The sequence below is a fragment of the Eptesicus fuscus genome, chromosome 18, assembly GCF_027574615.1.
Source record: "Eptesicus fuscus isolate TK198812 chromosome 18, DD_ASM_mEF_20220401, whole genome shotgun sequence".
Lineage (NCBI taxonomy): Eukaryota > Metazoa > Chordata > Mammalia > Chiroptera > Vespertilionidae > Eptesicus > Eptesicus fuscus.
In genome coordinates, this window is record NC_072490.1 from 11,095,670 (window position 1) to 11,239,848 (window position 144,179).

The 144,179-nt window shown below is 41.8% G+C and overlaps 1 protein-coding gene and 1 non-coding gene across 2 annotated transcripts; both read right to left on the reverse strand.

The window, feature by feature from the left end:
* Positions 1 to 10,671: 10,671 nt before the first annotated feature.
* On the reverse strand, positions 10,672 to 112,494 carry ARPP21 (cAMP regulated phosphoprotein 21). Its single transcript, XM_054708005.1, has 20 exons — positions 112,483 to 112,494; positions 110,529 to 110,695; positions 109,334 to 109,375; positions 108,477 to 108,566; positions 104,156 to 104,300; positions 102,689 to 102,767; positions 101,951 to 102,010; positions 101,106 to 101,246; positions 90,889 to 90,997; positions 88,841 to 88,942; positions 82,696 to 82,733; positions 80,552 to 80,611; positions 76,076 to 76,305; positions 69,600 to 69,833; positions 61,890 to 62,071; positions 60,800 to 60,904; positions 59,555 to 59,815; positions 57,060 to 57,186; positions 12,145 to 12,290; positions 10,672 to 11,071 (listed from the first exon to the last, which is right to left on the reverse strand). Exons 2-20 carry the CDS (start codon positions 110,655 to 110,657, stop codon positions 10,814 to 10,816), a joined length of 2,538 nt encoding a protein of 845 aa, XP_054563980.1. The 5' UTR covers positions 110,658 to 110,695; positions 112,483 to 112,494; the 3' UTR covers positions 10,672 to 10,813.
* MIR128A (microRNA mir-128a) lies at positions 56,461 to 56,540 on the reverse strand. Its single transcript, NR_128994.2, has one exon. It is a non-coding gene; the product is annotated as a microRNA mir-128a (primary transcript).
* Positions 112,495 to 144,179: the final 31,685 nt, after the last annotated feature.

Below are 144,179 nucleotides of genomic sequence, written 5' to 3' on the forward strand. Positions count from 1 at the left end.
GCACTATCCTTCATGGGATCTGAACAGAAAGTGGACAGATAAATCTAAGGAGGCCTGAATAAAGCATGGGCCTTATTAATAAGAATATATCAGTACTACTTCATTCATCATTACCAATGGGCCATACTAATGTAATATATTAACAGTGGGGGAAACTAGGTGAGGTATGTACAAGAACTCTGTGTTTTTGGCAGTCATTTTATAAATCTAAAACTGTTCTAAAACACAGTTTTATTTTTAAAAAAGCAAACTCTGAGCTTGAATTTCTTGTCACCCAGGGGAGTGCAGGCCCTGAATGAAACTGAATTCGATTTAGATAAATAATGAGGCATTTTTTAAAACCTCAGATGGTGGAACAAGGAACATAACCACTGCACATGTTTAGAAAAACAGATCAATCTGATGAAGAATTTTACAGGCTGTCGAGAACGGTTATAAGTACATAAACACCTAGCCAAAAGGACATCGTGTCAGCTAAATTGATTGACTGTTAAATGGAGGGTAGCTTGTGATTACATCTGTTCGACAGACTCTGTTGTACCCACAGCATCAAAGCGGTGTTAGTGTGGGCCAGGAGCCAAGAAGGGGGAAGAGCCACGTTTCAGGGACTGGGTGCTCTGGTGGCGTTCATTAAAGTCGGAAGCTGTCAGGCATCGTGAGTGATGAACTGGAACAGGAAGCAATTGCCATTTGTTCAGATCATTCAAGGGGAAGCAAGATGTGCGAACAAGAAGAGTTTGAAAAAGATCTTCGTTAGTGATGAAGTGATGCATCAAAGCTTGCAGGGGAGGCTTTGATGCCCAGAGGCCCAAGAAAATAGATGTGTCAAAATCAGAAGTGAAGCCCAGGTTGCTTTTTTTTCTCCCCTCCTTGGGCATCAATCACCTCGCTCATGCAAAATTAATCTCACAGCATCCATCTATCCTGAATAGTTAGAAATTAAGACACCACTGAAAATGTCTGTGTAATCAAATGGAATTGAACTGTGCCCTTTTCCTTTAGAAATTGAACAGGTGATCTATCAGATACCCGCCATGTGAGCAACTCTTTGCTTTGAGCAGGGGCTGTAAAAGAATGCAGGGATAAATCAGCCTCGGGTCCTGTAATCAAGGTTCTACTTTTCAGAGACAAGACATGAACAAAAATGACGTACAAAGTCATGCCACGTGAAGGATACTGTGAAATATGCTAACATTTATTATGAGTCCAGGAGCTTTATTCTTCTTGAGAAGATTGGAGGGGACGATTAGGGACAAGTTGATGAAAGACGATGTAGCCTTCTTGTTGGGTCTTTAAGATATTGGTAGGATTTGACTTAATGGGGAAGGCCATTCTAGGTACAAGAAGAAACTTATACAAAGACATAGGGGCATTGAAGCATGGGCATATGTGAAAACCCTAACATACTAGAATGGGAGGCTCTGAAACACATATGCAGGCTGGGACTGCAATAGTGTAAGTCCTGATCTGAGTGATGCCAGTGCTGTCAGTTGCCTGCCTGTGTGTGTGTGTTTGTTTTTAGAAGACTTTATAAAACTCTTACTAATTTCTGGCATATTCTTATGTTCAGATGCAGTATCCTTTGGTTTTTCTCATTCATAACAACCCAAACTATGGCTGTGAATTAGAAGAAATGGTATATGTATGCAAAGAGCTCTGACTTTCCCAGATTAGCATCAGTAGAGTGTTACAAAATTGTCTATAATTCCTCCCTTTCTGAACATCCATGCTCCATACGATGTGACTTTGCAGCTCATGCCATCAAGAAGTGAAGACAGTTTTCTCCACCACCTGAATCTGGTTGGCTCTGTTTTTGCTTTGGCTACTAGGATGTGGCAGAAGTGACGTGTCACTTCTGAACCTTCTTTCTTGAAGTCCCTTGTTTCCATGGGGCAACAAGCAGGATAGCCTGCTAGAGGATGAGTGACCACATGGAGCAGATACAGTCCATCTTAGCTAAGGCCGTTCTGCAGCATCCAGCCTTCTGTCAACTTAGCAGCTGATCAATCAGACCCGTGAGCTCAGCCAAAATAACTCAAAAAAGGTGTGATTTTCTTTGTATTAATCTTGTTTGGATTTTGTTGAGCTTCTTAAATCTGTGGGCTGATCATTTTTAACATGTTAGGAAACATCTTGACCATTTACTCTTTATTGCATCTCTCTGTCCTCTTTGGGACTACAATTACATGTATGTTACACCATCTGTGTCCAACACATTTCCTATGCTTCTTTGTCTTTCACATTATTTTTGTGACTCTGTGCTTCAGTTTTGATATTTTATCTTGTCTGTCTTGAGTTCACTAATTATGTCCTCTGTTAAATGCCTCTTTTCACCCATTCAGTAGTTCTCAGTTATATATGCTATATTAGAGGCCCGGTACATGAATTTGTGCATGGGTGGGGTCCCTCGGGGTGATCTGCAGGGATCAGGCCCCAGCTCACACCCCCAGCCTCGCTGCCCTGCAACCCCACCTGGCACCCTACTGTGGCCTGCTGCCGCCTCCTCACCTGCTCCACCATCCCGCTTGCGGAATGATCAATTGGGGCCGGTCCCCCCCCCAGCCCCCTGCCGGGCTCCCTCAGCACCTGGGAGCCAGGCGGTGGCCCCGCCCCAAGCCGGCATCACTGGTCACCGTCTGTGGGGAAATCGGCAGGGCGATCATGACTCGGCTAGCACACACCTTGCCATGGCACCGCCCGCTCACCTGCTCCACCATCGCGCCGTGGTACCGCTCTCATCGGGGCCCATCGGTGCCGGCAGCGCCTCCACTGTTGCCTGCTGCCAGCACTGAGTCACTGATGCCCACCATGTTCCATGCTGCCCCCTGGTAGTCAGTGCACATCATAGCAAGCGGTCCAACTCCTGTTTGAACTCCCAGTCGAACAATTTGCATATTAGGCTTTTATTATATAGGATTTTTTCGATTCTAGAATGTCCTTTGGATTCCTTTTTGTAGATCCCAAATCTCGATTGAAATTCTTCATCTTTTTAGCTATTTAAAACACCTATTTTCTCTAACTTATTTGTGATGGCCGTTTAGAACTTCTCTAGTTATTCCTGTACCTTACTTACTCTGGGTTTGCTGCCATTATTTGAGTTTGTTTATATTCTCTTTGCATTTCTTATACTTTTTTTGAGTTGGACATTGTGCATAAAAATGTAGAGACTTATGAGGTTACTTTTTACTCACATAGAGAAAAATAATGAAGTAAATTCATTTTAAAATGAATAAATACTAAGTTGGACACCAGAACATCTGGACTGTACTCCTGACACTCACTGTGAGTTTTCAAAATCCACCCTACAGAGTTAGGGCCTCTGCTAACATTAAATGCTCTCAACAGTCTTGTTAGGTGAGAGTTTACAATTCACTGACTTCCTACTGCTACAGTGATGTACAAAGTCTTATGGGAATGAGAAGAATAAACAGTGGGTAAGCTTATAATACCTTTCTGATCTGAGGAAACTGGGGTCCACAGTATTTATTAACTTGCCTGGAATTGTAGAAATGACTTAGTGCTTTCAAGAAATCAGGACTCTGAAAAAGCATATTTATTTTAAGAAAAATTCTAAATGTGGTTAATGAAGTTGTTCAGTTAGTCTGTGCTGTTGGTATTCAATGAGTGTCTAGTAAATGTGATTTATAGCAACAGTGAAACTAGAGATGAAATGTTACTTGAATTCAACAGAACACAAAAGTACCAAAATACCCCAATTGTCCCAAAGTTCTGAGATATCCAATCTTATTTACTTTAACAACTAATCCACAGCACGAGACCTGAAGTACACACACACATTCTAACACCTGGTACTTCTTTTTTTCCACTAACATAGGTTCAGTTCTATTTTCTCTTCTAAGAGAGTTTTATACCAAAACTAGAGGCTCGGTGCATGAAATTCATGCAAGGGGGGGGGGGAAGAGGGGCGGCGGGAGGGGGATTCCCCTGAGCCCATCCTGCACCCTCTTCAATCCTGGACCCCTCAGGGGATGTCTGACTGCCGGTTTAGGCTTGATCATGGGATCGGGCCTAAACCAGCAGTCAGACATCCCTCTCACAATCCTGGACCACTGGCTCCTAACTGCTCACCTGCCTGCCTGCCTGATTGCCCCTAACTACCCACCTGCCATCCTGATCACCCCTAACAGCCTCTCCCTGCTGGCCTGATCACCACTCACTGCCTCTGCCTGCTGGCCTGATTGCCCCTAACTGCCCCCTCCACCCCGCCGGCCTGATCGCCCCTAACTGCTCCCCACTGCTGGCCTGATCACCCCCAACTGCTCTCCCCTCCTGAACCTGATCGCCCCTAACCACCTCTGCCTCAGCCCTGCCACCATGGCTGTGTCTAGAAGGACGTATGGAAGGTCTCCCAGTCTAATTAGCATATTACCCTTTTATTAGTATAGTTTCTTTACTTCAGCTTCATTGAGGTATAATTGAGGAAACTGTGAGATATGAAAGTGTACTCCATGATGATTTGATCTATGTATGCATTGTAAATGGATTTTCCTCATCATGTTAGCTAAAATATCACCTCACTTATTTAGGATTTTCATCTACTTTAATCTAGCAGAAATTGGAAACTAAGGCAGGATTTCAGGAGAAGGGAAAAACAACAGTGTAGGTTCTGAATGCCATGAGGCACTTCTGAGTCCTCTGCCTTCATGACTTGACCATCCATAGGTCACTGAGCCCACATTCAGGCAGCCACCATCACAGTGTGCGTCCACCCTGGTGTAGTGTGGTGCTTACACACTTATGTGTAAATAAGGCTGAATACACACATTGCATCTTCCAACTGTCCCAGGTAGACACACCTGATACATACAGGGGCTAGTGATAGTGTGGGTGTCTCGAATACTGATGGAGACTGAGTAAGGTGTGATATGCCCCTTTTCCAGAGTGAGTTAGGGAATAGCAGGACAGGAAAAGAGACTGCCATGATGGGTTAGATAGCACAAGAGAAGATATCAAACAGCCACTAAAATGCATAGGTTGCCAGTGTACCTTAATAGTGAGAGTTTCGGGGCATTTTGCAGGCCAATGTGGCAGCTTCTTTTTCATTCAGAATCACATACAAGGATGCACTAAAAAATTGACCGTCCTCGATTAGTGAACACTGTTCAGCTGATATGGCGTTCCACCTTTCCATGTACACATATGAGTGTGAAGCTGTGAGAGGTCCAAGGGCCTTGCACAACCCCAGTGCAAGACTTAAACTCGACTTCTGACTTCAGGCAAAGGACACTCTTTATATGCCACACTGCAGGTAGCGCAATATGTTGGTGTGAAGGAACCAGGCCTCGCCTCCTCTGCCAGTAATAGCAGCTGATTAAAGCCACCGATTGGAACAAATCAATTAGTTGTTTGAAGATATGCATAAGATTAGATAGATAGAAATAGATAATAGATATAGATACCTGTGTGTTTAAAGATATTGTAAGACACAGAGTAGATTTTGAAAAACTAGAGGCCCCCATGTTCTCCTTGCCTCTGTTACACATATTCCATTTGTAGCTTTACATTTCTGCACGAAGAGAAGTAGAATACAGACGTCGAGTCCTCTGGTACAGTAAGGATCCCTCCCTGCTGGAAAGTAAGCTCCCTGAGCCTGGTCACTCTCCAGTGAGGATGACATGCAGGCCTCGCTAAGCAATACATCATGAAAGGATCCTCCCGCAGGTTCAGCTGCAATTGTTTTCATCTCCTCTTTTTTAAACACGTCTTTTAATGGCATCTCCCTGCTTCTCCCTTAGGAAATTATTTCATGGCATAATTGCCCTTGCTTCGAGTGAAATTTGCTTAATGTCCAATTTAAATTGCTGCTTTTTCAGTTGCAGGCCATTGCTCTCTATTACACTGCTATTAGGCACCTTAAGTAACTCCTCTCTCTTTTGAAAAAGATGAAATTGGCTTGTGCATCTCATCGGAAAATGTGGCCTCATTCTTATAGACCAGTGGTCGGCAAATCGCGGCTCACAAGCCACATGTGGCTCTTTGGCCCCTTGAGTGTTCTACCGCCACTTCTTCAAAATAGACTCGCCCAGGCCGAAAACCGACTTCTGCGCATGGGCCACGAAGTTTCAATCGCACTGTACGTGCGCGCCCGCACGTGGTATTTTGTGGAAGAGCCACACTCAAGAGGCCAAAGAGCCGCATGTGGCTCGCGAGCCACGGTTTGCTGACCACTGTTATAGACTAAAAATTTAAAGCACTTGGAAAAGACAGGTAGATCATGCTATTTCTTCAGACTGGCGATTTTCCTGTGACTGTTTTTCATCAGCTTAGAAACAATTCATGGGACTGAGTTATTTGTGTCAAATAATCCAGACTGTGCTATGTACTTGGTGTGTCTTCCAATGTCCCTGTAATGGAAAGGGAAGCACACTCCTATTTCTTCAAGGAAATGTGAACCGGTGTGAGCTGTCTTTTACACAAAAGGGGAGAAGATATTTGCACAGACAGAGGTGTCTACTGACTTTCTTGCTTAAGAACCCAGGAGAGGCAGCTTGCAAACTCCACCTACAAAGAAATCAAACTGCAGGAAGCTGGGCAGTCTTATGATAGCATCACGGCAATGTGAGCATTGATGGTTTCCAAGATATTAACACACTAAAAACTTTGGGGAAACAGAGGAAGCAGTATGGCCCTAACTTGCCACCACCATTAGCCAGAAATATTTTCTAGGGCCATTCATATGGAATGCCACTGGATCTTTTAGCAAGAAAGTGATTTGAAACTTTCCAGTAAGCTGCTCTATTTTGAATACCAAGACCTCCATCTCTCTATGCCCTATTTTCTCCCTCCCCACCCCTGCAAAGCCTCCAGTCCCCTCTATGTGCCAGACACTGAAGGCGTGAAGCTGTGAGGACTCAGAACGACTCTCCTCCAACCAGCTGCTGCCGGTCTGGGCCTGTGCCTCACCATGAATCCCTGCTGGGTTTGTTCCTTGACTGTCTATCAAATCCAGTTTCAGTGTTCACCCCTGTTCAGATTCATGTCTTCTCCTGTTTGCTCAATTTCTGACCTCTCTCCTCTCCTTCTGTGCCAACATTGAGAGTAAAATGGAATAAAGCAGCAAAACAAAACAAATCATAACAAACACAAGCATCCCGGCGCTCCCTGAGCTTCTGCAGTCGGGGGGCTGGTGAATATCGCGGTAGAGAAATCAGCTTCATGCCCAATGGAAGAATCGGATCTGTGTGAGGACATCAATCAGGAAATGATTTTCCTCTACGGAAGGTTATCAGATGCCTCTCACCCCCGCTGTGCGCACACAATGCCGAGAGCCGGAGGAACTGCTCAAAGAGGGAACGCTCTCGCCACTGATATCACAAAATAGTGGCAAATCGTTTTGTAGAGAAGATGGGAGGTCACAACACCCCACAGAAAACACGTGATACAGATTTGAACTTGAGACAAACACTAAAGTTGAGAACTGGAGGAAAATAATCTCAAGCCCTGTCTTGGTAGAGAGGGCTTGGGGCAAAAATCACATGGGAAGAAGCAAGGATTTCTGGTCTTGCGTAGAAGTGGCATCCATAAGGGTACAGAAAAACATTTTATTTTTTTCTGAGCCATAATGAATAAGAGCTCTCACCTTTTTTTTTTTTTAAAGAAGAGGGAATAGGAATTCGATATCAGATTCCACTGCATGTTGTATATTGATACCAAATATACTGTGACGAAGACTTGGCAGCCTTCCCAGGCTGTCTCCAATTTCCACTCAGTCTTCGTTCTACCCTGACAGGTTATAGTAACTGTGCCTTGTAATGCAGCCTCGGATAGGGCACTTACATGCAGGCGTTTCTGTCCCAGAGGCAAAAACAAGATACACACCGCAAACGCTTGGCCATGCAATGCAGTGAATTGCTAAGAGTTAAGACTTAGAAGCTAGGACTGGCTCTGACTTACTCCAGCCGTGCTGTAGCTGCAGCTCAGTGCCAGACCTTAACTATCCTGTGTGCATCCCCAGTTGCTGAGGGAAGAGCCTTTTCAACTCGAATCCATCCTACTTCTTGAGGCCCATACTTCCTTATAAACCATGGCTGAGATATTACCTTTCATTCAAACATCTTCAGAAGCTTCTGTTCGCCTGTTCACTCTTTGGCTTGCAAGGTCATTATGAATTTCCAAATACTCATCCTGTCCCCTCCTATCTAGTCACCTCCTACTCCAATCAACCTGAATTATGCTCATGTTTCCTGTTTCTTTCCTTTTCTTTCAGGCATGTTTCTTGCCTGGGATTATAACTCTTCCACCATCATGTCTGCATGCCCAAATTTCATTGGTGAGGTAAAAAGCCTCATAAAACCACAGCCAAAAACCATCTGCTCCTTCTCTAAAAAAACCTCCCTTTAACATGTATTTTTCACATGAGACCTGTGACTAATTTCCTATATTTTTTTGTGATTTATAGACTGCTCTAGTTTATTCTGAAAACTCGTAAACTTCCTAAGAGCAGGGGCTTCACCAACTGTGGCTCAAGGTTTTGAAATTAGTAAGTGTGTAATAAATGAATGTGTAAGTCACTCATGCCTTTCATACTCACATAGAGTGTACAGGATCATTAGAGATTCCTATACTTATATATCTATAGAACTATTACTATAGTTTTAGATGTAAGTATAAATACCAACTTCTTCAATGTTAATAATTTTGAAAATAAGAGTCTAGAAATATTGGCATTATGGCATACCATCTAGGTTCACACATTCATGGAGAAAGTGTGCACTCAAGTCACCAAAAGCTATCGGAAGTAGGTTGTGATATTGCATTTTTATATATAACATGGTTTCTATAGAAATAAAGTAACTATTCTTGCACTCTACTTTGTTTTAGGACTCTACTATGATTTTTAAAAATGTTCTTCATGATATTAGTCTTTTGCTATAATATTAGTCTTTTGCTATAGACTGTGATAAATGGATATTGGGTTCAATTAAGTGTGAGGAACTGTACACGTTATGTCTCCCTCTTGGAAATGCATGATATAAACTGATAGATTAAAGGCTTGCATAAATCAGAAGGTTTTTTTAAAAGATCACTTAACCTTCATCAACCATGTCTCCCGATTATAATTGTCTATTGGTCTTTTTCATATAACAACTACAAGTATCCTAAGAAAGGAGTCTTCTATTGAAATAATTGAGAAACTGCTATTCTAAGATATTACTTATATATTACTTAGGAAGCCCAAACAATTTGTTTTAATTCAGCTGTAAATTACCAAATTGGCTGTGATGGTAAGTGGGGACTATCCAGATATACTTTGCACACCCTCTTATTGGTAGTAATAGTTTTTAGGCAGAGAGTATTAACAAAACTACTAGTCAGTGCTATGAAAGTAAAGCAAAAGCTCTGGGATTTTATTCCTATAAAACCTATCAGTGGGCCAAAGCTGACACTGAGTTCTGCTATTATTTGTCAAATCAATCTTAATTGCAGAATCTACAGGAGATTACATGTTTTGGAATTAGACAGAAAGAAGGCTCTTTTACTTTTTTTAAAACATTTTTATTGATTGATTTTTAGATAAAGGGAGAGAGAGAAAGAAACATCGAGTTGTTCACTTTTTCTGCATTCCTTGTTGATTCTTGTCTGCGCCCTTACCGGAGATCGAACCCACAACCTTGGTGTATTGGGGCAGGGCTCTAACCAATCAAGCTACCTGGCCAGTGCCTGGAACAAGGCTCTTTAAACAAGTTTTTGCCAATGTTCTGAATCTTTGTGACTAAATGATTGCTATATTTTACCTTATTTTCAGTTACTGGGACAAACATTAGCCTCTGAGTCAATACAAGTGGCACGTGACATCGTATGACCCAATATAATCAATGAATTAGATCATGCCCCTTCTAATTTCCCCGTAAGAGAAGAAATCTTGTTTTCCAGGTAGATGGAACTTGAATGAAGGTAAAACAGGGTTTGATATAGGACTGCTGTTACCAAGACACTCAGGTTTTCCTAACTGGGGAAGAATAGCTACATGTATCCAATAGGCCTAATACTAAAACCAAGGTATATATTTAAAAAATGTGAAGTCAACAAATGGATGAAATAGATGCCACCTAACTACTGGGACCCCTGTCGTATGAGGACAAGGGATTGCAGTTGGCTAAGGGTTTGCCTACTACATCTCCCAATGTGATTCCAGTTCACTTACAACCCCCTGGAACATCTTTTCCGTGCCTTATTCATGAAATAGAGCTCAAAGGGGAAACCAGTGACATATAAGCAAACACATATTGCAAGAGAGAGTAAACCAAACTGGTGGTAAAAACATGACCTTCCTCCATAAGGTCAAATAGTTTTATTTTTGATTAAACACTACAATACAGTATATATCCATTAAAAAAAGAAAACTCTATAGTGTATATAAATTATTCCTTCCAGTCATCAATTCTTTGCTTTTCCATTACAGCTTTGGTACAATATGAGTTCAGTATATAATTTTTAAATACTTTTAGCATCACAAACTCAACACAAAGTACAAAACTAATAATCCAAATTAGGGATATTATGGTCTACACAGTGGTATTCAGTGGTAGGAGAAAATCTTACCTTGATGAATTCATGTCACTAGCTAAGCTATAAAGGCATACCTAGCAGACATGACAGAAATATGCACCATTAACCAGCTAATGTGTGTATTAGTCTTTGTTTTTTTTTTGTTTGTTTTTTTACAGAATACCAGCAGCAATCATTTGAGTGTTGAGTGAATAGTTAAGTCCTCAGCCAGTTTTCCCACTTTGCTCCTCTTCCCTTAAAGGCCATGAGTAATATCTGAAGAAATGTACCACAGCCAGAGCGCTCAGAATTTGACCTGCCACCCGGCATTGCTCATACTCGCACAGTTTGTCCTGCAGCTAGCTGACATCACGGGGACAGTGCTGGAGGGGCAGTGTGGGCCAATCAGCCTAAGGTTGTTCTGAGGGGTCGGCGGTGTGACATTACAGTAAACAGGCATTCCAGTGGCTGGGAGTGACCCTTGACCTGTCTGGTTAGGTAGCATGATTGGCTGTTGGTATGACTGCTGGGGCAGTCCTTGAGAACCCTGGGTCATTGGCACCTGTAAAAAGACACAAGAGAGAACTGTTCATGAAGAGGTTATTTTGGGGTATGCTGTGAGATACTGTGATGTCATGAAAAATATTCAAGTTTTTGGGTTCCCGAATCTCAGCTCTACCTTTTATTCGCTGTTTCACATTGGACAAGTCACTTAATCTCTCTCATTTCCTAGACCATTTGCATAATGTCAGGTACTTCAAGTGCCACCTGGAGGATTGCAAGGATGATGTACACTGCTTGGTACCTGTCTGGCATGCAGTAAATGCGCAGAGGTGTTAGTTCTGAGCTTCTGTCCTCTCTCTTGTGACCGTCCTGGGACAGCACTCTGGACCTCCATTCTGGATTTCTCTGTTGGGAAAGCCATGCTCCTATTCTGGTTTTATGCAAACAAAGTGGCCTAGAGCCAACTGTAGCAAGAGGGGCTTTTGTCCCAGGCACCTAAGTCCCTCTCAGCTTTAGAAACCATCTAACATGGAGCTGGAGGTAGACATTGATACAGTGTGAGTAAGGACTGTCAGGGTAGGAGGGCTGAGGATAGATTCTTCAGGGCCAGAAGTACCTGGTTACTTGGTGCAGCTAAACACGATGATTAAAGCATTTTACTACCCTTCACTTCCTCTTCTAGAGTGCATAACACTATGGGAAATGCAGTTGTTAGGCTCCATAAATGTCCTTTGAATGAATCTGAGATGCCATTTTAAAATCTCATAACTTATAATTGTGGTAAAATGAAGTTTTTTTTGGGGGGGTATGTAAAACAATGAATGGTAAATTGAGGGCTTTCTCCCAATAAGCAACATTTCTATAGAACGCCCAAAGGTCTTCATCAATAGAAGTTTGGACTAAAGACTTTTCTTGCATGAATAAAAAGTTTATATGGAACCACACTTGGCAAGGAAGGTACATGCCACGGTAATTATAGAAGCAGGCATTTCCCATGTTCTATTCGTCTGTTATAACTTTGCCTCAAAGTCAACCATGAATAGTGGCTGTGCCTAGCACCCGCCCAGCATGGGGGTGTACCCACAGCCTGTTGTTTGGCCAGTGCTATTTTATAACCCTGCTGATGTGCACCTGATAAGAAGACATTGTTGGGTAGGAGACCATCACACTTTGCACCGGAGTTCCTGGTTGGTTGCTCATGACGCTCTGACTCTGAGCCTGCTGCACTCCCATCAGGCCTTGGAACCCCTGTTGACCAGACAAGACGGGCTGGTAACCTGCAAAGGAAAACCATCTTTTGAACTGGCTGTGCCAGGACAAACACAAGTGATAATTTGGTGGGGTGAGAGCATTTGTTTACAAGCCAACCTTCAGACATCTCAATCTCCACAATAGGAAAGTGTTATCCAAATGCTTGTTTTGTAAAAATGCTTTTTTGGGTAGGGGTTCTAAGAGGGACAAGAGTATAGCTCTCCAAAATTGACTGATATTTCCATCTTTATGCAGAATAATCAATCCAATGAGCATGTTGTGACAATGGTAAATTCATGACAAACACAGGCATCTCTATTGACATCAGTTGGCAGATTTAATTTATATCTTTCCTATATGTCTTTTGCTTTGGTTTTGATGACATTTGGAGAATTCACAGATTATCAAGCACTTTTCTAATTACATTGACACACTCTTACTTTTGCACCTTTCTGCATAACCTCATGTCACCCAGAGGACACAAACATGCATTCTACTTTGTGTCTCATGAACAAAACGATTCCCTCCCTGACTGATTTGATGTCCTTTTCCTTAGACAAAAGACCATAACAGCAAGTGAAAGGTATTTCATGTTTTTGTTCTGCGAGAACATTCTGGTAAAACACTCCAATAAGTGACCACATACATGTAACAGATGATCCAGAAGGCAACATGTAAAAACTTTATATGTTTGTGTCCTTCTGGGTGGGTAATTAGTTGAGTTTCTTTTCTTTTGGTGGGCCAGCATTTATTTGTTCTAATTATTTAATCACCACAACAAGTAGTTTAAGTATTCTTAAAGGAAGGCTATAAACTGTTGTACATGTTGTAGAAAAGTGATGATGTAGGTGAAATGTTATGATAGCAGAGAAACAAATTTGCTTCCTGCTGTCAACAAGGTCCTTCCAGACCCCAAGTTATTAAATGCACTGACTTCCCTAGGAATAAGTGCAGCTTCTCTCTCTCTCTTTTTAATGTTTATTGTTGAAAGTATTACAGTTGCCCCCCTATTTCCCCCCATTAACCCCCTCCACTCCCGTCTCCTCAACCCCCAGGCCTTCACCATACTATTGTCTGTGTCCATGGGTTATGCTTATATGTATACAGGTTCTTTGGTTAATCTCTATTCACCCACCCACGCACCCCTACCTTCCCTCTGAGATTCATCAGTCTGTTCTATGCTTCTATGTCTCTGGGTCTACTTTGCTCATCAGTTCATTTTGTTCATTAGATTCCACATATGAGTGAGATCATATGAAACTTCTTTCTCTGGTTGGCTTATTTTCTTAATAGTGTTATTAGCATAATTCTCTCCAGGTCCTTCCATGCTGTCTTAAAGGATAAGCGATCCTTCTTTTTTATAGCTGCATAGTATTCCATGGCACAAATGTACCACAGCTTTATCTACTCATCTACAGATGGGTACTTGGGCTGTTTCCAGATCTTAGCTATTGTAAATTGCACTGCTATGAACATATGGGTGCATATATTCTTTCAGCTTGGTATTTTGGATTTCTTAGGATATATTTCTAGCAGTGGGATCTCAGGGTCAAATAGCAGTTCCATATTTAACTTTTTGTGGAAAATCCATACTGTTTTTCCTAGCAGCTGCACCAATCTGCATTCCCACCGCAGCTGCTTTCTTAATACAATTCTCTGAGGGAGAATCTTTAAGATCTTAGATTTTTCTCAACATGAACATTAAAGTCTTACAACTAGATTTCAAAAACAAGACAAAAGGTAAAAAAAAACATCCTAATTGATATGCATTATTAATAAATAATCTATATTTTGAGTGCATGTGAGAGTTTTACCTGATATTGAGGAAGGTGAAGAAGGATAAAATTATAGTCTTTATGGAAGACCATATTTTACTTCCCTTGGCCATACAAAAAAGTGTATCTTCGTCCATTTTAGAAATATTGTGGCTACATGGCTGGCCAAGAACCACTGAGTTAGGAGGTCAGCTGTATTCACCAAAGAGATGGCACAAGGAGTGGTCCGTCTGGAATACCAGAGAGAGCAAGCCTGAGAGGCCTGCCTGTGCCCGCCATCAGTGGGTGGAGCAAGTATGGAATCTAGAGAGTCACCTTTTGGCTTTCTCTACATGTCCCATTGCTTTACGTTCATATTCCTCACCTTACTTCATTTTCAGAGTTTTAATGAGTGATTGTGAAGTTTTATAAAGTCACCACCCATTAAGAATATAATTAAGAGTGATGACCTCCCCAGCAGCCACACTGTGCCCACAGTACCCAGTTACGGCCTTCCTTTACTAGGCTCTGCGGGTTAGACTAGTGACATCAGCTAAAATCGTTTACCATTTATACAGCAGGGAAAAACCATCAGACTAGGAAACAAGAAAGGTGACTAAGGCCATGTCACAGTCCTCACTACCTCCCAGAATGCCTCATACACAGACACACTTGGGAGTAATTTCTTTTAATATTAATTGCCCATTAAAAATGTTTTATATTATTTCCCATTGTCTAGGTCTTCCACTCTAATTCATATATCTGTTGACCCTAAAAAAAGTCTGTTGCTGTTTTACCATTTTGTTTTCACATTTCTCCTAGCCACACACCATTTATTTTCTGGAGGTAAAAAGGGTAGCCACACCAAATTCATTGTAACAGTAATTGTGAATACAGAGAAAATAACAGTATGGTTGTAGAAAACTTAGGACCAACAGTCTTCCTGACCATTTAGTTCTATAGCAAAGGGCAGGCAGTGTGAACCCATCCATTCTGAAGTCCCCGGGATGGTAAATATAATAAAGCCTTATTTTCCAGTTGAAGAGTCAAAGTACAGGTTGAAAATTAGAGAAATGTCCTAAATTTTTGACTTGAATTTGGCCATATGGTGAAAGACCAGCTGGCCTCAGTGGACCTTTGGCAGAATACCCACAGCTATCATATAGACAAAAAGAGGGGAGGGCAGCAGGGGAGAGAGGAGGTCAGGAGAGGTGCGGGCGGGTGGGGGGCAGGGGGAAGAGAAGGGGCAGTTGCTTCTATTATTTATGTATTTGCTTAGTGACTCCTCCCATCCTTTCACGGAGTCTGTTCAAAACTGAATAGAGGTGGCCTAGGAGAGTCACTATTATACCAGCTTTAAGCCCAAATTGGGGTGAAGAGAAAATAAGTCTTATGATAATAGAGATGTGAAGACATTCAATAAACAGAATGTTTTTGGAAGGCACAGATGAGATAATATTCAAGGAGAGAAAAGAGCGAGGGGGTGGTGTGGCCGCTTCCCAATAAAGGGGCAGAGTCTGTGGGAGCGCGATCCATCTTTGCCGAGAGCCCAGACCAGGCGCAGAGGCTGCAGGCCTCCCTCCCAGCGCCCCCTCTGCCTGATGATTTGTGAACTTTAATATTCAGCTATGCATAGCAATGGGCTACCAGCTCTGTGCTGGGCTTCCCACAGTAAACACACTTAAGGCAAATAAAGATTTATGTGGGGAGCGCATGCAGCTCTACAATTTTGAAATGAAAACTTAAGTATAAAGAAAGCCCAATTTATATTCATGAATCCCATTCGTTACTCCATTTGCTCTCCGGGCAAGAGATTTACACCTGGAATGGTTTAATTGGAGGTACGCATTTCTGTAAATCATGTTACAGCGGGTAGGTTGCAGCGTGGTCCTTCAGACAGGAAGGAGGCCGTGCGGAATGTGAGTCTGAGCTCTGGTCCAGAAACAGACAAATAGACATGCAATAGCGGTGACCTAAGAATGAACTGACAGAGTCTGCCTGGGACACAGCACACCCGAAGGCAGAGATGGCAGCGTCGGTGGCAACCTGCTTATCTCGTCTATTCAAATGAGAAATATGTTCCGGTTTGTCAATTCTCTGCTGTGAGATGATCCGTTTTCCATATTTATTGAGGATTAGCAAGATATAGTACATCCTGGGAAACAGAAACAGCACCAGTATCTGCCCTGTAGGCGTGCTATGGAGATCATGAAGACATTAGTGATTTTTATTATTTCTTTCAGTCAAGGTTAATTCCATTTTCAAGTCACATGCCTCCTTTATTTTCTGGAGGTAAAAAGGTTAGGAGTGGACAAATGCCTCCTAGCAAGTAGAAGAATGCATCCCCCTAAGATTGAGGAGTTATAAAATTTCAAATGCCTGGGCCTTATAAATCTGAACATGTAATAGTGTTTCTACTGAAATACAACCGTCATTGAATATTATTTGTAGTTTGAGTATAACTCGTTAATATTCTGTCAAGGGATGCAAATTGATTGGGTATTATAAATTGGCATGATTGCCTGATGGACATTATTTAAGCTCGTACTTTACCTGTACTTTCAGGCTTTTGTTTCCCTGGCTATTGGTTTTGGAGGTTGAAGATGGGGAAGGGGTGTAGTTAAGAGGACAAATATCTCCAGAACAAATTAGCTGAGAAGCTAGGTAGTTCTCATCACCTCCCCAACCCACCCAAACAGTGTACTTTTCATGTTCTGTTTATTAAGTGAAGTATTCTTAATATGATAGAAGGTCTTTGCAAATGATTGAAATTAATAATCTGCTAATATAAAAATCACTGATCTTGGGAGAGTCAAAATACAAATATTTCTCCAGCTTTAAGGAATATTTCTCCAAGTTCCTAAGGAATGAGCTAGCTGTTTGATTGTGAATCCAATCTCTGCTGTTGGCACATAACTTTGCGATGGAGTTGCAGTAGCTCAGCCGTGGCCTAGCTGGGGAACAATATGAAGAAGAAAAACGCTTTCCTAGGCCTGCCTCTCCCTTTGCTGACTTTTTATAGTTCCCGCATTGCACCACTTTCCAATACCTGCCTGGTTTGTTCCTTGAATTCTATCAGTTCCTCTCCACTTTCATCTCCTTTGAAGCCCTTCCATTATAAACTAGCTAACCAGCTCTACTCCGTGATCACTTACTCTAATCCAAGCAGTGAATGAAGAGCTTTTCCCACATTGTCACAACAATCCTGAGAGGCGGTCACTGGTACTAACCTTTTATTAGAAAAAAAAAAAAAAGACAACTGTGATTTAGAGGGAGGTAGGAAATTGTCTGAGGCAGCGCAGCTAGTAGGAGAGAAAGCCAGAATATAAGTTGTAGTTTTCTGACTTTGGCACCCTTGCTTCTCCTCATTAGATGGTAGTACTATTTCTTATACATTCTCCCAACTTTCATACCTTAACATAACCCCTTTCACATGGCAGATACTCAATGGCCATTTTACTGTGTGAATTGTTTTCTCAGTAGTTAAAACAATTGAGCAAAGTGGACAAGAGTTACGATCTACATGTCGCTGAACTAGATCTTGCTAGTATCCAAGAAAGAAAGTCAAAGGCAGAGCATAATAGAAATCAACCCAAACCTCTCAATAACAGTGTTAAAGTTTGTCACTCAGATAATGGGGCACCAGACACACAATTGGGCTAGAGTGGGGTGGGGTTAGTCAAATGGACTCTAGTCCTCCCATTTACCTCATTAGTTTCTAATCAGCCGATTCTATAGTTTTCAATTTCTAGGACCTTTTCAATGAATGGCTCTCCTCATAGTCTTTGAATACTGTATATTTCCTCTGAATTGCTTTATCAACATGATATTAAAATATAAGGTAAAATAATTTATGTCTACATTAAATGTAAGATCAGTTTGGTCATTTGACTCTTCTAGGCAACTGGTTGTCCTGAGGACAGTCTCCTGACTTCTGAAAACAAAAATAGTATTCATATTTTGAATGATAAAGTAGGTAAGAGGAAAAAAGATAAACAGAGACTGCAGAGTAATCTAGTATGTCAGATGAAGGCCCGGAGAAATCAAGATCCCCCAGGCCACGTAAGAGATTATAGACTGCTGTCATTATGCTTGGTAATGCTGTGAACACCATGGATTTGTTCCCAAGGTTTACTTCCTTACGAGGGCGCTGTCTCTCAGAAAGGAAGTCCTTTCCAGCTTCACCTGCCTGTGGCACTCCGGCGCTCCACGTGGCTTGGGAGGGGAGAAGAGCTATGCAGCATGATAATCATGGTGTCCCTGTTGTTTCCTGAACCAGGGGTCCTCGGGCACTAAGGAAGGCACCCGATTTCATTGGTCTTGGCAGAGCTGTCCTATCTAATACAAGTCCAAGGTGAAAAAACCCAGGTGTGACAATGTAGGCCAAGGGGGGGCCAGCTTTGAGAAGCAAGGGATGAATCTTTTGAAGCATTCTCTATGCCGACCTCCCAGTGTATGGGACCACAAACTCTAATTAGGAGTTTTGAGATGAGAAACTAGTGTAGATTAACTGGAAGCCTTTGTTAATCTTCAAACTTGTCAAACAATTAAGATATTGGATAAAAATACCTAGCCTTAGGAATCATAATCAGATACTATTCTGTTCTTAGGTATGAAGTAAAATAGCATGCAACACTCCTAAGAATTCAAGAGGAGGAGGACAAGAATTTGCGCTGCCCCCTCCTTAAGGCCTATCATGACTTCTTTGGTCTTTGTGTCAATGCCGGCCTTCACCTTATTTATGGACACTCTCTGCATCTATCCTTTCTTTTGCTCACCGCTTATTATTCAGTGGTTTTGGTTTCTTAGGAATAGATGCAGAATGACCTGCAGGGAGGCTGCGTGGGGAACAGGGTAATGCAGCCCATGTCCCAGGGACGACCAGTCCATCCTAACGAGTTTGAGGAGAGCTGGGACAGGCCATAAGTGGAAGATGCGTCCTGAAGCAGTAGTGTTCTGCGTACGTGCTCTTTTGCTCATTAGCTTTCATACTGCATAGAGTGTACTTCTTAAAAGCCTCTTTACTGTCCCCTGAGAACATCCACGCATGCATGGGTCATTTTCTAATGGCAATACACATCAGATGAACCATCCTATTACTGCAAGCTCGGGGCCTCTTCACTGCAATTATACCGTCCTGATCCATGTTATCGCAACTACAAAGCTGGTTTTCTTTCTTTTTTTTTTAAATCGGGGCAAACATGAGAGACATTGTTAAATGACTAGAGGAATGGATCATGCACGGAATTTCAATGAATGCCTCTGAGGGAAGCCAGCATTGAATTCCATTTTAAATGGAAGAGGCTGTCATATTATTGAAGTAATTCTCTGAACTTTTCGGGCCCATAGTGCTGTGCTCACAGCCAGCGAGCTTCAACGACCCAGAGGGAGAAAAGCTGCACGAAGGCGCACAAATGTTTTCGGTTCTTAATGAGGCTGCGTGGCTTAGAAGAAAACGTGGCATTCTAGCATCGCATTCTTGCACCTTTACCAGGGTTCATTATGGACGTGCTTAAAGCCAGGCTGGGTGGCAGCAAACTGCTGCTGAAGCAACATAAGGCGTCAGGACAGAGTTGGCTCTAATAACTGTCCCCTCAATAACATCCCCCCTGGTGGCTATTTTCATTGATTGCTTTTGATCAGTCGGATAGAATGGGATAATCATGAGGTCAAAAGTCATGGGGTCAACGTCATTGTGATCAAATTACTGTCACTGTCAGATAGCTACAGGGTGTAACCTAGCCCTGGCCCACTATTGTTGAAAATAAGTGCTATGGGCACAGATTCAATCTGTAGAAATCTACTTATCACTACAACAGGCAAAATTACCTCATGGGCAAGCAATAGTGGGCTAAAAGTGCCAGTGTCCTCTTTATCGAAAAAATATTGTACATTATTTTTTTCCCAAGTAGTCAAAGATATCTAATTTTCTTTAATTTCAGACTGGCAGGGTTCTTACCCAAAGATCATTTTAGTGGTGGGTTTAAACAATAATACTGTCTCATGGTGGAATCTACTGGAAGGCCATAACCAGGGCAGAGACAGTGAAGACCTGAACTAAGGCAGTTGTGGTGGGAATGGAGAGAAGAGACACTTAGGATGTGAAGGATGTGAGCTGTCAGCAACTGGCATCTAGGAGTTTTAGTGGGGTCATATGTTTGATGGACAAGAGCTTGGATGAATTGACTGTACCATAATCATGGCTATCAGTCGTCTGCTATAAAACTGAACTTTCTGATCAACAAAAACCCTGATTTGTAGTTCTTGATAATTTTCTTGGTGTAAATATTTCCACCATGGTCAATTTCAAGCTTCATATGGCTAAATCAGCTGGCAAAATTCCTGACTGCGGCCCCCCCCCCCCCCCCCCCCCCCCCACTGCTCTAGTGAGCCTGAATGAGAGAGCTCTGGCACACCACTGACTAAATTCAGTGTCAAACAAACTTTCAGTTCACTTACATTTTGTTCCTTTCATCCTTTTGTTCTTCAAGTCTTGTTTACTGTTTGTTTTTTGACCGCTGGTATAAGAATGACTGTAAGCTACTCAGAGCTTATGCAGTCAGTGGAGACAGGCAGACATCTATAGTACACTGGATGTCTTTCGATAGGAGCACATCTCAGACGTATGGACCACTTCTGGTGTGAGTCAGAACCGGGATGCATGTGAGAGAAGGTTTCCAGAAGGTTGTTTGAAAGTAGTATTAGAAGGTGAGCAGGTGTTTGCTCATGGGGTGGGATGAAATGGGAATAATCAAAATAAAGCGGGTATAAACATAAGGACTAGCATGTGAGTAACCCAGAGATGTGAAAAATATGGTCAAGGTGTCTAAGTATTTAGAGGTGGCAGCAGGTTAGAAATGGGAAGAGGAATACAGAAAGAGAAAAAGGAAGCTGGGCTCAAATCCTAGGGCCTTGAAAACCATTTATAAAATTGGAATTGAATGTTGAAAGAGGAAGAGTGCCATGTGAGGTTTATAAGCAGCACAATAAAATAAGGAACAACCATTTCATCAAGTTTCTTCAGGAGTCACTTGGTGATTGCATATGTAGAGGTAGGGAATTGACTAAGAAGAGCATGGCAATAATCTAGGGTACAGTCAGTGAAGGCATGAACTAAAGTGGTAGAGGTGGAGAGAAGGACCACGTTAGAGAGATACTTAGCATGTGAGCTGTCTGAAACTGTCATCTGAGCTGCAGGGAGGGTATGAAAGAAAGGAAAAACCCAAGAACAAATCCCAAGGTTCTCATTTGGTGAGAGGTGATGGTAATGCTGGTGCCTTGGCCATACATACAAGAGGGACAGTAAATGGAGATGATCAATAAAAACATAAGCAAAAGAATTCTGGGGCTCACAGAATTAGGCAAACAGCTGGTCTCAGAGATACAGATGTGGAAACCATGAAGACATAGCTGCTCTTGGAGCCAATATATTTATGAGTGGGTACATATTGAGAAGATAATCAAAATGGAGCTCTAAGGTACAATATTACTCAAAGATTGATCTGAAAAAAAACAAAACAAACAACAACAACCTGAGCTTGGTATGAATTTATGTATGCCACCTATAACCAAAGTTTTCCAACGAGAATTTGTAAAGTTTCATTATGGAGTTTGGGGAACATGACTTCCAATTCCCTATTATTCTGTCTCTTCATCAATATTTCAACAAATGGCCTCAAAGTGAAGCCAATGATGTCACAACTCCAAACAGCAATGGAGAGATACTTCCTGTTTATTTAAATAATCAACTCCTGATTATTCTTAGTAATAGCAATAAGAAATATCTTGCATCTCACCATGTGGGAAATTGTTATTTAAATTCATGGTTTTTATCTGGATCGAGACAACAATCAGAAGTCTTCCAGCTTGTGCACACAGATACAAAAATGTGCTTATCTTTTCAGCTGGCTGGAATTGGAGGCTATGGTCAACACTTAAATCCGATTTCACAATAATTAAAGTGAAAATAAAATTGAAGGACAAATGGTCCGTCCTGAAGACTCTTTCAATCATCCCTCTAGGGCAGGCTGTCTCCATGGTGACAGAGCAGTTTTATATTCTTTTTAATGGCCTGCTCCAGGGTAGGAAGAGAAATGATCCAGATCATTCACTTGTTAACTTTTCCCTTCAACCCACGGCATTTAAGGGGACTACTCACACTTCATCATGGTTAAAGCTTTATAAGCACCCAAATGGAGTGTGAGCATCTTAAGAGAGTCTTAGCCTTTGTGCCTGAGGTTCCCTTCCAGGTCTCAGGGGGGCTCCCCTGCCTGGTACAGCCAGCTCTCTCAACCTTTAGGCAGAGGGAGCCCTCTGGGCCGGATACCCCACTGGTGTCTTCAGTGTAATGATGATGCAGATACACTCAATCCTGCCTCATCCTCTTGTCTCCACCTCTGATCACCTGCTTCCTGCTTACCCCTCCCCCTAGTCCCCCACAAAAGAGCTCTTATCCCTGGATCCGTGGTTCTCAGCACTGGCCTGTTTCTGAATCACTTGGAGGTCCAGTTAGAACACCAATTGCTAGGCTCCATCCCCCACAGGTTCTGATTCAGCAGGTTGGGGCCCAAGAATTTGCCTTTCTGACAAGTTCCCAGGTGATTCGGATACCACAGGTCTGGGGACCATACTTTGAGAATCACTGCTGGGCCTGCTGCTCAATCGATCTTTCTGCCTTGCATTCGTGTTGTTTAATCCACCCCTTTCCCCATCATAGAGTGGGTGGTGGGATCTGACAAGCACTCTGGGGGAGGCCACCTCCCTCTCTGACTTCATTTTCATTATCTGTAAAATGGGGATAATCCTTTCCTCAAGGAAAAGCTGACCAAGGTCAGCTGCTTCCTCTTACCCTCTTTGCCTTCTGGAAAAAAGTTCCTTCTAATAGCAAATCAAGAGGGCTCGGCACTCTTCCTAATCCCTCCTCTTGCTGTTGAGATGGGGCAGACATAGGTCCAGAAAAGAAAGGGAGGAAGAAATATGGGAAGAAGCTGAAAACGGAGTGGAGAGGGAAGAAAACATGAATCTAAAACATCATGTTTAGCATTCTCAGCTTTATGTTAGCATTGGGTGAGACATCTGGGAAAACCAGACTTTTGTAGCCTTGTGTTTTTCAGGACATAACTGTGACTTTGCTAACCAATGGTTATGCTCTCTTGCGATTGAGCCTCAACCTTCCTTTGGCCTAAATGAAAAGCAAGCACCAAGAGACCAGGACCTCCCCTACTTTCTGTGCTATAGCAGACATCTCGTATTCGCTGCTTTTCTGAATCTCTTCTTGGCCTCATCTAAGCTGCTGTCACTCAAATGGACTGTGTACAATGGTTCTAACACCTCCTGGTCCACGGAGCTCTGGTGATGATGCTGGGGTATAGAGGGCTAAGGAAGACTTGCACAGGATCACACACAGAATTTCTCATACATGGGGTCAAAATCCCACTTCCCTGTTAGTCACTTTGTCAGCATCCATACTATAGTGCTTCTCCAAATAGGACAGACTGGACAACTAGGAATTTTTGTTTCCTGGCCACACATCTGTCAGTTCTGCTGCTGTTGTTATATCATTAATGTAACCTTGGAGAATTCTATGTACCTGAACTAGAGCTCATCTAGCTGGCTATCAATAGACTCCTCTAAAATAACACACAGTAGGGCATTAGGGAGAAAGAAAATAAGGGTTCTGAAGATTCAAAGAAGTTATAATGAGTTGCAAAAAACAGAATCAAACCATCTCTTTTGAAACTATCAGCACAACTGTATCCCAATATTTGGATGTAGATATTAGCAGTTATATATACCAACAGGCAGCATTCTGTGGAGGTCATATAGTGGGTTAATAGAGACCACATTTGCACTCCATCCAGGAAAAGCAAGCATTCTCCATTCTTCATTATTGTGTGTGCCTGACTCTACTCACTGAGCTAAGCCCTTTCGATGTGGGAATCATTATTGTCCTCATTTTACAGAGGACCACAACGAAGCACGGGGAACTGAGTAGACTGTTTGGGGCCACCCAGCCCAGGAGCATCAGAATTAAGTCACTAGTGTTCTGCTGGTTTCTTTGCCACCACCTGGTCCTGGCAGGCGACAGAATCCCACTCGAAGGGTTCATGGGAGGAGATGTTACTATACAGAACATTGCCAGATGAGTAGGCAAGTTAAGGGGCCAACAGGAGAGAGAGGCATCAGAGCCTAACAACAGTGGGGAAAGGTTTTCTCCCAGCGGCCTGAGGGCCTCAGGGGAGGAGCCAGTGTACAGAGGCCTTCAGTAAGAGCTGAAGGGGCCATCTGGAGAACCGAGAGCACCCAAGGCCAGGGACAGCTGAAGGGACTCTGATCTCTCTCTCCTTCTGCCCTCTGATCTCTTGTCACTGATACCTTCCATTAGGAAAAACACCCTCCCATCCCCACCCCCCCTTCCCTATCCCCTCCTCCCCCCACCCCGGGAAGCACAGGGCAGAGGAACCTGCGAGAGCAGCGTGTGGTCAGGAGAGAAAGACAGAGAGTGGCTATGTGGTGGCAGGAGAGGCAAAGGGAGACTAACCAGCAAATCCCTTCCCTTCAGTGATTACAGGAATACACTCCTGCAAGCTACAGAGTCCAATGAAGATTTTAAAGAGAGTCAGATAATAATTTCAGCCAAGCACCGTCTCTTGGTTTTATAGATCTTTTTCCCCTTCAGAAATGATCCTTTTTAACACCTGATAATATGTCAGACTGTGCACTTAGCATGACTGCTTTTGGCAATTAAGTAAATGTTAACTCTCAGATTTTTATGTCACTAGATATTAGGGCAGAATATTTGACTCTTTGCCCTAATGCTTGCCTTTCCATTTAGAGGAAATGGCAACGTTTGTAGGGAATTGGTAATAATGTAGGAAGTACTATTAAGTAATGCTACTGTTTAAATATCCTGTAGGGCAAAGAATAAAAAGTTAAATTATGATTCAACTCGAGCAGTGCTACTCATTTGGTTGAACTTGACATTTTCCTGCGCTGGCTGCATCTCCAGAAGGCTGAGAGCAGATGGATAACAATAGGCAGAGACTATTTCAGGGGAAATGAAAGATAGAAGGGGGGCCTAGTTTATTTCTGCAGCGATACCTGCATTCCCCAAGCTTATTTGGTTTGGAAAATATAAATTAGTCTCAAGTTTAGTACAGTTAGCTATAACTTTTCAAACATTTAAAGCAACGATCCTAAGATGAAATAGTGTGAAGGGGTATTTAAATGAGACTTGAAATAAGCATTCTGGTGTTAAAGCTGAGTTTCTGCTTCTTAATGGAAAAAAAATCACAGGCTCTGTAATCAGACAGAAGGGACTGACTGCTCTCTCCCACCCACGGTTCTGAGACTGGGGGGAGTTATCTCAATTCTTTGAGCCTTGTTTTGCTTGCCTGTTAACTGGGGGCTAATAACTTCTAATTCCCAGGGCTTCTGTGAAGGTCAAGTAGATATCGGGTAATGTGACTCACACATTCTTCAGCACCTGGCATTTCCTACATGGCAGCTGGCATTTATTTCCATCAAATGGTGCTACATAAATGACAGTGTTTTCATTCCCTTCAGAATCGTTCCCGAAGTGAAAAACAATTGGGGATTGTAACAATACCTAGATGGACTCCACCTGCCTCTTCCTCCCCCCAAAAATCTTGGCACTGCTCCTTCTAGCTGACCATATTCCCGCTTCAGTACCCTCCAATGCCTGTGAGCCAAGGCCCGGTCAAGTGCAGTCCACCTGGATGCCACGATTGTGCTCTCCCGCCCCTGGGTTCTGTGGAAAGGGTAATCAGCGAAGCAGTTCTGTATGGGAGGGCAGGCAAAGCACCTGTTGAGCAGCGAGTGCGAAAGGCAAGCTGGTGTGCCTTGGGAGCAATTACTTGGAAGCAGGCAGGAATCATTAGGAAAGGCACGTGGGCCCGGACTCCAAGCACTGGTGGAACGCTGGTTTCTAGGCTGCTGCTTCAGGACAGCCAGGGCGCCGGATTCTTTAGTTAGAGGCTCTACTCCACGTTTCATCCCACAGACCGAGGCTGCCTTTTGTTCCCATGCAAGAAACAAACCCACTTCCCTCAGTCTCCTGTCTCCTGATTGAAGCTCTGCTGGCACCTCCCGCAGGCTACATTGGCTGCCCCTGGTCCGAGCTCTCAGGGAAAGGAGAGCTCCCTCTCCTCATCAGAAGCTGTCTGAGGGCAAAAGGGTGCCGAGTGCATCCTGGGCACCTTCCGGTCCTTTGTGGTGACTTATTAAATAGAGGCCCCTGTCACCACATCACAGAGAAGGTACAAAGCAGGGCCCCAGCCGCCTCTGCGTCCCAGCACCTAGACCCCGAGATCCTTGCAGAGCCACGGAGAACCTCCACTTCAGCAACATTGCTAATCTCTTTTGTACTAATTTTTGTGCTAGATGATAAAGCAAGTGATTTTTAAGAAAAAACATATTTTCAGTTGACATTGATTATATTATAGTATTCTTTCAAATTCAATATTTAATATTCATTATATATATGGACCAATTTTACTTTTTCCCATTTAACAAATGAAAAATGTTCACGTGCTTTTTATTTAACTATGTTAGTAAAAAAAAAAAATCATGATTTGTGAACAAATATATTTTGAAATGTTGGCCCAAATGAATAACAACATGGACATTTCAGTTAAAGACATGTTAAAGTATCATAATCGATTTTTAAAATTCTTTTAAACTTGATGTTATACTTTAAGCACTAAAAATTAACTGGCTGGTTTTGATGATTTTGTTTTGTTCCTAACTTATGAGATAAAGAAAAGGATTCAGGCTGCTCACTGCAAGCACTTATCCACAGAAAGACACACTGAAGATTAGAGATACCGAAGTCCTTCTAAACATACAAATGTCACCACTTTCCTCTTTTGAACTTTAGAATATCTTTGTTTACTTTTAGTCATTAGTTTTACTTAGTATACATTGCCCACAGCGGCACAACATAAAAATTAAAATCTACCTCCTTCAATTCTAATAGTTTGTTTTTTTAAATAACGGAGTCAAATAGACACATACAGTCACCCTATATATAACTGCACTGTTAATGCCTGTTTCTCTAGTGTAATTAATATCCTCCCTTTTCACTCTCAAATGTGTAGGAGTTCAGGTGATAATTGTACAATGACTATATATGTATACACTGAGTGGCCAGATTATTATGACCTCTGAACGCATAATAATCTGGCCACTCAGAGTGTGTGTGTGTGTGTGTGTGTGTGTGTGTGTGTGTGTGTATATATATATATATATATATTAGAGGCCCGGTGCATGAATTCGTGCATGGGTGGGGTCTGGCCAGACTAGCCAGGGGGAGGGGACATGGGTGGTTGGCTGGCCTGCCTGCTGGTTGAACTCCTGGTCGAGGGGACAATTTGCATATTAGCCTTTTATTATATGAATATACACTGAGTGGCCAGATTATTATGCGTTCAGAGATCATAATAATCTGGCCATTCAGTGTATGTATGTATACACACATACACAAACGTGTGTTTGCATGTGTATCAGATGTGTATATGTAAATATGCACATATACATATATACTAGAGGCCCGATGCACAAAATTCGTGCAAGAGTAGACCTTCCTTCCTCCAGCTGCTGGCTTCCCTCTGGCACCCGGGACCCGGGCTTCCCTTGAAGCCCCGGCTTTGTCTGGAAGGTCATTCGGTCTAATTAGCATATTATGCTTTTATTATTATAGATAGGTAAATATACTTTTTTTAGGAAACTAGTGGAGATTTTATTGAAATGAATTTAGAGGAAGTTTACTCTTTCTGTGTTCCTCATAAATTGCATCGCCACATTTGTTGTTCTCTGTCTCTGAAACTACCAACAGAAGTAAGATGTTCCTTTGAAACGTCTTTGTGAATTCAATATTGAAGGGAAGCCTGATAGGGGCATCCCAAAATACAAGGTGGGGCAAACGTAGGTTTACAGTTGTGAGTATGCAAAACAGAGTTTATTCTCCTATTGCTCCTTATTCATTATTGTGTTCTTTTCCATACGAACAACTGCAATGGTCCATTATGCATATGTGTTAAGCAATGTATGGCTTAGAATTGAAAGTATTTAAATGTTCGGCAGATAATTGGGTTCAAAAAAGTGCAAAAGAAATGAGTGACTGAGGCACTGTGTGCGCTCTCTTCTAATCCCTACTCACAGCCTCCCACTCAGTGTCTTCAGAATTCCTTTTGGGGGAGGGAAGAGGGATGGAGTAGTTATAATAATTTGAAGTATTAATCTTCTTTAAGTTGACAGTTTAATGTTTGCAACAGCAGGTACTTCCAGAAACCCTTAAATCTACTGTTTGGGAATTGCTTCTTAATTTCCTCACTAGCCTTTGAAAGGGGGGAGACCAGGGCAACGAAACCATAGGCACCAGTGGGAAATGTATTGATCAAGGACACTGACATTTAACAGAGAGCTCTATGGATCTCATTGAAAATATGATGCAAGTCTTGGACTCTTTTTCTAGTCAATTGTACCCTGACACATAAAAAACATTTTGCATAAAATTTTTCTGGTTTCAGGAACTCCAGAAATGTAGTCACAAAATACTGAATTGAAAAGTCCTCATCTAGCCAGAAAGATGAGTAATTCTCATTCTTTTTCATTCAGATGTATGAATGAAATTCTAATGGAGTTCACTTCTCGATACGCTCGCCAGTAAGAAGCTAAGCACTAAAAAGGAGTGGTGGTGATGGGGGGCGGGGCTTGAGGAACCCACAAGGAATACATTTGCCTTGAAGTCCAGTATTTTAATGTCACTTAGACAAGTTCAGGCATCTCTAATCCAAGGGAAACTACTAACAGAAGTAAGATGTTCCTTTGAAACGTCTTTGTGAATTGAATATTGAAGGGAAGCCTGATAGGGGCATCCCAAAATACAAGGCGGGGCAAGCCTGATAGGGGCATCCCAAAATACAAGGCGGGGCAAACGTAGGTTTACAGTTGTGAGTATGCAAAACAGAGTTTATTCTCCTATTGCTCCTTATTCATTATTGTGTTCTTTTCCATACGAACAACTGTAAACCTACATTTGCCCCACACTGTATAAAGTCTATCATTTAAAATGTTCCTCACTTAGTACTATTTTCAGCCATGTTTTTAAAAATTGTTTGTCATATGAGAAATCCTTTTTAATCTCTTATTAAATTGGTAAGCACATCTGTAGGGTGGGGTGTTTGACCTTGGCTACAAGCACAGCTGATACTGAGCTGCGAGGCTCTGTACCTAACAGCCAAGGCAGGACAGACACCCTCTTACCAAAGTGCTTGATGAAAATGGAGTCTGGGGAACCTCCCCAGGAACACATGGGCTTAGCTGACACCACACCTCTCATGCTGCCCGGGAACACACAGCCCCAGAAGCCCAGACTGAAATACATGTCGCCAAACGTGCAGCATAGCACCATGATTAGTTTCATTATGAACTTACTAAAAACACACAGAGCTGTTCCATTGGAGAATACAATTTTAATTAAGGAAAGTTAGTATTACAGCAGGTGAGGGCCCTGGGAAAGCTTCCGTGATGAGATTACATGACCAAGACTTCCTCAGCGGCCTGGCATTATTAACAAGATCTTGATGAAGGGTGTAGTTAGGTGAGTGGTTTAAAAATAGATGATTACAACTGCTTTACCTCGGCGTGAAAGAGCTGCTATTCGATATCTAACACCCAAGGCTATACATCTAATGATGCCTCCGTGGATGCAAATATCTCATCGGAAGACATTTCTTTGGGAGGAAGCAGAGATGATTATTGTTGTGTTTTGCAGGCACAGATTGTCAAGGCATGAGGGGCAGTGTAGTATTGCCAAGACCTGGCCTTGGGAGCTAGACTCTTTGTGGACCCTGAGGGAGTTTAGCCCTCACCCCCTCACCTTGTCAAACCTCTGTTCCCATCAACTGTAAAATGGGGAAGGTGATACAATTGTTGACCGCAGTCTCCTAGGATTGGGGAGGATTAAGTGGTAGAAAGCTGTAAGCATACTGCCTGGTGTATGGAAAGCACTCAGTTGCTTTTATTTAAAACTTAAAAAAAAAACAAAAAAAGATCTGAAGTTAGAACTTCACTTGCTTTTTAAAAGTACTTTCTTACCATGGTTTTCCCAAAAGGCTTCACGCTCTAATAATATTTTTTATCCCTGAGATGCTGTACTTTTTACTTAAAGACATCGTGTTGAGGCCTATGAATAACTAGAAACTCGGTGCTTACTTGGGCTGAGGATATGGCCAAGAAAGCCACTTTATAAAGTACAAAATCCTTTTTCATCTCACATCAATAAAAAGTAAAATAGCTACCAGGAACAGACCGCCGCAGGCAATAATAATTACAGCCTAATAATGCCAGGCTCCGTGACAGAAGTGAGATTCTGGAAGAGCAGCTGACCCGGCTCCGGCTCGCCCCCTGCACTGGGAGGCTGACATCCACACATCAGCCCAGGCAAAGCCTGTGCAGCTGTCCTCAGACATCCAACGCCTTTCCTTTTCCTGCAACTAAGGGATCTGTGATCACCACACAGATGATTGCCCCAAATAAAGGGGAATAAAAAGAGGGGAGGATTGTATCTTGTAGAGGTGAATTCACTGGACTGGAAAGAAAACAGGTTGGCTTTGAAAAAGGCATAATGGAGATGTGAATAGAGGACCACCCAGGGGGACACTGCCTCACCTCTGAATGCAGTAAACATACCCCATCTCTGACAAGGATTGACATGCCATGCCGATCACTGGGCAATTGCTTGGCACCCTGAAGGCCAGCTCATGACTTTTACGTCGTTGTGTCACCCTGAGCTAGTGACAACTACCCTGGGCCTGAGTTTCCTCACCACCATGTCCCTGTGTAGCTAAGGACTCGAGCTGAGCCGGACCCGTGTAAGACCTCCTCTGAGTCATTCCGAAGTTCAAACAGAATTGCTTTATTTGAGGATAATGAAGAAATTATGCCGACACACCCTTTTTAAGCTCTGGAAGATGCTTTCCATTGAAACATCTCTTCTTTTTATCTACCTCCCAAGAATAGCTGGTCCTGATACCAGATCCGTCAACAGATGCCCCCAAATGTTTCAAATACATTTGTCAAATTTATCACAGGTTCCTTTCTGACGGCATGCAACAACCAGATGCAACCAGAATGAGAACTTGAATGACTTAAGAGAACTTCTACACTTGCTACCTAAGAAGATAATATTGAAGCTGAACCAAATCCGTTATTAAGTAAAAAAAAAAAAAAAAAAAATTAGAACCCTGCCTGATGTGAATTGGATTTTTCCAAAATCTATAAAGATCAGTTTATGTCCTTTGGGAGGAAACAAACCAAAAAAGTCCTCCTGATCTGAACAGAGTATAAAGTCCCAAAAGCCTTTAAAAATATACTGTTAATGTATATGCAGTGATTTAAAAAGTCACCTTTCTTCTCCTTCCTGATGACAATCCCTTTAAGAGACTGCATCTGGGTTATGTATCTTTGTTTCACTGTTCTGACTCTGCTTACTCCATACCCTCCATGCAGTTACAATGCCTGCACACAGCAGATGCTCTGTAAATGCACTATTACTGAGTGCATGTTGATAGAAAAACGGCATTACATAGAATTTCACCTAGACATTTTGTTTCTAAATAGTGGAACCCAGGGGCCCAGAAGTAAAACAGGCAATGGGCAGCGAAGTGCAGAATGCCAGGGAAACTGATCGAAAGCTCGGCAAGGAAGAACTGTCATCCTCAACTCCTCTGATTTCCCTTCTGGCCACGGGTGACTCTGGCTCTGAGGGACAGACAATTTCCAACAGGAGTGAGAGAAAGGGAATTGTCTCAGATGGAGCCTCGGGTCACACACAGACGATGAATGCTATAGCTTTGGGCGCAGCATATAACTCACTAGACCTCAGTTGCTTAGATGACAAATGAGAGTACTGGGGGATTCCTTCAGCTCCAGCCACTCATGACCTTAATGTTTTGCCAATATTGACAGGCATTCTCCTGCTCTACTTGGAAAATCGTGCGTCTTTATTGATGATTCATCAATTCTGGCACACCAAACTGCCACCATGGACCAAAATGACATACAACAGCATATCCTCCTCATTGTCACAAAAGACACATAAATGACAGGCCGTCATGGAGAATTGTGGCACGAGAATACAGTCAGCAGACTCCTGTTTATGGCTTTAACATGGGATGTTTAAGTCTGCAGGCTTTCCACCAGGCTGGAAGGTTGCTCAGCAACTGTGGCAATGACCAATGTTGGCGCAGTCACTGCCACCAGTGAAAACTCTTAATCAAGTATGTTCTCACCTCTGAAGGTTGGGCGTCGTCCAGCCCATTCTTCTGAAAACATGGCAGCGGTTGTGTCACCACCAGTGGCCAGTGCTGTTTGTGGGGGAAAGAACCACATGCTATCAGAGTGCTTTGTCCTCCAGTCATGGCGATAAAAGGCCGCCATTCCAAGAACCATAGCAGCTTCAACTATAAAAGCATCGAAGAGTTTCTAAGACTAAGAAGGCTGAGCCATTTACTAATCTGACTAATATATACCCTAAAAGACTGCCATTGATAAAACCAAGCCAGTCTTTCCTAGGCCAAGGTGAAAAGAAATGAGTAAAAGGAGAACTTCTAGACATTTAAAAGACCAAAGATGTCCCTTCTTCAAGAGAGCTTAAAAGCCCAATAATGTTGCTCCTACTGGGAAGAAGTGCATCCTGTACAATAGGATTGGCTTTAATCCCAGAGATAACAAAGAAGAAGTGTGGTTCAGATGAGTGTTTTGCAGTCAATAGATGCTGTGAGTGAGAAGGCTTCTATTTGCCTGGATGCAGTGGGTTCTATTAACCATGACAACACAGCGGATTTAAGCAGTGAGCAACCTGGATTGTGAAACCTCCTCTGAGTGGGCTTCGTACCCCCACACTCCCACAGAGTTGTACACTTTTTATTTTTGTAGGTAGAGGTACACTCTTCAAGCCAAAACAGCATATGCTCTTCTAAGCAATGCCTCTACTCCCACACTGTTTTTATCTCAAATTGCCTTTTCTTGTTCTTGGGAGGTGGTGTGGCTTTAAGAATGTATACCTGTCTAGGCAGGTAGCAATGACAGTTTATCAAACTATCACCAAATGATCACCAAGGTGGCCTGGATGGACTACCAAGAATAACACTGTAATCTGACAAAGTATTACTCATTGCAGTAAGGGTAGCCATACAGCACTGGAAGTATGGGGTGTCTCACCGACAAAGGTTAGAAGACAATATAGGGAGTTTAGATGGCATTTAAAGGCAGCAGAGTTTCAATAGGCTTAAAGCAGAGCAGGGCTGTGTCTGGACTGCGTAGTGGACCCAGGGGCCTGTTTCTTTTGGGACTACACCTTTAAGACAGAGGTGGAATGTCTTGTTCAGAAACACCTATCTGAAACCTTGCATGTGAGATGTTAAGTTGAGGCTGCTCCTCTGTGTAGGTCTTCTAGGCAGGAGTGTGAAGTTTTATTCTTCACGGATATCAATTCAAACAGAAAGATGTGATATTTGTAAGTTTAGAGGACAAGGTTTATCTGGTGGCTGGGGCACTGTAGAGCTCCAACAGGATCTTGGGAGACATGATTCCCATTCACGTTGCTCCTGCTGTCCTCTGTGTCTGTTATTCCAGCCTGATGAATGGCTGGGCAGATTACTTGCTCAGTCCAAGCTAATTTTTACTGTCTCAAGTTATAGATATAGAATCATATAGAAGTAGAGAGAACTAGATGGGAGAAAAAGACAGGTGTGTGTAATGCCTCCAAGAATTATCGATAATCATTTCCTTTCACCTTTCATCTAGGCTTAACACAGGTTGACACCCCTACGGAGAAATCCCTTTATTCTAGCCCTTTCTCATTTCCGTAACATCCCTAATGCTTTAGTAAACTGTCTTTAAAAAGAACTCAGGATATTGATAAACGTCACCAATTATCGCCCGTGTTTGAAGAACAAAATTGCAAGCATTTAATGATAAAATAATTATAGTCCTAAAACTGTAATATTGTAATAATTTAGATCAGGATGCAGGTGGCCTCTCAGTGAAAAGACAATTAAATGAGAGTGAGTCATGCTCAATTAAGCACTTGGAAAAAAATGTAAAACTCAACATGCCAGAGTGGCATTTTTAGTAAAAAGCAAATTTGTGAATGGGATTCCATTCCAAGCAGGTATCCATGAAGGCATGCTATAATTTATTGTGCAGCTCCTTTCTTCAAAGATGTGCTGCTTTAAATGAATGATATTGCCATAAATCAAATATCAGTAATTTTTCTTTTCTAAATGGGTATTTATAAAACAGTGGTACTTCCATAAATGATTGTAATCACAAATGTCTGTCTTAGGCAATGTCCCATATTTTGGAAAAATGAGTAAATCTTCCAAAAATTATAGTTTGCCTTCCAGTTAAGCTGCTTGAAGCAGAATTTTCCCACTGAATCCATTCTAGGCAATGGGCTCCCTTCAATGGACTCAAAGAGGGAGGGGCATGGGGTGGAAAAAGAGGTAGTGGGAAGGAGAGAGGTAAATTGCACCTACTGACTAGTAAAACAGTCGAGACTCTGAGATCCATCTTCACCTGCATCCTCTTCATCCTTTTAACACACACACACACACACACACAGGAATGCATGGGCACTGAGGATATGAGCCTGGAGCTGGGGGGCGGTTTACTGGATTAGATATCAGAGAGGCAAGGTGGTGGCTCATGGAGCCAGAAACTGTATAGAAATGCGGGCAATGGCAAGATGAAAAGAATGGGGTGCATCTTGATTAAACTGGGGATGCTGATGGGAGAGTTGTGATGCTAACTTGGGTACTTATATTTAGGATTGTTTAAGGAGTAGAATGGGATCACTACCTAGAGGTTGGAAAGCACTGGTTTGGAGACACTGTAATTAGGCCTAAAGAAGGGGTTTATAGAGTTCTTATTAATAGCTAGTGGGTAGTTTGATATAAAAATGAACAGCACTGCAAACTTCCAGAGATGGGTGGAAAACTCTAAAATTCATACCAGTCCCTTATTGATAATAAAGACAGAAAGAATGAAAGCTAACTCAAATAGTACAATATGCATGGGAAAGCACTTGGCTTTGAAACAAATTTGTTTCTAATTATAAGACCTGGCTTCTTTATAGACACTGTTTTCTCTGCTTGGAGTGAACTATTGAGGCAATTACAAACAAAAGTAGTTTCTTATCATGTAAGAAGGGATGGCAAATTAGTTTATAAATATTTAGCAGTTTTTAAGGCAAGCCAATAAAAAAGAACACAGTTTATTGTCCATCATGCTGAATAGAGTCCTGAAATAGTATTAAAATTAGATTGTTTTTCTCATTGGGAACTCCAGACATAATATTGTTATATAATACTTTTTTTTTTCTCTCTCGGGAGTCTAAGGGTTCAAATCAGGTTTGAATTTGGGTTCCATCATTATGAAATAAAGAAGAAATTTGAAGTCAGTCCCAGAGATTGCTATGGGCCCAAATTTGATTCTGCAGCCTGATTTATTGGAATGGCTGTCTATAGAATTGTAGAGAGATGGGTATTTGTCAAATATCAGGTTTCTCCATCTTATACCTGGCAGACCCAACAGGACCCATTTGTGCTTAGTCCTATTTCTCTGTCAGCTGGTTTCACCCCACACTGGAGCAATGAAGAGATAAAATAAGTTTAACCCCAACTGCAAGTATTTAATGGCCACATCATTATAGTAATAAATAAGTAATAAATTGCTGCCATAAGATAAAAATTGCTCCCCCCCCCTTTTTTTTTTTTTTGGTGAGCTTACACGATTTCCTTGGAATACTTCTGTGCATCTTAAATATATGTATATAATGAGCTTCCTAATTTCATTTTAGGAAATGTGTTATGATGCATTACAGTTTACACAAATAAAAGTCTTGGAGAGCATTGCATCTATAAAGCATGAAGATAACTTATTGTTCTGGCAAATGATAAAACTGCTTACAGTGGCAGCTGTGATTTATGGAGGCAATTCAAACACACTTGGAAAGTATATTAGCTCTGCCTCTGCCCACAAAGGGCGCATTTGAGCAGGGTAGGACACTCCAATGATAAATTACAGACCAGATCCAAGTGAAGGCGATTGGCACATAAAATGCCTAAAGGCTCCAAATTACAGCAAGAATGTGTTTTCCACGATAATCCCTCACATGCAGTGGCATCTAGGGCAGGCAAAGAACCAAATTAGTGCCTGATTGTTTTATTTTGTGATAGTGCTTTTTAAAAAAAAAAGTAATGAAGCTTGTCTTGTTTTCATTAATAAAGGGATTGGCACCTCCATAGGCATTCAATATTACCTTAAGCAGGCGTGCCGTTAAAACTACAACTGCTGGAGATTTACCGATTGGCTGAAGAATGGAACTTGGCAGAACCACGGGCCTATGTTTTACCAAAGAATCCAAAATGCGCAATTTTCTCTTTAAAGAATTCAAACATGGCTCTAGCTGTGTGACACGCGTTAGAAACCCAGCAAGTTTCATGTTCAATGGAAGATCATTGAACAGAACATCTCACTTCCTTGGCTATTAGATACTCCCCATAAGTAGGAAAGGGAAGACAGAGGCTTCAGAATCACTGTCCATTTTTTCTGCAGGCTTCATGCGGCACTCGGAGCTACAATTACCCATCACTCTTGCATTTAATCATTGATGAGCTAGTCCTAGGATTACCTGCATTTTACAGATGAGAACACTAAGGCAGAGTGGCTAATTTCTTCCAGGTCACACAGCTGTAAAAGGCAGAGATGTGAAGCCTGGTAATCTAACTCCTTAGTTCTTATTCTTAACTATTCCATTATATAGGATGCATTATATGTAATAATTATTGAGGCAGATCTGTTTAAAAGAAAGAATTTTTATCTTTCTGTCTTTCTCATTTTGTATCTCAGTGGGAGGAAACTACTTACATTCAATTAATTTAATAAGTATTGAAAGCATTCTACTTGCATTTACATTTTCACGTCACCTCTTTGTTTCTTGGGGAGGCTGAGCTTTGTTCCATGGCAGGAAAGCATGCGAAATCATACCCCAGCTATGCCCCACTGACAAGAGGAACTGCTGATTGATGCTCAGCACGCTGATGCTTCTTCACTTATGTAGTAAACTGAAGGACCCAGGGCAAGAGAGAGGACCCGGTTAACTACACGCTACAGCATTTCTGTACCAGACCCCATGCTTTCTGTTCTTAGCTCAGCTGCTTAGCTATCACTCAGAATCAATGTCAGACATGTTTCTAACAAGCTATGTTATCACCCTTTCCATGCAAATCAGAGGCAAAAAAAAGGGCAGGCCAAGGCAATCCTGCTAAGAATGTGACATGTTGACAGACGTAAACCAAGAACTGAACTATAGTCTTGGGGGGATGTTTAGGGTAAGAGCAGAGAATGTTATGCTCAGTGGACATGCTCTGTTTGGTAAAGTGGGAAAGTGAAATAACTTCTGCAAAATTTCTATCCAGAATTTAAGTTCAGTTACTTAAAATGATAATTGTCTTTTTCTAAAGTCATTTAAGCAATTTTTAAAATTCTTCAGCGATTGCACATACATTAGACAGTAATGTATTTCTCATTATTTTAACTCTCTGTTGTGACTCTGTATTTCACCAAGAGAATATAGAAAATTACCTCAGATCCTGAGAAGTCAGGAGGTTCTGGAAACTCCTTGCCATATCTCAAGTATTTTAGAACCCTTTATAGACTCATCTATATATCTGTAACTATGGATTTCTATATTTTATATGCAAACCACAGAGCTGTAATTTTAAAGTGGTAGACTTGCATTTATCTCTCTACAACCATATAGAAAAACAAAAATGTATATATTTGCAAATAGAAAACTGCAACTATTTATTCCAGAAAAAATTATCCCAGGTAACCCTTTTTGCTCAGAAATCCTGTGTTCTTACTGACCTCTTCTGTGACCACACAAAACTATACTTGAGTGGGTAACCTGGAGTTAGGGATGTAGGTGTGCCACTTTCTGAGGTCACTGCCTGAGCTCACTCACTGTATCCTATGTGGTTTTTCTCCCCTCAGGGATGCATGGAGGAAAGCACATAAGAATCCAAATTTAACTTTGAAGGCCTGGGTTCTATATCAGCCTTAGAGAAAAAAAAAAAAGAAAGAAAGAATACATAAAAAGAAAACCTGTGCTAAAATCTGTTGCCATATCACTTTATGTCATTCACAACTGATATTTCTATCCTATATAATAAAAGGCTAATATGCAAATAGACCGAACAGTGGAACAACCGGTTGCTATGATGTGTGCTGACCACCAGGGGGCGTGTGCAGAACATAGCAGGCATCGGCTGCCATCGGGGCGGAGCCTCTGGTGGTTACTGAAAATTCTTTGCTCCCATGCACTGCAGTCCCGCCCGGCGCTTGCACCTGCTGCTGTCACCTGCCCTGATAGCTTGGTGCTGTCAGCGGGTGCAAGCGAGGGTTGCTGGCCCCAATCGCCCCTGCTCCTGAGGGGTGATCAGGGCAGCAGCTGCCACTCGCACCCACTGCTGGCACCAGCTCCGATCGCTCCGTGCTGTCAGCACGTGGGAGCAGTGGCGGCAGGAGCGGGGCTGCTGGCAGACGGGCATACGGTGGAAGGGGCCGCGTGGGGGCACGGAGGATGGGCTGAGACCCACCCCTGTGCCTACAGCAGCCTCGTGGCCCACAGTTCCTTTCAAGGTGCACGGATTTGTGCACTGGGCCCCTAGTATATAATACAAGCCATCAGCTTTTAAAAATCAAAGCCATAATATAAAAAGTAGACATTTCTAAAATACTATTATCATGCAGAAGTATGCACATTATACAGTTATCATTTCTCTTGACAAATATATGTCAAAAATTTCTCATGGGCTAATGCTGTTGTTTTTCATCTACCTTATATTTGTTTAACTTACCTACAAAAGTTAAACCTTTCACTCTATACTTTTCTATGGGACAAGGATGGACACTAACATTTAAGTTCCTAAAATAAGTTGACTTTTAAAAATGTATCTTTTTTACTTTAGTCATCCTTAGAAATTCAGCCTCCTTTGAAATCTTTGAGCTACAAAATAATTATTAGTAAAAATTTACTGTCAGTGCACAATTTCTGAATGTTTCCACAAATACTAAAAGGTGAAAACTTTGAAATGATACCACTTAACACAGGATTTCTATGCTGGTACTGTGGGATGGCCCTACCTAAGCCTCTAAATTGCCACTAAGTCAGTAGTGATTCCAAACCCAAGAAAAATGTACTATATTCACTTCTGTGACGTTTATCAGATTTTACGGTGACCCTATAGGGCTTGTGATCGCCAAAAACAGATCCACTGGATTAACCATTTTGGTGATCCACCTGGTCTCTTGGGATGAGGTAATGGCTCTTTTTCTTAATTGATGTAACTGCCCAGTGAAAAGCATGGTGGAGGAGGCAGCCATTTCCTGACTCCTGAGGCATCTCAATGAGAGACAGGTGGATGTTACACACGTACCAAGATGTTTACACAACTTGATCAGGTTCACAAACTCCACTTCTTGGAAGTCCTGGACAGGATTTGAAATCACAACATGGTGTGGACTCCCTTAGCAGTGTCCTAAGGCTATGAAAGAATCCACTTTCCACCAAGATCTCAGTGGGAATGGAATCATCTTGCCCAAGGCGGGCGAGATGATTCAAGGGGGAGAATTGTTGATCAGAATCACTGGGGTTTTAATGCACTCGAAGCATTATATTAGAGAAATTTTTTATGGGTTTCTTCAGTCCTAGCTGTGTAGTCATACAGAACCACTAATTACACACCCAGGTCCATAGGTTTTCCTCCATCATGTTGAACTATTTGATCCTATATTTGTAACCTTTAAGACTCGGAAAACCTGGTCTATCTGAACATTAGAATCAGTACATTTAGAAGAATTAAGTAATGTTGAGGAATGATGGTGCTCTATGGTTTACTTGGCTTTGTAGGCCAAATCTGGTTTTAAATTTTGGCTGTCAATACAATGCTAAATTAAGACTTAACAAAATGTCAACATATAAAAGTCTTCAAATTAAGGTTAAGTTATACACTTAGAATGATCCTCTCCAACATTTAGTCTTTTTTTTTTTTTTGAAACTACCATTTGTTCATTTAAGACATGTTGACTGTGTACCTGCTCGTGAGGTTATCAGTATCAGGGATATAAGTAGTCAGTGGTCAGGAGTATTTTCTTTCCCTAGCTTTTTTGCCTTCATGAACCTAACATTTACTAGAAATAAGGAGACATTAAAATAACAAAATATATGAGGACCGTAAAGTTCCAGATTGAGGTACAATATACTAGTAATCTGAATAGCGTCACTCCTGTGTACATGTGCAATGCCAGTTGCCAATGTTACTGACTTTATGTAGAAAAGCAATTAAGTAAAAATCTGAGAAATAGTATCAGCACCACAAATACGATGTTCAATGTATAGTCTATCTTGTTTACTAAAACAAACAAATAATATGTTCCATGTAGTTACAGAATATCTCTGTAATTTTAGCTGATAAATAAGTGAAGAAATGACAACTGACTTATGGAAAAAATATTAAAGTGTAAGGATAATATATAACCCACATGCACGTGAGTGTCTGTGTATGTATGTGTATATGTAGTTAACAAGTTTCCGACTTGGTGCTGAGTGCTCTGTGTTTTGAAAAAGCTTTTATTTAACTGTGTTATAGAATCACAATAGATTTGAAAGGATTCATAAATGGGTGGAACCAATGGCTTCAGTATGACACTCTGGGTCTGTGTCTCCAGATATTACGGGATTTCTGCCTGGGCTTATTTATTATTTAGTAGGGGCTCCATAAACACTTCCTTAATTAATCAATGTTTGGCTGCAAAATCACTGTTCTGCTTTCACTTGGGAATTAAACCTGTGTTGAAACAGAACTCATGATACATACCCTGAACAAACTTTTTTTTGGCTAATATTTCCAGCGTCCCACTCTCCACATAGTGCCCTTCCCTAAGAGCATCACCATAACAAGATATTGTGGATATCTCCACCGTACCTTAGCTTCCACTGTCTGTCATTTTGAGGAATAAAGAATCACACTGGTTCTTCATTGCACTCAGATCATGTTTCCCTCTGAGCATATTAAAACATGCTCTTTAGAAACAGAGTAGAACACCAGCTTTGCTGACAGCCTCAGTAAGACACCTTCATGGGCATCAAGGCACAGAGAGGAGAAGGAGGAGGTGCAGGAAGGCTATTCTCCAGTAGGAAGTCCCTGCCTTCGTGTGAGCGATATTAATGTATAAAGAAGAAAGACTGTAAGGGTGCAGAGGTCCTACAAGTAGCTTTGTCTTACAAATAGTCAAAAACGCTGGCCAGGTGTCACTTTTTTCATGTACCTTGCCTACACCTAATTCCTTAGCCACATCTCTGAACACATCCCTAACCACACAGAAAGCCAACATCTGCTGTATCAGATGGCATTCCTGACAACATAGATACCTTTAAAAATATGAAAGGAAATGTGCACCCAATTTGACCCTGATGGTATTCTGCCCCCCAGGGATTCTTTAGAACACAGGGAAGGAAACAAATCAAAAGAATTCTTAAAGTGGATTAGCTTTAGGCCAGCGTTCTTAAATACAAGTGGCATATTAATTGCTTGAGGATGCATTTTGGAAAAGCTGATCTGAGTATTACAATGAGTTATACTTAGTTTAAAACAAAACAAACCTCTTTGAAGATACTGGAGAAATGCATCTAATACACACTGCTTGGGGAGAGGTGGTGCCCAGCCCTCAGCAATTCAGGGAAATCTAGCTATCTGCGTTATTTATTTATTTAATACTCACCCGAGGACAGGCTTAGAGAGAGAGAGAGAGAGAAACATCGATCGGTTACCTTCTGTAAGCTCTCTGACCCGGGATGGAACACACAAACCAGGTATGAGCCCTGACGGGGAATGAACTGGCAACCTTTTGGTGCATGGGTTGACACTCTTACCAACTGAGCCACTCCGGCAGGCTATCTGCATTTCCTATAAGCTCCCCTCTCAGTGGTAACACAGGTGGAACATCTCTCTAGAAACAATAATTTAGGAGCCACGAGAGTGCATTTATGTTACATCACTACCTTTCCGAAGGAAGGGTCTAATCCCCATGGTTCTGTGGTGGGGTCTTTCACTTGAAAGTCTTTAAGAGTTTCTGTGGGCTTTCACGATGCCCCCACATTCGTCCAGGTATGGAATGTAAGTTCTGATGAAGTAAGGAGGTTCACCTGGAGTCTTAAGACATCAGGCTCCCAGATGGTTTCTTTTCCTACCTCCACACCTGTGAGCTCCCCAAATAAAGCCATCTGTGGAGATTGCACAGGGGTTCTGGCTTCCCTGGAGACTCTCCCAGCCTCCAAAACCAACCGAGGCTGCCGCTACAGATCTAGCAGAAAGTCAGGCGGCAGCTGTCGCCATAGAAGTGCTGGCTGTCATTACCAGGCGAATGTACAGAATTCATGTCGCCAGTCTCCAGGACAATACCAGAGACCCCGAGGCCACCAGAGGAGAGGCACAGGCAGAGAGCTCCCTGGTTGCTGAAAGCTGGCATCACCAGCCCACATAATTTATAGTCTGTTACTGTCACCACAGACCAACAACAAATGGGGGGAAAAGCAAAAGCTTTCCGTTGGCTGTTTCTCACAGACCCTTGAATAAATCTGCGCGTGTCCCTCTTAGGTTTTTCATCTCTGTTTATAAACACTCTCCCAGATACAATGTGATGCTTAATAGGGGCTGGGGCAAAAGTACGTTTACATGGAAAATATCTATTAATCATACATAATAATACAAGAATAAACTGTTTCACATACAACTGTACACCTACTTTCACCTCTGTCTAGTCCACCTCCTTGCTGAGTGCATGATGTAATTCCTGCAGCACTGAGTGGCTCAAAAATGGGAAGAAACAAAGTTGGGAGAACTTCTGTTTGTGTTCTGGTTGACTCCATTTTGCGGTAAACCAATCTCAAGGGCCAGGGTTGGCCAACAACATGATCAGAACGCGTTGGCAAAGCACACTGGCTTTCTGCACTTAGTATCTCTCTTCATTCCCTCAGTTTAAAAAGCATGGGCAGGCTCTTAAAGCCAAGGAGAGAGGACTCGGGAGAAACCGAACTTGCCCACAATTTGATCTCGGACTTCTAGCATCTTGAACTGCAAGGAAATGAATTTCGGTTGTTTACACCACAAGGGCAGAGACTCATTCTCTTACCTTTTCTACTTGTTACGAATAGAGGCTAATCTATGAGTGGATTCTTAAATTCCTGATGTTCCGAAGTGAACAGGAAAAAGAAGAGGTAGCTTCCATTCACTCAATATCCTTCAGGAACCAACAAGCTCAGCCACAGAATAACTTAGAAATCAACGACTGTATGCACATGTTCTCTATCATTGTTAGGAGGGAGAAAATGAGTTGCGAAGAGTTGAGCTTTGGATTCACTGCTACAGGTTTATTGATCTCCAGGGGCACAGGGAGAGCTTAGGACTTAAAATCGCATCAGTGAGTTTCGCATACTTGCTGAGTGAAGTCCCTGAAATTAGATTGCTTAGATTCACCTTCTATAAATGCACATGTCTATTTTTAAAGTGTTTGAGCTCATGGGGACTTACTTAGCAGCACACTAAATCATTGTGTCATATGTTCTGTCTGCCAAGTACTACATTAATTTTTATAGGAGTTATCCAACATTGACATTGTGTCCTGCCCGAGTTTAAAAAATACCTTTTATACACATTTCAGAGACCCAAAATACATGTAAAAAATAAGTGCTAGTAGTCATTTAAATTTAGTTCATCTGGACAATCACATTCACGCACACACGAACTTTTTTAAAGCCCCATTTCCCTTTCTATTTGAATGTTTAGAAAAGCTCAAGGCAACAGTGAGAACATGCCCATTTCAGAGCTGAACTGTTTCATTAACGGGAAATAGAGCAAGTGGTGGGCAGGGGGGTCTTACAGTCAATGGCTCACCCGATCAAGAGCACTGGCTCTCATCTCAAGTGTAGTTCCCATGCCTGGCAGCCAGCAGTGCAAGGGGCACTAGGGAAGGAGCCAGGGAGCAAATGCTTCCCTGGGATTTTTCCCCACATGCCTGTTGTCAGGGAAACCACCTCCTTTGTGTGGTCTATTCAGAGGCTCTGGAGGTAGAGCTTAACTCAGAGTGTGAGCTCCTTGCACTGTGTCATTTTTAACAATGGGAAATTAAAGAGACAAAAATGGTTGACAGGAGGAGGAAAACGTACCCTGAAGTTCTGTAGAGTTATCCCTGTGTTGGAAAAGCAGCAGCAAAGCCAATAAGAATAAGAAATACGCGTTGAGTATAGAAGTTAAAGGAGATAAATGAGAGATTTGAAAGCCCTAGTTCCCTCCCCCCCACCCCAATATTTGCTTTCTTCTTGGAGAGGAAACCAGGAGCACAAGGACTAAACTGGGAAACATTTCATGTTGTAATCGCTGTTTCTCTCTGAGGTACTGGTTGGGGGGTCCCACATGACCGAGGCAATGTGCTAGGCCTCCCTGGATGTACGAGGTTGGGAGTGGGGTGATTAATTATTGCTATTAAAATTGTGTCACATATGATTACAAATTGACATTTAACATTTTCCATTTATTTGCTGCCAGTCTATAAAAATACAATTATTTCCTGTATGTTACACTCGCAACACTGTTAAATAAATTCACTTATTAGTACTAGTACTTTTGTAGACTGTTTTGAAAATTTTAGGTAAGCATGCATGCCATCTGCAAATGCAGTTTTACTTCTCAAAAAATAGTGTCACACAAATGTTGGAAGAATCAGTTATAATGAGAATTTTTGAATAGATAAAAGTGCATTAATAAGAATGTGGCATGATCTATGATTTCAATCAGGTATGTGTCTGTAACATGCATAAACAAGCTCAAAGGCAGAAAAAAAAGAAGCAAAAATAGAATTCATTGTTGTGGTAGTGGGAGTTTTTGTGTTTTTTTAAAAAATTACTGTAATTACTGTTGAAAACAACAATTGTGTTTTCACAATTTATTAAAAGTTACATGCACACACACTATTAAAACAACAAAATTAACATTAGGACTGTCTTCTCTTTCTCCTAATTGATGCATAATTTTTAGCTATGGCGGGAGCTTTTCTCTGATTTAGTTTTTGTCCTGGGATTGTTCTCTCTGACTCACCTCCCCAGTAAAAGCGGAGCCTTTCCTACCAGATAGATCTAGTTGGTCCTAATTGGGGAAATCAAGGTCTCCATCAAGATTCACTCAAGAGCACTTGAACTTCTGTAATGGAATACCATCCACTCTGGTTAACACCATCCTTGCATAGAGGAGTGGTTAGAGTGATATTTGTTTATAAATTGTTTCCTTGAGAAAAAAAAAAAAAAAAGCATGCAAACCTACTTGGAGCTAAGCCTGAAAGATTCTACTGCCTAGTCTTACAATACCATGGTGTGTGTACTCCATTACAGCATCCTGCATTTCTGGCCTCTATTCTGGCCCCTCTTTCTGCCATTTATTTTTTTATTCTCGAAACAGTTATAACCCACAATAGCTCATAACAAGTGCAATGGTGCTGGACCTACTGCAAAAATAAAAAACCAAAACCAACAGAGTAAGAACATCTGAGAGGACCTTAAAGGTGCAGTTTTAATGAGTCTCTGGGAGCCTCCAAGGAAGTGGAGTGGGAATCAGGGACATGTTAGCAGGCAATTAGGGGTTGGTGGGAGGCCTTGAAGGGCAGCAAGATCTCTGCAGCCTGGGAGGCTCGGCTGACAACTGTGGAGAGCACCTGGATGAAATCAGAGGGGGGCTGGGCACAGCTTCAGGGATTTGGACAACAGTGTAAGTGCGACAGCTTGTGCACATTGCTAACATGTATTCACTGAGAGAGCATGTGCAGAAAAGCCTCTGCCATAACGCCTGGATCAATTAGTGACTCGACGTGCGAGCCCCAGCGGCTCTAAAGAGGGCCTGTGAGTCACTGTGGGTTAAAGGAATTATACTAACTCTACCGGGCACACAAAACCCTGTGGCCTTCCTGGGTTCTAGTCCTAGTTGCTTGGCTCCAGAACCATTACGTTGCTCTCATTTGGACAGAGGGCCCTTGACATTTTAGAGCTGGTGGGGCTGATTCAAATTTTGTTCTTCTGCTGATGATTTGGGGAAAGGGCAAGCTAGGGTGGAGGTTTGGCTGGGTTTAAATTGTGTCCCTGCAGAAAGTAGCTACGCGTGAAGACGAAATCGTTTTAAAGAGCAAGCTTTACAGGGCTACTCACTTCAGGGGTAGTATCCTTTCCAGTTGCTGATTTGCAAATTGCTTTCCATTCAAAATTGGAACACTGATGTTTTAAGCAATCATGAACCCCTTGGAAATGACTAATTTAAACACCAGCTGAATGCCTAACCGCTTTCCTGCGGATGCCACTGTATCTTTGAACTTGGAAAGCAGGATAAAAGTCACATCGTTCAACATGCTCTTCCCTCTTTTATCACTAAAGCTCTCTAAGTGAAATCCCAAATCCCGAGGGCTGACTGCATGCTGGCTCCCAGAACAGCAAGGTGAGAGAGAGAGAGAGATAGCCAGCACGCTCTGTGCGCTGTGTCTGATGGGGGGAGATTCTGCACGTTCTTTGCAAGCATCTGAGTGTTAGATTTTGAATGTCTCTGGAAGAATAAAGTGTCCTGCCTCATAATGCAGAGGGATGTGATGAGTGGAGTGGAAAGAAATGAGACTGATAAAGGGAAAATGCAGACAACTAAAACATGATGTGGAAAACACCCAGAGTTTGAAGTGAAAAGCCTGTTTAATATTAGAAGAAAGGAAAAGAAAAAAAAAGTTTAGAGAACTTGTGTAGAGTCAATAATTAAAGACAGAAAATAAACAGATTTGAGAAGGGGGTGGAAATGGAGACTATGAGGAATTACAAAAAAAGGGCGCTTCCTAAGAAAAATGGGGTCGCTCATAGATCCAGGTGACAACTGACAGCAGGAATTGTTGGAATCAAATGAACAAAAAATAAAAGGAAGACAGGGAAAAGGGGAGAAAACAAAATTCTTAAACGTTTCTTAATTTAATTCCCCTAAATCATTAGCTAAACCTGACACTTGGGACAAGGTGTTTAGTTTTTTTTTCTAACGTATTCAGATTCCTTCTTAGAAAAACAGGAAGGTTAGAGTTTTCAAAAACCAGAATTTTTATGCGGATCTTGTCACCTTTTCTTAGCATCTCTAATTTGTTTAAGCTACTGCTTTCCACTTTCTGTTGCATAATACAAAGAAAATAGGAAGTAAGGCAGATCATAGCATTATCTACCTTTACAGAAAAGTAGGAATCCTAACCATGCCGGTAGTGCTTAACTACATAACAAATGAAAAGGTAAACACCAGAAGTTACATCGAAAGCAGCTGCAGCTACTCCATACGTGTTAGATAAATCCCTTTTCTTATAACTTCCCAGGGGACAGGGGGAACCTTGCCGTCTCTATTGGCTTGGGAACTTGTTTGATTTCCGGGCTTAAAAATAGCATGATTCCTATTATTGCTCCTAATAATGTTCACTTTCCCATAATCGCAGTTTAATACTTTTCATTCCCATTTCCATAAATGGAAATAATTAGACCAATTAATGAAAGAAACATGAGCATTTCCATAGAAACCGCTTCTAGACTAATATTTTCAGAACAGCATGTTCCACACGGGCTTCTCCATGTGACTCCCACTGATGTTAACAGAAGTGAGACAATTAAATCCTCATGTAACTCTTAGCTAATTGACCCGCCGCTGTTAGTAACATCACAATGCCGACACCCAGAGTACAAACCGCTGCTTCAGGCCTTTCGAGTGGAACAATTTTGGGGTTGCTTCCCTGAGTGGTTATTGGTAACACATTTTTTCTCAAATTAAAAATATATATTAATGGGCCTTTGATTATTAAAATGTAGGAAAAGTATATGTGGAATGCTTACACAAATAAGTCTGCATTAAAATAATCACATTTGGGAATGACCATTTAAGATAAAAGGAGAAAAGCCCACTGTCTCTGTATTAATCTCTGATGGGTCACACTGGTATTCCAAATTCTTTCATTAGCTGTGGTACTACTTCTCCCCGTCTCCAGCCGACCCCAACAGTAGGAGAAAGTCAAGGTGAGGCATCAATATGGACAGAGAAAGAGAAAAGGTTTCTTAACATAAAACCTCTCTCAATCCCGTTGACACTGACGGCTTAATTCGTCAAGCTACAACTCCAGAATTCGCTGTCCACTTTGCACAACTGCTCTGCTTAAACGAATTTATAGACTCCATTTAGGTACGTTTTGCCCCATTCCAAATGTGTTTCAGAACACTAAAGAGGTAATAATCTCCCTTCTCACTAGGCGCTGCTAACAGAAACCACATGCTAATACCACAAGAATATTCCACCTCAAGGGAAAAACTAAAGCTAAACGTGTTCTTATTTATTGACCTTGTATGCAGACCTATCGGGAAAGGAACGGGGGCTTTGGCCTATTTCAGACATACACGTTTCATAGCTAATTACACCTTCCTGCCAGAGACTCCCCCGAGTCCATTCCTTTACTATGCATTTAGAACAGTGGTTCTCAACCTTTCTAATGCCGCGACCCTTTAATACAGCTCCTCATGTTGTGGTGACCCCCAACCATAAAATTATTTTCGTTGCTACTTCATAACTGTAAGTTCGCTCCTGTTATGAATTGTAATGTAAATATCTGTGTTTTCCGATGGTCTTAGGCGACCCTGCTAGCGGTTCTCAACCTGTGGGTCGCTGCTGTAGAGCCTAAGGCCATCGGAAAACACAGATATTTACATTATGATTCATTAACAGGAGCAAAATTACAGTTATGAAGTAGCAACGGAAATAATTTTATGGTTGGGGGTCACAACATGAGGAACTGTATTAAAGGGTCGCGGCGTTAGAAAGGTTGAGAACCACTGCTCTGGAAGGAAAGGAACATCAAGAAGGAAAGACCTGCTGTGAACCCGGGGGGGAGATAAGAAGGCGGCCAGGGCCTGGTTATTCACTGCCACCTGAACACTTTCAAAACTAGTCACCTAAAATGAGTTGTGACAGCAGCATTATTACATTACATTTACAGAAAGTCCCAGATTGCTAAGCCCATGATACCAAACCTGCTATACTCCTGAAAGTGGCCCAAAGGCTCTATGACATATTCGTTTGGGCGTTTGAACTTTGAAAAACGTGTTTATTCATTTATTAATGTGAATCGGTTTGTTCGGCCGTCTATCTGCTTGATTTCACAACATTTAACTACAGTTTTGCTCTAAAATTTATGTTTGAATTGAATGGCTGAGAGGTTTCCAATTAGCCTTTGAAATCTTTACATTCTTTCTCTCAGACATTCCCTGTGCATGCCAACATGAAAACAAGTACACATGTTATTCATTCTTTCAACACTTATGAGTATTTGTTATGTAGTAGAATCATGCTGTGTTTCTTTTCTAACTCATAATTTGGATTTGTAAACATTAACACATTAATCCTAAGTGTTTACTAGCTATAATTCATAAAATCATATATGATGTCTATGAAGTATTAGATTTGTGCCTAAACTACAAATAATGTCAAATAAAAGAGTACCTTTGGGTGGTGCTTTTCTTTTGCAATGCCTTATATATACAGGTCAGTCATGGCTAAAAACGTGATGTCACATTGTGCTTATGATGGCAGACCAGCAGCATGAGAATCACCAGTGAGTGTGCTAGAAATGCAGAATCTCAGAATGCACCCCAGAATTACTGCATCAAAATATGCATTGAACAAGATCCTGGCAGGCACATATACACATTAAATTTGAGGAGCACTGGCATCCGAAACCCTCCCTCGAAAACCACACAACCACATGAGAGTGTGGGCGTAGCATTTACAAGCTCAGTTAGGATTCTTTAGAGACCTAGAGTTGAATTGCTCTACCTAACAAGAAAAAAAGGCGCTTTGGACTTCTGTTCCAGAGAGGAACAGAAAAATCCAATGTCCTATTGCATAGTTTGTATTTTCGACAGGCAGACCTCCCCTCCCCCAAACTCTGTATTTCTTCCTTGAGGAACCCACAACTGGTTTTCAGGGTATTAGAATGAAGGTTTGAATCAATGCAATCTCTATCCTAATGGTCAGACTGTGTGTCAGAATGACTCTTGGATCCTGCTGTTATCCTATCAGTTAGCAAAGTAAAGCCACCAGGATCTACACTCCCTGACCTGGCTTCCTCTTCCCTCCCCATCCCTCTGTATGCCTTTCTTTCTTTTACGTAGATTTGTAATCTTTATCTCACCCATCATTCTTCTCTCTGACCAACTAGACAACAGAAAGCTTGGTGGAAGGCTTATTTCCATCTTCTCTGTCAGGGCAGGGGAAGATGATGGTGAAGCTCCAATTTCTCTCTAATGAAGGGCGGCGGTGGGGTTGGGGGGGTGATAACATACATCCAAGTTTCCTGGATAGTTTCATTTCTCTTTCTGTGCTCTCCTTACAACCCGCATGTTAGATGGTACTGAGTTCACAGTCAAGGGCCAAACCTCCCAGGTCAGACTCTGTCAGCTTGAGTGAGCCTGCTATTCCACATTGGGTGGGGGGGCTGGCCTTCAGTTTCCTCATTTCGTAAAACTGAGCGATTAAATTCCTTTTCTATTTCTACTATTCAGGTCTCATGATGGCCGTTGGACAGAGTGTAAGAGCAAGTCCAAGGGAGACTTCTGTTGAAGAGTGAGAAAAGAAGCTCAAAAACTTCTAAAGACCTCACCATTGTCTCCTGCAAGAGATTCAAGTCCACAGGCTTAAAGAAACATGGCAGGAGCCACGTAAGATTTTGCAATATGATGCATTTTTAAGATGACCTTTTCATAATTTCTTTCTGAACTATACTTTGAAAAGTAAAACATTTTCATGAAAAATGTTCAATACAACTGGCTTTTACCCTAAATGACTCATTCAGCAGATGGGTGGGAGAAGGGGGGATTTTAAAAAGCAGAGGTTAGAGGCATCTTTACAGTTTTCAGAATCCACACCAAATGATTTACTACAGACATAAGTTCATCTAATTGAAATTCACCCAAGTTCTGTGTTCTTTCGCCCTTCCTGCTCTGCAGCCATCTTCTCTTTTTATTCTATTTTCATGATACATAAGATGATGGTCTATTAGGAAAGCAGAGCTGTTGGATTGTCTGTTTAAACAGTTATTCACATTATTATTCTACCTAAACCTAAAGTAATATTACCTGACATTAAGCAGCAGTATTGAAAGCTTGGCAAGTAAGAGATATAGGCAGCAACTTATAGATCAGCTATATATGTTCAGAGGGCCTTTGCCTTATAGACTATTTCTATGGAATGTTTCTAAGTTATTTTAGGGAATGAAACAAAATAATAGCATGCTCTGAATAACTCCCATCCTGGGTCTTTGAGGATACTGGAGACAACCTTTGCCTTGGAATTCATTTTAGGATTTTTAGAAGTCTTATAGTTGGAGTCATGAACATGCACCTCTCAGCAACTGATAAAACTAAAACTAGTAAATAGAAAATAAGCAAAAGTATGTAAGTTCTGAACAACAAAATATGATCAGGATTTCATTTACATGTATAGAATGTTCCACACAACAATAGCAGAATACTCATGAAACATTCACCAAGATAAACCAACATCAACAATTTTATAAGAATTTAAACAATGTAGAATGTGTTCCCTGATATATAACGGAAAATCTCTAAACACACAATACATCTATCTCTACATAATCCATAGTTCCAAAAGGAAATCTCAAAAAATTAAAAATGCATAGCATATTTATATGTGTAGTATATTCATTTTGTGTGGACACAGCTAAAGCAGAGCTGAAAAGGAAACTCATAGCACTAAATGCTTACATTAGAAAACAGTTTTCAAATCAATAATCTAACAATGTCCAGAAACTACAAAAAGTAGGGCAAAACCTAAAGTGAACAAAAGAAAAGAATAAAGGTAAATGCAGAAGTCAACAAAATTGAAACCGTTAAACAATAGAAACAACCAATGAAACAAATAGCTAGTCCTTTGCAAATATCAATAAAATTGATAAAGCTAGCAAGACTGACAAAAATAAAATGAGAATTTAAAAGTCACCAGTATCAAGAATGAAACAGGGTATCACAACATATCCTGTAGCTATTAAAAGGATAATGCATCCTGCTAACAACTTAGATGAAATGGACACTTCTTCAATTACCACAAACTACCAAAAAGTCAGCAAAGATGAGATAGTCTGAGTAGTTCTATAACCATAATTAAAAAGCTCTGGAAATTATCTTCAAATATAAAGTAAACAATAATGTTTCTAAAAATCTCCAGGCCCAGATGGTTTAACTGGAATATTCTATCAAACATTTTATCACCAATTTTACACAATTTCTTTCAAAACATAGGAAACTGGTTAACCAAAGAATTTGCATACATATATGCATAACCCATACACACAGACAATAGTATGGTGAAGGCCTGGGGTGTAGGCTAGAAGGGGTAAATGTGGGAGGAAAGGGGACATCTGTAATACTTGAAGATAAATAAATTTTTAAAAATTAGAAGAGAAACACTTCCCAATTCATTTTATGATGCCAGTATTATGCTGATACCAAACCATGATTTATTCATTCCCAAAAGCCCATTTGTAAACGCATACAGGACCTTACAAGCACATTTTTGTTTCTTTTAGGATATGTCCAAGATTTTGGAGAGCCAAGAATGACGCTACATATATTTCCTTCTAAGTGGAGTTGGAGACACTATCTTATAGGAATTCCCCCTGCCCTTTCCAATGTGTGATTTATGCATAAATGTTTCAGCCACTCTCTGCCATCTGCTGTTGTCCAGCTCTGGGAAGTCATGTGGAAGCGCATGGTGCATTGGGAAGCAAAAGTCCAGGATCCTGATATGTTCTGTTCTTAAGCCAACCTGTGCATCTGAATAATTGTCATCTGCTTCTGTAACAGAGGCCTGGTTATTTAGTTCCAACATGCAAGTTTCTGTGTGATCATCCATGCCACCAATAAAGACAGAACCAGTACCTTAAGTTGTTACCATGAAGTGGTTAATGAACACCTGGCTGTTCCTTTCAACTCAACCTTGGGATCCGGAGTAACCTATTTCACCTCTCTGAGCAACAGTTTACCTGTCTGTAAAGCAGGCGTGCTAACAGCTGTATTTCCCTTATAATTTTGCGGTGGGGAGTAAACATTGCAATGTTGGTAAACATTAAGTACAGCAACTAGCCCATAAGAGATCCTGATCCCGTGTTGTATATAATTATTGCTAACATTTCTGTGGCCTTAAAGATGTTATCAATTAAGAGTAAAAACAATGGGTAGCAGCAGCTCATCCCGGGCTAACCCCCTGACTCTGTTCTCAAGGCCTCCTTTTCTCTGATTTCTTAGTGAGCCAAAGCAGTGCAACCTGGGCTCAGTTCCCCTCCTAGGCCCTTCCTTGTTTCACTGTCCCCCGCTTTAATAAACGTCCTATAAAAAAAAGAAAGTAAAACCATGGCGACATAGGTGTTAACTAAAAGCAGTATAATAATTGACTACTAAGATGGGCTGGAAGGTTTGTTCCTCAGCACTTCATTTCAGTATCTGGCCACTGAGCAAAATCTGCTCTCCAGTAAGACACTCTCACATCCAAATCTTTCAAAGCCAGAATGATTTGAAAACCATAGTTGTTTTTGTTGTGTGTGTGTGTTTTTTTTTTAGTTGTAACCTAACTGCCTTTCTATGGAGTCTTGGTTATCAACAATTGCCTCATAAAGAAAATTGCCACCTCCTCCACTGTTGTGGGTATCTGCTAATGCCAAATTGACAATAATCAATTTCTCCATTAGAGACATAAAGATTTTACTTTTCCCCACATAGGTAGCTACAAAGTTCAAATACCGTTTTGCAAGCCTGCTACTTAATTTCTCCAAAGTTTTTAACATTCATGGCCTTTATTTATAATCATCACCAACATAAGCTGCTCCTGCCACATGCTTAGCACCTTGATCACCCATTCCAGAGCAAAGCGTTCAAAATCACCCATAGAAGGCTCTTCTGACCCCTCTATGAGCCTCAGTGTCACTTAAGTGTCCTATTTATCAATTATGGAACATCCAATTCGCTTTCTAAAACCCCACTATGGATACTGTTCAGGCTTTAGAAAGATGTAGTAACTTACAGCAATTTCAGGGACACTTTTTCTATTGTAATTAAATAAAGATTAAGAACGATGCCAAGAAGCAAATTAGGATTAAAATCTCATTTGGTTTCAGCTGACATACCCTTGTCTCGTTCTAATGCTTAATCACACGATAGCTGGATTTGCTATGCTACAATCTGGTGTCAGTACCAGTAGAAGATGGAAGAGAGTCAGATCCAGGATGCAACACTGTAGGAGACAGGAGGAAGAGTGAGGCAGAGCACTGGGGTGTGCCATGCCAACACTAGTTCAAGGTCAACTTAAAGATAGAGAGGGCCTATCTTTGAGCTCCTTCAAGAAATAATGTTTTTATAGTTATCCAGAGAGGCTATGTCCTCTATGAGATAGCCCACTGACAAAGAATTGCTCCCCCAAACAACTCTGCCATGTCCCTTTTTGAAAGTCTCAGACATTGTCACTGAATCAGCAACAGGGCCGCCACCTGTAGGACCAGGAGCCTCCAGGAATGTCACAAGACATTGCACGAGTCCTGGATTTTATTAGCAGAGGTGATTCTGGGTGAGGTCAGGCGACATCGTCTGCCTTCCCAAACCTTCAGCAAATTCAACACGGCAGTGGGAACGGCATTGGATTTCAGGTCTGCTGTCACCTGTGATGACCACAAGAACTAGTGGCTCCAAGGTCTCAGTCCACGTGTGTAGACTGATGTTCCACTTCCGGAGAAAGCACTGTTCATGTATCATTTCTCTTTTCTCACCTCCCCAACCACCCACAAGACCACATGCGCTGCCACTCACTTCCTTCCTACCTAAAGCACTTGCTTCTATTTCGAGCACGATACCGCTCCCCAAGGCACTCTTCTAATGGCAGTGTCATTCTCTCGCCTTGGGGGTGGCATTTCCATGGTGAGGTGGGAGCACGGGACCAGTCAAAGCCATCAGGCTGCCACGGAACATGGTTGAGGCTAGTTAGTGCTCTCTGAGATGGGGAGGATGGCTTCTGCGTCCCTAAATTCTCTCTCTTGTAACGAGATCACATGTTCTTATGTGGACACTCGTGAGGAAACCTGAGGCTTGTTCTTAACCTGAGTCCGCTGCCCAGTTAACACCTCCATCCAACTTCCTCGGCCCCTCACATGGGCCCAGAGATTATAGGGTTCATGGGTTCCAGAACATTTATAACCGCATTCCTATACATCAACTACACTCTAACACAAGACCGAAATATCTGTTTCAGTCGCACAATGGCACGAAACGGAATTCAAAAGTATTTGTGTAATTAGCAATATGCACCTTTCTCCTCCTAAAGGCATCAGGAACCCAAAGCAAACCTTCACCATGGCCTTTGGACCAATAGCTTGAAAATTATGAATAAGATAATTCTTTGATACACATTCGCCAAAGAAAACAAGATAGTGCAGAATGCATACAACACATTACTGTAGTCTATATCGAAACGGATAACACAATTACTACCAGATGACAGAGATAATAACTTTTTCCAACACTCAGAGAAAATTGTACCAAATGCTCTTTTCAAAAATTTTTTGAAACCTTTCGTATTCTTATTACTGAAAAGGGGTAACGTCAATTCAGAGGTCAACAGCGAATGTTTCCCAAACTGACACAGTGTTGACACAAGACAGCATCTGCTTGGATGCTACATGTTTCTCTAGTTCCTCTCCCACAGCCTTTAAATGGCCACGAGGTGACCTGAAGACCATAAAGCTCTCCCAAACACAGAGGAACGTAATCACCGCTCCAATCTGACAAAATGCTGCCGGTGTCAGTATGAGTGTTGTTGGGGGGCGGGGGGGGGGCTGTTATTGGTATCAATCCTCAGCAAGAACTGTACGTTTTGTCATAGCTTATAACAGTGGTACATCTTCTGTTTCTCTCTCACACATACATCTGTAGCTATTATATTCACACACTGAGTGCAGAAATCTGGTGACAGACGACGGAGCAGGCATGGGTGAGCAGCCCTGGGGGGGGCACTGCTCTAACAGGACCTACTTACGGAAGGAAGGCAGGCTCCCCAGTCCGGCGGTCTGGTCTTCAGCATGACAGTGAGCCCTGCGGCGTGGTCAGCAGGAGGGACAGACCCCTCCCCCCAGCACACAGTCCCTCAGCCGTGCCAGGCGGCTGCTGCTGTCTGGGCGCCGGCATCCCGTTAGGAGTGTGACACAGTAGGGAAAGAGACCGGTTCACTGTGAGACCTGCTACTCACTCTCGTACAGTGCATCGGCCCCCCTTCCCACTGCACAGTGGCTGCCGGGCTCCGGCCGGAGGCGGGTGGCCCTCGGGACAGGGAGCCGTGGAGTCCGAGTTGCACCGGGACACAGGCTGCAATGTCAGTGGCCTCCTTCTCAAGACAGGGCTTTGTAGGACGGGGTCCCCACCACCTAATGTGGTCCCTAGCCTTAGGAACTGGGAAAGAATTCTCTTAAAGTGGAAATCGGAAAAAAATAAAAAGGTCTGCACTGGGAAGATGGGTATGGTTGTCTCTCTGCTTCACAATAAACTAAGAGGATTCCAAACTAGCTCGTGGAGACTGCGCTTAGCATGCAGGCCTGGGATGCAGAGCGACGGGGACTTCACCTCCTGGTACCTGTTACTTTCCCGCCTAGAGGTAATCCAACGCCCCGTTATCTTCCCCGGGAAAGGGAAATGAGCTGGTTTAAATTGCTGCACTTGAATATTCCCCCGTAGGGCACAGCTGAGAGATTTACGTGCAAAAGTAAGAGGGTTAGAGGAGGAGACGGGAGACCGATTTCAAGTACCTGCTTGCTGTGCTGCCTGCGGCATCTGCTGGCCTCTCTGAGCACTGTACTGAACCGAGGCCATGGGCCGGTACTGCTGCGTGGTTGAGGTAGGGTACTGACCAGATGGGTAGTAATATATGGGCATCTGTGGGAGAAAGGGAAAAACAGCAGGGAGTGACAACTGTACATTAAGTAAAGTTTTTTAAACCTAAAATATATTGTCATCTTATGACATCCTTATAGTAGATTATAAACACAGCCGTCAAAATCTTCTCCAAGCCTCGGCGGGTGTACATGCTACCATCCCATGGAGAGTGGACATTGCTTTCCCATGCCCTTGAATCTGAACTGCCCCACGAGGCAGAAATGATGACTTTGAAAGACTCCTTAGGAAGACTTGCAACTTCCACTTTTGTGGGAGGAGAGCCCAGGCACCAGGACAAGACTTCAGGCTACCCAGCTGGAGAGGATCATGGGGTGAGCAGAGGCACCGCAGTCAACAGGTTACACCAATGTTTTAGGCATGGGGGTGAGGCCATCTGGATGTTCCAGCCCCAGGCACGTCGCCCCAGCCAATGCCATGTGCAGAGAGAAGAGCCATCCCTGCCGAGTCCTGTTCAAACTGCTGACCTAGTCATGGTGGTGGTTTGAAAACACTGAATTTTGTGTTTTATAAAAATGAAACAAGTATGGATGACAAGTCAGACAAAACTGACCTTCAAGGTATTAAATAGTTCATTCTCCGCCTAAGTTCAACGTGTTTCCATGTCTGCCCATGGACTGCATCTCAAGAGTTCTTTTCATTGTTCCATAGTTGAGTAATCAATTTTAAAATGTTTACTAAAATCATTTAAAATCACTATGGGTTATAACCTATACTTTCATCTTTATTTCTTCTAAAATAGAAATTCATGGATGTCCAAACTGATCATGAATAATGAACACCTGTTTTGTTTTCCCCATTCCTCTTTCTATTTTTAAGTCTATTGAAGGGAAAATAAAATAATTTCTGTTGCAGACATACCAGGGGCTCTGAGCTGTCTTTGCTCTGGCTGTCCACTAACAGAAATTCCTTCATGGAGGAAGGACATTTTTTTTTAATCTTTCAATTAAATATTCTTCCATCTCTTCTCTTTGACAGCAGAAATGGATAAGAACACTTCTATGCTATTTTATAGTAAAGTATAATTATATGCTACATAATTTTCCCAATAATTATGACTAAAGTATTTATTAGCAAAATAATTGATATAATAATGAAGCCCTTTCTCCTATAACTTAAAATTATCTTTCACATCTCCTTAAATCCTATTAGCAAAAAGATATCCCCGAGAAGGCCACTGAAGACGAACTATTAATTACTCAAAATAAAATGAACATCTGAGTGAAAATTATTGCATGGTGGAGGGTTTTGCATGGCTTGAAAAGAAAATTATTTATTCAAGATATAATGCTGGTGAAACAAATGATAAGAAGTTGACACCTTACTTGAAGCAGCTCATCCAATACAATATTTCATAATTAGGATGGAATTTGCTTGAGATGTGTGTGCCTTGAAAATGGACCAGCAAATGCCTCTCTGCATTTTACATCTTGACAGTAATCACTTGCAATATTCTGCAAGGGACACCCAGGAGAGCCCCGCGATGTTTGGTGGTGAACAGCAACACATCATCAGTCTTGGAGAAGACAGTAAAAATCAGTGATCTGTGGCGTCATACATGCTCCAGTCAATTAAATATGATTAATGGCTACTTGTGAGCGCACCAGTGAGCTCAACTTCCCCCTGGAGAAAGGGAAGGACAGTGGATGCTGGCTTAGCTTTCTCCTCTATGTTACCGAGGAGCGCCTGCCTGGAGCACCCGTTTGCTCCAGAAAATGCTTTGAATCCACAAGAAGGGAAAGAATGAGCTTGGCCGGCATGGCTCAGTGGTTGAGCGTTGACCTATGAATCAGGGGGTCATGGTTCAATTCCTGATCAGGGCAAATGTTTGGGTTGTGGGGTCTCTCCCCAGTGTGGGGCATGCAGGAGGCAGCCAATCAATGATTCTCTCTCGTTATTGATGTTTCTCTCTTTCTCTCTCCCTTTCCCTTCCTCTCTGAAATTAATAAAAATATATATTTTTAAAAATAAGGGAAAAGGATGAATTTCCAGAGCAGCAGCAAGAGAACACTCAGCACCCCCCTGAAGCAGGCTTCCTTCTTGCCCAAGGCTTTCCCTTCCTGGGCGAGCCAGTGAGCAGGACGCCACAGGGAAGGGACTGCCTCCGTGTGGCCTCTGTACCAGCGGGGTCTGGAAAACAGATGTTTCCCCACCGTATCATGGACATTTGGGTCAGTTTCACTCAACTTCCTTTCTAAGCCTTTGCACAAGGACAGACCAAGCCCTGCAGGTGCGGAATACACGTCTGGACCCGAAGGAACTGGTGATACTCCACATGGAAAGATAGGGGTCCAAGTGCACTACAGATCAACTACATACAGGTCACAGGTGTGAGAAAGAGCACACTCACCTGTGCAGGTGGAGGCTGTTGCACAAATCCCTGTGGGGAGGGCGGGGCCTGGAGGACTTGTTGAGAGATGGAAGGTCCAGAGCCTGAGAACCCGCCTGTGGGGAGCTGTTGGCCCGTGGAGGCGATGACATAGCTGGGCTGTTGGTTAGGCTGTGGCATGAGGGATGGTGGGTAGACAGGGCCGGATGGGGGCTCAGGGGTCTCTCCTGAGGATTGCCTGCTCAGGTTCATCTGACCGAACTGTGTTGCCACGTCTTCTCTCTGCAAGACACAGAGATTAAGGAGGAAATCAGTGAGATCAGCTTAGTACTGGGAGAGGCAGACACAGGCCACATGCTTGTCACTGTGGGAGAAGCAGGCAGTACACATTGAAAAACAAATAAAAAGAAAGGAATTTTGGGTCCAGAACAAGAGAACATAACAAGAGAAATCAGATTTAATCATCCCAAGGAACAAGATGGCAAACAATTTGACCCAAATCTCCCTCTTTCAGTGGAAGCTATTTTTTTCATTAAGGGCTTGGGCTCCTCAGGATGGTGCTGAGGTAAGGAGGGCTTGGTGTTCTGTCCTGAAGGGTCAGCTGGTCTTCCCAGCAGTAACCACAGGATCTGTCTCTGTGGAGAGGAAGAAGGACCCATGGTCATGGTCACCCATGGCGGCTGCAAAGATGGAACCAGGACTGGCATCACCAACAGGCTGGGTGGGACCCCATTTGTTTATTAGGGAGTCTTCGCTCACTGGCCTGGCCTGAGATTTAGTGGCGATATTCACTGTAATTGTCCAGAAGGACCTAGTACATGGAGGGAAAGTGAAGTGGAAATTGGGGGGTGGGGATGTTAGAGGAACAACTATATCAGGGGCTTAGGGTGTTGACGGTTTCTATCTCGACACTGACTTTTAGGTATTTCCAAACCCTCATACCAAGTTGATGTGTTTCTGTGTTTCTGACTTCTGATTCTGAATGCATTCAATTTCTGTTAGCTGGTAAACTCTTTAAAAGGCACCAGATTGCAGAAGCACTCAACGTGGGAGAGATGACAGAAAGGAAACCAGGATTTTGAAGATAGGTTGCAAAGATGGAATGAGACATTAACACACACACACACACACACACACACACACACACACACACACACAGAGTCATAGTCAGCCCAGGGCACCCACCCGGCATCAGCCAGCCCTACACAGGAACGTGGTAAAACCAAGAGAACATAAGTGGGGAAGTCAGACACACGTAAGTCCTACCATGGGGAACTGCTGCGTTGGAGACACAGGCAGGAGATGCTGGGGAGGAAAAGAAACTGCTGGATATTGCACTGACTGGGAGGAAGCCTGCAGCCCCTGGACAGACTGCGGAAAGAAAAAGTTGATCAGGTAACAGGGAAGCATGGGGGTTGAAATCCCATCGAAGGCTGTCATATCTGAAGCTTACCACCCTCCCAACCCACCCCCCTCCACAGGTCCTCTTGGCTCCGTGCACTCTGGAGAGGGGAGCCGGCCACCAGGGAAAGTGAGAGCCATGCAGGCCAGGGCAGCCAGCCTTGAGGGAGGCTCGTCTGCTCAGAGTGAACATTCTTGGTAGAAGGTGCTGCTACATTTTCATGCTGTTGGTTCGATCCTCTGGGTCTAAAAATATTGCCCAGAACCTTCCCCCATGCAAAGATTTGGCTGTTTTTGAGCCATCTGGTTAAGCCAGATAATAACGTAAGCAGAGCAACTTAAGATGCAATAAAGAAATCTACCACCTTCAGGGAGATTTGCCAAATAAATCTACCACCTCCAGGGACTAAGAAGTAAGGAAAAAAAAAATACTTAAAAGGAGGTTCGCTCCCGCTAACTCCCTGGAACACCTCAGGTTTCACATGTCACCCGAGGCAATGGAGGGCAGCTCTACGTCTCTAAGGCTTGTGGGGACAGCCAGGCCACCTTGGAATTAACTGGTTTCTATTCTTCCCATTGATTTAAAATTATAATACTGACTGTCTGCAGACATGAACACTTGTTCTGTGTTGGGAAAGGGTGAGCCAGATGATACCAAGGCCTGGGTGGGAATGTAATTTCAGTTCCCAAGAAGGGCTCTCTGATACATAAAAGTAGCATCTAGACCTAAGAAAAAACTCATCACGCATTCTCCCTAGTTCCACGTCCTCCCCAGGTAAGTCATTGGATGGGGCATCGTTTCTATCTAAACTTAAGGATCCAGGTGAGATCCTGTCGCCCTGCAACCAAGGACTCCAGGCTGCCAGGTTTGACTTAGAAGAGGATGGAGGAGAATATTGAAGACGGCAGTCTCTGTCGTGGACCACATCCCCCTGCCTTCCCACCAGCTCCTCACCTGAGTGACCAGCGGGCCTGCCATGGGCGGCTGCGGTGGCTGCACCTGCTGCTGCGGCTGAGGAGAGGGCTGCTGCCGGGGCTGCTGCTGGGCCGGCCCCACCACGGCGCCTCGCAGGGGCTGCTGACTGGCAGGGGGGTTGTAGATGGCAGGGCTTCCATCGGGATTCACAAAGGGCTGGCCTGCAAAGGAGTCAGACAGAGCTTGGTCCAGGGGGGCTCTCAGCTCTCCTTTGCTAGAAAGAACCCCTCGGATTCATACTAAAAGGGCAACCTGCCCAGGCGGCATGACTCAGTGGCTGAGCGTCAACCTATGAACCAGGAGGTCACAATTTGATTCCAGGTCAGGGCACATGCCCGGGTTGTGGGCTCGACCCCCAGTGTGGGGAGTGCAGGAGGCAGCCAATCAACAACTCTCTCTCATCACTGATGTTTCTACCTTTCTCTCCCTCCCTCTCTGAAATTAAAAAAAACACCAAAACCAAACAAACAAAAAAAAAAGCAACCTCAGGTAAAGAGGAGAGGCAGTGGGAATCCAGGACACCCCACCTTCACCCTGGGAAGATTGGCTGTTTCTGAGCCATGCGCTTAACCTGGAGAATAGTGTCAGGCCAGAGCCATGGAAGAAGCAGCACAGAAGTCCAGCACCTTCGGGGAGATTTGCCAAAGCTGGGGCGGCTGCGTGCAGAGGCCCCAGTAGAGAAGCAATCTGCAGGAAGCTCTGTGTTTGCTGCCCTGACCTCACAGCCCTCGGAGGCACCACACACACAGCGGCGTTCATTACACGTTATTTACCAATACGTTTGTTTAGCTTCCCCTGGCCTTGTCGCCAATGCAGTGTCATTGTCATTTCCACAAACACATGTTCAACAGAACATACCACACCCATCCACATGCTTCCCTGAATAGGCGCACGGGGGAGTGCATGGGTTTAGATTTTAAAGGTCATGCATAATAAACGTATCACGGAATCATCTTGTAATGGCAAAGGGAAATGTGGTACTTTGCCTTTTTATTGCGAGTATTTGGGGAGTGTTTTAGAGCAGCGGTCGCCAACCGGTGCTCCGTGGACCACTGGTGGTCCGTCCGTGAGGTCCAAGAGGTTGGCGCCCGCTGTTCTAGTTTACAGACTAGTAGTATTGGAGCCTCATCTTGACTCTGTGAGGAAGGAAATGAAAGCCCTGCAGAAAGATGATAGGAATTAGGAGCTGAAGGGGAGTGAGTCAAGGGCAGCAGACGAAAGAGAAATGGGAGGGGGGAGGTAAAAGGGAGGACCAATAGGTTTCCAATGTGGCAGGTACAGTGACAGGCACCTGCCATGCATGACCTCAGCTCTTCCAACAACTCACAGATATGCAATCTCACCTGAATGGAGACAAGGAAATAAGGGCTCAGAGGGAGCAAGCAACTTATTGAGAAACAAACAACAACAACAACAACAACAAACAGTAAGTGAGAGGACCGGGAAAGGACCCTGGTCAGGGTGACTCCAAAGTCCATTCATTTCGCATCACATCCACTAGCTGAAGCCCACCAGCCAAGTCTACATAAAGAGTAGCTGGGACACTGAGGTACCATGGGAAAGATCCACCCATCACTGGAAAGTAACAAGCCATGCATGAGAGGTGGGGGCCATGTTTCAAGATGAAATCACACCCAGGACTGGTAGATAAAGAATGAGGAGGATCAGAATATGGGGCAATGGGCTGGCAAACTGTGTGAGTCCTTCCTTCCCTTTTCCATAACCCCCACTACCCTATGGGAAAGGGAGCGGTAGGTATGTTTGTCCCCAAGCTAAAGCCACAAAAATATTCTCTAGGAATCTGAGCGAAATGCCTGGAAGGAGGAGGACTCCCAGCATGAGGCTGGTGTCTGAGGAGGGTCCCCCACCTCCTGGCATTGGGCAGAGGCAGCTTGCTGAGTCCTTCCCAAGCATATATCTGCAGCCTCTCCTTGCATTGTTCAGTGTGCAGGGCTTGCATGAGCATCTGATCCAGGGAAGGGGCACATGATGGCTGAGGACACCAGCCTTGTGCTTTTATAACGTATGTGAAGAACAACCAAAGATCACCAACAACTTGAGGAAAATTAGCAACGGCAACCGCCGAAAAAAGAACAGAGAGGGAAATATAAAACCTGACCCAAAAGAAATGATAGTCTGGTGAAAAAAAGTTGTATGCTATTTAACAACAAAGAACAAACTGTTCTCAAATGAGAGCTAAGTTAATTAGATAATGTTTGCTAAGTGAAGGAAACCAGTCCCCAAAGGGCAGCTACAGTACAATCCCATTTCCATTTCATTCAAGATCAGGCATCCTTTACCAACGCAATGGAACTCAGAATAGTGGTGTCTCTAAGGGATCAGGAGGGATGCTCCTGGGAGACTAGTCATGCTCTATGTCTTACTCTGGGTGATGCTTACACAGGTGTTCACATATGCAAATATTTACTAAGGCCACACGTCAGATGTGTGCAGATCATGCCCATTACCTGTGCACTTTATCAATGACATTAAGAAAGGAAACTGGGACAGGTTGGCGAGGCAAATGCTGGTGTTGTAGTGAAATCAAACCAAGTTCTCACAGGCAAAGAGCAATGACTTTGACTTCAGCTCAGTTAGGAACTGTATGGAAGCTTAGCATTCCCCACCATTACCAGGAAATTTCAGCCCAGATATGTGTGTGTGTGTGTGTGTGTGTGTGTGTGTGTGTGTGTGTGTATAACAAGCAACTTTATGCTGCATTTCCATGAACATACCTGCCAGAACTGATAACAGTTTCATAATCAATCACACATGCTATGATGGAAGCAAATGTGCCAAAATTATATTCACGGAACAATCACTAAGTTGAGTGGTATTTTTTTTTTCTAATGTTCTTTATGGACACTTGTTTTCCTGTCACTGTCATTTAATTTTATCTCTTTCAAAAAATAGCTTTCTTCTGGATTTTAAATCTGCAACCCATTTTTTTCCCCACAAACCAGCAATTTGGGAAAATATGAAAAATAGTTTAATTCCCCCCAAAAGAATTCCATTAGCCCATTTAGCATTCAAATCCTCTGTGCCCCCACCTCCACCCCATTTTTTGTATCTTTAAAAGAGGAAAAATTTAGGTAGCTAATATTTAAAAAAATCTTCACAGCAACTTTATATGAAATCATTTTAAAATTAGTCTATGTGCTTACACAAATACACAAACATACAAACATATAAACAATAGCAAACTAAAAGAAAGAATCTATTCTATTCTATCTGACTTTCAACATCCCCAGGAAGTGTGAAAAGCTGAGCATAATTAGGGTGAAAAACCTAACTACAGATAGTCAGATGTTCTTTTTGATACAGTTTAGATCCCCTTTGTGAAATATTATCAATATGCTGTGGACCAGAAGAAAGAAGTGTTTGTAAACAATTACATAGGAAAAGTACCAAGAATCCACTGGGGTAGAGAGTGATGGCAGGTTCTTCTGGAAGGAGAAGAAAGTATGAAAGATTGATTTGAGGAGAGGTAAAAATAATGGAGGAAAATGAAAGAGGTGAGGTGGATGCCAGGAAAGAGAAGAAACGATTTCCTAAGAGAGCAAGGATGGGTGACTCTTGGTTTTCAAGTTGGGCAACGATCACCCTCTGTGTTCTATCATTTCCACCATCCAGATGCAATGACCACTGAATATAAGCAGTTAGTTTGAATGGCAGCTGAAGTCCAAAGGGGACAGAAAAACTCGCTGACCCAGGGACTATCCAGCTTAGAAGAGGTCTTCATGTCAGGACCTACACTAGCATGCCTGTTGGCACGTGTGTTGGCACAAGTACAGGGAGTGCAGTCACAGAGGTGAGCCCGTGCTGTGCGCTGAGCCAGGGCCGAGGAAAGGTTCCGTGCAGAGTGCTCATTCCTCTCCGATACATGACATTAGGGGAATCATGTCTCCCCTCTCCTCCCAACATCGATAATGTGTAATAGGTATTATTTTACTAATATATACTTATTGAGCCCTGCACAGTGACTAAGACTTTGTTATCCATTCCAGGATGCAAAACCAAAAATAAACACACAACGAAATATGACCCTTCTTTCTCAGAAAGAGCTTATAAATATATCGGTAACAAGAAAGTGAACCCATGGGCAACTGACACAAGAAGCAAAGTAGTCACGTGCTCTTGGTTCTTAACACCAAGGCACGTCTGCCATGTGCTTGGCAGAAGGGTATTTATTTTAAAAGGAAGAAAGGGGGTGAGTTAAAGAGATTTTCCTTTCCTAGGGTTTAAAAGGTGGTCAATCTATAATAACAAAAGCATAATATGCTAATTTGACTGGATGTCCTTCCAGACGACCTTCTGGATGAAGCCAGGGCTGCAAGGGCCAAGGCAAGCCACAGTAGCTGCGAGGGCCGAGCCCCTTGCACGAATTTCGTGCATTGGGCCTCTAGTCAGATTATAAGGGAGCTGGTGATTATGGATAGGCAAGGATTCATCCAGATCTTGCAAAGATATGTTTATAGGTAGCACATGGAAACTTCACAGGGCATTTAAGACAAAGGTGGGAGCAGTTTGGGTGAATAGATGCTAGAAGTCTTGTGAAAGAGAAAAAAAGGAGAGGGTCACGGAGGCCCATCGGGACCACGGGACTGTTCAAAGTGAAGTTCCTGGGGGCAGCCCTCACATCACACAGTCATGCACCTGCACAGATGAAGGCAAAGCAAAGTGGAATGACAACCTATCCCGGCACTGACAAGTACTTGAGGGATGCCAAAGGCGACTGGCATCTCTGGATAGCACTGAGTTGAAAGAAAATAGCCAAACAAAGTTGAGTTTCTGCTAGAAATTTCCGAAAGGAGGCCGAGTCCAAGAAAGATCCAAGTCAAGGCTCAGAACAGGCTTGTCTTGCAAAGACATGACCTAACAGAGGGGTAACTTTGAAACACAGCCTCTAGATGCCTGAAAAGCAAAGGAAGAACAGGTCCAAGGTCGTGAGCGCTGAGTCTAGGGCCAGACAAAATGAGAACTTGTGGCTGTATTTGGGGAACTGCAAGGATACTTGCCCAAATATTTAGTGCTTAGCAAGAGCCAAGTCAATTGTGCTGACAAAGGAAGTTTCGTTTTTGTTTCACTTAGAAGACATGACTGGCAGGAACTTTGTATTTTCAAATCATTGCTTGTCTTACTCCTGCTTAAAACAGATATTTCATCAATCCTAATTTCATACCTAGCCACATTATCAAATATGAGACATTAGATGAAAAACTGCTCCCTGTCTGCCTGCCTGCCTGTCTGTCTGTCTGTCTATCTATCTATCTATCGTACTTGATATTTCAATTAAAAGTGATTATTGAGCACCCATGCCTAAGCACAGTGCATAAGACTAATTTTTTATCCAATCTAGGGAAGTAAAAAAAATAGCCAAATATGGTCCCTTCACACTGGGGCATATAAATGTGCTGGTAACAAGGAAATGAACCCCAGAAAAATGGACATAAGAAGCAAAGTAATTATATCCTGTTGGTTCCTAACAGCCAGGAATTTCTACTATGTATTTGGCAGAGGATGACAAGTGTGGATTTCATTCACAGAAATGACAGAGAAAGAGGAGTTCCAGCCCAAAGCAGGCAGATTTCCAGTTTCAGGAGCAGAGTCCTATAAGAGATTAGACAGGTAGAGAGACAGACAGTCATGATCATATACACACCACAAACACACACACATACATATACATACAATTATGTGCATATTTTCAATTTACAAAAACATTCTGTAAAGGAAGAAACAGCATAATCCACCTTACATCTCACCACTCAACCATAGTATACAACGTATGAATACAGTCTCCTTCTTGTCCAGGGATAGTTTAAGGTCTAGCATTTGTCAGATGGGATAAGTGTGTATGGCAAAGCTGTTCATTCAACAGCTTTATTAGATCCTGTTCCTTAGTTAGGATCCATTCTGAAAGGAGAGATTTTGACAACAGCTCTAAATGACGCCATCCGATGAATAAGAATTAGGACTTGGCACCAGAAAGCGCTTGCTTTCTTTTTCTGTAAACAAGATTACAGATGATAATATACACATACACATGCACAGCCACACTGTCATTACAAGTAATATTCTTGCATTATACCCGAAAAATACTCTGTTGTGCTTTTTTGAAACACTCCACAATTTGGCTGGAAATGAAACAACTCAAAACTAATGCTTAGTTTTGTGCTCTTGCCTGCAAGCCCACCATCTCAATTAAAAGAGAAAGAATTTACGCCAACAGAGTCCGATCGTACTTCGATCAGCGCCCAGAGTAATGAATAGGATGCTGGTTTTCTTTTAATTTATTTTATAGTGCTTTTCCATGATCCAAATAAGATAAAGGCAATCTAATATTCTCCTTAGAAGTATCTAATCAGAAAGCTTTCAAATGGTTTTCAATAAAATGATTATGCCTTCTTTTTCCCTAAAGCTGATGGCATTTTCAAAACGTCTCAGTCAAACACCATGCCTTGAGAATGTGCCATATGTTTTCATGAAACTGTGGCAATTATTCAAGTAGCTTATTTTACTATCATTCTCATGTTTCTCTGAATTTCCTAATTGCTGGTAGCACCATAAATGTGAGAAGATGGAGTCGGATCATTTCTATGAGAGTACATCTGGTTTTGCACTTTCAAGTTTAGCACATCAAAGAAGTACATTGCAATAACCTCAACCAAACCTCAGATATATTTTGAGACAATTCAGTCACTACAAAGGCTTCTGAAGAAGTGATGAGTCAAGGTCAAACCTTCTCTCAACCACTGCACTGCTGACATTTTGGGGCTGCGTACTCCTGTGTCGTAAGGAGCTGACCTGTGCATTGTGGGATGTTTAGTAGCTCCTCTGGCCTCTACCTCTGGCCAGAGGAGCTACCTCCTCCTCGGGGTCATGATAATCAGAATGTCTGCAGATATTGCCAATGGCCTTGGAGGCATGGGCAACGTTGCCCAGCGTGGGAAGTCTCCCTCATAAAGCAAATGCTCATCCGTCTACTGGCTCAATGCTCTGGGTCTATGGAAGTTCACCAAACACTAGAGAAATTAACCAACGAAGAGCCAATAGCCTTTTACCTTTGAAGAAACCATAATCAGGAAGTTGCCACTTTTCCAAACTCTACCAAAACCAGTGTAGGCCTAAAATCTCTAAAATACACAAGAATTTGCTCTCTGTTCCCTCTTCGCCGCTGATATTGCTTATTGTCCAGTAGGAACTGGGTGAAGTGGCAAGATTAGGAGTATCTGCTATAGTCAAGAATCCATTGTGTCCCAATTAATGTCTCAAGTTCATGAAATATTTTGGATGCAGAGACACTTTTAACATCATAACAGGCTATGCAGGGATTTAGTCTGAGAAACACCAAGTTTCAATTAGTGTATCCCAGTTCATCACTCACTGATCCCAGATCTTAGTTCCTGGGAATACATGGGAAACACTGTGGTCAGTGAAGAGCAGACAGAGAACAGTGGGCATTTCTGGAAGCATCTGTATCTATATACCTATATCAATACTGATATCAGTACGGAGATGTAGGGTATAGCAACAGATCCTAAATCCAGACCCTCCGTAGAAGTACATGCACCAAGCTCTCCTGCTCAAGAATTCTCAAACAACTCGCTAGTAAAATCCTAAGACTGAGCACAGGAACAAACTTCTGGTCTTGAGTCCCTGGCGAAGCAGAGGAAATGGTACACTGACCTGTGTGCGGATTCAGGAGGATGCTTCCGGGCGGGATGCCTGTTGCAGCTTCCAGTGGCAGGAGGATGTAGCTGGTGCTGCCTGGACCGACCTGGCCCCCCATCCCACTCTCCGCATAGGGCACACAGCCAGGAGAAGTGGCCGCCACGCCCGAGACCAGGGGTGTGCTCTGGAGAGGCGGATGGGTGCGGGACAGCGATCCTGAGGAGCCGGCACTGCTGGACGACTCAGAACCTACCATAGAGATACAAATCGACATGTCATTCATCAAAGAGAAGAGGACAAAAACCACAGCTCTGGGTCTAAATGCTACTTTAAATAATCCATCATTAAGGAGTTCGAGGTGAGAGCTGCAGGGCAGGAATAATGAATGCCCCTCCCACATTTTGGGCTCATATTTTATTGAAATATCAGCTACATAGTTTTCAGATGTGTCAATTTCCTTAAAAAATGAGATTAAGAGTGAACACTCTCTTAGCTTTCTCACATGCCCTAGGGTGATTAACTAACTGGCAAATGGTACCCTAAAGCTCTGAACGCAGTGCCTGAAGACTCCCATCACCCTGAGTAATTAAAGCCATGGGAATGTCTTACTGAACTGGAGTTATGAGAATAAAATGACTGAAACAGAGCTTCAAGAGACCAGTTTAAGGAGGAGTCCTGTGACATGCTAATCATACCGATGGTTCTTAAATACTGGTTCTTCAATATCTGTAAAGTTAAAACGTGAAGGCACAGAGCTGGAAATCATCTTTTCCCCCAGATGTGAGCAGAAGAAGTGGATCATTCCTATTGGGAGAGCTTAAGCTCCGCACTGTAGTTCACACATTTGCAGAAATCTTATTAATACAGCCAACAGGTGGACCAAGGAGGGTTTGGTCTGCATGACAATAATGAAGCATCCTTTAAGTGACACAGAATGGTTAAGTCATAGGGCGTGCTTGTGGACTGTGGCTTTCTCACATGTAGGTGACTAGGTCAGTGTGCAGGAGCTCCCAAGGTGGAATCTAGCCATAACCATCTCCCTCTCCTTTCTCTGGGACAAAGAAACAGTTGCTACATCCATGTCCGTTAGACAACAGCAGCTCTTCCCTGCAGCCAGAGTCAAGTAGCTGCGGGGACCTTGACCATGGCCGTTCTGGGCATCAACCAGATTATTAACCAGAGCATCCGAGAAAAAACACACCAAGCAAAACTTAAATATCTGTGAATTTAAGACAATGTGTGATTTGGATGCTATCATAGATTACAAGAATGCAGTACAATAAAAATTTTAAATTATTAGCACACACTATTGACTTTGGACATTAAAAAATGCACTCTTCTATGGCATTAAAGGTTAACATATGTAACACATATATTAACCTTGTTTTCAAGATTCTAAAACGTACCCTTAAAATAAACTGGGATTCTTTGAAAATAAGGGATAGAAATAGAACAGGCCATTACAGGGAAGAGGGGCCAGTGGAGAGTGCTGGTTTTTGAGGAGGAGGAGGATAGTGTTTTGAGCATTCAGTATGTGTGAGCACTGGATAAACCCTAATAATAAGTACTATCACTGCCTATATGGATAGGGAAATTGAAGCATAGAGAAGTTAGGTAACTCAAGTTGACTCACAGAGCTAGGAAATGACAGAGCTAGGATTTGTTCTTGGCAGACTAAGATTTAACCAGGACCCAACTGCCTCCTAAAAGCATTCATATGATTATACCATATGGACTACCACAGATGTTCTCAGTTGGGAATTTTCTCTTTTTCCATGACTTGGTTCTTAATATTAATAAACTTTCAGGTTAATTCAGGATGCTCCAACTAACCAGTTTAAAATACTAATGTGGTTCTGAATAACATATGGTGGTCGGGGGGAATAAAGGATCTACACAAAGTTGAAAATGTGAGGAGTAATTCTGAGACTACATCACTGATATTCTGACCCAGAAATCACAGCCCCAGTGCAAACTGTAGAGTTTGTTTGAGGACTTGCCATGTATGATGTGATGTTACAGTCCAAGTTTGACACTAGTAGAGACTCAACAACAACAACTACAACAGTAATCATACAATAAACCTTCTGACCCCCAACATGTAAGGTCATATAAAAATGATCATGCCTATGTCTGGACGGAGGGGTTAGACAGTGAGAAAGAGCTGGAGCCAATGAGGCATGTCAGAACTCTGATCTGAGGTGTGAGCTAGTGAGGACTTGGGAGCCATCCCTTTGAAATGAGATCGAGAAGAATAGTGCCCTAATGCTCTCCAGTTCAATCCATGCTGTTGCAAATGGTAAGAATTCCTTCTTTTTTACCACAGCACAGTATTCCATTGTGTAGATGTACCACAGTTTTTTAATCCCCTCATCTGCTGATGGGCACTTAGGCTGTTTCCAAATCTTAGCTATGCATATAAGCCTAACCAATAGATACAGACAACAGGAGGATGAAGGCATGATTGGGGGAGGGGAGGTTGGAGGGTAATGAGGGGATAAGGAAACATATGTAATACCTTAATAAAGAAATTTTAAAAAAAAGAATAGTGCCCTTGTCTGTCAGTTTCTGTGGGAGGGTAAGAACCTGACTTTGATAAGCACCAATTAGCAAACGCAGATGGTACAATCACATTGACCAATCACCTCTCTAAAGTCATCCATCACTTTTCCACCAGCTCACTAATGCTCTCCTACCTTTTGTTTAGCAGGGTTGAGTTTAATCTCCATCCCCTATTGTTATAGTGGTAACTCCTATTGCAATAATTTTGAGATAAAGTCTTCTTTGCCTGTCTAACTCATCTGATGCAATTTTTCTTTTTTTAAGGACCCTGAAACATAAGTATTCTTTTTCTGAATTCAAGAAAATGTTTCCAGATCCAGGGGTCAGAATTCAGTATTGCAAGGCAGAAGAAAGTATCTAGGCCGCATCAGTGTAATGATGAAAATAAACATGCAGAAGAGGAGTGGCAGCAGGATGAGGTGTCCTGCATTGGCTTCAAAAACACTCTTAACTTTCAACAAATTAAAAAAAATACTCTAGGCCCTAACCGGTTTGGCTCAGTGGATAGAGCATCGGCCTGCGGACTGAAGGGTCCCAGGTTCGATTCCGGTCAAAGGCGTGTACCTTGGTTGCGGGCACATCCCCAGTGGGGGGTGTGCAAGAGGCAGCTGATTGGTGTTTCTCTCTCATCGATGTTTCTAACTCTCTATCCCTCTCTCTTCCTCTCTGTGAAAAATCAATAAAATATATATTTTTTTAAAAAATTAAAAAAAATACTCTAGGGTGTAGACTAGGAAGGGGGCAACAAGAATGGCCTTGCATCCAGAAAACAAAATGCCAGGCCATGTACAATAATTAAAACAAAACGGAAGGCTATCTATTTCTCTAGAACAGTTGTTCTCCAGGCATGGTTTCTGAACAAGCAATCTGTGCTTAAGAAATCCTTCATGTGATACTGATGCAGCTAAAGGTGAGAACCCCTACTGTGGAGGTCAAGAGGGAGGGATGATAGAGAAACGATGGGGAGACACAGGGGTCGTACTCCTATTTTTCAACCACATCACCACTGCCAAGAAACTGCTGAGGTTGCAGCACAAGAACCAAATTCTCACCACAAGGAGGATGTAATGACATGGTGATGTCATCCACCCCCCAGGGCGTGTGCTGGACATCTGTTCGGTGGCCAGGTGCTCAGTGTGGGGGATGCAACAGGGAAAAGGCAGCCCAGGCCCCAGAGACTGTGCTTGTATGTTCAGACTTCAGTAATATGCTTCCTCTGAAATGTAGGAAAACATGTTTCCCACTTGGAAAAAGTCCTCTTATTGTCTATACAACCTACTTAGCTCCAACCGATGTCCGATGTCATTAGAGGAGAAGAGCACCCGAAATGTCACTGCTCCAGACTTGGTTTCTGAGATGTAAAAGAACTGTTTGCAAGCCCACTGTGCACAATGAGGACAAAAACTGGAAACTTGTGCTGCTCTGAAGTTTCCCGACAGCAGAACTGACAGCTCTGCTTCCTAAAAAGCAGCTTGGGAAATTGTGAGTTTGTTCTGACAGCCTATCTTGAGCCCCTTTATTATTATTAGTTTACTTTTTTTTTTCCTTTCCATTCCTGCACCTAGACAAGCTTTCAAATGGAAACACTTAGATTTAAAAAAAAAAAAAATGTCTGAAGCACTTACAATTTCTGACCATTCTTCAAAGAACGTGGCATTTTAGCATTCTTGAGGTGTTTTAAATCTTTCCAAAATGCTTTGCTTTGGAGGGGATTGGGGGTTGGTGCATGGAGAATGCCGATTAATTTAAAAATCATAAGAGCTCTTTAGGTGTACTGGAATTTTCAAGTGAGCCATTTAAGGCACTTGGTTTCTGCCTTTTAAGAAGATGTAAAACTATTGAACTTTTCTTAGTTTACAAGAGCTTAAGTGCACCACAGTGGATTTTCTTGACTTCAGTTGCTGCAATAATGGGATATACCAAGAGCAATTAATTAGAGTTAGAAATCAAGAATTCTCCAATTGGTGAATAAAAATGACAGGAGGCAGTGTGAGCTCACCTGAATCGTTCCAAGTAGCAAGATATGTACATTTAAAGGAGTGACTCTGACTAAATGCTATTAATTTTCTGCCTATGTAGGAAAACACGAGATAATTTCTCTGGAGGCGTCTGTCAACAACATAATTATGTTAAACTATTAGCATAACGAGCCTAGATTTCATAGAACACCCCTCGCATGAGTGTGATGCTTGGTGGGCAAAGAACTCACAGCCTGGGGTGACCCATGTCTAACCTCTGGCTGGTGTTGCCCACTCAGCATTCTCCTCCTGTCTCTGGCCTGCCACTCACCTGCGACCCCAGGCCCTGAATGCACCCCCAGTGTACCCTGAGACCCAGGGCCTGTTAGGGAACATCAGTACTCGCCCCCACCCTAGCTGAGAGTCAGGGCCTCCCTACTTCTGAAGTAAGACCCAAACCAAACCAAAACAATGACAAGTACATACTAAACTAAAATGGTGATGGGAGGAGACCTGACTTGGGGTGATGAACACACGATACAATATACAGATGATGTATTATAAAATTGTACACCTGAAACCTATATAATTTCACTCACCAAGGTCACGCCAGTAAATTCAATAAAAATAATAAACAAATACCTCAATAAATACAAATAAAAACTTGAGTTCACGGAGTGCTACTAAAGGGCCATCTGTTACCTTCCTGGGATTTTATGAGGTATTTTAATCATAAACATTTGAAAGTGATTTGTAAACGATGGTGAGAGATTCTTGGGAAAAAGAAGAGTTAAAAATGGAAGAACATGTGGGGTATTTTGCCGACTCGTGAAGCCCATGGTGTTGATGTTTCCTTCAGTTTAAATTTGTTTCAAGTTCATGGTTCGAGCTCTCTCATCATTATGAACTCCCAAAGCCTGCCCATGCAAACTTGAACTACCAAACTCAAAAGATCACTATTCACTTAGAAGAAGAAAAAAGCACCACCAAAAAACCAAAAACTAAACAAAACAAAAAAAAACACACAATAAAACCCAGATGTATGGACCTGGCTACTTGGAAACTCTAAACCTTTTGAGGACCACTCTCCTTATCTGCAAAGCAAGGATGGAAACATTGCATGGCAATAATAAAAAACAAACAGGAACTGGTGCTTATGAGGGCTAACAACCTGCCAGGTATTGCTTTGACTATAGTAACTCTTGGTTTTGACAATAACTTTGAAATATTGGTGCTATTATTATTATTCCCATTTCTCAGATGAGAAAACTAAGGCTCACAGAGGTTAACTAACTTGCCCAGGATCATACTAACATTATACCAAAACAGGAATGGAAACTACTAATACCAAAGTTACTATGATGTTTTATGGAATAACTCATAGTGTTAGATTTTTAAAAAACTAACCTTCACAGGGCAGTTGCACTGTGCACATGCTTGGTAACCATTTTTATATCAATCATTGAAATGTAAGTTAAAATAGTCTATTGAGGGGGGTTAGAGTAATATTCTATTATAATCTACATTTTATAGATAAGGAAACTAGAGATTAGAGAGGTTAATAATTGGACTTTCACACACAGCTAGCCAGAGGAGGTACTGGTATTTAAACCAGTGGTCAGCAAACTCATTAGTCCACAGAGCCAAATATCAACAGTACAACGATTGAAATTTCTTTGGAGAGCCAAAATTTTTAAACTTAAACTTCTTCTAACGCCACTTCTTCAAAATAGACTCGCCCAGGCCGTGGTATTTTGTGGACGAGCCACACTCAAGGGGCCAAAGAGCCGCATATGGCTCGCGAGCTGCAGTTTGCCGACCACTGATTTAAACTGTACCTTCTGACCTCAGTCTACCCCAGATGAATATCATCATCATTAGTTTACTCAAAGCCACAGGGAATGGTGCCTTTACAGCTCGGGTAGACTTCAGAAACCCCCCCAGAACTTAACCCCCTCCAGTACTAACTACCTGCTTTGGACAGCTTCCCGGTACTCCTGCTGCTGGACGTGCTGTCACCCCTGGTCAGCACCGTGATGCCCCCAAAACTCGCCGTCTTGGTCATGGCGGGCCTGAGATTGCGGCTGGAGCTTTCGGAGTCTGTGCTGCTCCAGGCCCTTTGGTGGTCGCACCACTTGAGTTCATTCTCCGAGCTGCTCTGCCGACTCCCCGACGTTCTCCCCGAGCCATCTCGGTTGCCCCTGCAGCACGGCCGGCAGACAAAGGCACGGGGACAGGGTTACGTTCCAGGAGCAGTCGTGGACACACAGTGGGACCTTTCTCCAAAGAGTCGTCTACAGAAGACCCTTCCCGTCAACCCTCTGCAGCAGACCTGCTGCCTCCCAAGCAGTGCCACAGATGCCCCACGGATGGGCGGACGCATCACACATAACGGGTTACAGACAGAGCAACACCCAACTGAAATGCCGGGCGACCCCTCTGCCGGTGAAGGAGAAACAACTAGAAAAACAGGGTGGGAAACGTAATTGGAGACTTCTGTGGTGGAGAGGAGGGAGGATCAAGCCTCCCGACCCACGTCAACAAGGAATCAATGCTTGGAAACACCTGGGATCTTGAAAGATCCTCAACGCCCACCCAAGAGGAGTTTTGTCTCTCTCTTCGGCATTAAGTAATTGGACTATGGGAAATGCACACAGTTGCAGAAAGGCTATTTATTAATGTATTTTCTGACGTCACGAGCTATGTGTCTGAACTCATGAAAGCTTTGACGGACAGCCCAGAAATCACAGGCACTGCTGGTTGGCTGGTGGTGAGAATGTTTCTCAGTGATTTACCCTTCACAGGCAGAGGAAGGAGCCTTTTAATCCTTCTCACATGGAAAAGCCGGTGCTAACAACAATGAGAGACATTCCAGGGGGACCCATGGAAGTAACAAACAAACACCAAAGCTCCAGAGGTGGAATAACACACTTGTTGAAAATTCAAATAGAAAAAGAGGGAATGTGTTGGAAGAGAGCCAATAGCCACAAGGGAATTTTGAGGACTCCAGAGAATCTGGAAGCAGTGTACCAAATGGCATGTCTCTTCTAGAGAAAGCGGGTGAAATTTGCATTTTCATTGGTTTCCAATCCGCTTAAAGAGTAACTTAATATTTTCACAGCCTTTTCTGCAGTTGGAAATAATGGATCCTTAAAATATCCTTAGATTCCCATGGATTATAAGTAAACGGGGACATAAATCACAGGCAGTAGATATAACCCCTATTTTCATATGACTGTGATGTGACGTACTCCAGCTTGATCCAAATCTCACAGACCGGATCATTAGCTTTGCTGATCAATATTCTTCTAAAGATAATAATGGACTTTGGGAAGCTAGAGGTATGCATATCTGATTGAAACATGCGCCAAATTGTACAGAAGGTACAGAGAAAATTTTAGATTTTACTTCAACTTTACTTACTAAGCTTTTTCTTTTATTTCATGAAAATGGAAGGAGGTAAACGGACCCAGAGATAATAAAAATGACGTAGCTCATCTGTGATAGGAACTTTGTCAAGTGAGGGGAGGAAGCGGAACAGAAAACTCACAAAACAAAATTCCCTTCCTGCCCTGCTGTCCTTGGTTAATATTTCCTTACAAACATTCTCTCTGTTCTCAGGGCCTTAGGACCAGTTTTAGAAACAAGGACCATCTTAAAAAAGACAAGGTTGCAAGGAGGAAGTCTCAAACACTCACCAATGGCCGGGTGACTTTAGTTCTTAAAGTCCTTGGAAATTTAAAGCCAGAGGAGGTATCCTGGAGGAAAAGTACCCTCTTCTGCTAGAAAGAGGAGTTTTTCCATCTCTGATTGTCTCCCTTTTCAATCTCCAAATTCAACGTCATTCTTTTCCCATTGACTTCTGATTAATTGCACCCATCTTTGACAAAGCCTGCCTAAATAGTATCTAGCAACTGTAAATGTACAAAGGATGTGTCAGTAATCTCAGTTGTAGCTAATTTGGAATGCTTATTATCAGAAACATTTGAGTTGGTTCTGAACCTCAGCAGACAGGGTGCGTCAGAACGAAGTTCTCCACGTGGGGGTGATCATAACTAATTCTGCTTCAGTGGTCCCTCTCCCCGTTAACTCTGCACCTCCCTGGGAGGAATCCAGACTTCCCCTCAATGCCAGTGTGGGTGGGCCTTTCTCTTCAAAGGAGGTGTCCGCCACTATTCCTGGGTGCAAGCTAGGGTGCTGTAATTCACACCCTTCCCTCTGGCATACTGTTTCTAGAACATTGTGTAGTTCCTCTAGACTTGTGCCAAATCCCCTGGCTAATAAGGCAACCTAAGGTTTTCTTACGTTCTTCTACTTCTCCACCAGCACAAATCATCATCCTAAGTCAAGATCTGCGCATGTTAAACGAGGGAAGTTAAGCCCTGGCAGGTGAGGTTCAGTTAGTTGAGAGTTGTCCGGTGCACCAAAAGGTCACAGGTTCAAGTCCCAGTCAGGGCACATGCTCAGGATTGTGGGCAGGATCCCTAGTAGAGGGTGTGCAGGAGGCAGCTGAATGTTTTCCTATCACATGACTGATTCCCTTCCTCTCTCTCTAAAAAAATCTTTTTTAAAAAAAGAGAGAATTTAAGTTGCTGCTTTAGAGACAGCATTAATGAAATTCAGAATAGTGCAGCTAATTCTAATTTATGATCTCTAGATATTTACATACTGAAATCACATTTTATAATTATCTATTGATTATTCTCCTTAACACTGGCAAGGTGAGGTCCAGAATTGAATTTCATATCTATTTGGGTGTGGCATCATAAGCATCATTAAAAAAAACAACAACATACCCTCCAGAGACTTTCTAGTCCTGGCCCCTGACTACTGGGAACCAGGAAGACAAGGGAGATGAGATGTCTGGCCATCAGGAGGAGCTAGCCCTCTGTGCACAACTACAATTTGATCCTAGAGTAGTTATAAAGCACATACTCTGTCTATTTCTGTGCTGATTAACATAACTGACAACATTTATTTTCCTTTTTGTCTGAAAGTGATTTCCTCCCCTCCCCCCACCCCAGGTCAGGTATGATGTACACTTTGAATTATTTGTACCATTGTGTGGATGGCTTTGCGCTCCATCATCTTCCTTGAGTTTCTGTGCGTGGAGATTTTGGTGGGCAATGGTGTCCATATTCAGGATGGCTGATCTGAGGAGATGGTGGCTCTGGCTAGGGACCAGATTTGGGGCTAAGTAAAACTAGCTGGCCAATCAGGGGCAAGGACCCACATTTTATCTATGTTGCCTAACCAAACCAGGTCATGGTGTGTGAGTGTAGGAGTACTGGTACATTCCAGTCCTACCTTGGGCTTTCGAGAGAAAAATGCAAGGTTATTTTCTTAATCTTCAAGTGTGAAAAGTATGTAATTATACAAATGGAAGGCATTAGATTATGCAGTTCAACTAGAAATATGAAGGAGGTTAAAAAAAAAAAAGAAGAAGAACCTGTGTCTGTTGCTGCCAAAGTGTAAAGGGAACAATTACTCTCCCTTTTCTAATGATGAGGTCCTAAGTTCAGATTTACTGCAGGGAGACATTAAGCACACAATCCATTTATTTTCTTGGTGTTTTTTTTTCTTCTAAATGAGCAAGAGTTTTCTTTCTTTGTTTTGCCTGTCCTACAACAGAGATGAATCCTAATATTCACAAAAGCACTAACATATTAATATATATATTAGGTATTAAGTGTATAAAGAGCACTGTGTATATCCTTAGTTTCATAATGAATGCTAGAAGTACATTTAATAGAGTAGTGATATAGGTATGATCCCTCTGTTTTAATGGGGCTTCTAGCCTAGCTCACAACTTAAAAATATATAATTTATATTATAGTTACTTAATTATATAATATAATTTAATATTATAGCTAATTATATATTCATATATATATAAATATATAATCCAATACCCATAACCCACAAAAAGATCTTGACGTAAGTAGTTCATTATAATTGGAAGCAATCTCTTATTTTCATTTAGAAATAAAATCTGTTCTTGAAAAAAATACTGTTTGAAATAGCATGATGGATAGTAATAGCTAAAAAACAAGAACTCAAATAGAGTTATCAATGATTTGTTTCCAGTGTTGGGAATGTATACACAATTGCAACCTGCCAGAGAAATTTTAACTCTGTAATTCACCAAAGTTGATTTGGGAATGTTAAATCAGTGTGCTTCTAAAGTTAGCCCTTGAGAAAATAAAAACAACCAGAAAATCAAAGGAAGACCGCTGAAGGATTGTATCAAAGTAATGGTCTCCCAGTCCTGGATCTCACATTATCCAATATGGCTTCCACCCTAGCTCTGTAACAAGCGTTACAAAGAGATAACTGAACATATTTTATTTCATGAACAGAGATATTTTACACCAATACACTTATACTTAACATTGATTCTGCCACATAATCTGAAAACACAGTTTTAGAAAAGTAAACCATACCAACCGAAAGAGCTGTCTTTTCTTATAGGTCTCATTGCATATGTTACTGTCTTCCAAGAGCCTACTGGAAATGAAAAACATGATTTTTATGACATAAAACCTAAAGGTAATAAATGGAAGTGTACTCTAGTATAACACACCTGTCTTTCAAATCAATCCCATATACTGTCTTATTTGTATGACATTTAATTTTGCCATAATAAATTAATGTCAGCATTTTTCCCTACCCTAGGATTCAAACACTGATGTTAGTAAGTGAAAAGGAAGAGGTGAGGACATAGAGGGAATAGAAGAGGAGAAGAAAAGTAATTGATATAGATACAACAGATATTTAATTAAATATATTAGTTGGGACTATTTTTTCTTGAGAAATATTTAAGTTTTTCCTTATTTCTTGAGCATAGTGAAATATTGACTTTCCAAAGGTAGGCATCTAAGAGATATATTTATTTTTGTAGGGAATCCATTCCATTAAATTTTTGCTTTATGGGAACATCAAGACTTATTCATATATGCAATGTATGTATGTCACCAATTATTGTATTGATGAATACAGCCTAATTTTAATAAAAGGGACACAGTATATTAGCAGTATATTTGTACAAAACCCAAATAAATGAATAAAATTATAGAATAAAGTAGGAGAAAATGATTGGCTAGAAGGCTAGGGAATAAGATCTCCCACTAAACTAAATTATAAATGCTCACTTAATCTTTTTGGTAAGGATATAAAATTTTGGAATTATTCAGAACTATCCCTAAGATGTTAATGCTTGTGGATTCTTAACTGTACTGTAAATAAGAAATACCAGTCTGAATCTGCATGAATTTTAAAGTTGTTTTTGAATGCTCATGTAGACTTGATTTCTAAGTTAATCTTTTCTTCCAAAATAAGACTATTCAATTGAGAGACTTAGTTACTTGAAGATTTCTAATTGCTAATATAAATGATGGCATTCCCCCCCCACCAATCATTTCTAATGCCCAGTTCAAACTTTCTGTAAGTCTTGGAATTTAATCAAACAGTCTGCATTTTAATCAATTTTATAGGGGCCACCCATTAAGTTGACACCTGAAATAAAATTAACTGCCACTTTTAAAATAAAAAGTAACCGCCACTTTTAAAATAACCATATTTCCATTCCAAGTTACCCAGTAATACAGTGAATGTGGAATTCTTAATTCCCCTTAAAAATCTGCAATTAAATTAATGGAGCATTTTAATACCTATGTCAGTTTAAAACTATTTTTAAAAGGTATAAGCTAAATTTGAAAATTTTTCTGCTCTTATGCTCCAGATTTTGTATAAATTTTGTAACCTATTCATTTCATAGCAACCACCTCCTCCTACTAACTCGCAAGCCAAGTGTACTGCTAAATCCAAACTAGTTTAGATAAGACTCCCAAGTTAGGCCTTTTATAAAGACTGGTAGGTAATTTAGAATGAGATACATAAAACAATAGTGTTCTAATTATTATTTGTATAGCTATATATAATTATGGAGCAAAGAAGTAGTTCTTTTTTTTTAACATTATTTTTTAAAAAATATATTTTATTGATTTTTTACAGAGAGGAAGAGAGAGGGATAGAGAGTTAGAAACATCGATCAGCTGCCTCCTGCACACCCCCCTACTGGGGATGTGCCCGCAACCAAGGTACATGCCCTTGACCGGAATCGAACCTGGGACCCTTGAGTCCGCAGGCCGACGCTCTATCCACTGAGCCAAACTGGTTTCAGCAAAGAAGTAGTTCTTAATACCAAATATACAAGTGCTTTTAGCAGCCAATGAAACTGCAAGTTCCTGTGGGGTCTCAACATTTATACTTTTTCATGCCTGGCGAGAACAGTAGCAATTACAACTGTTGGAAGAACCAGAAATTGAGACTTTAAATTAAAAAAACAAAACATTTAAACTCATGTTTGGAAGTGACTGAGATAATTTTTTTTTCTCAATGAAATAATGTTTAGACATGCTAAGTAACATATATGTGTACATATATAGGTGTGTACGCATAAATATATGTATTTGTTGATACATATATTTAAGCACACGCTTATATATGAAATGCATATCTCTATGAGTATACAGGACACACATGACGCACTTTGTTCCTCTAAAGACACAAAAAAGCAAATTCCGTTTTACCTGTTTTCCACAAAAAGGCTTTCCTGGGAGCAAACTGACTGAAAAATAAAGAAAGGATTGTATCAGAGGTTCTGGATATGCTGAAGGGATCCCAAATCCTTGCCTGATTTTAAAACTCATTTTTCCCCTCCAAGGGGGAAATTTTTAAGAAAACATATGTACCATTTTTAGAAAAAAAAAAAAAGGAAATAAAAAAGGAAAAAAATAGGTTAGAGTCAGAGCGGAAACCATTCTCATGCAGCACACAGTACTTTTCCACCAGAGCACCTCTAGGTTTCAAATAGATTGAGCCCGTTCAGCATCAAGGTCAGAAGAAGAGAGACGTGGATTGAACTGCCTGCCGGAGAAACCTGTGACCCTGGGATCCTGAGCTAGCGGTCTCTTCTGGGGCTGGGGAGATGCAGCAGCCTTCAAGAGCGCCGATGGCAGGTTCAACTCAGGGCAGAGCGTGCAAGCTTGGCACGATCCACCCCAGGAGGGGAGAGTGCAAAGCCACGATCCTGCCGTTATCACCCGGCAATGATCGACTCTCATGAAACAGACTGACAGCAAGACTCTTACAACTGAAGAGATGCCATCAATCAATCTTAAGGGGGAGGGAGGAGCAGAAGACAAATGAAAATGAAATGAAGCTAATTAAAAAAAAAAAGGTCACCCTCCATGTAAGATTTCTTCGTTTTTCACATAGAAAACCAAATGACTTTCCTCTTACTTTCCACGCCCCACCCTAGTACTTATTTCTCTGCTTTCTTGTGTTTATACACAATGCAGGGAAAATAAAATTCCATGATCATTACATGAGAGGGAAAGGCAGATCAAATTAAATTTTAGCAACAGAAAAAAGAGACGTCCAAACAAAATCTGGTGCCCTGGTCCTACAATATAGTGACTGTGTGTGTGTAGGAATTAACAGAAAACCATTTTCAAACGGTTGAGTTTCTAAACATAAACATATCCACCCTCCTACAGTGTCCATTTTCTAAATGATGGACAAGTGACCTGCTAAAGGAATAAATAGAAGTTTAACAGGTCCATTTTAAGAGAGAATAAAACTAAAAAAATAATAGTGACCTTTCAATAGCAAATGCTTGAATTTGAAGATGCTGTTAATGTAACCACTAGTCAGAGCAGAGAGCAGGATATTGGTTTCTCGGTCCTTTTTACTGGAGAAATCATTTCCTTCCACTAAAACCAAAGGGCTAGATTTGGGCGTGATGTTTTTCTCAGTGGTCTGAGCATCCTGGTGAGGGCATCTTTAGAACCACTCCTGTTTTAACCTCTGTGCATCTCACATGCATCCTCGAGGTCAAGTGTGCCCCAACCTTATTTAACAACAGGCAAAAACTTTAGTCAATTTCCAAAAAAAAGCTTTTCATAAAAGATCTGTGAGTACAGGAAATATCTTGCTGTCTTTACTTCCTTTAGTTTGGGTTTTGCTACTGGCTTGAGTCAAGTCATGGTAAGGGAAAGAAAGTGAGATTGTCTCAGAGACACATTATGAATTCAGTTCTTTACTACCGCTCAGCTCGGGCTGGGAAGAGGTCAGTTACACTTACAACGTTCTGGCTGGGTTTCGAAATTACTGAAACTCTACCACTACTTTGAAGGAGTTGATCAAAGACATTCTGACCTCTTCACACGCCTGAATCTAATGGCATTTTGGGAAGAGTTAAGCAGTCTGAACTCTTTGAATTAAAAATAATAATAATAAAGCACCTACAGGTTAATAATACCTTTCCTTAAAACACATCCCAAGAGTACTTTTTCTGATTTTTGTGGAAAGGTCATAAAAATCATCTCATCATCCCTCCACCACATTTTCATAAATAACACAGAAATGGCTATGGGCCGTCATTCAGTAGCTGATGCATATAAACTTTCAAAAATAAGTAGTATTAATAACTTGCACATTTTAATAGCAGGGAGAGGTAAAATTGTCACAGGGATTAATGCAGCGTTCCAAGCTGTCACGCACTCTCAGATATAAAGGGCTCGTTGTTTTTTTTTTTTTAAGGTGAAAACGATTTTGCCTAATGGGTTGCAGATTTCTCTCCCACATCCCACCCCCAATCCAGGTGGCACCAGTGCCCTTATCAGTCCTCGAAGAGGAGGAATCCCAGAACATGAAAGCAAGCCAGGATGCGCTCCTCCCCGAGGCCCTGTTTACACATCAATATCCTTCAGAAATCACTCTCCAGACAAAACATGTCTTTTTCAAATATATTGCTTTCTCAAATGAACCCTCCCCAAACTAGCAGCATTGCACAGGCTTCATCATGAAGCAAGCTGAAGGAAATACAAGTTATACTTCAAACATGTCTGACGACCAAAATACACTTATTTATTATTTGAGAACTAAATTGTTCTGTGTTCTGACTTACAACAATTTAGTTCTCAAATAATGAACACATTTGTCTCCAGGTGCCAAAGTTCTCAAGCTGAATGTGAAAATTGTTTTCTAGAAAATCCCAGAGTAACCTGGATATTCTGATTGTGCACCTATGTACAAAAAGCACACACACACAAGATACACACACACCTTAGACATCACAATGCATTTCATCTATAAACTATCAAGAATGCATCAAATTTTAAAATCAATTTGAATTTTGCTGAAGTGCAAATACCAGGGAATGTTTCTCTAGAATTCTCCATTGCAACTTCAAGTAGAAAAAAAAAAAAGCTGCTTAAGTATATAAATATATCAACTCGTTTGAATGACTCCACTACTTAATAATTAGCAAGGAAAACCGTCTTTATTACCTGTTTTTAAACTATGAGAGAACTATATTAAAGACCAGCTAAGAAAGAGATTAGATGTCTATAACTTAGTTTCCTTATGCTGGATTCTTTGCATTTGTTTTATAATTGATTTCATAGAGTTTAATTATTATCCATGGACCTCAACAGTCTGGGCAGCAGCAATGATCCCTTGGGAAACCTGGAGTTGCAGAGATGAAGGTTATTAAAGTGTCCTGTCTTTGTATAAGTGATAGGAAGATGTGTTACTATATGTAGGGTGTCCTACCAAAATGTATACACACGTAACAGCTGATAGCTCAATTGATATTTCTTTCTTTTCAGATTTAACCCATTAGAATGAATAATCATTCAAAGTATGTATACATTTTTTGGGGACACCTATATATTCAAGAAAGTTCATATCACTGTTATGTCCTTGAGTCTGTGTTAACAGCGGAGGAACAGTAATATCCTGTTAATGCAGGGTAACCCCCAATGATCCTGACTCTTAGTATTCACCATCTTGTGTAGCATACTTCTCTCATGGGACCAGGGCCAGAGTATGGGTTCAACAGGATACAGCAGAAGGGGAGGCATGTCACTTCCGGGATTAGGTTATAAAAGACGGTGTCTTCCATTTCAGGCCATCTCTTTCCTCTTGGGTCACCTGCACTGGGGGAGCTAGTTGCCATGTCTTACAGACACTCAACAGCCAATGAGAGGCCCACATCGTAAACACTGAGATCTCCAGCCTATAACCTGCGAGGAGCTGAAGCCTTGCAGCATGGGCGTGAGTCTGGAAGCACCGACCCACTCACTGTGCCTTCAGATGACTGCAGCCCAGCTGACAGCCTGACCTTAACCTCGTCAAAGACCTTGAGCCTTGAGCCAGAATCACTGAGCCAAACCACTTCCAGATTCCTGACGCCATGGAGACCGTGAGATAAGAAGTATTGTTTTGTTTTAAGCTGAAAAATTTGGGGAATATTTTCTGTGCAGCAATAAATAGCTAACCCAGGGAAGGTCGGTGGTATGACTGCGCAGTCTCCGTAGAGCTATCAGATGAGGGAGGAAGAGTGGCCCTTCGCCTTTACAGGATGATGGAAGTTACAAGAATCAAATAAACACTAGAGACCTTTTCCTTAGAAAAATGCACATCTGCTCATGAACACAGCATCTTGCAGGTAATTTCTGGGACTTTATTTAATCTCCGAAGCCCGTCTATGAACCTACTCTGAGTGCAGGATGCCAAGTGAGGAACCCTTGCCCTAAGAGATCAGGTGAAGGGTAGGGTCAGAAACAAGGCTGGATTAGGAAAGCCAGACATGCTGGCCATGCTTCTTCTCTCTCGCAGAGAGAAGAAGCCGTGGCCTTTAAAGGAGGATGTCGAATGATTGCATGGAATGGGTTGGTTACGGCAATAGCTTGGCATTGAAGCTCTCTCCCATGTAAGTCTGCTTTTATTTTTTTTTAAATGTCAATGCAGCAAGAGGCCATCGAGGCCTTAACCAGTTAACTGCCATGATATTTTGAATTTAATTAAAAAAGGTCCACTGCTTGCATCTATAGATGCTTTATCATGTACAAATGGTTAAGCAGCAACACTTGCCTCCAAACTCTAACCAGGGACTCAGGTCCTTTACAATTAATCTGCTTAATAGGGGCATAGGGAAGTCATGCTGACCCTTTGACCCCATAATGACCTGTTACTAGATGCGAAGGACAGGCAGGCATCAGCGATGCTCTTTTCTGTCCCCTGGCTCTTGAGTGTCTGGCAATGTGGCGCTACTTTTGGGAGAAAACAAGCATAATGTTGCTTGTACATTGTCTGGGTGATTTCTATTTGCTTTTGAATTAGTATTTACTTTTGAACAGAAGTTCAGAATAAAGAGGGAAAATGTGTATGTGTCAGAGAGAGAGAGAGAGAGAGGGGGGAGGGGGGGATAGAATGAACTGGCTTTCAGAAAAGTGTCTCTCCATGAAGGTCACCAGACAAGAACATGCCACTTCCAGGCCACAGGAGGCCTCCTTACACTAGCAGGACTAGCCCACTAGCACAGATCCTCTCATTATTTCATTCTGTACCCAGCAAACACAACTGAAGGCTTCCATGTGTCAGACTGCACCATCAATAACTCTGACCATAATAAAAATCTAGGCCACCCATGTATAGAATCTTCTAGTGTTGCACCCAAACATCATCCAGCTAGGGCTACCTCCATCTCCGTCTCTCCCACTCTCCTCATTCTAGAGTTCCAAGCCAGAGTATTCAATCGGCACAATTTGATTGTAATATATCCAAGAAAGGCAGAGGGGACCCGGAAGAGATGCCGGAAACCTGTATAAAGGTGAAGGGAATGGACAGCTAGTGTTGCTTCCTCTGCAGCCTCATCTTAAAGGACCAGCACCGGCTGGAGGTCCCGGAACTGGCTTGGGCTAGAACCCACTGAGGACAGCAGTCCTCCTCCAGGCTGAGCTCGGAAGCCTAGGCCACTAGGCTGGCTTTGCAAGAGCCTCCAGGAGCAAATGGCAACAGGAGGTTAGGTGCCCCACCTGACTCAGGAGATCTGGAAGTGTCGGCCCAGTCTACACAAAGGAGCTCACACCCCTGCTTCTGCAGACAGCAGACCCAACATGACAGGAGGCTGCAGATGATTTCATGGGATGGAATGGCTATGGCAACTGCTTGCTCTTCTCATTTTCTTACATTTAAATCCAGTCCTTTTTTTTTTTTTTTTTTGGTACCTATTAATTTTTACCTAATTTAATTGCATTTTATTTTGACCAGAGTGATTAAAAGACTTAAAAAAAATCCCCACATCTTATTAGTGGAAATTTGAACAAAAGAGGTTGTTTTGTCATTATTCCCTTGAAAACTGTTTACAAAACTAATTTGATCTGAAATTGGGGGGGGGGGGATAATCATTATTTAACTTTGCTATAGTAAAAGGCCCATGCTTGCTAAGAATGCAGAAATAAGAAAGATAGAAAAAAGAAAGTTCTGTGCGTGTGTGTGATCAGCATACTCTTCTTTTGATTCTATTGCACAGGGTTAATAGGAAAAAGACAGCAATGAGACACCTATCTCCTGGCCAATACTGGCATCAAGGCATCTCTTCAAACCTGGCACCTGTCTCTGTACTCAAGGCCTATTGAACTGACCAAAATTATACCGCAGTTCCCACTCCGGTCACATGCTAGGAACATGCGCGAGCCCCTGGCTCCTTTTCCATCACTTCCCTGAACCCGGGCCTCTTCCAGAAACACCTGGAGTTTGCTGCAGGTCGATGTGTTCCCTGGCTCCAGCTTCCTGCGTCCCTGCCAGCTCGCTGTCTGGGGAATGAGGCTGCCTTACTGCTGACGGAAGGACCGCACTAAAGAGGCAATTAAAACAACTACTCACATCGTGTGCAAATATTCTGTCCCTCACTCTCTGATACTCCTCTTCTCTCTCTTCAATTGATTTACTTCGTCTGTCATCTCTAAATGGATGCATTCTGTTTTGCTGAACAGAGAAAAGAAATCAGGAGGGTTATCCAAGTCGAGTTGTTAGAAGTCTGCGGTTTAGCAACTGTCAGCTGAGGATAATAAATGTTCACTTAAACAAATGGAGCATGAAAAGTCTCACTCCTTCTGGTCCCCGAGGAAGCTGTGTGTGTGTGTGTGGGGGGTGGGGAGGACGGGGCATGTGTGCTGTGTGTGCATGACAAGCAATGCCAGGGCATGTTCGCTGGTGGCCTCCTTGCTGGATGCAAGTAGCACAGGTGTTTCTGAAACGGAAGTACCTGGATGTGCCTCAGGTGTTCAGCCAGTTCAGCTATGTGACAGCTCACCAGTGATGGACTCTGTCTCCTTTGCTAACCTGTGTGGCTTTGACTTCTCAGAAGGAGGCAGAGTGTTGGTAAACATGCACGTGACGGCTAGATCAAGGTAGCTAAGGGGGAGAAATGGCTTTGAAAACTTGGGGACTGGAGAAACCCAGCAAGGGGGTCAAGAAATAATGGGTGGGAAGGAAGACGTGGGCACTATTCCTCTATAGCCTATTTTTTTTATTCACTCAATGACTGATTCTGGGAATTGCATCTGGCATAGGAAGTAGGAATTAAATTTGAAATGTGCTTGTTGATCGGGGTCAATATCAACACATCTCAGGTGACATTCAAAGAACCCAGCATAAAGACTGCTCTTCTTCATCTGAACCACATCCTGCATCTCACCTACCCTCCCGTCTTCATCTTGCCATTCCTCACAAAATGCTCTGCCCTAACCATGTCCATCCATCCATTCAACAAACACCCACTCAGTACACGACGCAGGCACATGTCTCAGAGTCAACTCGAGCCACGGTGGAGCTCGGAGGTGGGTGCTGGTGTCGGTGGTGGTGGGAGGAAATGAGATACAAATGATGAACAGCTTTCTTTCTTTCTTTTTTTTTTTTTAAGTGCATCGGAGACGCACATACTGCCTTCCAGTGACTCACCGAGAGTAATTAAAATAATAACTTGAGTGAGATGCTTATTATCTTGCCCTTAAGGGTTTTAAAGCAAAGACATTTTCAAAAAATCTATTTTGATTGTCAGAGACACAAAGTGTAATGGCATTTACATGGCTTTCTACTGCTCTTCTTTGCATGTGAAACTTGTTTTCTTTTGCCATTTACTTAGCCTTCTCCCTAATAGCTCTGGACCCCACACCATCTGGAGAAGCCACGAAGAGATTTAGTAAAACATCTCCCCCCTTAGCGAGGTACCATTGAGTCAGGCTACCTATAACAACACAACGTTTTATCACAAGCGAAATACACAGAGAGAGAGAGAGAATTGTGCTACAGTTCATGCAAAACAAGCAGACAGTTTACACAGACAATAAAACATGGGCAGGAGGAGGGTTGGGAGACTAAAACATGAACTTGGTTCTTTGCTGTGAAGACTGATTGTAGGGTAGTTGCAAAATCCACCTGTCCTCACCATAACAAGGTTTGTTCTTTACAGCTACACCGGGTGATCAGCGGTCCGCTTTGATAATCCAGCTCAATTTGTGCACAACTGAAGGACAAAGCTGTAGGGAGTGGAAGGACTGCCATAGTTACACAGACATCTGCAAACGCGACTGACAGAGCTTTTCCCAACAGCTCGGAGCCTGTGGCATCCCAACCCCAATACATGCAGCAGGAACTGCGCCAAGCACCACCCATGCAGCCCAACACAGAGCCATGGCTAAAGCAACCAGGACGTGGGTTTCTGGCTCCCCATTGAGTGCCAAAGGGGGAGGCAAGGCGGGCAAGGAGGCTGGAGAGAGGGTGGTAGTATCAGAGGCGGGCGGGGAGGAGGAAGGGGGGGGGGCGGGAGGAGGGCCAGGGAGAGGGAGAGAGGGGCCACAGAGGGACGACAAGAATATCAGTCAGCCCACCTTCAAAAACAACGTCAGCCACTCTCAAACTTGAGAACCAACCTGATTGTCTTCTTTATCAATACTAGAGTTATCTCGCTTCAAGATAAACCGCTTCTGGGATTCTTCACCTTTGTCATCTTTTAAATGTTCACAAAACCTTTGCTCTGGTCTGCCAGCAAAGTAAAACATATCAATAAAAAAGTTTTGCCTCCTGTTTAAAGTTATTTCTCAGTGTTCTTTTTTTTTTTTTCCCCCACAGTGGCATTCAACTTTAAAAGAAAAAGTTAACACGCGGTTTTGATACTGGAATCTCTGGCAATATACAGGTAGGGAATGATATGGCCCTTCACCGGTGCGGTTAGAATACCTCTGGTCGGTTTGAATGCGGAGTCTTTTTGGCTGCACGCTGCTCACCATGGCTGAAGCTTAAAAGCTATTGTAAAGGCCTGCACGTATACAGTGTGTGGATGTCCCTCTAGTGATCTGGATCGCCATTACTTTTGAATTAAATCAAGTTCCCGCCCATGTTCTAGAACACATTTACGTGTTTAGAACTTGGGAGTAACACATGAATTTCCCAACGTTCGGAAACTAGGAGAGACAATTCCCCGCATAGCCTCCTGTTAAAGAATTTCCTTAATCGGAACGGAGAGAGGATCATTTATAAATTATTGCCTTCTTTCTCCACTGATAACTGTCCTAGAATCTGGCTCCAGGAGGCTCTGACATCCTTGACCAAGTCTTGTAAATCCGTTCAGTAATTGGAGAAACTGGAAATATTTAGTTTAAACAGCTTAATGACTGATTAGCAAGGGGAAAATGCTCCAAGCAGTTAAACCTTATTGATCAGCCAATTGATTTTTTTTTCAGGTCCTCTTAATCATTTTGTATTATTACAGGAAAGGGCTCCACTTCCTTGTTAATTTCCCACAATCGTCACTGCACTTCAAAGAGCTCAATGGATGACTTGGGCTTGAGCTCCTCCCCAGAGGAAGTGCTAAAATATTTGTCCTGGGCTTAGAAACAGTTGTTATTTATGACTCTCATTAAAGTGTCCCTGTCATATCTGATGGATTACTTCCGAAGCTCAGTGGGTTTTCTATCCCTACTGGGTTCATTATGCCTTCAGTCATTAGGAAGCCGCTTCAAAGTATCTGTTTAAAGATTATTGCTTAATCTGGGTGACCAGTGAGTAAGGGCATGTCACCATTTCTTTATAGATCCAAAAATAAGTCAATAGCACTTCGAAAACAATGAGTTCATTGAAGGGTATAATTCAAATATTGGTGGGACTCATCCTTTTCTTAAATGCATACACATAAATTATACTAATAGTGGTGAACAGATACTAACAGAAAACTGGAATAATACCAGTTATAGCTTCTAGAACTTTGTATAATGTTTGCAAAATTTTATCATTCTCTTTTTCAACCCTTACAATACAACTTTGACGTATGAGAAGCAAATATATTTTGCCTCTTTTACAGATAAATAAACCACCCCTCAGCGACATTTGGCTCCAAGTTTGTAGACCTGTCCACTAAGCCGCAGGCGTCAGTCTATTCACATCCTTGCAGAGCTATGAGGCGGCCCCTCTCTGTTAATGCAGCACACAGTGGGCCAGTGGGTTTCAATCCCACAATGAAAACAAAAACCCTGCATCGCATTATCTTAAAGATCAATGTCAACGTTTCCCACCACAATTAAAATGTAGTGAAGCATAACCAACAATCTGGACGGGCAAATGTGACAGTGCTCTAACCAACTGAGCTACCTGGCCAGGTCTAAACCTTCTTTTTTACATACTTAATCCTTAGTGCCTAGAACCGTGCCTGGCATACGGGAGGCATTTGGTTAAACAGCTAAATGAATAGATGTATGAATGAATAAAAATTTAGTACAGCTGTATATAAATCAATGCAATTAAAGGACAAGATCAACGGGTCACTGAATAAGATATGCAGTCATGCATTGTAAAATTATAAAACAAAACAGAAGAGAGTCTGGTTAGTAGGAGCATAAGTTCACTAACAGGGGAAGGGAGACACATTTTAACTTTGTTCCTCATCATTTTGAACACCCCCACCCCATACCAAGCAAAATCTCAAATTATAAGAAGATCATTATAAGAAGATCTTTATAAGACCATTATAAGAAGATCTTTAAAAATCAAATCCATGTTTCACCTTAAGGGGACCCAAAATAATCATGTTATTAAAGTTTTTAAAAATTTGAGGGTATCTTTGGGAGAGAGGTGGAAATAAGAATCTTAGCTTTTCTAGTTTTGGAATTCCTCAGTTTAGAGTGACATAACTAGGAGAGAGCTATTCAAACACTATTTTTGAAATTTCATTTGCGTTTCTTTGCAAGGCTGGTTTATTTGTTTTTCACAGCAGGACATATTTAGGTAAAATGCTCCATCACATAAGTAAAGGGTAGTTAAAGGAGTTTGTTCTAATCAACAAGGTTAGAGCAAGAATATTTCTTACTCTGATATAAATTATGCAAAGCGCATTTTCTAGAACTGCTTTTCAAACAGCTTGTTTAAATTTTTTCAACATTAGAACCTAACATCCCAAATTATTAATCCACTTCATGATTTTCCAAAAATATTTTCAGAGATTATGAAGTAACCATCTGCAGTATGCGTAAAGGAAATAAAATAAACCTAATAAGATTTTTCCAGGTCGGTTTTATAGAAAATGATCCATGACTAAAAGCTAAAGAGCAATTTGCAGATGAAACTCATGAAAACTATAATACATAGCTGAAGTATTGCATGTGATTAAACTAGAAATTACTGATAATGTACCATTATATTATACCTTTTAAAAATTCTTTTTATCACTAATTTAACTTCAGAGCAATATTATTTCTTAGCCATAAAATGAACGAAACCAAAGTACTATATGTACCTTTTTTTTAAAAAAAGGGAATACATTATTTTGAATGTATCAATATAAGGATGTAATGCTAAGAAAAACTCCTCAAGGCTGCAAAATGTCATGGTCTTTATGAAGGTATTGATAACTAGAGTTTACTACTTATCTCAGGGGCATACGTCACAGGTGCTTAAATTTCTTTTTTCTAGTGGATTTTAGTCCATGAGTTATTATTTCTAGCTTTCTCTGTATCATCAAAAAGAAGAAAATATGAATTTAATATTTCTTCTTGATGAAAACATCTCTTCCCTTTTAATGTAAAACAAGGTTTTCCCACAATTCATGGCATGCATCCACTGTGAAACTCCTTGTTCATGCATGGTGGATAGCAATGGCATCCCCAACCAAACCTTTCAAAAATTAGAATTAACTCGCCCTAGCCGGTTTTACTCAGTAGTTAGAGTACTGGCCTGTGGACTGAAGGGTCCTGGGTCTGATTCCAGTCAAGGGCACGTACCTCAATCACAGGCTTGATCCCTAGCCCTGATCTGGTCACGTGTAGGAGGCAACCAATCGATGTGTCTCTCTCATATCCATTGATGTTTCTCTCTTTATCTCTCCCCCTCCCTTCCACTCTCTCTAAAGATCAATGGAAAAATATCCTCGAATGAGGAATAACAAAAAAAAAAAAATTAGAATTAACTCCTCATTGTTCCTTATTAGACAGCTCATGAATTGAGAGGAAGTGTGGCTGAGTGAAATACTATGTAAGTCAATCAATTAATTCTTCTAGTCAATTAATTCCAATTACAGTTAGAGTTTTTCTCTCTGAGCTTAAAATAGATGAGCAGTTCTTATAATGATTTTTAAAATCTTTTTGTTCTAGAAGTATTTTCAATGGTTTGCTCTCACTGCCAGTTTCTTGAGGCCAAATTTATTACTTTTCTTCCAGATAACTTAGTCTTTCCCTGTCTTCTCCATCTCCTCCTCTACACACAAATGAAGAATTCAATTCTATGAAGTATGGAGGTGTACAAAGACTTTGAATTTCATACTGAATAACTAAAAGATGGTCATCAATATGCATAAATATCTTAATAAAAAAAGGTTGCTGCGCACAACAGGATATTTTGGTGGTGCAAGATATCTATAAAAAATACTTAAAGCCAAACATATTAGAGGAATCTAAGTTTCCCTTAATGCTTTAAAATTTTCAATTAAAGTATTTACAACTGATTTTTTTTCTTTAAAAAACAAAGCCCCGCCATTCTTCTTTAAGTATTTCACAATCTCCACTATTATTTTGTCATTTTGTACCATTTTAGTCTCGTTAACTGAGTCTATACCTTATAAATCCAACATAGCCAGTGCTTCCTCTATTAGCATCTTTCAAAAGGATGTTCTCAATTCTCTACACCTTTGAAAAGTTCATTTTATTCTTCTCTAGTTTGATTGTGTACTGTGTGTATAAACAGAGACATGCAAACTAGCATAGGATACACCTTGACCCTCCTCTAAAATAGGCTATTCATGAGCAACAACAAAATTAAGCAGAATAGTCAAAGGCCACAAGGGTCAGTAAGACATCTTCTCTTAAATTGGTATCACTGCTCGGGCACACTGGCCATGGGCATTAAGAGCCTTGAAAGTGTCAATCCTCCTTGACACAGTGATTCTATTTCTAAGACTGAAATCATAGGAAATAGTAATGAATTAATACACAGTTCCATTGATCACGACAGCAAGACAGTGGAAATCCATGGTGGAATGATTAACTTAAAATATCTCCATATGTAATATGCAACTTCATAAAATGATATTCAATACTCTACTAACATAGAAAAGCAATTTGTAAAAGATGTAGCATGATCAGATTTGTGGAAACTACAATATATAATAAAAACAACACTGGTAGCAGTGATTGTCTCTGGATGGTAAGATAATGGGTAACTTTTACTGCTAGCCTTTGATGTACTTCTGATTATTATAGTAAACATGTAGTATTTCAGAACAACAAATTAACAAAAACTATTATTTTAGAAAGATAGGAAACAAATTCAACAATTTAAAAGTGGTTTGTATTTAATCACTGGATTATGAACAATGAAAATATTCTTACTTTCTGAATAGTTTCTAAATTTTTGTTCATGGCCTATGTTATTTTATAATCAGCAAAAAATGTTTTATTTTGCCAAAGCAATTCTTAGTCTTTCTGCTGCTCTGCTACTTTAAAAAATACCAGGATTAATTATGGTCCCTGCTTCTGGTCTTGGCTTATTACATTAAGACCTTCCAATATATATAATCCAATTAGCAAACAAACACATTTTATTGCTCTGTCTTTGTTGATCTATATGCATAGAAACATGCATTTACTAATGATAATAACTAGATGATAGTGTCTAATCTCAACCTTTTTCTTCCTTTTAAAGGGGAAATCTAAATTGTAATGATATAAAAAAATAAAAGGGACAAGGAATAAAGGAGAAAACGTGTAATTTGAAAAAGAGAAATAATCACATGTAAATAAGACCTGGAATATTATATTATCTGTTTGTGAGTTTGGCCATTTCTGAACTGTATGAAGTCCAGTATCAGCAACAATACCAAAGAGGCTTACACACCAGCTAGATCTACTTAGCTTCACAAAACATACACACTGCTACAAGTGTGCCTATACATTGAGAATTTCCATAAAGGAAACATTTAAAAAGAAGAAGGCTGCCCAGCCAGCGTGGCTCAGTGGTTGAGCATCAACCTATGAACCATGAAGTCACAGTTCGATTTCTGGTCAGGGCACATGCCCAGGTTGTGGGATGTGCAGGAGGCGGCCAATGAATAAGTCTCTCTCATCATTGATATTTCTATCTTTCTCCCTCTCCCTTCCTCTATGAAATCAATAAAAATATTTTTTTTTAAAAAAAGAGGGCTAATACTGATACTGTCTCCTCTTTAAGCTCTCCATTCTTTCATTTCAATATTATAGGAACATCACTAAAAATATTATATGAACATTAAAAGGAAGTAGCATTAATATATCCGATGACTCAAAGCTCTACTCCCCACAAAACACCATGCATATTAGCACAACCCAACGACTTTACATAAAATGGACGTGAACTAGCATACTAAATGTAACATAGCAACAGTTTTAAAATTAAGCTAAGTTTTAAACAATTCACACATAAATTGCTGATTGGCAAGCCTAACAGAATGTGGCTTTTCAAAACACCCATTACTGTGCTTTTTCAGCTCTGCAGCTTAGTAACTGTGCAACTTCTTGCAAGCTACTTAACATCCCTATGACAGAAGTGTTGTTTTGTTGTAAAAAAAAAAAAAAGGGAAGTAATAACACTTATTTCAAAAGGCTTAGGGGGATTAAATAAGATACAGGCAGTGCAAGTAAAGTGCCAAGCCCAATGCCAGGCACTAGCAAAGCTCTCAGGAAATGTTACAAGCTACTCTTAGCACTTTTTACATTTTTCTGAGTAGCCTAGATCTAAAAGTCCACCAATGGATATTAAACTGACGTTTACATTCGTGTTAACTTTAATTAGGATAGATCCAATCTATAATAATCAAATAATGGTTTGATTCATCAGTTCCAAATAAACAAGTAATAATTTTCTTAAAGTAACATGTTCATTGAAAGCTGCTGAACATGACTATTGTTTCTTGGCATTCAAGGCTTTTTGCTTGTATACATATTGTAATGGTGTGTAAACAAGTATTCCATTTAAGCTTATGTGCAAATATTGTATTTTTACTTGCTGAGAAGGTGCAGAATGATTAGTGTATTTTAATTGACACAGAATTAACCGATAATTTTTGCATGTGTAAAGAAATGCTATGTGTTCATATTTCTGGGTTGAAGGCCAGGAGATTGGGAAGTAGAGATTAGGAAGTTTGGGGCTATGTTCCCCTGGGAATGTTGTGGAATCTAGAAAGGCTGAGAAGTTGGAAGGAGTCTGGTTGGGGCATAAAGCATATTAGGTAGATATCCACTTCTCTTGGTAGATTCCAATTTATTGTTTGAAGATCTGTACCAATAATTACAGTCTAGCATTTAAGTACACAACTAAGTGGAAACCAAACACCTTTGACCATTAAACTACAACTTTTTTTTTTAATCTACTCTATGCCCTAATTATCTCCTTCCTACAGCCATGGTAATATGCTAATGGCCTCTCTCCAATAACAGAAATCTTAAGATTAGTAAGACACAAGTTCTTCCTATATGAAGCTTCCTATATAAAGTTACTATGTTTAGAAACAACAAGATGCCAACCAGCCACTCATGGATGTCCAAGAGGTACCCGGTCTTCTTCAGAGGACTATCAAGCAAGCATCCATATGAGGATGCCACTCTGTTTATTCACAGCCAAAAGTGAAGAAATATAATAAATATGGGAGGAAAGTACGGTGTTTTTTCTGTTGGTTTTGGTAAAAATGCAATTAATCACTTTCAGGGACTGAAATGCCTAAGGGTCAAACACTAAAGATTCCCATTCTACACCTTTGCCTCTTCAGATATTAAGCAGAACTGATGTCCATAGATTCTGATGTACTGCTGTCCACCCCTCTCTGGGTCAGCCCACTGAGACGGTGGGAGGTCCCACAATCCTACCTCCTCGTGCAATAGTTATCCTTCACTTCAAGATTCTTAACAAAGTCAACTGGGCTCAACTGCTTCAACCTAGAGAGAAGCTTTACTTAGTGCTAGAACAAGGTGCATGGTTCTTGTGATTCACCCAATAGCCAGCTCAGCTGACCATCTGTTCTGGAACAAACAAGCAAGCAAAGTACCAAATATCACTCATCAAACACCGAGGTCCTTAGGGATCAGGGCATGGGGTTCTTGAGCACTAGACTCTTTTGGTGTCCCCCCGAACCTCTGCCTTGAGACCACTATTCTTGTTTCAGGGTGTCTGGGACCCGTCACCACTCTCCTTCAGTGGATTTGCTCTTTCCTTTCTTGCTGTGTCCTTTTAGAGTAGGGGATTTAAGGCAATGACAGTGGATGAGTGTGAAAGACAAAAGAAAAAAAATTCAAGAGATGACAACCTTTTAACATACACATGATCTGGGGCTAAACAGTTGTTACTCTGTCATATGCAGAAACATTCCGATGCGTGTGGGGTTTTGGCCTTGACTGATGTTGGCCCTTTGGAAAACACTAGTGCGAGTAGATGGTGTTTAGTCTCCAAAAGGTATACCCTGGACATGAATCCTTTCTCTAGGTTGAAGAAAAGGAAAGGGAGTGAAAAAAATTATTTAATAAATGAGCAATGAGCTGTTCTGGGCTTAAAAACATAAAAAAAAAAAAATAAGGCAGAGAAAGTGTAGATCAAGGAAGAGAGACAAAGAGAAGGGTAAAACTTCTCACATAAAAACAGACTCTTCTATTTGTAGCATTTAAATAGTATTTATAAAAATCACTGTTCACACTTTTTTAGCCTCCATCGGGAATGTCAAAAAAGCAACATTATAGAGAGTATATGCGTTATAAACACTCTTTGCGATACCAAAATAGCACAGAGCCTAATACCTCCGCCCCAGATTTCCAAGAGGCTCATTTGGCGTTGACACTTAATCTGACAGTTAACAAAGAATTCCAATCGAAAACATTTCAAAGTGCCAGAGAGTGAAACCTATGTCTGGAAATATACTGGGGAAAGAGAGCTAGAACTAAAGGTTGAAAACCACAATATGGTGAATGTCAACTCAAAATCTCCATTCACGATCAGCCAGAAAGCAGTCAATTCCACAAGAGAACGGGTCTCAAACATGGCTACCAAGACTCATGACCGTGTGATTGCAAAATGAGTGTGCATGAAAAAATAAATGCACTCTCTGTATTGGTGGAAACGATATCAAACAGTCTCGTTGACCTATGGGCTTTTCTGTTATGGGCTTTTAGAGAAAGAGGAGAAAAACAAATGAAAAGAAAATAGTTCCTTGCTTGCCTTGTTTGCAATCAGTGTGTCCCTCCCTGCCCTGTGGCATCTGAAAGTCACTACAACAACACAGAAAGGAGAATTGATGGAGAGGGAAGATGTGAAGGATTAAAGGACAGTGACCTTTCCATCTCTAAGACTGTTCAAAACAGGAGGCACGTGTGCCAACAATCCAAGTGGAGAGCTGGTAAATGCTAAAATGCATTTTGCCAGCAAAGTAGAACGCAACCACAAGGCCCGATAATTCTGAAGCTTCAAGGGCTCTTACATAGTCTCCACTTCAAACTCTCCTGCAGGTAAGTAATTTAAGCCCAGAGAAGTGCCCAGTGTCCCTGAGGTAATAGCCAAGCTCAGCCTCTGATCTCCCAGTTTATGTTCCTCCACTAAGGCCTTCACTCCAGTTCTGCTGAGCACAGACTGGGCCTTGAGTCGAGAAAGAGCCTCATCTCCGTCCCTTCCTGTCCCGACGTCTAGAGATCAGAAAAGAAAGGGTTTTAACCGTGTTTCTTTGCTTGACACGAAAGTTCACTTCAGTGACATAGCGTTCCTAAAAACTATGCAATGCACACAATTTACCAAGCACAGTGAAAAAAAAAAAAAAAAGAAATTATAACACGCGCATGTTTTAAGAGAATGCTTTACATAGGACAGCTTTTCCGTTTAACGTGTATTTGGCTTATGAAAGTGACTTGCTCTGTACTCAAAAGAGACCCAAGTTCAAGACAGCTCCAAATTTCCAAAGCAAATAACTACGCATCTTATGCTCCTGGTGGGACCATGGGAAGATAGTAAGATAGAAGCAAACACTGTTTTTAAGGACAAAAAACAACAAACAAACAAAAACCTAAACCAAAAACCATCCTCTTTTTAGAGCTAGAACGTAGGCACCATCTAGATCAAAACTGTCATTTTGCAAGGGACAGACACGGAGATGGCAGATTTTAAATGACGCGGTTCAGGCCGCACAGCCAAGAAGTAAAGAACTGGGTCTTAGAGGCCGCATTTCTACCTCCAGGTTTGCTGCTTTTTTCGACCTTAAAAGCTGCAGAAAGAAATAAAAGGCCAATTACCCTGCACATGTCGTTGTTGTTTTAAAACGTCTGTGATTTTTTAACTTGAGTTACGTTTTGCCATAAGACGTCTCACGGTTTTGTTTATAACCGCAAGGGGCACGGATGGAAGGGAAGAAAATACGTTTCAGGAGCTCTGTCAGAGATCAGGGAATAAATCCACTTCGTTGCCTGAATTTTCTAAACTTCCCTGGTCCTCCGATCATCCTCTACAGATAAATGCCACACGACTGCTGATAAGAACGAGCGATAAAGAACACTGTGCATCTTAAATGTCACGTACTTCGCATTTTACACTGCGCTCTTATAAATGAACACAGAGGAGAAAAGGAAAATAAATGCTAACTAAAGGCAGCGATGGGGCTTACATTCGCGTGCTGCTGGTCTTATTGATGATAACAGATTTCCCCGTTTGATCGACGTTGTGGTCCAACCCGAAGTAAGCTGCCACACGGTGGACGAGCATCCTCTGATAGGAGGACATCTGAGGGAACTTTTTATAATGGTTACTGGAAGAGAGGACCGGAAAAAAAAGTGGGATCAGCATTTTTGTCTCTGGCCCCAAGTACATTTCACGGGCGCGCACACGCACACAAAACCGTTCCTCTCCCATCCAAACCGCTTCATCTCTGGCATCACTTCATGTTCCCGTGTTGAGACAAACTGTCCCCTTATTGTAGATGCATCGATTAGGCTACAATAAATACCTTTGTTTCCTAGTTGCACATTTCTCCCACCAAGGAGAACGCAGTGTCTGTTTGGAAAGTGTTCCGTTTTAGCCCATGATACCAGGCGCAGGACCAAACGCTACGGCATCGTATGGGAGTGCAGACGCCTAGCTGGAGATGTGTCATTACGTGGTTTACAGTGACAGCGGCACAATTATTTCCAGGCATAACTGACTGCAGCCAGCTGGAGCCCATTAAAACACTATCATAAAAATGAAAAGGGTCGCTTCTTGTTACAGCTACTCTATGCTAATCAGTGGGCCCCGGTTCATAGCCATTTTGTCAGGAATTTAACAAGCAGGAGCAAACATGGTCCAAGCAACAATCCCCATTAGCATAGAGCTCCAATAGAATCTCCACTTAACGGATCAGCAAACGTATTAAATGTTTTATCCATCCCTAAACCTTTCCAGAGTGAGTAATTCAACCCAAACGCCAAATTAAGACACATCGTACAAATTAACCAGAACTGCCATTTTACATACTTGTTGTCACTGATGAAATCAATAATTTCCTGCTCCATTTTCAAGAGGATCATCCTGTCCCTGCAAAATAAATGCGAAAATGTAGTTTTTAATGTACTTTTCCACTGCCAAAGACTCAAAAAGTTCATTTGGATGCATGAAAAAGATCGTGCCTCCAAACCCTTATCTAACTCTTCTTTTGAATATGCTATCTAATACATATGGTTTCATTCCTCTTAAGATTATTTCTAAACTCACTAATGGTTAAATATTTTGTAATAATCGACACATTAGCAGTTTTCATGTTAATTAGAATATGCAAGGTATTAGGCTCATAAAGCACATCAAATAAATTGCATATTTTAAATTAATTGGAAACTAGAACAAAGCAAAGCCCAAGCAGGTGGTTATGTAACTGCATTGGAGCATAATTGGTTTATTTGATATTGATCCCCCCCCCCTCTATTTTTCCCCTTAACCTGTATCTCTTTGTGACCAGGAAAGCAGAATTTGTAAACTATAACTTATTCATCTCTTTGTGACCAGGAAAGCAGAATTTGTAAACTATAACTTATTCACCCAGGAATTAAGACTCTCTATCAATAGTCAACATACAAACAAACCCAGGAGAGGGTTTAAGACATCAGAGAAGGTGTCTATACTTTACAACTCCGCTCTTAGAAGTATTTGGATGAATGAGTTCAACGATAATATTCCACTCGAGTCTTCTAAAAATAAGAGGTTTGTTTAAGAATTTACCTGGAATTATTCTTTAGCGTGTTAATCAGAAACTCATGTAAGTCTATGCCTGTAGAATCCGTGTATTCTTGGCTGCAATCTGAAACAAACAGCATGATGAATTTGTCAGGAATGAGGGGGGTGGTGGTTGGAGTGAGGGATGGGGGTGGGGGGTAGTCAAAAGGTTTTCCCAACCTTTCCTGTTTCCCTCCTGCTCAGGTAAACTTTAGGTGAAGCTGTTGCTATGAAAGATGCCTATTTCAAAACGAGCAGTCTGACAGTCTAACATCAGAATAAAAATTAGATTCAGGGATTGAGAACACCCAATAGATCCCGAGTGTGGCCGACTCAACCATCATGGGAGGCACCGTCTGGGTGGGTGGTGGGCGGAGTCAATTACCATGGGTTCCTTCTGAGCTTAAAATCAGCAAGGGCATGACCTCCACGTGACAGGTACTCTCAACCCACAGAGAGAGCTCTGGAGTTGGAGATCTCATGGAACCCTCTTACTCTTAAAACAGAGAAGGCAAAAAAAAAAAAAAAAAGAAAGAAAAAAAAGAAAGAAAACCCTATCTTCTGATTCTAGCTAAAGCTTAATTTCTAAAACCATTTTAGGATGCTGTATTTCTTTACTCTTGTATACACCTGGAATTTTAGATATTCAGCAGTGAATATAAGCAGATGATGGTTATAGAGCATAATTTTAGAAGTAGTTGCCGTTCCTCAGCTGATCGAATGCCCTATCCTTTCTCAGTTATTAACCAAAGTCTACTGCGAAGCTATTTGTTTGTGGCATTGTTCATTTCAACTTAATTTCAATTTGTTTTTACTTTTTTTTCTTTTAGTTTTGTACAGTTCTATGTATGGCAACCATTTGAAAAGTCTGGCTTGTAGGATTGCAGATTGAGAAGGAATGACTTTTTTTGGGGGAAACTTTATTGAAGTAGAAATGTGTATATTTTAAGTGAGATATTGTATAGCAGTATATGGGTTGCACAAACCAAGTTCATCTGTGGCAGGTAAAATGGTAAGTGTGTATTTCACTGACATGGATACTACATACATCTGTGCTTTGGGGTGGATATCACTTGTGGACTGAGCATTGCTAGTCCACTATCTGTCCTTAAAGATAAACATGAAAGTTAAGATATAAAACTGGGTATCATTGCTATTCATCAATCTAAATGAATGGGACTAATAAACCTGAAACAAGAGCAAATTTATATTCACTACTCCTATAAACTTATCTTTGAAAATAGGAGGTCCCAATGAAAACCCCCCAAAAATGTGATCCTAAAAATAACCTTTTAGGCTACACAAATAATGACACCATGAACAGGGGGAAAAAAAATCAAGTTCACATCTTTTACACACACACACAATCAAATACGGAGTTTTTGGGAGGTGAATATGCATGTAAAATCTAGAATTATTCTGTGATTCTTCATTTTTCTAAATTGAGTAAGTTAAGAAAACTTTTACATTCACCTTTTGATAACATTCTGATCTTGGGTTTTTCAGAGGATTTATCTTTGTTTTTATCCTTTTCTTTTTCTCTTTCAGGGTCATCTTTCCTAGATTTATCCTCCTCTTGCAGGCTGGGGAAACTGGAAAGCTGTAAATGAATTGATTCCTGTTGGGGAAAAAATATAATAATTTAGGGCCAGATTTAATAATTTCTGTCTGGCTTCCAGTTTGCATAGAGTTTATCACGTACAAGCAAATGAAAGCCAGGTGCAGTTTTTTTTCTTTTCTTTCTTTCTTAAATGGCAAAAAATTCAACCTGTCAGAAAAATAATTGCCCTTGCAGTTGAATTAAAGTTCAGGAGTCAGTGGCAGGTCAGGAGAAACATCTAGCACTAAAACTTTGCCTCACGATGGTTAACCTTAAGCAAGTTACATTCCTGTAGATCACAACTCTTGTTTCCTCTACAGGTTTACCTGTAAACACCTAGGAAACAGTTCTTTATCAGTGAGCTTGCATCTCAGCCACTGCCATGTCTCAAACATGGAGTGGCTTCCATAGTTCTTTCCTATGAGCTCTTATAAGGAGCAACTGGCACAAATACAAACAGACAGATGTTACGAATCATTACTACACATAGAACAGACATAAATAAAGACCCTACTAGCCAATTTACAAGAGAAAGTCTACTTTACCACTGTATCAACAATGATTTTTTACTACTAAGAAAAACCAAGCTATATAATTGCAGGAATATTAGGTATGCATTATTGTCATTCATGCATGGTTTACAAATGCCCCTAGTAAATCATCATAATATATAGTTACAATCAGCATCGCCTTTTAGAAAAGGGTAGAAACTAGAATTATATTTTCCATCAATTATATATAAATATTTAATACGAGTTCAATTTTAGCATCAGTTAATCCTTTCCAAAATGTAAGAGTCTCTTGGACTATTGCTTGGTATAAGACTGACCATGTATAGTATTTGCGGCTGAATCTGCTTTTGTATTTATTTATTTTGCACTGAAAATGAAGCATTTTGTATTAACTTGTATATCAGCCATTTGGTTGATGGTATGTTCACTGTTTTGAAGAAGAATGAGCCAAATTATGTTTTTTAGTTTTATGACAATCCTATGCTATGATTGAAATGATGACAAATTAGTCAACATTAAGCCCACATGCTCTTATGTAAGAGATCATTTGATGGGAAAGCTTTCTTTCACTAGTGACATTAAAATTTATGATGTAGGGGAAAAAATATTCCCAGTGACTAATAGTGTTTTTCACGGGAAACTAAACTAGTGCTCATCTACATGTGACTAAATGGATGCTGTACACCCTCAAATTATGGCCAATCTGGGATTCTTAATGGTTCTTTGGTTCACTTGTCTGATCGAACAAGCATAAAATCAAAGCCCTCCAACGCCAACTTTCTTTTTTGGGGAGGGGCTCCATTGTGAATTCATAGCTGGAATAAAAAGTCACCATGGCTGGAAAGACATGTGCTACAGAAGATGAAATAGACTACATTCTCATGCTACATATTTATCTGAGCTGATGTCCTGACAGTCACATATTTATTCTGGAGATGAACATGTAAGAAATATGTAAAACTGAGTGTTTTTAATCACTTGATTTGGGACCAAAATGTCTTAGTCCACAACGCTTCAGGCAGATTTTAGGGTTATGATTTGTTTCTACTTGCTAAGAAAGCAGCTGGAACATGCCTGTTTCAGAAGACAGGAAGGGGGTGGGGGAAAATCAATTTGACAGCTGATCAGGTGGGAAACTGAGGGTACCAGGCCATGAAAGTGGTCTCATTGCTTCTTCAAAACCAGCTGAACCTCCCAGCCTCCATAAGTTTAAGTCTTAAATCAAAGAGGCTTAGAAATACTCATGTAAGAGCAGAGGCTAACTGACATTATTTACCAAAAAAATGGACAAACTCATGCCATGTGTGGAATAATACTATACTCAGAAAAACACCTATCTGTTCTATACAAACATATACATTATGGTGTTGAAAGAACACACAAAAGTGCTATAGAGTTGGTAAAAAACAATCTGTTATTTTTTAATATTTTTATTGATATGCTCAATAATAAAATACAAGTGTTAATAAATACATCGGTACAGGATAAGTTTATGTCCAACAACAGGAGAAGAATGATTCAAGTTGCAGTAATACACTGATAAAGAGTATAACATTAGAAAAGCAAAACTCCTTTAACTTAAGGACAGACTGAACCATCAACTATGGGTCTGAGATCAAGTAATACAGGTAGCAAGAGTTTTTCCCACACAGGAAAATGAAGGCAGTTTTCCAAATACTGTGAAATATACAAACAGGGGAAGCAATACAATCCATACGCTGTATACGTCTGCCAGTGTTCTCTGGGATTCAGATCCCATACTTTGTAAGTGCCGGTGGTAGCTAATGAAGGCATTGCATATCAAGTTCAAAGGTCTGCTTCTTTAGTCTCTAAAAAGTCTAGCACGGCCACTTGCTTACATGTGTGTCTGGCTACTGTCTGGCACCCCCCTGCTCCCACCACCCCTCAGCCAGTCCACAGAGAAGCTTGCAAGCTGCACTTCTCTCCTAGTCTTGGTTACTGAGCTTGGAACCAGTAGGAACAAAGCACCATTTGCATCTTATTTCTCTGCACCAATTGTATGGAGAAACTAGACTTAGGTCCAGGACGGGCACTAGGATACAGATGCTCTCTTAAAAAATTTCCTCCTGCCTGGCCAGTGTAGCTCAGTGGTTGAGCATCAACCTATGAACCAGGAGATCACGGTTCGATTCCCGGTCAGGGCACATGCCCGGGGTTGTGGGCTTGATCCCCAGTGTGGGGTGTACAGGAGGCAGCTGATCAATGATTCTCTCTCATCACTGATGTTTCTATTTCTCTCTCCCTCTCCCTTCCTCTGTGAAATCAATAAATATATATTTTTAAAAAAACTTCCTCCTGGTATCTTGCCAAATGGGATAAAAATCAGATTACGTCTTTAAAGGCTGTCCTCCTCTGCCCTGCATTGGAGTAGGGGACAACGGGGACAGCCCTTCTCCCAGAGTCTGTCATTCTGCAGAGTTAACACGTGGCATGTGCAGTACATTACAAGCCGTCAATCAACATTGAATAATACAAGCCGGGATAGTCACATGATTCCCCCTTTTCAATCTCCAGTAAAAATAGAAGCACACATAAAATGCTGAAGGAAAGCCACACGTTTCTCAGAACCCAAGGAAAAGAAAGCTTGTGGATGAAACATCTTGATGGCTACTGAAAGGTAGCCTGTTCATGCCCACGACAGGAGTGGCATGTTGAGAAAATGCGGCTGGGGAACAAAAAGTACTCTCAGGACAAAAATCGAGAAGGGTTTTATTTTTGGTCCTTTTAAAGAAAGTGCTCTCAGTGCTCTCTGTAACCATGAGGAGAATTTAGAGGATTTCAATTAAAGTACAAAGAGAAAAGCAAAACAAGACCAAACAAAAAATAATGGTATCTTAAATCAATTTTCCCTCCCCTGGGCTCAGATAAATCATTTCACTTTTGTCTTGACTGCGCTCAGCCTCTGATAAAATAAGGGAAATATCAGCAGCAAGACTATTTTAATAAAAGCTAATATGATGCCTACAAGGCAAACAAAAATAAAGATGATGTGACGTTTCCCGTTTTTGTCAACAAAAGGGTTTTGCTGGAAGTTGAATTTTTTAGAGCCTTGCTGTAAGTTAGCAACAATCACCGTGCGCATATGCAGCAATACATGTATAACATGAACTTAAATTCACCATCAGCTCAGATTCCTCTCTGAATCATTTCTCCAGTATTGAGACATCTCCACTAACAGCCATCAAAGGACTTCTCCCAAGATCAATGCACCTTTTTTCTCTATTCCTAACGTTTGATTATAGCCAAGGGTTGTGTTTTTATAGGCAAATGCATTTGGGGGAGGTGAGAGGTAAGACTATCCCGTAAGGAAGGAGATGGGACACTTAGGTCTGCATTTGGTTCAGTCTTATCAAGAGAGAGCCTTTGAGGAAACCCAGCCCTTACTGGGCTTACTTTTTTAGGTTTTAATCTAAATTCTTTTGAATTCCTTTCCATTTGCAGTTTTCAGAGGGTCTGGAAAAAAAACAAACGTAATACTCTGTGACAAACCGTGACACTAGTTTAAAACGTCTCATACACAGGGGATGAAGCCAGAGAAACACTTTCTTTCTTCCAATGATGTTCCTTCGCCCCCAAAACACTGTCTAATGCCAGATTCACACCCATGCACACAAAGGTGGGTCCGGTTCGTGCAAGTAACCATAGTAACGGGGGCGTATACCTGATCTTGGAGACTTTCCCCTCCGGGTCTGGCTGAGGATTCTTCACAGACAGCGAGACTGCGCGTCAGTTTCCCTTTCCCTGCTCCTGACTGGGGAGGGGAGAGAAGAGGGGTGGAGGGGAAAAGAAAGGAAACACACACGAAATATTCTCAGGCCGCCAAATCATCTCCACTGCCATGTGACAACCCCAAATCGGAGCTCAACACTGTTCAGTGCTGTCCACATTAGCACAAAGCAGGCCCTGGTGGTGGTGGGCACAGAGGTGAGGGAAGATGTGAATGGATGGATTTAAGGGACGCCTCCAGCCAAGTGTGCCCACCACCCACCACATTGGAAACGCATGAGGGATGAGTCGCTGCCATTTCCTGGAAATGCCAGAAGAGGAAGGTGAGACAAGAGAATGTCTACTGAAACGAAAGCTGGGAAAGCGACTTAACTGAGAAGATGCTTGACAAAGATGACACACGTGTCCTAGACACCGGCCCCTGTCTACTTCCAGACGGAAAGCAACTGGGAGGCTGAAACAGTCACCCCGAATTTTACTTACACTGAAAACAAGACAAGCAGCTGTTGGCTTTGCAAAGCATGTCAACTCTGCAGGTGGGAACTGGGGTTCAAAGAGGTACATTTGCAGCTTTGGGAGCCCTAAATGCTCTCATGGAAAAGCACCCAGAGCAAGAAAGGAAGGTAGACGTGAACGTGACCCCGTTGAAAGCAGACAGCACCGGTACAGCCCAGATCTACCGCCATCTCTCCACACGACCCTCCAGATGGAGGGCAACCCCGCTAACTCAGGCGTCGAACATGCAACTGCTACCCGTGCCACCAGGTCTACGTAGAGTCCCCAGGACCCTACCTTCGATTTTCTTCTTTCTTGGTTCTGAGCTGCCAGCCGCCTCTGTGTGTTAGAAATAAAGCAAAATAAAACAAACAAACCGTAAATGGACAGTGAGAGAATGAGAGAGAGAGAGAGAGGGAGAGAGAGAGGAAGAGAGGAGAGAGGAGAGAGAGAGAGAAGGAGGGAGGGAGGAGGAAGGGAGAGGGAGAGGGAGAAGGAGACGGGGAGAGGGAGAGGGAGAGGGAGAAGGAGAGGGAGAGGGAGAGGGAGAGGGAGGGGGGAGAGAGAGAGAGAGAGAGAGAGAGAGAGAGAAAGCAAAGTAAAGGTGTCACTGCAGTGGAGGAATCAACAGTGAGAGCCACAAAGGCATTCTAGGCACCGGGAGGACTCCTCCCCAAACTTCTGACCACTGAACTTTTCGCTCTCTTGTTTAGCAGCTATTAGAGAGAAGAAAAGCCGACCTTGAAGCTGTGGGCCATTATGTGGTTATCTGCCTTTGCTCACTGGTAAATAAAAAGAGTTAACGCTTTTGTAGGTATGTTCAAAGAAAATCCATACAAGCTGTTTGCAAGAACAGTTTGTTTTTTCTCTATGAAACCTTCCCTCCCCCCCCCCCCATAACTCATGACGTATTTAATCATGTCACTTTTTCAGTATTTCAATCACCCTCATTTCCATTTCTACCCCTTTTATAGTTCTCTATCTGTCCATCTATCTCTCTCTCCACTTCTGGCTGGGAATTGTAGGACTTAGGTTTGTTTGTTAATAAGAATCTAACCTTAGCCTGCCTGTGACAGTCAGCAGAGCTCATATCTTTGATTTGTCCTAGTCTTTCGTGAGCTGAGTCTTCATCTTTCCACGGAATAGCAAATCCATTTTTTTTTTAAAACTCAGCTCACCTAACGCTGCCTTGGGAGAAGCCTTCCCCAAACTCCTTGAGGTGGTCTGGACATTAGTATAGTGATGCTGTGTGCAAATTCAGTCCTTGGATGTTTTTCATGTCAAAGGGCCATTTCGAGCACGATGTAGTCAGAAAAAAATGAATGACCAATAATTGGGGAGGGAGAGGATAGCTTGATGGATTTCCTAGTCATTCTCCTAGTCAAACTCTTTTGTAGAAAAGAAGAAAGCAAACTTTCAAAGTAGTCTAAAAAGGAAAAGCAGGAACTGTACACAATGGCCTGAGAGACAGTTTCCCCCGGGGCGGGCTTACCTGCAGTTCCAGCTTCTCCTCTTCGTCCAGACTCTCCGCCTTAACGATGCCATTCTCCGGGGTGGTCCTCTCCTGCTCCGTCCCGCCTTCCTCCACGATGGCCTGACTCAGGTCCCCTGGCTCCGACATTCTCTCAGACGCAAATTAAAATAGCAAGGGTTGATGCCCTGCAAGGTTAGGATGTCAGACAATCAGGTTAGAGCCGGGGGGCAGTATTCACCATTATTTTGGAGGTATTTCATCCCTCCCTTCATATCCTCATTCAAATGAGCAGCTCGGGCATCCCTGCCAATTTTATACAAAAGGAGACGGAAGCAAGATCCCACCAGGTACCCAAGGCGGACACAAGAGGCAGAATTGGCTGCCCTAGCCACACCCCCACAAACACGTGCCCTGGTGAATACATTTGCCATCAAAATGGGTAAAACAAATAAACAGAGACACATACTTGCACACAACTAACAGCCCCCGGGACCCACTACAAAGCGGAAGAACAAGAGTGAGAGTATGTCTCCAACTGTTGCACAGATACCGCCTGCGCTTCTGAGCCAAGAGATGGTGCTGGTGTTTGGCAGCGCCTTAAGGATGACTCAAAAAACGATTTGCAAGTTTTCACCGTAGACACACTTTTCTAGGGATAAGGAACACTGCACTCAAGGGGCAAACATCAACTTAAGAGGCAACCATTCAGTATAAATATAGGACCTACGCTGGACAATAGACCTTTCAGGGCCAGAAAAAAACTGGCTGCAAACTGACAGCGACTTGATTCAAAGCATGAGCCCTCTGCCCAGCTGGTGCATGAGCCCTCTGCACAGACCCCGGGGAAGGCGCCTCTGGCAGCAGCCCAGGAAGCTGTGGCTCTGAACGCCACCGCCGCTGCTGCAGGCTCACAATGGACCACCGCGCTGGCCCAGGCTCTGGAGATGGCTTGTCCAAGTTCAAGCCTGTTTGCTATTTATTTCTTTTTCCCTGACCCCTGCCTGACACTTCCCTTTCTGATGGGCTGCGGTCAGAGGAGGCTCATGAATAATTTAGCACTGACTTTCTTCTTGGTTTCTTTTTTTTTTTTTAAGATGTGAGCAAAATAAAGGAGGAGAGAGAGAGAGAGAGAGAGAGAGAGGACGGGAAGGAGAAAGGAAAAAGAAAAGGAGAGAAAAAGTCATTGTAGCCTAGAAAGTCAGCTGTTTTTCACAAAACATTTCACAGCAATGCTGGTTCTGTTCCCAGTTGGGACAACGGTAATTAGTATCGGACAAATCCATGTTTTGGTACGTTTCCTGGGGAGCGTTTAATTACCATTTGCTAATTCAGTATCTGGATTTCCGGCAGGCTAAAGGAAATATGAGAAAAAGCAAAACCATGGCAATGTCTGTTGCAAATTTGCTAAGAGCCACCATGACTGGACAGATGGCAGCTAATGATATCCTTAAACAGCGCAGGCTCCTTTGGCAAAGGATTGTGGGAATGAAAAGGGGACCGGTTTCCTCGAGGAAGGTGGTTTGGGTCTGTGAGTGATTGGTGAGCCCTGCTTTTGGGTTCGGGGAGGCTGTCGGCTGTCCCATCCAGTGCCCTGTGACCGCTTTCTCCTCTTCCCGTGGAACTGGGTATGCATGGAGTTGACAAAATAAAAAGTTCTGTCTCCCAACGGCAAACAGCTTGTTTCTCAGTGTACTGGGGAGGGGGGAGGAGATGGGACTTCTGTCGCCCTAACTTTTTCCCAGAGCATTTCCATAAAAATCAGATCGCGATCAGATTTAACATGGCAAATGCGATGAACACGTTGAGTTCAATTTCACAAACGAGAAGCCAGCTGCGTCCCTGATCCAGATCCCTGTCCGTTCCGTTTCCCTTTCGTGAACTGTTCGATGCCAACAGGCGCATTTATGCAACAACAGGAATAATAAAATAGAACCCACAGATGAGATGACAGCCAAACCACAAGACTTTGTACCTTTGGCGCAGAATTCCTGCCGTAGGTCTCGGCGACTTCACTGGCGGCTTCTGTCGTTCTGCACCGGGAAAATCCACGCAGAGCAGAGGCAACCGGAGTCCCATGTCCCCATTAACAGTTCGGAATGCCCATGTCCCTGCGATGCCCTCACACAGCGCGCCACATCGTCAACCTGCAAGAAAGATGAGAAGTCAGTGGCGAGAAGGGCAGCGAGCATGGCAGGGTGGAGGACGAGGGGGACAAGACCGGGTTCCTAACACGGGTGACCGGCTCCCGGCGAAGCCCCGTTCCCGGCTGGCTCCGGCTCCACCTGTCTCGGGCTGCCTGCTTCTCCGCTAATGAAGGCTCCAGCCGGCTGTTCAAGTCAGCGCGGCACCCACGCAAGGAGCTAAAATTAACAGTTGCATTATGCACTGAAGATTACTCACTTCAATTTTAACCTTTTTTAGTGAAATCTCTCACTTTATATTACAAAAAAAAAAAAAAAAAGAAAAAGCCACACAAGCTTGTGTGTTCGCCTCAATGAGAATCCAGATCACCTGTGAGCACAAGTCTTGCCTCCTTTTGAAAGCAAAGCCTTTGTCTTCATGACAGATTCCTCGCCTTGACCTTACTGTTGCCTCTGGGACTCCCTCCTTTAGGAAAGTTATCCCCCCGTGAAGCGCATGCAAAGGTTTCGATTCTGACGGAGGCATTCTCTGTCCGGTAAAGGACCAAAGAGCACGTTCCCCTGGGCATGGCTCAGAGAGATCGTCCCCTGGCAGTTGCATCCCTGATATTCCTGTGGCACCGCGAACACAGCCTCTCCGGACCCCTCCCTCCCCAGCAGGCCTGCCACCGCCAGCTGGGCCCTCTGTTTGACAGCAAAGACACGCTGTCAGAGGGATTCAACAGATTTGCAGACTTTGAGCCTGTTGAAAACAACCCAGGCTCTAGCGTGCACTTTCTTTTTTCTCACCACTCCTACAGGAGCCCAGGCAAAGACAGCGTGAATGCAAACAGAGAGACGGAGCCCTAACAACACTTGCCAAAAACCAGGCTGTATCTGCCGCCTTCCGCGGCACTTCCACTCCGTTGCATACCTGCTAATGCCAACGGCATGCACGCCTCTGCCATCGTATAGCCACCTTCGAGAACAATAGCTGCATCTCCATTAGTCTGTCTGAGGTTCAGAAACCCTCTTGCCTCCCTCCCTCGTGGCCCCCCTCCCAAGTTCAAATGCGCACAGGTGGCTCCTCACTGGATCTCGCTGCGGCTATGTTAACAACATATTGGGTTACAACACCATTTGTTGTGCAAGAGAAAAACAACTTTTGAAAGTGCAATCGCTTATACCGGCAATCATTTCTAGCTTTATTCATGTTTCATGAAAATGGATGACTTGGCTTTGAAATATGTTTCTTTTTTTTCTTTTTGTTAGAAATTATACAGCTTCTTGAGGGATAAGCAAACGTTCATTTAGGACAAAAATGATTCGTTAATCAACAGTCATTTTAATTTTTCATTTGGATCAGCTTCACCATGGCTACTTTGACTAACACTCAAATTAAACAGTAGTCAACACGGTTGAAAAATCAGAATCTGTTTAAGTAACCAGCCATTGCCGATTGTCTTAGAAGAGACACCAAGTGCTTTTTGAATTCTGTTTCCATTTCCCAAAGAAAATGAAGTGATCCACAATCATTGTGACCTTTTTGCCTCCTTTCTCTGATGCTCATATTTGCACAGTGGCCTTTCATCCAACAGGTGAATGGCAGTGCGTTTCTCAAATCTAAACCTAGTCGCATTATTCCAGTCCCAGTAGGTGGATGCAAGATATACTTCTTCCCATGAAGAAACAGAAAGAACAAACTGATATCCACTTAACCAACTCAAGGCGCGAACAGCCTGGATATCTGTGTGTGCGTAATTACCAGGACACGTTTTGAAATAGCACTGAGCGCTGAAGCCAGCGAGGTATTATTCTTGCATGCCTGAATCATAGAGTCATCATCTACCAAGATAAAAGTGAATATGGGCATATGGGAATGAGCAGAGAGTAACATATGGATCACAAATATTTTTGTAACTGATTAAAATTGTTCTCTTTGCTAAGAAAGCAGTGCCAGGAATTCAGCTCTACTCCCAGCTTTCTGTTCACCAAACTAACCTAACTCTTCCAGTGCCATTTAATCTTAAACTGTTCCAATTTCTCCCATTTTCACAAAGGAGCAAAATTATTTTTAACAAATACCTTTAATCCAACATTCCGTTCATAGATATCCTGGTCAAATTTCAATTGTTATAGTTGGAGGGGTGGAGGAAGGAAGAGAAGACTCTATCCATAAGATAATAGTTACTGCAGTTCTTTCAATGAGAGTAATATTTTAACCATAATTTAGAGCAGTGATTTTTCAACCTTTTTCATTTCATTGCACACATAAACCGATTACTAAAATTCTGCGACACACCAAAAAATATATTTTTGCTGATCTGACCAAAAAAAGGTGTAATTTTGATTCATTCACACCAGATGGCTGTTATTGTGTTGACTGTTGCCACTTTTTTATTAGCTGGTCTAAGGGAAAATAGGTCAATGCCCCTTAAGAAATAGTCAGGTATTGCACGTTTAAAAAATTCTTGTGACGCACCCATTGAAAGTCTCTGGTTTAGAGGATGGTATTTAATAAAGGTAGTTAATCACTGCAAAACAATAGATCAGAAGTGCTTGCAGCTCTTTACAATGAGGAAACTCAGTAAAATCATTACCATTTCACCTTATATTTTTGCGGTTTCTCATATCTTCATCTTAGTTTACAGTTGAAAATAGCAGCATTTATGGGGTTGTGGGGATGAGAAAGAGAGGGAGAGAGGAGAAAAGTAGAATGCAAAATACCAAATATTCTGTCCTAACTTTCTCTCTCTCTCCCTCTCTCTCTCTCTCTCTCTCTCCCTCCCTTTCTCTCTCTCCCCCTCCCTTCCTCCCTCCCTCTGGCATATATTAATCTCTGGGCTGTCATGTGGAGAAAGAAAGATCAAACTTGATTCAAATTCCAACAGTAATTTAGTTCTCAGGGGATAGCTGAAATGGGAAATTAAAGTTGAATTCTATTAGCATGTTGGAAGGGTCACTTTCCTAGTCATTTTTCTCACTTTTTTTTTTCCTAAAAGTTAACACAGGATGACTAATCTTATCCCAAGGCAGCATCGGTACTTTGTGATGAAATAGCATAACCGAGATTTACTCATTTGAATGATTGAAATGTTTCCCCGCTACGCACTGTTCATTCTTGTTCTAGCCGGTCACAGTTCTTCAAATGTAAACCACTTGCAAATTGTGGTGATATTAGTGATTTGTCCATTTGCCACACGTGATGGTATTTAAGAACTGCACCACTTTATAAACCTAAAGACATCTTATTCTCAAGACAGTTATTCTGCTAAAGTTTTAAAAAATATTCGGGATGTGTAAGGTAAAATCAAAAGAATCAAAGTAATTGGAAATGCAATTCTTTTAGAAATAAAAGCAACCATACTATGAACAATGTACAGCAAGTATGAGAAAATTTCCCCAGGTGACTAAAAAAATAAATAAGAAATTTTCACATAGATTTCATTTCCCAAAGAAACTGTTCTTCAATACAGGTACAAGTAACACTCAAGGAGGAGCTCTACCCTTTAATGAAACCCATTTTGGCCAACCCAACGCACAGGCATTCATTCTATCACATTATTAAGCCTTACTTGGTGTTGCTACAAGAGTTAGAACTAAGGGGGAAAGCCTACTTTTAAAAGCACAGAACCCAGTAATTCCACTCCTAAATATATGCCCAAAATAATTAAAAACACTCAGGCAGATGTTCGTACACTAGTGTTTATAGCAGCATTATTTATTCATAGTGACCAAAAAATGAAAACAACCCAAGTGTCCATCAGCAGATGAGTGGATAAACAAAATATGGTATACATATGCAATGGAATAGTATTAAACCTTAAAAAAGGAATCAAATTCAGATACATGCTACAATATGGATGGACTTTGAAAACGTTATGCTTAGTAAAATATTACAGAAACTGAAGAACAAATGTTATATGAGTCCACTTATAAGAGGAACCTAGAATAGGCAACTTCATAAAGACAAAGTAAAGTAGAAATTAGTAGGGGCTGGAGGTAGGGAAGAAAAGTTATTGTTTAATCGGCATGAAGTTTTTGTTGGGGATGATAAAAAAAGTTGTGGGTGTAGATGTAGCAACAGTTACACAACATTATGAAAATGTTTAACGCCACTGAATTGTACATTTCTGAATGCTAAGGTGATAAATGTCATATTATGTAAATTTGATCACAATAAAAAAACCTAGAAAAAACACTTTTATCTTCCTGAATACGATATAAATTAGGGAAAAGAAAATCAACATACATACAAACAGATCAAAGGCAGAAATGATAGGACTGCTTTACAACATTTCCCCTGACGTATTGAGAACACATATTTGTAAAGACAACTTTTATGCACGTAACCTGCCCAGGTTTGTCTCTGGCTCTAACAGATACACAATAAACGGGACCCTGAGTAATCTCATCCTCATTTTATCTGTCTCATCTTTTATGATTCAGTATGCTTTGCCGTTTAATCATCCAATGTGGACATTGCAAGAATAAAAAGGTGATATTCAGAAAACCCTCCACTGCATCTCTCCCAGAGCCAATGTGTGTATGACCAACACGTTCTCATCCACAAAAGACACCATTTCTAACCAAAACACACAACATGATCAAACTTGATGCATGGAGCTTATTCTAGGCAGAGTGTTGCTGCCCTACAAACCTCAGGATGCCAATAACCCGGGAGAGAGGACTGCATGTGACAGAGCAGCTGATCAGCAGTTTTGTCCCATTACTCCCCCCCCCCCCCCCTTTTTTTTTGCATAGTTTTTTTATTTATTTTTATTGCAGATAAGGAGAATCTGCAATAGAATCCATGCCACAAAGAACAGGGCCAATGGCCCTGCTGCCATGTTAAAATATAAATCAAATAATCTGAGAGAGCATTGAGGATTATTTTAAAATATATTTTTATTGATTTTTAAAGAGGAAGGGAGGGAGAGGGAGAGATAGATACATCAATGATGAGAGAGCATCATTGATCAGCTGCCTCCTGCATGCCCCCCACTGGGGATCGAGACAGCAACCCTGGCATGTGTACTTGACGGGAATTGAATCCAGGACCCTTCAGTATGCAGGCCGATGCTCTAGCCACTGAGCCAAACCAGCTATGGCTGATAATGGTTTTGGTTCAACTATGTGACCACTAGGACTAGCCCCAATATTTTTAAATAGCCTCAATTTTCACAACCCCTGCAGGCTGGTCCATACCTCATAGTTCCTACCTCATTCTGCTAAGAATCTAGGCATGACTTGTCCATACCCAGGGTAGTCTCATCAACCTCCAGATTGGTGCAAACTTAAAATAACAACAAAAGACACAGTGCAAGTACACACAGAACCACAGCTTTGCAAAGAACCTTGAAATCAGCTAGTGCAGCTAACATTAAATCCAGTGACTTGGACAAGATTTACAACCAGATAGTGACAAAGCTGCCCCAAATCTTTTCATTTTGATTAGGGGTCAGAGCTCATTTTAATACACTGTAGTCCTCTACTGAAGGCTCTATTAGCAATTGATCAGGCTCACCTAATCTATGCAATCAATTCCCAGAGAGCCCCACGCGTGGATTTTCACTGGACCACTATCTTCCTTCCTCTCTCACGGCCAGCAAACACTGCACAGAGGCTGCACACACACATCTTCCGGTGTATGTTTCTTCCCTGAGTATATCTTTAAAATCACATGGACCCATCTGGGTTTCTAGACATTACATTCGGTCTTTCTCAGTGAAAAATCCAGAAAGCCCATAAACCATACATAACTATCAGAACGACCTAAAGTTATCTGCTGGCTACTACCCACGTTCCTTCCTGCACTTCCAGACCTCCCAGTACCCGTCTTTCCAGAGCCCACACAGGCATTCACAATCCTGCATGGTTTCCAGGTGCGGTGTACCTGGGGTTGCAGAAAGGCATTTGAGTTTGTTAATGTGGAACAATTAGAATCTCTCCTGGAGCCAGAATATATGTAGCATTTAGAAATGGTTGTCCCCTAATCCTCAAGCGAAATGCCAGGATTTCAGACATGCGCAGTAGCCTCCTCATTCCAATTGTAACCAAAACAAAATTTTCCAGGGACTTAAATAACACTGCAGGCATCTTGTGGATAATAATTCCATATGACTTTGTTGAAACAGAAATGTTCCTAGTTAGCTCTTCCAGGCATCCCACGGAGTCATGTATTTATTGTAAATACCCCCTCAGTATCCCTGTACCGTGACCTCCTGTCACCAGCAACACTATTTTAGGCATGGGAGGGACCATCAACTGAAATGATACTTTTGCTCGAACCTTATTAATCTCACTGATTAATTCAGTTCATTTCTGTTCAAACAATATTTTAAAATTTCCTCTTGACCTGGACACCAAAAATAGAATCCACTATTTATTTTCAGTTACTTATATTGACAACACCTTGTAATGGAACGAGGATTTATCACAAAACGCATGTTTTCAACTCTGGCTTAAAGGATTAAAAATGATTTAAAAATCATCATGAAGAGAAAAGGTACTTCTAAAGGTGTGGGGGGTATTAATTATATTCATCACATTTGACATGAACTCTTTCTTCCTTTTTTCCTACAAGACGTGAAAGAGGCATCTGTCATTTCAAAAACAATGAAACCTCACAAACGCGGTGCTGTTATAGGTGCGAGAGTGGGGGCGAAATGTTTGAGTTAGTCAAACCCTTTCCTGCAGAAAAGAGGAACGGAAGAGACATCCAGATGAAATGAATAAAAGTGACGATAAATTGGTAAATTATTATTCTTTCAGATTTTTGAAATGTGATAAAATTTATGTTTTCCCCCCCATATCTAAATTAGGGAAGTAAGGGGTTCCCCTACTATAATGTCTTTATTTCTCTCATGTCAGTACTTGGTATTTGATCCAAGAGCATATAAATATTTCACGCCTTCATACTGCCTTTGTGGAATTATTGTTAGAGATCATTACTGACCCCAATCAAAAGGAATCAATGCAGGAATTTAAATTACCCACCATGACCTCAGCTCTTCTCCCCACCCACCCCTCAACAGCAGGCGAATGAAAGGTTTTCCAGAGAAGCAAAGAAATCGAAGGAAGCAAAGGCACTTCCCCCAAATGAAAAGCCAAGATGTGGGTCTAAAGGATCTATGACCATAGGAGGTGTGCCCCCCAAAGGGAGAGAGAGAGTCAGGAGAGAGAAATTTAGCAGACATGGATGTATGCTGCCATCCCACGTACAGCATGTGGAATGTCAAGAGCCACAGCAACAAAGGGAGTTTCTAGTTAAGGAGGGTAGCTCTGAGCTACCACTGTGTGTTAACATACTGATATTGCTATTACTTCAAGATTCAACAACCACACTAATCAATGTTTGTATTGAGTATTGACTATGATGTGAGTAATTTTGGGCTGAGTCCCTTGCGTTGATTTTTACATTTTTATCCTTATATCCACCACACCAGGCATTACTAAGTGCCTAGAGTGGGGAAGACGACAAGCCAGCTTCCTGCTTGTCCTGTCTCTTTAGTGTTAAGTCAGCTGGCTGCTGGCTCCTTCAGCCACTGGATCTCAGGTCTTAGCAATGCCTATGAATCATTCTTTCACAAGGCTTAAAACTTGAAACAAGTAATAAAATTCGCTCTCCTCCCACTATTTTATAAGCTACACCATGACAGAGATTGTTGCCTGCGTATACCTGGGTGTTATCCCCAGTGTTGAGAAAGCGTCTGGCACCTAGTAGGATCTGATGACTCACTGAACAAAAGGAGGCTCCAAACTCTAACTGGATACCAATCCGTGAGGGCTGGGTGACTTTATTGCCTTTCTTTCACCCAAAAAAGCAAGGCATCTAATGACTCAGAGACCTATATACCAATGGCAAGGGTTAAGGGAAAACACCCTACCTGACAGCCATTAAAAGGGAAAACCCATGACATGCTTCTGGATGGATGGGTCTCAAGAAGGTTTTGGCCTGGCTGCGCTCTGTGAGAGGGGGCCTCTCCATTGGGAGATAGAGAGCTGAAGCTTACTTGTTGAGCACCTACTGTGTGGCCTTTTGGGTAGGACATGAGAGAAAGAGATGGTGCTTGCCCTGAAGGAGTTGCCAATCTAACTAGAGAATTTAACAGACAAAGGGATTTGAGAACAAAGAGATCAGGGGACTAAGCATATGTGCAAACAACACATGCCACTTCCACTTAGGTTTTCTTAAAGTCGTGTGCTCTCAAAGGCTAATTTTGAAAGTCATCTTAAGGGAACTAGTAGATATAATTAAGAGAAAATGAACAATGGGAAAGACATTTTCACTAAAGACAGAAGGAGAGTGCTGAACCCTTGAACTAAAGACACACACGCAGGTGAGTTTCTTCAGGCTGTTGGTAGTTTCTGAGTTTTTCTGAGTAGGTGATCACATGAATCAGATGCTGGTATATGCTAATAAAACTGACCAGACATCTAGGCCTTGCTCACACGTCCAGGCTATATATATTGTGCCTCTCATTCATCCCCAACTCCACTCCTTACAGTTATTGCATGAAGCTTCTTCCGAGGGCTCACTCTATCTGGGTTCCCACCTAAGGGTCCTCTTCCCTCTGGATGAAGTGCCACCCACTTCAGGTACCAGGATGCTTGTATGTGGCCACGCTGCCCCTCCTGTTCTGTATTTCCTCATTCTCTACACTGCTTAGTGTAGTGCGACACAAAGTTACAGATGGACACCCTGCAAATGCAGTCATGAACATGCAACAGCCACGGAGCTAGAGCCCCACTTTTGCTGGAGAACAAAAGTGCTCAATAAATAATTCCCGCTATCCTCAGACTTCCTGCAAGGAGATGCACTTGAGATATAGGAGAGATGAATTCATTTGACGTCGGTGTGGTTTTTGTTCTAATGGGTAGCAACATTGAGTTGGATTTGTTCCTCACCACAATGAAATCTCTATACAGCCTCCTTAAAGGGGTGAAAGAGTTTGTCAAAGTGCTTCCAAGATGCCTCCTTTCCTCGGACAGTGGGGAGCAACTAGGGAGGAAAAGGAGCTATGTGTCTGCAGAGAGAGAACTTACAGAGACTCGGGTAGAACCAGGGTGCTGTATAATAAATAAAAGCTAATATACAAAACAAAAATCTCTAAGCCCTTTCTGCTAAGCCATCAAGGGTTTTGCTTGTGTTTGGATCTTGCTTTAATTTTCAATGTTCTAAGGAAATGTTCCTGATGACCAAGGTGGGCACTAGTCTAAATTCTCTGGACAGAGGCCACTTGGGCCAGTCTATCTTGGACTACTGATAGTACTCACCACACAGTAGGAACAAATCCAAACCAGCTTGCTGAAAGGAGAAATGGATACACTCTTGGGAGGGAGATATTTTCAGGAACCTTACAACGTATTGGGGGTGTGGGGTCTGTGTTTTGCAGTGTCCAGGGCTCAACCAGAAAGTAATTTCCTACTTAAGATACAGGAATTGGTGTGTGCCTCGTTGTGTTGGGCACTATTCCAGGTCCGGGCCATCTGTGGCCATGCTCATTGGATCCCAGATGCCCTGCTTGGAAAGTAACCTAAAACGAGCATGTGGTTGGCCATTTGAAAGAGAGAATCTGTAGTTTAAAGTTGTCTGGCCTGCCGCCATTCAATGTCAGAACTGGAATCCCGTAATAGTTCTCTACCTCCAAAGGCAGGCCAGGCACAATGATGTACACCCCATGTCCCTGACCTCATGAAAAGCTCCATTAAAACAAACATTCTTGCTTGAAGGGACAGTTAAAGAATTCATTTCATTCACGACTACAAGCAATTCCATACATTTTAAAAAATAATAAGTAAAGACATGTAATGGGGGGAAAACCCAAGATGGCAATAGTAAGTCCTTAGCTTCCATAATTATTTTAAATGTAAATGGATTAAATTTTTCAATAAAAAACCCTCACAGAATTGCTGAATGGATAAAATAAAAACATGATTTAACTATTAAAAAACAAAGGCTACAAGCATGATGCAGGTGAATGCCTTCTGCTTGGATGGATTTTCCTGCTTGGGTGCTCCTTGTTCCAAGCCTCCAACAAGACCCTTTAATCCTGAAAAACCCGGGTCAAGGAAAATGGGTGTATGTTTTTAATAATTCTCTATATTTTTAAATATTGATCCATCTAGTTAGTCTTATAATAGTATGAGCTGGTGTAAGCTCTGTGAGTTGTTAGAACCTGAGAAAGCTAGCAGGAGCTGAAGAAAGGAATAAAAGAGGTTATCAAACCATTCTATATGAAGGTACTGAAAGAAATGATTGATGAATTCAGGAGATCCTTGGCCAGTCTTGACTTAGATGATGGGAAATGTTGGCCTGAATGGTGTGACTGCTGTTGAAGGAAAGGGGATACTACATTGTGTGCAAGAATTCCTTGGGGTTCCTGATAGTGGAGTTGAAGAGTTGGTGTCATTCTATTCACAGATTCTCTAATGAATACCTAAGCTAAGGGAATGGAAGTGATATTAGCTTAGCACATTTGGTGTGATTAGAACAAAACAGTCTTGAAGCACACTTGCTTCTCAGAGACTTCAAAAAAAAAAAAAGAAAAAGAAAACTGCAAGTGGACCTGTCAGAAGAAAGACATGAAGCTAAAGCACCTACTTTGATGTGTCAAATGTGCAAGCTTGCACTTAAAAATCAAATGGGATATAGTAACCCTGCAACAAAGTAGGACAACCTAATCCCTGGATGGGGCCTGGGAATTTGGTATTGCACCAAAGAATGGAAACATGGATGCAGTTATTAAAGTTTGCTAGAGTGCAACCTAGGATACAGATATGGAAATGGCCAGGCTGAAAATATCTGGGGAAAGAATCAAATTTATGTTTTGATGTATCACGGAAATGAAATATCTGTCAATCTTACGTAATATGCAATTGTCAGCTTTTGAGCTGCTAGCTTATTTGTGATACTTTCAAAATTTTAAACATAGATAAGAAAGGAGAATCAGTAGTTACATTCATAACATACAGCAATACACGCTCAGAAGTGAACTCTTTTGTTGAATATGGCCTCCTTAATAAAAATTTCAAGGTGTAAACATGGGGAAAATTATACAGTGAGGAAAATTCACACTCAATGATAATTAAGGAAGAAAGAAAGGAAGAAATGGAGGAAGGGAGGGAGGGAAGCAGGCTGATCAGCTAGCTCAATTGTCAACAAAACCCACAAAACCTGGCAAAGTTAATATGTGAAAGTGGGACATGGTATATTTGTAGAAGTTCATGATGAAGCCTGCAACAAAAATTAATTTTCACAAATAGATTTAAAACTAGGAAGACGAATAAAAAAAGCCACTTACTCATTATTATTAGCATCTGAGCAGAGACAGGATTATTCACCATTATAGATAAGTAGTATATTAGGAATAGCATTTCCCTGCATTTATTGAAGTACAGTGTGCAGGAAAATGTGTTCTATACTTCGAATGAGTACACATTTTTACTGAAAAAAATAAAAGAAGGATATAAGGGAAGTAAAGAACACGACGGGATCTGTTGCCTCTCAAAAGTCACGTACATGAAAATAAGAAAAGTAATCTGAATCTCTAAGTACCAAAGAATACTAAGCATGTTAGCGTGAATGACTAGTTTTAGCCTCACAAAGCACTGCTAATACTGTGATTTAAATATTAAAAATTAAGATAGATATAGATAGAGATATACATCTACAGAGAGAGACAACGTGTGTATCATTTGTGCAATCCCAGGTCTTTGAAACCCTCTGTGGTCCAAAATTAACCTTATCATCTAGCAGGTGGTATTCAATCCTGGGCACGCCGGCTCCCTGCTGACAACTCTGTGGCCTGACCATCCCTATGGGGGGGTCTGAGCATGCCCACAGGTGCCTATTCCAGGTCGGCTCACAGTTTTTCTCAACTTCAGGGGCTCCAGCAGGAGTGTGGGGAGAATAACACAGGAGCAGAAAACAAGGCTACTTCCTCCCTCGGCTGAGGATCCATGGGGCTCACCAACTTGCCAAACTTAAGGGGACTCTGAACAAAACAAAACAACAAATGCTGCCTATATAAATTGTCCCCATCTGCTGTATCATTTCTGCAGGAATTCAGTCAACCAATTTTGGAAGATTTCTGTTTAAAAAAAACTGCTCTGGTAATAAGCCAAACCTACTTTATGACCGGCCTTTCTCTAGGCACCCACCACCTGGATGAGTGGTCTGGGCTTTGGTGCAGATTTTGTGTCCTGGCAACATTATTAAAAACTGGTCAGAAACTTCAGGAAGCTTCCTCTCAGGGGGAAGGATGATGCAGCATTTTCACCTATTTTTTTTCAAGTTATATATGCAAATCAGGAGTAAATTTATTCTGTTTGTTGATTTTTCTCTTCTCCTTAAAACCTACAACTGAATTTTGGGGGCAGATCATTTTGAAAGACAATTGCAGCCTTTTCTTGAAATAAACGCTGGAGCTAAAGTTTGTTTTCTGACCGACAATAATAAGCTATTGGTGTTACATTCACCATGGCCAATACGAATTGTAGTCTCTAACCATCTTAACATAACCTCTCTATAGATACACATTCATTCTCTCTCTCTCTCTCTCTCTCTCTCTCTCTCTCTCTCTCTCTCTCTCTCTCTCTCTCCTGGAATATATCTTAATGCTGCAATTAATACAATGTTTATTAGAAGTAATACATACAGCTTTCCCTATTTAGGCTCCCCCATTTTTTCCTTTTCTTTGTTTAGTAGAGATGATGCTCCTGCAAAAATGAGCACTTCTATATTTAGGCCTTGCCTAAAATGGGAAAACAAAGTCAAAAATGATACACAGGTGCCCCAGTCACCATTAGCAGTCCCCACCCGCCATAATCCCAGCACATAAAGGTCTGCCTCTTAAAAACCAGGGTCTGTTCCAAAATGGGGATGCTGTCCAAAATGCCTGCTCCACTGCTAGCTTCCAGCATGTGTTATTCTGGGGGGGGGGGAGGGAGCGCGGGGGGGGGGGGAAGGTGGGGGTGACTGTATCCGTGCCATTCAAAATTTCATTATGAATTAAGTTTTTGTGCATTGCGATTTCCCACTTCAGACTAAATTGCATTTTCCTTTAATTAACTACAAAGAATCTGACCTTGTTATTGTCTCCTCTTGCAATCCAGCGCCTCTCCAAAACACATTGGAAGCCCGTGGAGCTGCACACGAAGCCCAGCTTCCAACAGCCATTGCCACAAAGACCGTCACTTCTTTATGGAGAATCTGCAAATTGTGCTTCTCTTTCTCCCATGAGTTCTTTAAAAACAGGGGCTCATTTTTGTTTTATGAAACACACGGCATTTGGTAATGTTTGACGAAGCAATGATTTAGGGAATTAATATATATAAATTTAACAAGTCATGAGGTTATGGTGCCTATTCATAAGGCAAAACCGCCGAGGCCTCACTTCCAAACTAGCAATTACTTTCTCATTAGCATTATCACTGCCACAAATCACACTGCTAAATAAAACTGCTTTTACTATAAACGCAATCTGAGATGTTACATAGAGTGAAACGCTAATGTAAACAGAGCCAGTTTAAAGCAATTCCAATACACTTAGAGGCTAGTCACTCTGTGCCTGGCTTTATTTTGATTAAAAAAAAAAAAATAGAGGATAAAAGGATCAACCCTTAAATGTCCTATTTTTTTGGAGTAGAGGAAACTGCATAGCCAACTTTCCACTCTAGGAAAGGGTGGGGCGAGAGTTCAAATTCTGACAGACTGGTCCCAGGACTTGAACTTGAACCACCACACTTTGGAAGGAGCCAGGATAACAGTCACTGCATGCCTGGCAACAAATAACAAAGGCATACCAACATACTGCCAGGAGCAATTCCTGGCACGGAACCACAGGGGACATCTGAGGGTCCGTGCCTACTCCAGGGTTCCTAATTCTTCTCAAACGAACCGGTTTTACTTTCATAATCAGAAAAAGTAAACATAGAGAAGAGACCAAAAAAATAATAAATAAATTCAAATTAGCTTTTGCAGTGCTAATTGCCCTGTGAAACATGTTTGTGATTCCAATGCAATTACCCATTTAATCAGAAAACAGGAAGGTAAAGACAAGGCCAAGGACTGTTAATAAACCAGGAGTAAAGAATAAGCACATGGAATCAAATGTGCAATAAGAGGAAGTAAGCCTCTGAAACCGCATGTTTTAAATAAATGGCAAAGATAAAGCAAAAGGAAAACGCCCCGCATACAAGCCAAATGGTTTAATAAAATACAAACAAAGCTATTTTATAATGCCAAAACAATCTCAAGACTAGTTATGTGAATATTGAAATTATCCTACAATATGCTTGTTTTATGCTCAGAATAAATATCAACGTGAAAACAACTCAAACGTCTTAAAAACAAAGTCGAGAATAATTACATGTCAGGCTGGGCTAAAATTTCTCAGGAACTTAAGGATCTTTTTTAATGGGGCCACTGACTTGAATATTGTGCTCTAAGCTTACTTCTCTCTATGAGGAATCAACTGAAAAGCTTCAGGGAAAATTAACAGTTTGTGGGGAGACCCTATAACTTCATGACAAGAAATGTGATTCCCTTCTGTGCAGTCGGTTTGGATTCCGGGGAGGAGGCCTGTGTGATACCTGTAATCATTATAGCATTCTTCATACATACTATTTACTAGCCCCATGGGGGTTGATGGCTTTTAAACAGCTCCTGCCTGCAGCCTCTGTTCTTGGGGGGCACGGTTGGCGCTAAGGGTCTGAGAAGATGGCAAGGGCCAGTTGAGCTATTCCACCAAGAGTGATGATCTAGGGATTTTTAAAACACATCATGATTTTTCCTTTAAGAACTGTACAGAGGATAAATTGAATACCTTTTCATTTGTCCTACTGTGCTCTTAGTAAGTTCCTTGGTAGAAACTGGGGTACAAATTTGATCAGAATACAGCCCATCTCTCCAGGAGGACCCAGACTTGAGGGGAAAGCTGTATTGTTTAAGAATTGGGCGGAGCTCATCAAATGGCTCTTCACCAATAGCAGCGCTTTTACGTAAGAGGAGAGTTTCCTGAACTCATGTGATGTTTACCCAGAGAAATTTTTTTCTCCTTGTTTCTCAAATATAGGGAGTAACAGAACCCTCAATGTTTAAAATGATCTCTCACCTCCCAGTGGATATCTTTACCTTACATAAGACAACTGTACGGTAAGCCATTTTAAAAGCCCTACCAACTAGCGCAATATAGAAACAGATGCATAGATGTGTACATTTCGACTGTGTATATTTTTTTAGAGGGTCCATGTACAGCATTTTGCCCAGAACTTGCCACTTATTTCTCCCATAAAAACAAGATCTTATAATCTGATCGGAAAATGTATGGTCTTCAGTTGTCATATTAGAGAAAGGAAGAAACAAAAAATTAGGCTAAGGGCAATGATGATGTCCAAAATCAATCACATGTCTATGCTTGTAAAGGCCACAGGACAACTAGGACACATGCATTCTGATTTAGGATCGGGCCCTCATCTAGATTTTTTTAAATCTAATTCATTTAAGATATTCAAATCCATTGATACCTAAAGAGTGAAACTCTATTTTCACTGACCTAAAATTTTCATGTAATTTGAATGTCAAAAAAGTGTCACTTAAATTAGCCACCTCTTCCCTCTGCCGCCCCCCCCCCACCAACCCCCGCCCTCCCCCCCACACACACACACAAAGAGCAGGTGGGTTAAGTCACTCAGAATGTGCAAGTGACACTCCTCCCAGGCCCCTCCCCAAATGCCAGATCAGGCCACACTGCAGCCTGGACTTGGTTCCAGCTCTGAGAACAGAGTAGCAGCTGCTGGGAGTTGGCTGCGGCTCAAGTCTCAGCTGTATTCTTGGCCTCCTGCCTCCTCCAGGCACTTACCAGGGGCATGTGACCAAGGAAACAGCTGAGCCCCCACCTCCAAGAGGAAATGCAACCGCCGCAACCCCCACTGCCACCTGCTCTGAGGCCAAACAACCAACAAATTCCTGCTCACTCGAGTGGCAGGGGGCAGCGTGGACTGCTGATTCACTCCCAGGCATGCCGGGCTGTTCTGCCCAGGACAGAGCCCGGGCGAAGCCTAACAGAGCTGGGGTGTCATCCTGACCGCTTTGGCAGACCCACTTGGGGACTCGAACTTGCAAAGGACTCAGAAATGGTTTTGATGTTCAAGCCCACAGGGAGGGGTCTAATCAGATCCCTGACATCGCTTCAGATAGCCTTTGTAGAACTTCCCTAAGATACGCCATTCCCAAACAGAAATGTTGATTTGTGATTTGCGCTGGGCTGAAGGTGGCGGGTCACTTCCACGTTCATCCATTGCCAGGGGGCCCCTCACTACAACGTCATGACGAAAATGAAGGCGATGTCCTGAGCCTCTCTTGGCCTGTGGCCCTCTTGGGTGCCATGGAACCTGGAGACAGCCTCAGGCACCAGCACACATTCCAGGTTCAAATCCAACTTTCGAGCCTGAGCCGTGGGGCCAGGACATGGAAATGTGAGTGGACAGCCGGGCACTGCTCCACAGGTGTATGGGGGCAGATATGTCCCTTCCCAGAACTGGGGCTCTGACAGCTTCTCCTGCGCTCACGTCAGCACTATTAAGAGCCGGTCCTGACTTCACACGTTGTGAAATGTCACCCTACTCTGAGGACACACCCGTGGGATCTGTCTCAGGTCAACAGGGGAGGCTATGCTTGACGCTGGTCAACATTCCTCTGGAAAGAGGAGGGCAGAGGATTGACACTCCGTGCGTGATGCCTCCCTGGGGGGTTTGTTCCTCAATGACCTCTATTTGTGCGAGTTTGGAAAGTTTCCATAATAAAAAGATTACTGTATAACCCTTTCTCTGAGATTAGATAATCCTCAGATACTAAGACTATGCAGCAAAACTGGGCTTCAGTCTAGAGGGGAGACGCACTGGTGTGTAGGTGATTGATTATTGTTTCCAGGGAGAATGAGAGAGGTTTGAAAACCTCTTAGAGGCCACAGTGTCTTTGACAACAACTGACCTGTGTCTACCAAAGGCTTTTCTCCCTGAGAGTGACTCCTGGCAGTTTTTATTCAACACAGAGGTGGGCACTCAGATGCACTATGCTCTATTCTAGGGCATCATGGGGTTAAGATTTTTACCTTTCTGGTAGACACATATCCCTCTTCAAGGAAGGACTGTAGTCTCTTGAGGAATAATTTCAGCTGTGAGGGCTGAGTCCCCAGGGCAGCCACTCTTTCTAAGGGCAGTCCACTGGTAGAGGGGGGAGCTTAAGGCCTGGCTGTTTCATCCTCAGCAAGACACTCTGGAGGCCATTCTAGAGGAGAGCTCCCCACAGGGCTGGCCAAGGCTCTTCTCATCCTTTGGCCTGAACTGGCCCGCTCCCTCTGGCCACTCCTGCTCCCTTCCCTGCCCATCACAGTGTTGGTGCCAAGAACACTCCTCAGTAAACATCCTGCACACTCAGCCCCGTCTTAGAGTCTGCTTCCCAGGACCCTACCTGGAACATCTCAGGACATCCCTCGGGAAGGTCGAAATTGCATTGCGTTGGTTTTAAAAACCAGGTGAAAAACCACTGCTTGGCTTAAGACCCTTACTAGCGCCTCTAAATCACCTTCTCTCATCCCTGGCACCTCATTACTGATCCAAATCTTGCAATGTTTAGAAAGGTGATCAAGCTTGTACATTCACTATGCACTTATATGTCATTCATTTCTGAGTAATTGGTTCTTCTGGGACCACATATTCAATCTGGTCAATTATTAAAAAATCTATGATTCTTCCCAAAGTTGTGAATTCTCACCTCTACATGAAATCTGATCCTATTGTTTACCTCCTACTCTCAGAGGCCCCGATTAGGTTTCAGAATCCTCTAATCTCAAATCAAATGTATGTCTACTTATATGTACTTGTGAAAGTTACATCCTTAAATGTAATTTCAAAACCATCAGCAGCTAGCACCATGCCTGGCACACAGCAGGCATTCAAAATATCATGATAACATATTAGTCAATGCCTATACAATGTTAAGCAGCTTACACAAATGATCAAATTTACTCCCTCGTAATGACTAATAGTTAGAGGTCACTGATGGGATGACTGAGACTCGGTGGGGCCAAGAAACTTGCCCAAGATCACACAAGTTAAAAGTCACTTTCACCCCAGGAAATGTTATTGTCATCTACCTACACTACTCTTCTGGGGAATAGGCAGGACATATAATAAGGTTAATTAGAATTGAATGTTATTTTTAAAATTGTATAGCTGACCATAAGAAATTTGTAAGTGTTTTTATTTCTCTGTGCTACTCCATGCAGAGCAGATGCGTTATACGCATGAGCACTTCAAATATTCTAATGAAGGAGCAGTCTACACAATTTTAATAGTAACTAACACTTACATTGTGCTCAAGTCACTTTTCCTCTTTCCCTCTTTATGATGCTCGTTCATCCTTTCTCTTTGTGGACAGGCCTGGGGGAGGTGAAGACTTAGCAGCATGGATCCTTAATCATTCTCATAAGCACAGCTCAATGACTGATTTTCCTACTATGACAATGAATCCATAAGAGACTGTTAAATCACATTTGATATTTGATGTTTTGCAAAGCTGAGATGACTTGTATTTAAATTGGTCAAAGTAAAATATCTGGTCTCTTAGAGGGCCCGGCTCTCATTGTCCACACAGTCCACATGTGTGTGACATATGTGCACTCAGACCTGTGAATGCCCGTGGAGTCGATGAGCAATGACTCCCTCAGCTCCTCCCAGGTTCAAGGCATTCTATAAGGAACCGCGAGAGGTACAAAGACAGGCATGGCCCAGCATCTGCCTTCCAAACATTTACAAGCTGCCAAAAATGAGGACTTGCTCAGCCTTCCAAGGACTTATCTTTTCTGTTTTTCAGTAAGTACAGGGTGTCCCCCAAAAACGTATACACACTTTGAATAATTATTAATCCCAATGGGTTAAATCTGAAAAGAAGAAACATCAATTGAGCTATCAGCTGTAAAGGGTGTATATATTTTGGGGGACATCCACTATGTTAACCAGTGAATTCCAAATGCATCCTCACAGGGTAGTTCACTAATTTTCAAGGGAAAAAGTTAGACTAGATAATTCTGTATTCAAAGAAATTCCAAGAAGATGAACAGAATGGTATCCTTCAAATAAGAAAGAAAATATTTACTCAAAATCCTCAGTTGAGAGTTAATAATCCTCTGTTTGCATCTGACAATTGCCCATCAAGAAGTGAACTTTAAGAATGAAGTTTTTCATTATCTTGACCTGTTGTTACACACACTGAAGGAGGGAGTAACCTTCCGCTCACCCTGCCTGAGAGTACAAGTATGGCTCTCTCCTTCCAGACCTTTATCTAAGGATGGCACAAGCAGGGGTCAGAAAGGAGGGTATAAGCTATAGGCGGTGGCAAGGATGGTTTGGGGGAGCAAAGGAGCAAGGTGGCAGTGGGGATGTGTACTGAGGGTGTGTGTGCAGGGGGCAGATACAGAGGCAGCATTCAGACAGCTCAGATCTGGAATAACCAGGCCACTGTCAAAAGCTGAAGCTGAGAACAAACACAGATGCAATAGAGCAAGCGGTCCTCCGTGGCTGGGCCACCATCTATAATAAAAAAAAGCATAATATGCTAATAAGACTGGATGTGCTTCTGGACATCCTTCTGGACGACCTTCCGGATGAAGCTGAGGCTGTGAGGGAAGCCCGGGTCCTGGGTGCCAGAGGGAAGCTGGTGCCGGCAGCTGGGGGAAGGAAGGCCTACTCTTGCACGAATTTCGTGCATCAGGCCTCTAGTTTATTTATTGATGCCATCCTTGCTCATCCTTCAGAGCATGAACACACCAGTTCCCTGTGTCCCCCTAGAGGAATTAAAAAGAACTATTTAATTGTAAACATTTCAAAGAACCTTCAGCAATTTAGAAGTGAATTAAACCACCTCTTTCAATGAACCCAGTCAAAAGGAACACAAAAGTCAAAGTCCTTAACCTGAGAATCCCCGAGAAGGATGCCAGAAGGGCTTGTCGGGGCTAGAACACTGGTCTGGCCCTTGGCACTGTGTCTCATGCTCTCCCTGTGCCAGCAGATGGTGCAATGCACACCTGTGACACTTGTCACAGAACAGCTCTCTGACATGTTTATTACAGGAACTTACATGAATCTTCACGCATCCAGGCGTCATCGAGTTCCCACCTGTTTCCTGACTAAGCTGCCCCTGAATAGCATGGTGTGTTTGGTATAAAGCAGGAAGTCCCACCATCAGCTAGGACCACGCCCCAGCCACCTCCACTCTCCAACGGATTCTTCTTTTAGAGAAACCCATTTTACAGCATGTGAGCGATCACTGCTTTGAACCAAAAAGATGAATCAAAAGTCACATCTTCCCTGATGGAAGATGACTTGGCTTGGGATGGTGAACACACAATACAGTGTACAGATGATGTGTTGTAAAAACTGAAACTTGTATAATTTTGTTAACCAGTGTCACCCCAATGAATTCAATAAAAAGGAAAAAGCAGTCCCATCTTTCCTAACAAATCCATGGCTATCTCCTCCCCACTCCTATGGTCTGTTCTTCCTCTGTGCCCACACTGGCCTCTATCAGGGCACACACTTCCATGTCAGCCCTTCTCATAGGATCCTGACTTTATCTGAGAGTCGGGCTCTAAGTTCCCCAATGGCAGGGACTATGCCTCACTTATCTCTGGGTTGCTAGGAATCACCAGGAACATAATAGGAAGTCAATAAATGTTTCTAAAAAGGGAAATGTCTTCCAATCATCTTAACCAGGAAAAGTGTACTCATTTTCCAATTATTTAAAATATTAACTGTTTATATTATATTGATACTAGCCTATTTTTGAACATATTTATAAGGCTTATGCCTTAAAATAATACTGGCCTGTATTTTGTGTCTATATAAAGAACAAAGCTCTGATCAGCAGGGACACACTGACCACCTTATTCAAGAAATCACTCTTTTGGGAAACCTGGATATAGTTTAATAAGGACTCATACCCATGATTTCCAAAATAATTTATCTGGCTTATCAATAAGTACTGATTGAGTGACTGGATGTCATTACTATCTTGAAAGGGTTCTACCAACTGGCATTTGCCCAGTGGTAAGACTGATGTATTTTGATGAGTGTTTTAAGATCACCTGTAGCTGAAGATCAGAAAGACACAGTAATACCAGATGCACCCCTTTCTACAATTCCTGAGGAGACGATAGGATCAGAAGTAAATTTCTTTGTAAATCCATGTTTTTCAAACTTTAGATCGTGACCTGCTAGTAAATCAGGAAGTCAAATCATGGGTTGTAATGTAGACTTTTAAAATGAAGTCAACAAAATGCAAAAGAGAGTGGAATGAAGTGAACTAGAATAGAGTAGGTAAAAATTAGATAAAATTTAGAGGCCTGGCCAGCATAACTCAGTGGTTGAGTGTCGACGTATGCACCAGGAGGTCACAGTTCGTTTCCCAGTCAGGGCACATGCCTGGGTTGCAGGCTTGATCCCCAGTGCAGGGCGTGCAGGAAGCAGCCAATGGATGATTCTCTCTCATCCTTGATGTTTCTCTCTCTCTCTCCCTCTCCCTTCCTCCTGAAATCAATAAAAATATTTTTTAAAAATTAGAGTATATTACCCTTGGTCCAGCTATGCCTTATGTTGCAAAATTCTTTCACATAGTGCATGCAATTATTTGTGGGGTGTGTCTGTGCACATGTAAGTATATAAAAGGCACTTTTAAAATGAGTCTGTGTCAAAGTAGTTGTGGGAATAGATAGCATAATTTTTTTCATAGCTGTTTGAGAATTATTTGAGAGTTATACCTAGCTCATGTCTTGATTACCAAAGTCGGGGAGAGAGAAAAAATAGGAAAATACTGGCGGTGACAGGCTTCCTGCTGTGAAACGCAAACATTATTCATGAGATTCAAAGACCTTATCATTTAAATATGAGGATTGATGCCACTGATGAAGATAGAGCATCTTAGTTAAAACAAACAAATGATTATGTTGGACAACAGTGTAAACAAGACCCTAATTCATGAAGCAGCTAATTGCTCTTCCCAGCTGCAGGAGATTGGCCTGCACTCTGTCTCGCCCCATGCAGACTGTGCGTGACTTTTGTACACTTGCCCTTGAAATTCTGCTCAGCACCAGTCCAGCCGTACACACCAGAGCCTGGGGGCCAAAGAGGGGTGGGTTTAGAAAGAACCTGTCTAAGAGACAGCTGGTTAAAGGCATCAGGTCTGCATCCTACAGACACACATATTTACCGCTAAGTTGTGCTGGAGTTAAACTCATACTTACATTGCTCAATTCCCTCACAAAATTTACTGCTATGCTGCCAGAAAGCACCTTGAGAGCATCCATTGTAGCCAGAGGAAATTGGTATTTCATATCCATTTTTATTTTTTTTTAAGTAAATCACAAAATTGGTAATCAGATAATAATAATCACGAATTCCTACAGTTGCTCATATTTCATTCAACTTAAACACAGATCCATACTATAAAAAAATAATAGCCACTGCCCTAGCTGGTTTGGCTCAATCGATAGAGCGTCAGCCTGCGGACTGAAAGGTCCCAGGTTTGATTCCGGCCAAGGGCACATGCCTGGGTTGTGGGCTCGATCCCCAGTAGGGGGCGTGCAAGAGGCAGCCAATCAATGATTCTCTCTCATCATTGATGTTTCTATCTCTCTCTCCTTCTCCCTACCTCTCTAAAATCAATAAAATATATTTTTAAAAAAAAAACAATAGCCACCGTGTTTTCATATGGCATATGATGTGCCAAGTGCCACAAAGGTCACCTTACACATAATGTAAAGAAACCTGGGAAAGGTCAAATGGCATCGCTATCATTCAAATGTTGCTCTGAAAAACCCATGCTCTGACCACTGCCTCCCATAGCTAGAAGAAATGAGAAGAACACGCCTGGCCCTGAACTTCGTTTTGGAAGAGACAAAGCTTACACAAAAGGCTCCTGAGAAAAGAGCTACGTGGGACAGTAGGAGCCACAGGGAAGGACTATGCCGGGCAGATCTGGCCAATTTCTTTTTGCCTAGTAGAGTTTGTAATCCTTATCTCTTCTTTTGAGATGCTGTGTTTTAAAAATAATTTTAAAATCGAAGTCAATTAAACTTTATTCTGAGGTGTGTTTGTTTTGGTATTATACAGCATTCCCTCAATGTTTCAGATGAGGAAACATCAATCATGCAATCCTACAGTGTGCTGAGGTGTTTTATGTTTTAGGCCCACGGTGCCCAGATTGCGGCCTCCGGGCCAGGCACATCAGCATCCCCTGGAAATAGTTGGAAAAGCAAACACCTGGGCCTCACTCCCTCTGCGCCGAATCAGGCTGCGTGTGACATTTGTGCACTTGCCCTTGAAATTCAGCCCAGCACAAGGCCAGCCGTACATCCTGGAATCAGAGGGGCCGGCTACCTGCACTGGAATAAACCCTGCGGGCGAGTTGCGCTGCCTGTGCAGGTCTGAGGACCGCTGCGCTGGGGATGGCCCTTCTTGGGTAGCACAGGAGGTGGGGTGTCCTAGTCTGAATCTCCCCTTTGAGGTGGCATACACACTCACACTTCCTTCCTTCTGCAACAGGGCTCACATAAAGCACAGGATGGCTCATTTATGTTAAAACATGAGCCCGAGGTCACCAACTGACACCTGTAAGACAGTTAGTCTGGCTCATTTTGGCCTCTGCAGCAAGAGCTGTGGAATTAAGACCTGAAATGCATTGAAATCCCTAAACTCCTTACTTGAAACAAATTCATCTCCCTGCCCTCGATTGCCATCTTGCCATGTCATCAATGCTGGTGGGTAGAGAGCAGGGGTAAACACAAGTTTCTTCTCTCATTTCCTCTGTTCTGTAACCCTGTCTTCAATGAGGTATTGTTCATTAGCAGTGAAATAAGTGAATTCAGGGGGAAAATGAGATAATAAAGCAGCTAGCTAAGGTCTCCCCATCGCTGACCTCACAATTATAGGGGTTTCTCCTTTTATAATATAGCCAGGTTGTGAATTTGTATGTATAATGTATGTATAATACATATAATATATATAATATATATATTTGTATGTATATATGTGTATCTAAATGTATATATGAAGACATACACATATATACTTATCACAGAGTAGGCAGGCATGTATATTCCAAACAATAAAATTGTAGGCAATCTCACTTATCTAAGTAAAGCTGGCTAGCTAATTCATCTAATGGATTAGAGAGATTAAGAAATTTAGAGCAATATTTTCTCTGTATATATTGTAAAATATATTGATAGCAAATAAATCCTATTTACCAATAAACTATATTTCCATTTCTTTGGGTTAGATAAATGGAGAGACAAATAAGACTATGTTGGTTGTTTAGTTTGCTTCAGGTCACAAAATAGAATTAATAAATAAAACACATCTAATTAGCGCTGTCACTAAATCTCTCCAAATAATTTAACAAAGCCCCTCCCTTTGACAAGTAATTAATAGATAGATTGATTATCATACTGCACTTAGCTTTCATTTCGTTTCGGGGCCTGGCTGAAACTTCTGTTAACCCCACCACTTCCTGTATCTGAGAAACGGACTCCCTGAGGGTAGGAGGATAAAAGGGCCACTTTGATCTTGAGCATCTGCCAAGAGCAACCGTCACCCTCTGTGCCAAACACAGGGGCAGCACAGCCAGAACGAGCGAGCGTGCGCTCCAGGTGTTTGGGCTCTGCTGGGTAGACAACAAATCGAGGACAAACAATCCATGCAGGAAGCGCACACTGGCTACTTCTAATTCAAGTTGAACGGAAAACAATTTCAGGGGAGGCATATTAGTAAAAAAAGGATAATTTCATTCTCAATACGGTAAATTGCAGAAATGTGTGTTGGCAGGTGGGCATGGGAATAGGGTTATCTACCTGGTGTTCGTGCTTCCCTGTGGGACAGAGGCAGGGTATAAATAACTGGCATAGAACTTTTCCCACCCGGACTGAGGGAAGCCCTGGAACACATAGCTGAGGAGCAAGGCCCTATGCCGGAATGAGACGTAATCATGAGAGAGGACCATCAAGATGACTCTGAGAGCCCAAACTTCATGAATTCATCAGGAAAAAAAAAAAGAAAAGCAATTTTTCTTTAAACTCTACTCAATTTTTCTTTAAACTCTGATGGGTATCTGCAAAACAATTTTTTCATCAAGTTAGTAAAAAAAAAATTTAATTAATATTTTCCCCCTAGTCACTTATCCCTGGCTATCTATATTCACTTAAGTGTGAACTATTGAGTTCCTTAAATAAGTAATGTTGCCTCTAAATTGGGCAGATTGGATAGGCTGTAGTTTGTTGTTTTTTTCTTTTCCTTAGCTATGTGACATGTATTGTTAACACCTTACAAAAGCCAATGTGAAGGAACCCCCCATTCACCCAAATTTTCTTATCTTCTTTTTCCCCCCAGTAATCCATGGACAGTTAAAAATACTCAAATGATAACTTCATAGCATTTTCAAAACAAGTATTAATATATTTGTAATTTCATTATGCATTTTCTTATAGGTTTCAATGGATAAAAGTTCCTGTAGGAGAAAGCAGAAAGAAGAGAACATTTCTACATGTAGCAAGTGTTTGACATGCTATACCTCATGAAGGGAGTATTATTGTTCACATACTGCAAGAAGGAAATAGAAGCTCATAATGGTTAATTAACATGGCCAGGCCATTGAGAGGCAGCAATGGAATTCAAACTTGTCACCTTGACCTCAAGCCTACTGCCTTTCTAGGACCCTTGGAGAAAGAGTGTCCCAAGGATAGGTGATGTCAGGCGCTGAGAATCCATCCTTGGCCCAAAAGTACAGATTTGAGATGCACGCAGGCACACAAATTTCCACCCACTCTGAACCAGTTTCAAAAGTTAAGTTCCATGTTCTTTCTGTCATGACCCCGTTCACATATCCTTCCGCTATCTGGATTCTCAATTCCTGGTTCTGATCTCCAGATATATCTACTTCTCCATGCTTTCTAGGGCTTTTGTTTTATTTATTTATTTATTTATTATTTATTTATTTATTTATTTTAAAATATATTTTTATTGATTTCAGAGAGAAAGGGAGAGGGAGAGAGAGATAGAAACATCAATGATGAGAGAGAATCATTGATCGGCTGCCTCCTGCAGGCCCCCTACTGGGGATTGAGCCCACAACCCGGGCATGTGTCTTTGACTGGAATTGAACCTGGGACCCTTCAGTCTGCAGGCCAATACTCTATCCATTGAGCCAAACCAGCTAGTGCCTTCCTTTGGCTTTTACTTATTACAGTGTACATCGTGTTACCAAGGAGAAATAAAAGAAGGATGAAATATACACCTTTCCTTCTGCTTAGACAAGAATCCCCAGGTATGACCACAGCTGTGACCACAACCAAGAACAGATCTGTGAAGACAGCTCATGGGCACACAAGTCCCTTTCACTCAAGAGGTAGTTCATAAATATTAGTTGCCATTTATACTGAAAGACAATAATACAAATTATTTTTCCAAAATAACAATGATCCAATAACTGAGAAAATAACAATGATCCAAAGTGACCCAGAGGTAAATTCAGAATGGGTAGAGGAATGCTGAGTTTTCCTTAACACTGTCCCTGTGGCTTCAGCAAATAACATAGTCAGAGCTACAGGAATCTTAGATCTCTATGCTGGTAAGAATTTGTGCCTTGAGGAAACAAGGTAATTCAGAGGGCAGAAGGAACAAGCCACGTAAAGAATTCCCACAGAGCCCAACAAATGGCACTAATGACCTAATCAATATAGAAACAAATGCAGATTTCCTCCATGCATGGCCACTCAGTAGCTTCCCTGAAAAGTTCAGAAAAGCATTGCATTCCTTTCATTTAGATTTTTCTTACCTTTGTCAGTGTACTGCAGCAGGAGTACCCCAAAGTTGACTCTCCATCAATCAAAACATTAGGCAAGTTCACCATATCAGTCCTTCCAAGTGTGCAGGTCTGGGTCTATTTCACTGCCGTGAACAGTCACACCATTTTATGCCTGCCTACACCCAAGGATCTAATCTACAAATGACGACACAAGTGATATCGCCTCATCCTTTCTTAAAACATCGAAACTAGTCTATTTTTTACAGCCAGGTCAAAGCAATGAGGTAATGTTTTCTTGTGATTTTAGAAAAATTGATTTTAGAGCCTTCTTCTCTTGCTTTCGGCGAATCTCTGACTCTACCAATGGCCTTCTGTTGGACATGATTACTGCTTTTATTTGCAATGTGTACAAATCACAGGTCCACAGTGACTTCATTTGAAATCACTTCTAGGCCTGGAAGCCCCAAATTGCTCCTGGGAAGATGCCAAGATTAAACTTTCTACACATTTTCTAGACAAACCTAGGAGGCCTAGTTAACTTTCTTTGTAAATGAGCATCAGAGCTACAATCTCCAAGTGAGACACCATTAATAGATAATAAAATATTATGTGGAATTTCGTACACACATGGAATATTAAATCGTCCATGCTCACCTGTCTTTTTCAAGGCTACAAAATGTCAAGTCTTAGTCTCTGTGCAGAGGAGCACCTCCTAAGAAGTCGTCTGGACTTCAGGTGTCCTCAGATGGCCCATCCTCACTGAACCCTTGGCTGGGAATTGCTCATCATGCAGAGTATGGTTGTGCTGAAAATGAACTGCAATTATGCATGAACAAAATGCTCAAGATAACAGCCACATCATGAAAACATCATCAAGGCTGGGGGTGGGGGTGGCGGGGAGTGGATCTTAAGGGGATGCTTTATTTATGTGAGGATAATGGCATCAAGCAAAGGTTGTGATAAGGATAAAACAAAGTCAAGCAAATAAAAAATTATGAGCACCAGGAAAAAAATGAATTAATAATGCTAAGCACTTGACTAAGCACTTCAGCCTTAATTCTTATGGCCAGCCCGTTTTAGAAATGAGGACGCTGACGCTAAAAAGCTTAAGAAATGTATGAAGTTGCAGATCTGAACCCTGGGCAGGGACCCCATGTCCTCTTTACTTAACCAACTACTCTTGGTAAGTTTTCCTTCTAATCATTTCAATGTTATTTTGGAGCATTAGTCCTTATTTCCAAGGCTAAAATAAAAAATATAACCCAAATTCATAGACAATGTAATATACAACTGGTCCATGAATATTATACATAAAAGCCACTGACTCGTAGAAACTAAACTGGAAGAGGTGCCAGCTATCACCTGATGTATTCCTGTTGCTTTATGGGTAACTTCTAGAAGTAGGTTCTTTCTCAGTGTTTCAGGGCAAGATATTAGAACATGAACCAGGTCTGGGACAACGTATCCAGGTCTCTTTCTGCTTTCAGAAACCTAAATATTTATCTCTGCCAATGGAAAGAACTGCATCCTTTAAAAAAATCACCCTTCAGGTACCCAATAAATCAAATCTTTTACTCCTCTGAAGTTTTCCTATGACACTATATTTAATCCCTTCTCCTTCTCATTATGGGCAATATTTTTCATCTATTAAGGACCTTTCTAATATTCTAAATCTATTTTAGTTTCCTTTCTCAAATATACAAATGTGGAACTACAAAACAAACTCAAAGACTAATTTGCCTTTACAAAAACCTTTTTTAATTCTAAACCTATACCTTGCCATGATCTGATATGAACTTGAACTTTGCAGTTCGGAGTCCCAGTTCAACTTGAATCAGTTGCTTGAAAATCGAATAATCAATATTGTTAATGTATTATTTCATAAAGAAGAATATAGTGCCTCATTCCAACTCCATATACATCCTCTTAATCAGTTGACTCCTTTCTCTTAATTGAGAGCTTCACAACTGACAGTTGTAGTTCCTGGTCTAACCATCAAATGAACTTTTCCCCAGCAACTTACCAGGGGTGCTCATTCTTCCTTGTTTGTTTTCTGGAAACAGTATGGTTTCTACCCTTGAGATAACTCCTATGGATTTTCCTAATTAACTTTCCCAGTAAAGAAATGTTGTTTCTAATTTGTCAAAATTGCTTCATATTGCTTTACCATCCAAGATATTGTCCATCTGTCATTATGGAGTTTTCTCATTTTCTCAATCATTCACTTCATTGTTCAAACTGTTAAAATACATTTATCTTTCCCAAATGCCTATAAAATCCCATACAGCCAATTTCCCAAATATAAATGACGCATAGAAAACCCCTCAATAAATATTTGAAAAACAAGGATGAACAAATGGATAAATAACCATGGTATCTGCTGCAAACACAAGTCTTGCAGACATAAGAACTCAATTCTCCTCAACTCAGCTTGCATGGAAATCCCCCTGCTTTGACACAGTGTGGTCCAGAACATATTTTCTGATTTCCTGAGGAGGAGACCAGCTGTGTCAGAATCTATTGCTTCCTGCGTATTCCCAAAGCCTGCCACAGTCACGGAGAAGGAAAAGAATGTGCTCCTCGTCTCTCTAAACTAAGGTGCCAGGTTTGGGCTTTCTTTGGGAAATGGGTGGATGGACAGAAGTCCATGTGATCAGAGCCACACTTGGGATACCTTAAAATGTAGGAGGTAAAATAAGAAAGCAAACTCATTCCACCCTGAAATGGTCTAGCTCTTTCTTTGGGCTAGATTATTTTTCTAGAGCGGGGTAAACATGAATCCAATTTTCAGTGACCCTGAGTGGATTACATGGTTTGTCATTTAACCTGGTTAATCCTGTTGCCCAATAACAGGAAGAGAAGGGCACTCATCTAGAGCTTGGTTAGAGCTGTTCTGCTGAGGAGGGGTCTGAAGTTGCCCAACTTGTCGGTATTCTCTTCCCCTTCTCTGCCTCACCCCCGCCTTCTAATCTAATGCAGTGGACTTGCCCAGACCTTCCGAGGAGTGAATTCTTTCCCCACATCCTGGCTCACCTTCACCAAGGTTAATCTCCCCCTAAGGCCATATCTAGTAAACATAAGTCGTCTCTAGTTCAGTGTAGCAATGATTTGGAAATTGTTTGTGAGCTTGCCTTAGCCTCACCCCTCTCCATGTAGATGGGAGAGTGATCTATGTATTCAGTGTAAGCAGACTGGTGAAGCTCTAACCATTGCCTGAGATCAGAAAAAGAAAGGTCTTTGTAGAGCCAACAGACTAGTGTTTCCCAGGTCAGTTGCAATTTAAATATAAGGGCATCTCTTTGCCCTCTTTTTCAGAAAGATGAATGTCCAATACACTTTAGCTGAAATTGTAAGGAGGAAAAAAACCACACTGAAAACTTTACTTAGAGCTGATTTTGAATCCTGAATATTAAATGCCATCAACAATATAAAGGTCAATTTTTAATTCAGGAAACTGATTAGATATCTGCCACATGTAAGCAAGAACTGCTAAGGACAATAAAGAAAAACGTGTGGGGAAATATGCTTTGGGGCTAAATCACCTTTTTGCTTAATATGAGTTATTTAAATGACTTTTATATTTAAGCATATGTCTTTTGCTGAATTTATACATATATTACATTATATATATATTTGCTGAATTTATATACATATATGTAATATATATATTATAATTTTTTTACTCTTCCCTTTTTTTTTCCAGCCAATATTAGAAACCAAAGGTTATAAATTTATTTTAAGGTACCTTCAGAGAAGTTTCATTGGATAACTTTCCGATTTGAATGGCTGATACTCAAATTATAATTTAAAAAGGAAGTGCAATTAGCTGATGATGAATGTACTGCTTTGCAGGGCTCCCCTCCTGCTGTGCTGAACACTCCTGGTGGTTCTCCATGTCCTGGCGGAGGAACCAACTGATTAAAGCCCAATTCTGAGAGACCTTGCCCCACCCTCTGGCCATGCGCACACAGGTGTAGAAGTGACTCATTTCAGCAAAACTAAGTGCAGATACTTCAGGATCAGAGGCCAGACCATCACCCAGTCCAAACAGCTCCCTCTGTGCTTAGCAACAGAAAATGAGAGCCTTCTGTGGGGGTACCAGGCCGTGCGCCCGGCAAGCCCAAAGCTCCCCTTGCTTCCAGGTCTTGGAGGGCACTGAAAACTATCTCCATCTCCCATCCCCTCCAAAGCTGCTGCTGCTGGCTCTCACCCAGTAGGGCAGGATTTAACATTATTCCTCCATGGGCCCATGCCAACCCCTTTCTAGTTGGTTCTTCAGCCTCCCCTCTTAGGTGGTAGACATTCACGATCAAAATGTTTTGGAGAAGTCATATACCTAGATGTTCAGGATTTAGACAAGTCTGGGAGGGTCATCCCATCTCTGAGAGACTGACGGAAGATAATGGCCTTATTAAGCATCATGGTTATTACACAAGGCACACCTCCCAGATTGGCTACTACACTGGCTTCCCTTTGACATTTCACAGGCTCAGAAAGAGTAAAGCTAGTCTCCCATTATAACCCTGCAGACTTTTAGGGGGTGGAAACAGAAGAGCACTAAATTACCAAAAAATCTTGAAAAATTAAAAAAGAATGCTTAAAGGGAGGTTCGTCTCATTTATGTAATGAGGTTAACTCTCTCTAAAGTTTTTCAGATGAAGAGATAATCGTTTCTTTATACTGAATAAT

What these genes read in the sequence shown, in the direction of transcription:
- ARPP21 (XM_054708005.1), bottom strand. Translation starts at nt 110,657, where the DNA reads ATGTCGGAGCCAGGGGACCTGAGTCAGGCCATCGTGGAGGAAGGCGGG. An exon ending in CGGGAAGCTGTCCAAAGCAG is followed by an intron (nt 69,834 to 76,075) that starts GTAGTTAGTACT and finishes TCTCTATGGTAG; the next exon opens with GTTCTGAGTCGTCCAGCAGT. An exon ending in AACAGCCTCCACCTGCACAG is followed by an intron (nt 57,187 to 59,554) that starts GTGAGTGTGCTC and finishes TTTCTCCCACAG; the next exon opens with ATGCCCATATATTACTACCC.